This window comes from Verticillium nonalfalfae (genome assembly GCF_003724135.2).
Source record: "Verticillium nonalfalfae strain VnAa140/NRRL 66861 chromosome Unknown scaffold_106, whole genome shotgun sequence".
Lineage (NCBI taxonomy): Eukaryota > Fungi > Ascomycota > Sordariomycetes > Glomerellales > Plectosphaerellaceae > Verticillium > Verticillium nonalfalfae.
Genome location: NW_021167331.1, coordinates 1 through 102,309, shown reverse-complemented (window position 1 = coordinate 102,309; position 102,309 = coordinate 1). Strand labels below are relative to the sequence as shown.

The 102,309-nt window shown below is 58.2% G+C and overlaps 34 protein-coding genes across 34 annotated transcripts; 17 read left to right on the top strand and 17 right to left on the bottom strand.

The window, feature by feature from the left end:
• Positions 1–783: 783 nt before the first annotated feature.
• On the top strand, positions 784–2,733 carry D7B24_000530 (uncharacterized protein; the record flags this gene model as incomplete). The annotated part of the gene is made up of 1 exon (XM_028634786.1): positions 784–2,733. The coding sequence occupies one exon, from the start codon at positions 784–786 to the stop codon at positions 2,731–2,733; it is 1,950 nt and encodes a 649-aa protein (XP_028492570.1).
• A 2,494-nt stretch (positions 2,734–5,227) lies between these two features.
• On the bottom strand, positions 5,228–6,354 carry D7B24_000529 (uncharacterized protein; the record flags this gene model as incomplete). Its single annotated transcript, XM_028634785.1, has 2 exons — positions 5,228–6,236; positions 6,299–6,354. The coding sequence occupies 2 exons, from the start codon at positions 6,352–6,354 to the stop codon at positions 5,228–5,230; spliced, it is 1,065 nt and encodes a 354-aa protein (XP_028492569.1).
• Positions 6,355–11,065: 4,711 nt separating this feature from the next.
• Positions 11,066–14,144, top strand: MET6_1 (methionine-synthesizing 5- methyltetrahydropteroyltriglutamate--homocysteine methyltransferase; the record flags this gene model as incomplete). Its single annotated transcript, XM_028634784.1, has 4 exons — positions 11,066–11,070; positions 11,432–11,493; positions 11,734–11,972; positions 12,063–14,144. The coding sequence occupies 4 exons, from the start codon at positions 11,066–11,068 to the stop codon at positions 14,142–14,144; spliced, it is 2,388 nt and encodes a 795-aa protein (XP_028492568.1).
• Positions 14,145–15,419: 1,275 nt separating this feature from the next.
• On the top strand, positions 15,420–16,700 carry D7B24_000527 (uncharacterized protein; the record flags this gene model as incomplete). Its single annotated transcript, XM_028634783.1, has 1 exon — positions 15,420–16,700. The coding sequence occupies one exon, from the start codon at positions 15,420–15,422 to the stop codon at positions 16,698–16,700; it is 1,281 nt and encodes a 426-aa protein (XP_028492567.1).
• A 275-nt stretch (positions 16,701–16,975) lies between these two features.
• D7B24_000526 (uncharacterized protein) lies at positions 16,976–17,955 on the bottom strand (the record flags this gene model as incomplete). Its single annotated transcript, XM_028634782.1, has 2 exons — positions 16,976–17,779; positions 17,899–17,955. 2 exons carry the CDS (start codon positions 17,953–17,955, stop codon positions 16,976–16,978), a joined length of 861 nt encoding a protein of 286 aa, XP_028492566.1.
• A 796-nt stretch (positions 17,956–18,751) lies between these two features.
• Positions 18,752–19,984, bottom strand: D7B24_000525 (uncharacterized protein; the record flags this gene model as incomplete). The annotated part of the gene is made up of 1 exon (XM_028634781.1): positions 18,752–19,984. The coding sequence occupies one exon, from the start codon at positions 19,982–19,984 to the stop codon at positions 18,752–18,754; it is 1,233 nt and encodes a 410-aa protein (XP_028492565.1).
• A 1,461-nt stretch (positions 19,985–21,445) lies between these two features.
• On the top strand, positions 21,446–22,434 carry D7B24_000524 (uncharacterized protein; the record flags this gene model as incomplete). The annotated part of the gene is made up of 6 exons (XM_028634780.1): positions 21,446–21,486; positions 21,647–21,670; positions 21,728–21,784; positions 21,890–22,017; positions 22,100–22,192; positions 22,256–22,434. The coding sequence occupies 6 exons, from the start codon at positions 21,446–21,448 to the stop codon at positions 22,432–22,434; spliced, it is 522 nt and encodes a 173-aa protein (XP_028492564.1).
• A 741-nt stretch (positions 22,435–23,175) lies between these two features.
• Positions 23,176–25,188, bottom strand: D7B24_000523 (uncharacterized protein; the record flags this gene model as incomplete). Its single annotated transcript, XM_028634779.1, has 2 exons — positions 23,176–24,545; positions 24,759–25,188. The coding sequence occupies 2 exons, from the start codon at positions 25,186–25,188 to the stop codon at positions 23,176–23,178; spliced, it is 1,800 nt and encodes a 599-aa protein (XP_028492563.1).
• A 1,486-nt stretch (positions 25,189–26,674) lies between these two features.
• On the bottom strand, positions 26,675–27,848 carry D7B24_000522 (uncharacterized protein; the record flags this gene model as incomplete). The annotated part of the gene is made up of 4 exons (XM_028634778.1): positions 26,675–26,812; positions 26,894–27,387; positions 27,487–27,599; positions 27,685–27,848. The coding sequence occupies 4 exons, from the start codon at positions 27,846–27,848 to the stop codon at positions 26,675–26,677; spliced, it is 909 nt and encodes a 302-aa protein (XP_028492562.1).
• A 1,600-nt stretch (positions 27,849–29,448) lies between these two features.
• On the bottom strand, positions 29,449–30,954 carry D7B24_000521 (uncharacterized protein; the record flags this gene model as incomplete). Its single annotated transcript, XM_028634777.1, has 6 exons — positions 29,449–29,602; positions 29,663–30,225; positions 30,280–30,384; positions 30,441–30,559; positions 30,635–30,689; positions 30,745–30,954. The coding sequence occupies 6 exons, from the start codon at positions 30,952–30,954 to the stop codon at positions 29,449–29,451; spliced, it is 1,206 nt and encodes a 401-aa protein (XP_028492561.1).
• Positions 30,955–33,005: 2,051 nt separating this feature from the next.
• Positions 33,006–35,177, top strand: D7B24_000520 (uncharacterized protein; the record flags this gene model as incomplete). Its single annotated transcript, XM_028634776.1, has 7 exons — positions 33,006–33,030; positions 33,084–33,127; positions 33,186–34,334; positions 34,388–34,649; positions 34,708–34,919; positions 35,009–35,095; positions 35,166–35,177. 7 exons carry the CDS (start codon positions 33,006–33,008, stop codon positions 35,175–35,177), a joined length of 1,791 nt encoding a protein of 596 aa, XP_028492560.1.
• A 902-nt stretch (positions 35,178–36,079) lies between these two features.
• On the top strand, positions 36,080–36,840 carry RPS13 (ribosomal 40S subunit protein S13; the record flags this gene model as incomplete). Its single annotated transcript, XM_028634775.1, has 4 exons — positions 36,080–36,281; positions 36,346–36,378; positions 36,557–36,603; positions 36,667–36,840. 4 exons carry the CDS (start codon positions 36,080–36,082, stop codon positions 36,838–36,840), a joined length of 456 nt encoding a protein of 151 aa, XP_028492559.1.
• A 420-nt stretch (positions 36,841–37,260) lies between these two features.
• Positions 37,261–37,966, bottom strand: SDC1 (COMPASS (complex proteins associated with Set1p) component; the record flags this gene model as incomplete). Its single annotated transcript, XM_028634774.1, has 3 exons — positions 37,261–37,336; positions 37,391–37,644; positions 37,706–37,966. The coding sequence occupies 3 exons, from the start codon at positions 37,964–37,966 to the stop codon at positions 37,261–37,263; spliced, it is 591 nt and encodes a 196-aa protein (XP_028492558.1).
• A 525-nt stretch (positions 37,967–38,491) lies between these two features.
• FAN1 (Fanconi-associated nuclease 1) lies at positions 38,492–41,075 on the top strand (the record flags this gene model as incomplete). Its single annotated transcript, XM_028634773.1, has 2 exons — positions 38,492–38,988; positions 39,041–41,075. The coding sequence occupies 2 exons, from the start codon at positions 38,492–38,494 to the stop codon at positions 41,073–41,075; spliced, it is 2,532 nt and encodes an 843-aa protein (XP_028492557.1).
• Positions 41,076–44,754: 3,679 nt separating this feature from the next.
• On the bottom strand, positions 44,755–45,432 carry D7B24_000516 (uncharacterized protein; the record flags this gene model as incomplete). The annotated part of the gene is made up of 1 exon (XM_028634772.1): positions 44,755–45,432. The coding sequence occupies one exon, from the start codon at positions 45,430–45,432 to the stop codon at positions 44,755–44,757; it is 678 nt and encodes a 225-aa protein (XP_028492556.1).
• Positions 45,433–53,255: 7,823 nt separating this feature from the next.
• HAP2 (Transcriptional activator) lies at positions 53,256–54,194 on the top strand (the record flags this gene model as incomplete). Its single annotated transcript, XM_028634771.1, has 1 exon — positions 53,256–54,194. One exon carries the CDS (start codon positions 53,256–53,258, stop codon positions 54,192–54,194), a length of 939 nt encoding a protein of 312 aa, XP_028492555.1.
• Positions 54,195–55,462: 1,268 nt separating this feature from the next.
• Positions 55,463–57,022, top strand: ACAD10 (Acyl-CoA dehydrogenase member 10; the record flags this gene model as incomplete). The annotated part of the gene is made up of 4 exons (XM_028634770.1): positions 55,463–55,534; positions 55,657–55,866; positions 55,960–56,576; positions 56,638–57,022. 4 exons carry the CDS (start codon positions 55,463–55,465, stop codon positions 57,020–57,022), a joined length of 1,284 nt encoding a protein of 427 aa, XP_028492554.1.
• A 1,140-nt stretch (positions 57,023–58,162) lies between these two features.
• Positions 58,163–61,908, top strand: BUB1 (protein kinase; the record flags this gene model as incomplete). Its single annotated transcript, XM_028634769.1, has 3 exons — positions 58,163–59,167; positions 59,273–59,645; positions 59,699–61,908. 3 exons carry the CDS (start codon positions 58,163–58,165, stop codon positions 61,906–61,908), a joined length of 3,588 nt encoding a protein of 1,195 aa, XP_028492553.1.
• Positions 61,909–62,105: 197 nt separating this feature from the next.
• On the bottom strand, positions 62,106–63,578 carry D7B24_000512 (uncharacterized protein; the record flags this gene model as incomplete). Its single annotated transcript, XM_028634768.1, has 1 exon — positions 62,106–63,578. One exon carries the CDS (start codon positions 63,576–63,578, stop codon positions 62,106–62,108), a length of 1,473 nt encoding a protein of 490 aa, XP_028492552.1.
• A 567-nt stretch (positions 63,579–64,145) lies between these two features.
• Positions 64,146–65,878, bottom strand: DGA1 (diacylglycerol O-acyltransferase 1; the record flags this gene model as incomplete). Its single annotated transcript, XM_028634767.1, has 3 exons — positions 64,146–65,456; positions 65,517–65,767; positions 65,812–65,878. 3 exons carry the CDS (start codon positions 65,876–65,878, stop codon positions 64,146–64,148), a joined length of 1,629 nt encoding a protein of 542 aa, XP_028492551.1.
• A 1,128-nt stretch (positions 65,879–67,006) lies between these two features.
• D7B24_000510 (uncharacterized protein) lies at positions 67,007–69,273 on the top strand (the record flags this gene model as incomplete). Its single annotated transcript, XM_028634766.1, has 4 exons — positions 67,007–67,054; positions 67,126–68,631; positions 68,691–68,936; positions 69,001–69,273. The coding sequence occupies 4 exons, from the start codon at positions 67,007–67,009 to the stop codon at positions 69,271–69,273; spliced, it is 2,073 nt and encodes a 690-aa protein (XP_028492550.1).
• Positions 69,274–69,769: 496 nt separating this feature from the next.
• D7B24_000509 (uncharacterized protein) lies at positions 69,770–71,419 on the top strand (the record flags this gene model as incomplete). The annotated part of the gene is made up of 3 exons (XM_028634765.1): positions 69,770–69,902; positions 69,961–70,132; positions 70,234–71,419. 3 exons carry the CDS (start codon positions 69,770–69,772, stop codon positions 71,417–71,419), a joined length of 1,491 nt encoding a protein of 496 aa, XP_028492549.1.
• A 1,587-nt stretch (positions 71,420–73,006) lies between these two features.
• On the top strand, positions 73,007–73,474 carry D7B24_000508 (uncharacterized protein; the record flags this gene model as incomplete). The annotated part of the gene is made up of 2 exons (XM_028634764.1): positions 73,007–73,206; positions 73,285–73,474. The coding sequence occupies 2 exons, from the start codon at positions 73,007–73,009 to the stop codon at positions 73,472–73,474; spliced, it is 390 nt and encodes a 129-aa protein (XP_028492548.1).
• Positions 73,475–73,960: 486 nt separating this feature from the next.
• Positions 73,961–75,007, bottom strand: D7B24_000507 (uncharacterized protein; the record flags this gene model as incomplete). The annotated part of the gene is made up of 2 exons (XM_028634763.1): positions 73,961–74,667; positions 74,731–75,007. The coding sequence occupies 2 exons, from the start codon at positions 75,005–75,007 to the stop codon at positions 73,961–73,963; spliced, it is 984 nt and encodes a 327-aa protein (XP_028492547.1).
• Positions 75,008–75,316: 309 nt separating this feature from the next.
• Positions 75,317–76,022, top strand: D7B24_000506 (uncharacterized protein; the record flags this gene model as incomplete). The annotated part of the gene is made up of 2 exons (XM_028634762.1): positions 75,317–75,676; positions 75,936–76,022. The coding sequence occupies 2 exons, from the start codon at positions 75,317–75,319 to the stop codon at positions 76,020–76,022; spliced, it is 447 nt and encodes a 148-aa protein (XP_028492546.1).
• A 558-nt stretch (positions 76,023–76,580) lies between these two features.
• On the bottom strand, positions 76,581–78,157 carry D7B24_000505 (uncharacterized protein; the record flags this gene model as incomplete). The annotated part of the gene is made up of 2 exons (XM_028634761.1): positions 76,581–77,959; positions 78,019–78,157. 2 exons carry the CDS (start codon positions 78,155–78,157, stop codon positions 76,581–76,583), a joined length of 1,518 nt encoding a protein of 505 aa, XP_028492545.1.
• Positions 78,158–84,509: 6,352 nt separating this feature from the next.
• On the bottom strand, positions 84,510–86,306 carry MON1 (Vacuolar fusion protein mon1; the record flags this gene model as incomplete). The annotated part of the gene is made up of 1 exon (XM_028634760.1): positions 84,510–86,306. The coding sequence occupies one exon, from the start codon at positions 86,304–86,306 to the stop codon at positions 84,510–84,512; it is 1,797 nt and encodes a 598-aa protein (XP_028492544.1).
• Positions 86,307–87,040: 734 nt separating this feature from the next.
• On the top strand, positions 87,041–92,894 carry D7B24_000503 (uncharacterized protein; the record flags this gene model as incomplete). The annotated part of the gene is made up of 5 exons (XM_028634759.1): positions 87,041–87,143; positions 87,198–87,331; positions 87,389–89,071; positions 90,223–91,542; positions 91,593–92,894. 5 exons carry the CDS (start codon positions 87,041–87,043, stop codon positions 92,892–92,894), a joined length of 4,542 nt encoding a protein of 1,513 aa, XP_028492543.1.
• Positions 92,895–92,992: 98 nt separating this feature from the next.
• D7B24_000502 (uncharacterized protein) lies at positions 92,993–93,887 on the bottom strand (the record flags this gene model as incomplete). Its single annotated transcript, XM_028634758.1, has 3 exons — positions 92,993–93,578; positions 93,639–93,737; positions 93,796–93,887. The coding sequence occupies 3 exons, from the start codon at positions 93,885–93,887 to the stop codon at positions 92,993–92,995; spliced, it is 777 nt and encodes a 258-aa protein (XP_028492542.1).
• Positions 93,888–94,322: 435 nt separating this feature from the next.
• On the top strand, positions 94,323–95,446 carry D7B24_000501 (uncharacterized protein; the record flags this gene model as incomplete). Its single annotated transcript, XM_028634757.1, has 2 exons — positions 94,323–94,487; positions 94,562–95,446. The coding sequence occupies 2 exons, from the start codon at positions 94,323–94,325 to the stop codon at positions 95,444–95,446; spliced, it is 1,050 nt and encodes a 349-aa protein (XP_028492541.1).
• A 332-nt stretch (positions 95,447–95,778) lies between these two features.
• OST2 (oligosaccharyltransferase complex subunit epsilon) lies at positions 95,779–96,449 on the bottom strand (the record flags this gene model as incomplete). Its single annotated transcript, XM_028634756.1, has 4 exons — positions 95,779–95,845; positions 95,896–95,959; positions 96,015–96,072; positions 96,165–96,449. 4 exons carry the CDS (start codon positions 96,447–96,449, stop codon positions 95,779–95,781), a joined length of 474 nt encoding a protein of 157 aa, XP_028492540.1.
• A 555-nt stretch (positions 96,450–97,004) lies between these two features.
• Positions 97,005–97,512, top strand: D7B24_000499 (uncharacterized protein; the record flags this gene model as incomplete). Its single annotated transcript, XM_028634755.1, has 3 exons — positions 97,005–97,007; positions 97,066–97,195; positions 97,319–97,512. The coding sequence occupies 3 exons, from the start codon at positions 97,005–97,007 to the stop codon at positions 97,510–97,512; spliced, it is 327 nt and encodes a 108-aa protein (XP_028492539.1).
• Positions 97,513–97,871: 359 nt separating this feature from the next.
• D7B24_000498 (uncharacterized protein) lies at positions 97,872–98,205 on the bottom strand (the record flags this gene model as incomplete). The annotated part of the gene is made up of 2 exons (XM_028634754.1): positions 97,872–98,089; positions 98,172–98,205. 2 exons carry the CDS (start codon positions 98,203–98,205, stop codon positions 97,872–97,874), a joined length of 252 nt encoding a protein of 83 aa, XP_028492538.1.
• Positions 98,206–98,854: 649 nt separating this feature from the next.
• Positions 98,855–101,017, bottom strand: D7B24_000497 (uncharacterized protein; the record flags this gene model as incomplete). The annotated part of the gene is made up of 3 exons (XM_028634753.1): positions 98,855–100,067; positions 100,127–100,780; positions 100,836–101,017. 3 exons carry the CDS (start codon positions 101,015–101,017, stop codon positions 98,855–98,857), a joined length of 2,049 nt encoding a protein of 682 aa, XP_028492537.1.
• Between the last annotated feature and the right edge of the window lie 1,292 nt (positions 101,018–102,309).

Below are 102,309 nucleotides of genomic sequence, written 5' to 3'. Positions count from 1 at the left end.
TGCCAGTCGTCCCACCTTTCGTCTTTGCCTCGCCTTCCTCCCAACTCTGTCTGGTGTCCCCCCGTCCTCCTTCCTCTCCCCCCCACTCTTCCCTTCCCGCTGCGCTAGATTCGCTCGACGGGCGCGCGCAAGCCTGACCAGGCCTGACCTTCCCGTCTCTCCCTCCTCCAGTTACCCCTACACCGACCGCCTTCCCGGCCGACACATCCTGTCTCGCCCATTCCTCTCCTACATCTCCTTCTTACCGCAGACATTCTTTTTCCCGCCGTCGCTCGCGGCCTCCATCGCCGGTCGTTCAAAAGAAACAAATTTACGAGGGGCAAATTCAAACGTCCACTTCCATCTCCTAGGCTACGGCGCAAAACATCCGATCGCCCAAAGTCAACAATCCAAAACATAACAACACGGACGCCACGCTTCAGCCAGCATTTTCCTTTTTTACCCACCCCTCTCCACGAACCACGACAGTCGAAACCTCCGACCCGTCATACGACCTTACGACTACGAACCCAGTATTATTATGAGACCCTCGAGTCCCTCTTGAAGACGCCGTCGCCCCATAATCCAAACGGCACGCGCGACTTATCAGAGCCAGACCCGCGCCCGCTCCTTGCGACGACTTGTCGCATCGATCAACCTTTTGCGCGCAACCCTCCAAAGGCTTGCGCAAAGCACGAGCCACGCAAAATCAGTCATTCGGCATTCATCTGAGACCTGCAGGGCGCAACATTCCGACAAAAGGTCCCCCCCGCGCCGCCGAGCGCAACCCCCCCTTCAGCCATCATGGCCTCTTCACATTCCGGAGCTGCCACGCTCCCCAAGGGGTTCCGCTACCACGACACCGACTCTGCCGAGCCCAAGACACCAGAACCCCTCCCCGCCACCGCCGACGCCGACCGCGACCAGAGCCTCGACGGCAGCATGCTGCAGCCACCGTCGCCACCTCGGCCCAGATTCAAGCTTAAGAGGCGTGTCGTGTCCAGCTTCAACGCCCCGACCCAACAGTTTCTGGCATCGGTCGCCGCTGCCGACGTGCCTATCCCCAGCATCGAAGAGAGCGCTACGATGGCGTCCGACGAGAACATGACGGGCATGACGTATTCGGATTTCGCCAACACGAGGTGTCTTGACGATCTCGACATGGGGAACAGCATTCGAGGGAGGACATTTTCGCCCCCCAAGACCCCGGCACCCGGCTACGCCCCGTCTCTCTCCCCGAGGCGGTACCCCAACTGGTCGAGGGACTCGGCCGTCACCAGCGAGGAGGACGAGGACGGCGATGACTCCTCGGCCGAGTGGGAGTCGAGTCGTCCCTCCACAGCGCGGTCTACACACACCAGTGCCTCGCTTTTCAGCCGCTACTCCATCACCTCTGACGAGCTCCAGTGTGCCTCGGTCGTAGATCCAAACGACCTCGGCTTCCGATATCACTTTGAGGAGCCCAGCAAGTCAGCCAACGCCTACTCGCAAACGACATCCAAAGCAGCCAAGATGAGGAAGGCGGCCTGGACCAGACCAATGAGCGATCATCTGTGGTCGACCTATCTCACCTATCTGCAGGACCCAAGCATCACCCCCGTCCGCAACAGCAAGTCTGGCGTCCCTCCACAAGGTGTCTGCGCTCGTGTGGCCCGTGAGACGAAGAGGAGTTGGCGTGGGCCGAGGCCGAAGAGCGGCGCCGACACCCACACGCCAACCCCCGATACCAGTACCTATCTGCAGTGGCCGCACACCTACGCCGCTACGCGCGCTCACTTACGGGAGCTCTGCAAGCTCAAGGCCTCGTCACATGGCATGCGCGCCAGTCAGTACATCAAGCATAGCCCGACCCCCTTTGGCCGCACGGCCACCAGGTTCTGGAACCGTCGCTCGACACCGACCCCCTCTGCCTTCTCCTCGAGGGACATGGTCATGTCCCTCACGCTGAGCACGGCTGCGTCGATGCAGCCCCGGGGCCCGCTGGCCCAATTGACACGGTCGACACCGGAACCCGTTACGCCGCCAGCCGCGTCCACGCCCGAGCCGAAATCAGAAGTGCCAGATATACCCACCATCGGACGCCGCCGGCTGGCATCTCCATTCACCACGCAAAGCTACGGGCCAAGCTCGTCGAACCCCATGGGTGTTGCTGTTGCCGACCAGGGCCCAGCCAGGCAAAGCAGCACGTGCGGGCCCCGCCGCGGTCTGCAGTCACCCGTCAAGCTGGCCCGTAGCCGATCCAACACGCAGAAGCGCAGGTCCCGCCAGTCATCAGTCGAGCCCCGCAAGACGAAGCGACCCAGTCTTGCCTCCGACTTTTGGACACAACCAACGGGGCCGCTCGTCGACAAGGTTGCCTACAGCTCGACCGATAGCCACAAGCTCGATAAGCTGTTTGTACCGCGGACCAACTTGGCTGAGCTGTTTCCCGTATCGCTCGGAGTGAACGGGTCGCTGCCGCCGCCTCAACCCCAATTCCAAAGGGGACTTACTGCTGCCTCGAATGCACCAGCTCGCCTCGGCTCACCATTCACAACATCGTCCTCGAGCTTTTCTTTTCCTAACCGGTACACCAAGCCGGACGAGCGGACCGCCGCGGCTGCTTCCAAGCCCTACGCAACGCTACAACAGCCACGAGAAGCCCCCAACACGACGCCACCACGTGGCTTGGTCGGCCGCCTGGCCTATCTTGATGAGCGCCTTAGGGAGTTCCGACGACGCGATAGCCGCCGTCGATCCGAGTCGCCATTTTGAAGGCATGTTTGCATATGACATTCTTAAACACATGCGCATCGTGTCCTATCATATCTTGTCATGATCTGATGCGAAGCGAATCATTTGATTTTTTCGACACACGATGGGTCTGCCGCTTTGGCTACACGCGTTCCATGATTGGGCATGCGGACGACAGTACTGTTTGCGATGCTTTATGACTTTTTTTCGTGTCAATTCTTCACTTCTCCTGGCTCCGAGCCTATTTTTTTCCCCGCTTTAGTCTTGATCTTTTCGATTCTGCATCACATTTTCTGACTTCACATAATTCGGGGTCGAGACAAACGCAGGCAGCCCATGTCGGTGTTACGGCATGTGTCTTTCCTTTCGTATTCACCCCTGGCTTTCTGCTTGTCGATGGCTGCTTCCTTTTTTTTCTCTCTCTTTTTGGCAGGACCCGTGGAGGATACTGCGCCTCTCTTGATGAAACGGGAACGAATGAATGATATGACGACACGAATACCAGGGCATGATGGGCGCCGACCCTGACGGCGATAAGTCTCTTGTTTCCGTCTCAGCGCGGAGACGGGAGCTTGACGACCCGGGGCGGGGGATACGAGGCGATGAAGGGGACCATGGCACGAGCCCTGTGCCACCTCCACGAGCGAGCGACGACTAGATGAACCCAATCGAAATGTTCTCCCACACGCTGATGGACCCTGACCGCCGTCCCGCCGTGACCGTTTTTGTTTGATCTAAATGTGACCTTTTCACGAGCTGAACGGCAAGGTGATGAAATCCGCACAGTCCCTGTTTTTGGCTCTCGCCCGTCTTTTTTCAGGCGAAGCAACAGAAGCAAGGCCAGCAGCACCGGAGTCGCTTCATCTGATCTCGGGCGGAGGGAGGGTAGCGGGCTTCTTTTTGTTTATTCTGAGAAAGATCACCCCGGCTCTGAAACAGCATGTTTCTTCATCCATGCGATTCCCGACTCCCTAGCCACGGTGCTGGCCCACGGGGACGATGCAAATAGATTCGGGCTTCTTTCTTTGTTTCTTCGAGCCTTTGTTTTTCTCTTTTCCCCTTTTCGTTTATGGTATTCCTCCGACGGGCGGAGATCCAGCAGGGGACGTGCGGTGTGCCTTTGGGGGGGATGCGGACGGGACGGGTGTTTCATGGCCGGGGCACGACCACGGCCTTGTTCCTGGAAGGAATGGTCTGGTCTGGTCGCGGACCCCCTTCGTTTCTGGCCTTCCATCTTCTTCATTTGGAAGGAGGCGTCACTTGATTGGGGCTTTTTTTTAGAGCTCGGAGGGTTGTTCGTGGTCATGGGGCTTGCATCTCGGGCGGGCGGGTATGCACGAAGCAAAGGAGAATTGCGTCGCAGTCAGGTGTGGTGTTGAACAGGACTTTTGACTTGCTTCTCCGGCGCTCAGCCGGGCTGCTCCGAAATCAGAGTGACGGCCCCCGCGCGCGTGAATCTCCAAGGCACATGGACGACGCCATCGGCGTGGACGGGCTTCGACCTCGGAGGTCTCAAAGGAGAAGTCCGGCATGCAGGTACGCGGCTGATCGAGCGCATGGCGCCGGACTTTTTCCTAAAGACCGGCCGTGTCTGTGATCGACGTGTCTGTGTCGTACCCCAGTTACCAACGCCATATGTCTAGTACCGACAGAGGAAGCAGCAGCTCACACGTTCGCTCGAGGGTCATCAAATTGTCAAGGCCAGCTTTGTTTGATTCTTGCTACTAAGTAAATATCTGTTTGTTTGCATGTTTGTGGGGTTTTTCCGCAAGGGGGGAAATAAAAAATTACAGCAAAAGATAAACATGACCATTCGAGCCTCCGTCTCGCAAGCCGTTCGGTACCCTCGTGAGGATGTGCTGCCCGATCCGGTCGGCGGCGAGGAGCATCTCGACACGGCGCAGCCATGGTCGGCGATCCTCTCTCGGCAAGAGCCGTCATCCCTCACCGTGCGCCCAACGCGGTGCGCCTCGAGCTCGGGCGTCTCGTTGCGACTAAGCCCACAACGAGCTCCTAATGCCAGAGGGCCGGAGTTTCGCAGAACGAGATACCCCGTGCACCGCTTGACGTAGCCGCGATTGAACGACGCACAGGTGCCCAGTGCGCTACGTTCCCATACTCTGCGGGCAGTGACCCCTTTCCAGTCCGGTAACCACGGATCTGGTGTTTGAAGGACTAGGCGCGCTAAGCCGATAAGCGACTAACCCAGGCCTCAAAGGGGCCACAGCTTGGTCACTCGTTCGGAAAACGAGACGACGGGACTGTAGACTTTTCGACAGCGAGCAGACACTGAAAGCGGCCTGGGCGTTATGCTGGGTCTGTGTGCTGTGCACTTGAGACTCTCACTGGATGTCGAGTCGACCCCAACAGGCTTTTGCGGAGGGGTGGCGTCGGGCGGTGACGGTGGTCAACCCAGGTCCCCAGGGCTGCAGGGACGGGCTCGGTCTGTAGAAGTGAAGAATATTCATACCCCATGTCAAGAATCAATCCGACTGGGGGGGGATTCAGTGGTGGTTTACCCAGCCACGGCTGCGTTGGCCAGGGGTCTGGCTGCCTGGAGCGGCCGCGGCACCTCAGCAGGGTATTCATAGTGGCGAAGAGGAGCTGCAGGACACGAAGGTGACTTGACGTGCTTGATGAATCTCGAAGACTTGTACGGGACAATGTCGATGATGAGCGGGACCAGCATGGGATAGTTGTCGAGCTCCATGCTGGTGGCTGCATGCGGGCATCTGCGTTCACCGACAGCGGCACGGTGCGTGTGAAACGAGCATTGACGGAATCCAAACTGGCGCTCGTCGTTACGGAGTTTGTTGGCAGGGATCCGCAGTTGGGGGTTCTTGATTCGGGCGTCCAGTTTCCCCTTGTTTAACTTGGCGACGTGCAAGACGTACTCGGCGTTGAAGTCGGAGAATTGTTTGAGCAGAGGCTCGAAGAGGCAGTTGGCGTCCTGATCCCGCGGGTGGCATGGACCGCCGGCGATGGACCACGCAACCATGGCTGTAGCCCAGCGTCGGAGTCTCATGGTGGTCCTCGCCCCGCGCTCGCCGAAGAGGAAGGTGACAAACTCGGGGGTGACGTCCCAGTCACAACGAAGGTACAGGTCCTGCAGGGCATCGATGGCCACATCCTGGAGCTGGTCGAGGTCGTGTTTCGCGGCGAAGATGTGGAGGTTGACGAGGGCCCAATGGAAGCACTCGCTGGTCTCTTCAGGGGCATCGCTGACCATCGCAATCATGTCGTCGAGGTGGCGACGGAAGGCGTCGCGCTGATGGAGCCAAACCGTAAAGAGCTCGAACATGGCAGGGGATTCATCGAGCAGTTGAATAGGGGTCGACGACGTCTGTTGAGGAAGCCATACCGGAACGGACTTCTGAACCAGTGAGAGTTGGAGTATGCCGGCGGGGGTGGCATCGAGCTGGTCTCTGAAGAACTGGGACGTGGCGCTGAGGAGCTTCTTGTTGACCCGAAACTCCCTCTGTTCAATGCCGACAAGTACGCGTGCCACGCCTTGCTTTGATGATCTACAAGGTAAAACATGAGCTCGAGGCGAGAGTGTAGAGGGATGTTGGGGGTCGGTACTGACAGGTTCACCAATGTTGATACGGACGCATTATGGAAGATTGCCTTGGGTCTCGCCATGAGGTCTTACTGTAACAGAGTGAGAGTCTTGAGAGAAGGTCGGTAATGCGAACCAGCACAATAGCAAACAAACGATAAAACAAAGAGAGCAGCGGAACGTTGGTTGGTGAACTGCAAACAAATGGACCGGCCGTAAACACATATACTTGACTCTCCCAGAGAGCACGGAGGAAACGCACGCGCGGGGGGAAAGGGTCGAGCGAGGAGGCGAGGTGAGGATGAATTAAAAGTGTCTGGCCCCAAGTCTGGTTGACGGTCTTGGCTTACCAAGTCTGGGGGCTTGACTGGCGTAGCATCGTGGACGGCAGGAACGGTTTGCGACCATCGATCCCTGTCCTCGAGCGGCCTTAGCCGGCACAGGGCAAATGCTTATCGAAGGGTCGTCATCGATAACTTGTGCGGTGTACTGGCTGGTTTCAAAACGGTTCCCTGTACGGAGCCAGCTCCCAGTCGAAGGAGTTCTCAGGTAAAGAGAGGGGCGATGGCAGACGAAGGCTACGATGACATCGGCCGCCGCAGTCAACGGCGGGGAGGGGGTGGGCCAGGGCCAGGCGTGAGAGTCGGCTTGGAGTTGGGGTTGAACAGGGATGTTGCCGTTTCAAAAAGGGGCGTCCCAAACAAGCTGCCCATCTGTGCAGGGCAGGACGGGCGATGTAGACAGGCGTGCTTCAGGTGTCAGCGTCGACGGCAGCAATGGGTGGAAGGCGCAGTTCGTGACAGGCTTAATTGGCGTGTTATCGGCCGGGAAGCTGTTGCATGCTTGTCGCTCCATCGCTGGCTGTCGCACCAAGAAGAAGACTCCATCGTTACGCGGCCGCGCTGGTACCGCACCTGCGCGCCAGATCGCCGGGAAAGCGACGGATTAGGGAAAGTCTAGGGGCGCGCATCAGTTCTAGTGCCGCACAAGAGAGAGGGCTGCTGACTACATGTACAACGCTGGTAGAATATACGACGTGGTTGATGAGCCCGGCTTGCTCTGCATAGCTGTCTGTGCCTTTGCTCGACTGACTGGCCTCGCGTGTGTGTCGCCGGCACGCGAAGCAGCCGACGATGCTGGTCAAATCGAGTCAAGGTGTCGAGTCGTGAGGCGTCGACGAGCTGAAGGGTGCCACTCGCTTGGGGGAGAACCCTGGGGGTCCTAGGGCATGGGGGTCCGCTTGGAGTTTCCCGTGCTTGGGACTTGGGGACGCTGTTATCGTGTCGGGGGCAGCGTGCGTGGGCGCACCGTTGCGGCACGACTTTGATGATGGAATGCAGTGTTGTGATGGTGCATTGACGGAGGCAATCAGATTCTTCTGCTCTGGCCCTCTCTGTATGTTCGGTTGAGTCGGTCCGCCGCGGGGCTGCTGTAACCTCAGTGGCAGGTGCGAGCGGGCTGGATGAAGATCGAAGGTCCGAGGGCGTGGAAGCGGGGAGTGATCAATGGCATTGATCAGGATTGAGAACACAAGCGAGGTCGAGGGGGAGTGCCTTGGTGAGAGCTGAAAGGGTCGTCAACAAGGGTCTGGATGGATCCTATGTGGGCGCTGTGAGGCAAGTGAGGGAACCGTCGATGCAGGCGTCGACGATGCAACCCAAGATGAGATGGGAGGGCCACGAGGGCTGTCTGGGCTGTAACGGTGCCAAGGGTTTTAGGGACGTTGCGAGCCTGTGCCGATCAGCCCGCCACGCTTGACGTGCGCCACGGGGGAGCACATCAGCCTCACCGTCTACCCACCAAGCGTGAATCGACCCTACGGCGGTTCCTATCATTGCTGCCTTTCCCACACCAACTGATGAAAGCTGTTCGCCTGTCTCGACCGCGAGTTACGAATAATCGGGATGAAGTCGGTCTGAATCCTCCTCAACCATCGTCCATAAGACTGGTCACACCATGCTTTGCTGTTGGCCCTCTGACCATCGCGCACATCATCTCGCGAGACCATGTTTGGCATAGTCATGGAGGATCATTCATTTCGTCACCGAGGAATGGCCAAGACGTCCGGTGCCCCGACACGACTCGCAATTGTCACAAAAAAACTTCTCACTTACGAAGCTCGGTGAGGCAAGATCTACCGGCTGTTCCGTTTACACCCGTCCTTGGACATTTCGGTCCAACACAAGGATTGCGGGCTGCTGCGAAGCTACAATCAGCACAGCATGTCTCTCGTCTCACTGTCCCTGCTGCCAATAGTCCATGATCTCCCAATGATCGCCGAGTGGTGATTGAGAAGTCCTGCAAAATACCAACAGCCAACCTCAATGACGCTCTGTCTCATCTGTTGCCCGAAATTTGCAAAATCATACATTTCTCATGCGTAGACAGTCCGTCAGGCATAACAGAGGAGTAACCGAGGGTGCGGCGCAACGATCCCTTCCACCTTGGCCAGGCTGTCAAGAAGGCCGTCTTGGATCCGGCATATTGACAAACTCCGCGTCTGACCAGGGCCCGCCTCGACAGGGTTCTTTGAGCTTCGTGGCTCTACACAATCCGAGCAGGTCAGAGCAGGTGTCGTTCTGTGATCCCGGCAACGCGGCACTCCATGCTCGCTACAGCTTTTGTCCAACCCAGACGGACATGTTGAGTGGTCTCAAGTTGTCATGGTAGTCGGCCTGACGATGACGGTTCATCCCAACAAGGATCCTGCAGGCAGTCCAGCAAAAGCGTTCGTGCAGGAGACCAAATCGACCTAGGCCCCGCCCCGTACATGACCCTTGCTGCTAACAGAAACATTGCCGTCTGAGCAATCCACTACCCATGCTGCGCCGAGCGTTGTAGCCTGAACACGGCAATTTGATGAATCGGCTGCTCAATGCTGGCGACTGGAGGCGCACCCCGTTGTCCGATGCTGGTCGGTACAGCCTTTCCTTTTTCTGAATCCCTAGCATGTGATGGAACCCAATGATCGGTGCCGAGCACTCGCAATACGTCGACTTTGACTCACTAGTGTCGTTCAGTGGCCGGGGGGACTTGCTCATGTGAACGTCGCCTTATTCAACAACCGCAGAACTCCTATCCTCAGGAACGAGGCAGACCGTAATGTGCCAGGAATGTACATATGCTCTCGATCAGCAGACGTAGGCAGAAAAGGTAGGTCATCGGGAGAATATACAGACTAGCCACCTTGGTCAACTTGCTGGAAGGATCTACAACGACAGGAGTGTTGGCAGCGCCGAGGCAACGGTAAAATGGCACAAAGTTGGCTCGTAAGGTGCACCACAGGGACGAGGGCTTAGCATCTGGAAGGCTCTGAGAGGGGTCGAGAAGGTTCCAGTTTCTGCACCATATAAAGAGTAATTTGTACCGGACCTTCGCTGTAATCTCCGTCGCTCTTTTCTGTACCTCGCCATTCTTGTATTGCACTCACTGATCGCTGAAGTCTTCAGTCTGCCGAGAGTATAATATCCCGCTGGTGCGAGTATATCTATAGCAGCTATCACATGCATATTTTCGGACCAGGAAGAACACCTAAGTTAATCTTGTATGACCCCTTACGTACCACAGAGCTCTGTGGGCGGTCAGTGCGGGACGACCGGTGTGCTACAGCCAGACGGCGAGGAAATACATCAGCGTGGACGCGCCGTGTAGTGGTACCTGGGTACAAGAGCTAAGAAGAGCTCTAGAACAAGCCATTCAAACAAATTTGATTCGCATCCTTGTGACCACTGACGTTTACATGTCTCTCAGGTCCCCTCAGGCGAAGGTTTGGTAAACGCGAGTTGAACTCTTCTCCACGGTGTTACCGCTTATCGCCTAATGGATCATATTCCAACCCTCTCGCTGGTCCAATTGCCCAGCAATTCAGAACAGGCATCACTTGCAACGTATGACTAAATCCGTCATGGATCCTTGTCTGTTCTAGTAGGACAACATCATCAACCGCAACATTCAATGGCCGTGCCGTTCTTCCTTCGACCTGTGAAGTCGTCAGGATGCCCAGACTAGCTTATGCTCGTCCACGATATAAGAAATTTTGATTGACAGCTGCTGCCAGTGGTCTCCAACCAGTAGGCTTGGGGAGGCAACTTCAAGTCCTGTTAGCCGGGTGCTAGGACATGGGTGGCGGTGGAGATTCGGGCCGTGGTCGAAGGCTTCGAGCCGATACCGATTGGGACACTGTTCAGCAGTAGCTATACGTTAGGCCAGCCTAGGCCTGAGACCCAGAGTTGGATTCCGTCAGGAACGTATCATCTGTCGAGATTCGAGATGCTGGATGACAACATGTCAGGCCACGCCTCACAATGAAAACCGTAGTAGCCTTTGGGCCTTCGTATCTACGTCAGAGGTCCTCAGAGGGCAATGTCTCTTCATGACAGAGTCGTTTTTTCTGGGGCTTCGAATGCCGGAAAGTTGGCTCGCCGCTTGAAGTCGCTCGATGGTAGTGGCGGACTCTCAGCTCCAATCTTTAGGTAGGTAGTAGCTGTTGAGTTCGGGCCAACGAGAGCTGCAGAAGATGCATGTGGTGGCAAGTACATGACCCACCCTTTTGGAGCACTCGTATGGGCGCATATAGGCGTGTTTATTATTTTTTTAGCGACCCAATGTGGGAAAAGGAGATCTCTACGAAGTGATCCGTCAATTGACTCATGACAACGAGTTTGAGACCTGACTCGGACACGCACATCGCTGCTCTCTGAATGTGACTGAGGGATTGAGGCAACGATAAGTTTTTCTGTCTCGTTGACTGATGGGTGCTTGTCATGGCCGAGTTCCTGACTCCCCGTTCGTGCGATGTCGTTCCGGGGAGCCACAATTTGAGCCACGACTAGACCCTCAGCCCCACTGCCCCGGTCGTGCTATCAAGCAGCAAACCCCATTGAGCCCCCATTGAACCCCCGAAAGTCCCCAGCAGAGCAAGCACGCCATCCGCAGACTGGGCGCTGGGGTCGGTCGGTGATCTGAGCTTTCAGGGACTAGACCGCCGCCCCCGTGGAAAAGCCCGCATTCACCGCCTGCCAGGCTGGACCCCTCCACAGAGAAACGACGAGAAAGACGACAGCAGGGCCAAGCAAGAGGGAGAGGCAGAGAGGGATAGAGAGACCTGAGCCAGTGAAGTGAAGGGGTCGTTGATAACCCCGCCAACGGTTTGGCCCCCAGCGAGCCAACCATTGCCATGACCCCGCCGCAAAAGTCTGCTCCGCCGATCTCGCTACATCAGTGTAATTGGCGAGTACCCCTCTTCACTCTGCCCGCCATTTCCCTCGCTGCCCCTCCATAAAAGTTCCCGGCTCGTTCCATCACCGCGACTTTCTCTCCCTTTCCCTCTTCCTTTCCTTCCTCACTTTTCTCTCTCCCTCCTTCTCCCACCTCCCAAACACAAAAGTCTTCTCCCTCGGAAGAAAGAGAAGAAGTTGACGCATCTCCTATCTCTTCTCCTCAGAGATCACACATACACACAGACAACATCATGGTGTCGTCAAGCATCCTCGGCTTCCCCCGCCAGGGCGTTCTGCGCGACCTCAAGAAGGCCAACGAGGCCTACTGGGGCGGCAAGCTCTCCCGCGATGACCTCCTCGCCGAGGGCAAGCGCCTGCGTGCTGCTCACTGGAAGATCCAGAAGGATGCCGGTGTCGACATCATCCCCAGCAACGACTTTGCTTTCTACGACCACGTCCTCGACCACATCCAGCTCTTCGGTGTACGTTGCTAACCCCTCCCCTGCCACCCCCCCCCGGCTATCTCTCATATCGCACCATTTCTCGCCAAGATTACTCACACGCTCCTGCAGGCTGTTCCTCCCCGTTACACCGACACCAAGCTCGAGCCCCTTGACGAGTACTTCGCCATGGGCCGTGGCCACCAGAAGGACGGCATTGACGTCCCCTCCCTGGAGATGGTCAAGTGGTTCGACTCCAACTACCACTACGTGAAGCCTACCTTCCAGGATGGCCAGGAGTTCAAGCTGTCTTCCAACCCCAAGCCCGTTGTTCAGTTCAACGAGGCCAAGGAGGCTGGTGTCACTACCCGCCCCGTCCTTCTCGGTCCCGTCTCTTTCCTTCACCTCGGCAAGCCCGACCGTGACCAGTCTGTCGACCCCATCTCCCTTCTCGACAAGCTCCTGCCTGTCTACGTCGAGCTCCTGAAGCAGCTCAAGGCTGCCGGTGCCGAGTCGGTCCAGATTGACGAGCCTGTCCTCGTCTTCGACCTGCCCGAGAAGACCAAGGCTGCCTTCAAGCCCGCCTACGAGAAGCTCGCTGGCGAGGGTCTCCCCAACCTCGTCCTTGCCACCTACTTTGGTGACATTGTCCACAACTTTGACGTTCTCGCCGCCACCACCCACCTGTACGGCCTCCACGTCGACCTCGTCCGCAACCCCGAGCAGCTCGGCCCTGTCATTGAGAAGCTCGGCCCCAAGCAGGTCCTGTCTGCTGGTGTCGTTGACGGCCGCAACATCTGGAAGACCAACTTCTCCAAGGCCATTGGCATCGTCAAGGAGGCCGTCTCCAAGCTCGGCGAGGACCGTGTTATCGTCGCCACCTCCAGCTCTCTGCTCCACACCCCCCACACCCTCAAGTCCGAGAAGAACCTTCCCGAGGAGGTCTACGCCTGGTTCGCCTTCGCTACTGAGAAGGCCACCGAGGTTGCCATCATTGCCAAGGCCATCACCGACGCCGCCTCCGTCCAGGAGCAGCTCGATGCCAACGCCAAGGACATCCACGCCCGTGCCACCTCTGCCCGCACCAACAACCCTGACGTCAAGAAGCGCCAGTCTGAGGTCACCAAGGAGCAGCACAACCGCAAGTCTGCCTTCCCTGAGCGTATCGCCGCCCAGCGCAAGCACCTCAACCTTCCCCTCTTCCCCACCACCACCATCGGCTCCTTCCCCCAGACCAAGGAGATCCGCATCCAGCGCAACAAGTTCACCAAGGGTGAGATCACCGCTGCTGAGTACGAGAAGTTCATCGAGAGCGAGATCGATGATGTCATCCGGATCCAGGATGAGCTTGACCTCGACGTCTACGTCCACGGCGAGCCCGAGCGTAACGACATGGTTCAGTACTTCGGTGAGCGCATGGACGGTTACGTCTTCACCACCCACGCCTGGGTCCAGTCTTACGGCTCTCGCTGCGTCCGTCCTCCCATTGTTGTCGGTGACATCTCTCGCCGCAACAACGAGGCCATGACCGTCAAGGAGTCCAAGTACGCCGCCGCCCACTCCAAGAAGCCCATGAAGGGCATGCTTACCGGCCCCATCACCTGCCTCCGGTGGTCGTTCCCCCGTGACGACGTCCACCAGTCTGTCCAGGCCCAGCAGCTCGCCCTCGCCCTGCGCGACGAGGTCGTCGACCTCGAGGCCGCCGGCATCTTCGTCATCCAGGTGGACGAGCCCGCCCTGCGTGAGGGTCTCCCTCTCCGCAGCGGCAAGGAGCGCGAGGCCTACCTCGAGTGGGCCGTCGACTCGTTCAAGCTGTCGACGGCCGGCATTGCCGACTCGACCCAGATCCACTCGCACTTCTGCTACTCGGAGTTCCAGGACTTCTTCCACGCCATTGCCGCGCTCGACGCCGATGTGCTGTCCATCGAGAACAGCAAGTCGGACGCCAAGCTGCTGCAGGTGTTTGACCGTGAGGCGTACCCCCGCCAGATCGGCCCCGGTGTCTACGACATCCACTCCCCCCGTGTCCCCTCGGAGGAGGAGATCAAGACGCGCATCGAGGAGATGATCACCAACGGTCTCCGCCCCGAGCAGCTCTGGATCAACCCCGACTGCGGTCTCAAGACGCGCCAGTGGAAAGAGACCAAGACGGCGCTGACCAACCTGGTCAACGCCGCCAAGTTCTTCCGCGAGAAGTACGCCGACAAGGCCTAAGCGCCTCGTCACGGGGTGCCATGTGTATTATGAGCGCGGCACGCTTCGGAAGCAAGGGCGGCGCGCTCCGGTTAATGAGGGACAGGAACGGGAAACAAGGTTGGTTTTTATCAGCGATTTTGATGAGCGGTCTTTTCAACAGACCTTGAACGAGGCAATACCCATGGGAGATTCGGAAAAGCCGGGGGCAAGGGGGCCCCTTTTCGGCAACATTCAACATTGGCGTTCGTTTTCAACCATCTCCACGGGCGTTGCAGGTGGTATCGGGACCAACCAGCCTCAGAACAGGCGCGGTTTGGCAAAAGAAAAAGTGCATTCAACAGATGGCGCTTTGACACTTCGGTCGGTAGACTAGAATGAGAGCCCCTTAACGGGCTACGTCTAATGATCGATTTTAACCCTATTGGTTTCGTGGTCCCGTGATGCTGTGTATAGCATACCGTGCCGTGCTGTTTCTGTCGCTGATGCCGATGTAACGTTAGGGCACATACACGCCCCCTCTTCCCTAGATGTGTGAACAGTGTTGTACTCCGGGGCAAGTTCCTTTCCAGGAGAAGAAACTCCTTTGGCTGTTGAACAGCTTATGGATACATCATGGTGAATGCATTATTTCGTTCCGTGGGCCTCGGTCCTAGCCTAGCTAGTATCAATGAGGTCACTTTCCGAACCCCGAGTCAGACTAGAAACCGCCGGTCCGCAGAAGCTTGGAAATACGTGTCTCCTCTGGGACTCGCTGCGGTCTGATGCACGCCTGTCGTCTCAACGGCGGTGGTTCGGAATCAGCGTACTGGAGGACATGGTCTCGCTGGCAGCGGGGCTGAATGGGCCGATGGAATGAATCACAAGTGTTTGTACTGTTCATGTGACAGCGAGACTTGGGCACAGCGCGTATTTCCGTCGCGAGGGTCATGAAGCAGTAGTGATATTTTAATTATTCTTTTTGCTTTGGTCCAGGTGCCGCAGGTCAGGCAAGTGCGATCCCCGTGACGTGCTTGTTCTCTGAGATCGGGCGGGCGCGACTGCTGGATGATGTGACAGGATCGACGGAACTCCTCAATGGCTGATTAATCAACCTCGACAGACTTGGTTTAAAGGCATTCTTGCTCCAAGAAAGTTGAGGGGGACGACCTGGAGGGTCCAGAGCATTTAGATTTTGGTGTTCCTTTTTCCAAACCTAGACAAACAAGTAGACGGTTGAGAAGCGTCCTACCCCTCAGATCAGATCAGCCAAGCAACCCCTCAACACCACAGATCATCACCAACAACACCCCCACCATGCCAGTCAACCAGCCCGCCAAGGGCGTCCCCTTTTACACACCCGCTCAGGAGCCCGCCGCCGGTACAGCCCTCAGCAGCAGCCCGCCGACGCTCTTCACGCCGCTCCAGATCCGTTCCAAGACGCTCGCCAACCGCCTCGTCGTCTCGCCCATGTGCCAGTACTCAGCCCAAGACGGACACCTGACCGACTACCACCTCGTACACCTCGGGCAGTTTGCCCTCCATGGCGCCGCCCTCACCATCATCGAGGCGACGGCCGTCGAGGCGCGCGGCCGCATCTCACCCGAGGATTCTGGCCTCTGGACCGACTCGCAGATTGCGCCGCTCCGCCGCATCGCCGACTTGATTCACTCGCAGGGCCACCTCGTCGGCATCCAGCTCGGCCACGCGGGGCGCAAGGCCTCGACCCTCGCCCCCTGGCTCGCCGAGGGCCAGACCCGTCAGGTGGCCCACGACGCCGAGGGCGGCTGGCCCGACGACGTCGTCGCCCCGTCGGCCCTGCCCTTCGCCGAGGGCTACCCGGCACCGCGGGCGCTGTCGACGGACGAGGTCGGGGCCCTCGTGCAGCGCTTCGCCGACGCCGCCAAGCGCGCCGTCGCCGCCGGCATCGACGTCATCGAGATCCACGCCGCCCACGGCTACCTCCTCACCGAGTTCCTCTCGCCCCTGTCCAACGAGCGGACGGACCGCTACGGCGGCTCGTTTGAGAACCGCACGCGCATCCTCGTCGAGATTCTCGGCGCCGTCCGCGCCGTTGTCCCCGACGGCCTGCCCCTCTTTGTCCGCATCTCCGGCACCGAGTGGATGGAGCACGCCGGCCGCCCGTCCTGGGACCTCGACGAGAGCATCCGCCTCGCCAAGCTGCTGCCGGGCCTCGGCGTCGACCTCCTCGACGTCTCCTCGGGCGGCAACAGCGCCGACCAGAAGATCGACATTCACCCCTACTACCAGGTGTCGCTGGCCGAGCGCATCCGCGCCGCGCTCGAGGAGGACGGCAAGGCGCTGCTCGTCGGCGCCGTCGGCATGATCAGCAGCGCCGAGATGGCGCGCGGCATCGTGCAGACGACGACGCAGAAGCAGAACGGAGCGACCGGGGCCGCGGCCAAGGCCACGGTCGAGGTCGACGAGGAGCACGGCCAGGTGACGCAGGCCGACGTCGTGCTCGTGGCGCGCCAGTTCCTCAGGGAGCCCAACTTTGTGCTCAACATTGCCCGGGAGCTCGACGTTGACGTCAAGTGGGCGAACCAGTACCACCGCGCGCCGAGGCGCAAGCACTAGACGGGGCGCGGGCGACGTGATGGCTAGATGGGGAGGACCACGGTTCCAGGGCCCACAGAGCATGTACGAAGTTATGACCATGGGAGAAACAAAGATATGAATACACGTTCATTCGCTATACAAGTAGAAAGTCGAACGTGGGCTATAACAGGTTAGCGAAACCGAGCTATAGCTATGATTTCTTCAAACCAAAAAATAGTCAAATGAGGATGACCAGGACTGGTTTCAGTGCTCATGGCCATAGAGTTTACCGCAGATCACACAAGTCATGCAAATCACACCCGCAGCTCGACGGCAATCTTATCCTCCTTCCTTATGTCCGCACTCCGCCTTCTCTGCACCTCGCTCTCGACCAAGGCCCTCACGAGCCCCGTCGCCAGCTCCGTGCCTCGGCCGACAGCCTCCTCGCTCGCGTCACACGGCACGTGCAAGAAGACGACGCGCCTCTGCTCGCCCTTGCGGTAGAGGTGCGCCAGACTCGACATGTAGATAAAGTCGCACAGATAGCGTCCCGCGTCCTCGGAGATGCGCAGGTCGGCGTCGTCGGGGCTCAGCCGTCGCCAGCGCCGCAGCACGTCGCGCACGTCGAGGTCCGTCTCGAGCTCGGGGGGTATGTCGGCCCAGACCCAGTCGGGCCCCTGCTCGCGCCGCCGGTCGTCATCCTCGAGGCGCGTGCCGTCGACGTCGGGCATCGCGTAGCCGTCGCGGTGGCCCCGGCGCTCGATGCAGTAGAAGGGTCGGGGGCCCGCCATGCCGATGTGGATGCAGAGGTCGATGCGCGGCGGGTTGGGGGGGTGGGCGGCGGCGTCGCTGGGGCCATCACGGGGCGGTGCCGCCGAGGGGTCGCCGGGGGTGTCGTGAGGGAGCTGGTCCCAGAGAGTCGGCACGAGACCTCGGACGACTTGGTAGTTGACGCGGATGGCCTCGGGGTGGACGAGAATCCGGACGGGCGGCAGTGGTAGGGCCGGTGCCGTGGAGGGGTCGGCGCCGGCGGCGGGCACGGAGGTGGTTGGCAGGTGGGACGGTAGGCGGCGTGCGATCTCCCACGAAGGGTTGACGGGGTAGGCCGCTTTAAAAGGCTGTGGGCATACCGCTTGTCAGCCTGGCTGCTTCCAGTACGTCGGATGCAATCCTTCATGGATAGCGACAAGGGGAGAAGGATACTAGGGACAGGGGAGCAAGGGGAAGGCAGACGTACGCCGAAGCCGGTCACGAGGACCGTAAACTCGTCCTGCGAGTCAATCTGAGAGCCCATTGCGTCGGGAAATGAACGAGAACAGAACAGACAAACCAGGACAATGGCAGAGGAGAAAGACAAGGTGATCTATGGCCCTTCACTAGAGCCCCAGACGGATGTTCCACACAACGCGTTGCAGTGCAGAAGCTGGGGAATGTACGTATATATCGTTGTGGAAGGAGCTCCCAGTACCTGGTGCTTGCCTTGCACCTGCCCCTCACTCAGTTCGCCTGGGTTGATGCGGGGAAGGACACAAGGAGCGAGCAGTCGATCGCCACTACCCGCGCTAAGACGTGTGCTAGCCCTTCTGGGCCGCTACTTGAACCAGATCTGGCTGTGCTCAGATCCGCTATGTTCAGATCCAACTACTTGCTCTCCAAGCCGCAGTCAACCGTCGTGGCCACCACTCATCAGTCCTCCTCGTTGATGAAAGGTACCTAGAAAATGAAAATCACAGCTTCAGATGCCCGCCTCGATTTATCGAAACACCCAACTACCCCCTCAGGAAGGGTAATATACCACCGTGAGCAACCAGCTCAGCTATCGTCATGATCATACACCACGAACAGCGTGATTCCCCACCCCAAGCGCCTACGTCAAGTCTCTGGGACGATCCAAAATCCGCAACCCCCCCGCGTCATCATACTCGACACGGCTTTCGTTGACGGCTCGTTCCATTTCTGGTCGCAGGACCGTCTTCTCGCCCGTCGAAGGATCCCATTCCCAGCCCTCCTTCATGTACATCCACCGCAGACACGCCCGCAGCTCTTTATCATCCGGCCGCACTCTCATCCACCTGTTCTACCGTCAGCGACTATTCTTTGCGATTGTCAGGAGGCACATACTCGGGCTGGAACTCGGGTGGCGCTCCGAGGCCGTTCCAGTCCTGGGCCCGGTCGAGCAGCACGTCTCGGCAGAAAATCCGCCAACTGTCGAGCGCATACTTTCCCTGCGTCATGTGTCCAATCTCCCATGCATCGCCTGCCTCTCTGTTGTTTGTCGGCGTTGTAGCATCGAGTGGCAGCTCGCCAGGGACCTCCCGCCTGTCGTAGCCTCGCACTCGATATACCACACCAGGCTGTGGCGGGGTCTCGGTCCATAACCTGGCGTACTTCTGGATCATGGAAGTGCGATTCACTGCGAGCCCGAGGTGGCGAATCATGTCTGTGATTGCTGTTGTTGCCCCGGACGTGGCGAGGTGCTCTGGCGTGGGAAACCGTTCTTTTACCTTGTAAAAGGCTGGTATTGCCAACGTGCCTGCTGTTTTGATCAGGAATGTGACGGCAATGAGGAGCCAAAAGGGGTCGTGCGAAAGTTTCTCCTGGATGAGACTGAAGCATGGCGCCGTCAGGGGTGGAAAGGGTATGGCGGAGACAGTGCCGGCCACAGGCCGCCTAGTCTTAGGTGATGGTTTGGGCGACTCTGGGCAGAAGAAGGGCGATTTCACGGGGCTCCTCAGCTTGAACGTCACGTCTGACGGGAGTTGATCTGCCACACCTGGAGAGAAGACGGTGTCTGGTGGCAGCAGAGGCCGGACCAAGTGCCCGTCCGTGGTAAGCTCCTGCGGAGAGAGGTGCGTATTGTTGAGCGACAAAGCCGCAGGTGGTGCCAGAAAATTGGGTCCGACATCATTGAGAACGTCTTGTTGAACAATAGTTGACGGGTGGTGAAGACTGTCATGTGTGGTGTTCTCGGGGGAGACTTGCCCCAGCTGTGCGCCCTGCCCAACAAGAGCTTCAAGGGTTCTTGACACTGGATCGACGTCTGCTTGGGAAACAGAGCCCCACGCCTGATTGGGTATGTAGCTCTCAGCAGAGGACGCCCAATACGGCGACTCGGTTTGTTTAGGCTTTACAGAGGCCTGTGGTGCATCTCTGCGAACAGGCTTCTTATGTTGGAGCTCCTCGCCAAAGGTGCATAATGATTCGCGCAGCACTTGGATCAACCTATCCGTCTCTGCCCACCCACTATCGTCTTGCATCATGACTGTTGATGCGTGACAGGGAGGATGACACATGGGTAAACCTCCTTCGGCGTCGAGCAGCATCTATTGGCAACTGGGCTCCGTCGGGTCGCTGCAGCGTGCCGCCCGCAGGCAGTCCACCCGCTCGCAGGCTGTTTGGGCCTTCAGCGACAATGTTGATGAGATACCGATGGAAGCTGTTTGTGACGTGGTGTTGCTCATTACCAGCCGGGTCCCGTCACGCCAGCCAGAACTGCCTCTCTCTCTCTCTCCAAGCTGGCGCGGAGGCGGGCGCCGGGCATGCCGTGCTTTTTCCAATGGCGTGAACATGTATGCAGGTGAGAGTCGCAACAAGATGGTGCACGCGCCGTGCCGCCTGCAGATATCGTTCACGTGGTGGACGTTATAGTTCGATGGAGTGGCGGCGATTGGTGGTGATGGTTCGCTAGGGTGGGTTGGGTGAGCTTGAGGGCGTTTGGGCAAACAGGTTCTTGGATGCCTGAATTGGCGAAGGATGATCAAATTGGCTTGTTGACTGATAATTCGAGCAGATCGACGGGAATGCCAGCAGATTGGTGTCTGCAGATCCGGAGTCAGCTCCAAGCACGCGAATCACTTGAATAATGCCGAGTCAATTCCATATAAAGATTGGGGGAAACTCGTTGGCGCCATGTTTTGGCAAGCTTATCACTCGGATGTGCTGGCCGGCCGTCTTGCATTCGCTTAGTACCTACAGTAGAAATCGCGGGGGGACCAAAAAGCAATGTGCCAATGCAAGATAGCCCTGTTTTCGCCTGAAGCTTGAGCGACTCCCTACATCTCAGGTACGATGACCAGGCGATTGATAGGTAGGCGTGTCTTCTCGCCGTGTCGGTATGCTTGCACGACGACCGACACGCCGAGTAACGCTGGCGGTCAATTGGCGAGGCATGCCATGGTCACAATGATCACGTCACGTCGACGAAGCGGCCTCTGAATCATACTCTGTTTGCGTCAGACTGGAGTGGGAAAAAAGGTACCTCGCGACCAGTTCATCTCCGGTAACGCGGCACGAGGCTCTCCACTGCTCCACTGGCCACTATCTCCAAGCAGATGCACCCAATGAAAAGGCGAGGGTTGGCACCGGAAGGTCACGTGTGTGCACAGCCATCCCGTAGCCTTGGCGCTCGGTGAGGTGCTCGAGTGTGGGTGTACCTGTGGTGGGAGCCGAGTGGGGAGTCGCAGTTGCTGACTGGCAGACCGGGGCCACGGCGCACCCAACACCGCAGCGCCAGGCAGAGAGAGAGAGAGAGAGAGAGAGAGAGAGAGAGAGAGAGAGAGAAGTGTCAAGGTGCACGGGGTCTCCCCCCCGGCGACCTGGCCTCGTCGCTTCCCCCCCCCCCCGTTCTTTATTACAACCTTCCATCCAGTCTTCCCAACTCCAACATCTCCTCAATCCCCCCCCAACCACAACCACCCAATCCCTCCCCCCATCAGCCGAAGCGCGTCCATTACGCATTACCGAACCCGGTCATCCTCAATCGTAGTAGATTTCGAGGAACGGAGATGAGCAGCAATCGTGGTAAATTAGCACCAGAAGTGAACCGGTATGTCTTGATGCTCTTTTCTTTCCACTCGGACCTTTTCGTTCTCCGAGCCTGTCCACGTTCGCGACCTGGCGTTCGCGCCCTTCGGCTCCGATCCCCCCCCCTCCCTTACCTTCGCTCTCCATTTGATACAACGACACATGGCTGACCAGTATCACAGAGCTCTGTTCGTAAAGAACTTGAGGTAGATTTTATCCCATCCTCGATGACCACGCGACCCCGACCCTGACCCTTTGTGCAGCTACAACGTAACTCCCGAGGAGTTGTTCGACCTGTTCGGAAAATTCGGCCCAATCCGGTACGCCCATGACCCCCATCAACCACGACACATGACCATCTCGAATCCATCCATGACCATCGTCAATCCACCACACGACATGACTGTGACTAACAATGACTACAGACAGGTTCGACAGGGCATTGCCAACAACACGAAGGGCACCGCATTCGTTGTCTATGAAGACGTCATGGATGCCAAGCAGGCTTGCGACAAGCTGAACGGTTTCAACTTCCAGAACCGTTACCTTGTCGGTACGTGTCTCCCTCGCCACCTGCAGCTCTCGCATCGAGGCCATCCTTTTGAGGATACATCGTTAACGTGACATGCCCTTAGTCCTGTACCACCAGCCAGAGAAGATGCTCAACCGCACGAAAGAGGACCTCGAGGCGCGCCGCGAGTCTTTAGCTCAGCTCAAGAAGCAGCACGGTATCGATTGACAATCCGACGGGTCTGCTGCACGCCTCCAGACCGCCACCCATGCGTCTGCAGGCCCGTCTTCCATGTCTTCACCCAAGACTTCCGCCGCCGCCGCCGCCGCGGCCTCCCCTTCTTCCAAGACGGCCCACCGTCACGACAAGCTTGGCGTTGCCGGGCACGTACGCCGGGCCGTCGTCCGCTTCGCCGACGGAGGTCGATCCAACGCCCTCCAGCCACAGACATGTGCGTAAAAAGGAGACGGCGCCTGTAACAACACGCCGCCGGGGTCGGATCGGGTGGCCTGCTCTGCTTGAGCAGGTCCGCCCTCCCGGCTTCCTTTCTCTCTGCTCGCACCTTTTATGTCTCGTGGTTTTCGGCTTCAGCGGCGCCCGGAAGAAAACCTCGCTCACCTCTCTCATCGAGAGTTTCACGACCTGATACGAATATTTGGCGGTCATGACAGGGGCAACTCGGCGAATCCCTTACACCGGTTGATTCGGGCGCGCATCCTTTTTTTTATGAGACGGCCAAAGTCTCTTTCTCCTCGCGGGTTGTCTACCATTTTTTACTATTGCTTCTCTGCTACTCTAGTAGTCACATACTCGATCGTTCGGTTTGCTTTGGGAAACGGGGAGGCAAGGCATGACGTACGCATGCACACATGCACACGCACTGACGCCGACCTCGCCCTGTGGATTACCTTCCTTAGATTCTTCCTCCCCCCCCTCTCCCTTTTTTCCGAGTCGCAGTCCGTTGACAGAATGCACGATTAGAGGTGTCCTCGCCTCGCATGTGTCTCGATGGACGCTGATGTATTTGATTGGACGTGATGCCACTGATGCATATGTGATGTGCTACTTTGTAAAAGATGTTCTGGGGTATTGCCAGTTGGGTTGCCATGGTCAACATGGGACTATTCACCAGAAGGTTCTACCTCGTATCGTCACGTCATGGCCGTCCATCATGGTCGGTCTATGTCAAGGTCACGTACGTCATGTCCTGATGCTCTCCAACGTAGCAACAACCCACTCCATGACCTCGCCGGCCTCGCTCGACGACATGTCCTCATGCACGGTCAGACACCTCTCGACGACGTCCCGGTACAGGCGCCCCGTCTTGGACGCGAGGCCCGGCACGAGGACGGGCAGCACGACCTTGTCGCGCCACCGCTCAGCCGAGTAGTGCGGCTTATAGTAGGTGCTGAGGACCTTCCACCAGCCAATCTCGAGCAGCACGAGGCCGAGGCTGTAGATGTCGTGGCTCTTGCGGTAGGGTTGGCGGGGGCCGCCGTTGTCTCTCTCGTGGCTGTTGCTGTTTTTCTCGTGGCTGCTGCCGCCGCCGCCGTGGCTGCCGCTGCCGAAGGAGGAGACGCGCGGGTCGCGGTAGAGGTTGACGATGCTGGGGTTGCGCGGGTTGACGGACATTTCGGGGTCGAGGTCTGGGCGGGAGGCGTCGAAGCCGACGAGGTGGGGGGCTTCGATGCAGGGGACCTGCGCTGCGGAGGACGCGGCGTCCTTCTGCGAGGAGGAGGACGAGGACGAGGAGGACGAGGGGGCGGCGGGGCGGATGAAGAGAATGTTGGCACTGCAGAGGGACTTGTGCAGCCAGTCGAGCGAGTGGAGGGACCAGAGGGCCACGGCGAGGGTGCGGGCGAGGTCGATGCGGGCCGTGAGGTCGGGGGTGCGGAGGGGCCCGGCGATGAGGGCGTGGAGGGAGGTGTGGGCGGGCGTCGCGGCGTCGGCGTCGGCGGGGGTGTCGGCGGGGGGTTCGGCGGCGAGGGAGGCCGCGTCGGAGGGCGTTGGCGAGGGGCAAGGCGGCAGCTTGTAGACGAGGCCGTAGCGCGGGTGGGCGGGCGCGTCGTCGCCGTAGCCGACACAGTCGGGCGTGTGCAGGTCCGGGTGGCGGGCCGAGGCGGAGCGCAGCATGCGGGCGAGGTCGTCGAGGCGGCGGAGGTGCAGGAAGCGCTCGTCCGGGTCCTCGCGGTCGTACTCAACCCACTCGACGAGGACGGGGCCGTGGGCGCTGTGGCGGGCGGCGACGCGCGGGTCGTGGCCGGGCGTCGATCTGGGCGGGCCGCCGCCGTGGGTCGAGGGGTTCGCGTCCAGCGTCAGGTCGGCGCGGGCGACGCGGAAGGCAAAGGTCGGGCGGAACTGGGCCTGGGGCGTGAGGTCGAGGTTGATACGCAGCTTCTTGAGGGCGGCCGAGGCGCGGAGCTGCGGGTACGAATCCTCGGCCGAGGAGGCGAGGAGGGCGAGCTCGGCCACGTCGCGCTGGGCGTGGTCGAGGAGCGAGTGGCGCCACGCGCGGTGGAGGGATGGCAGGCGAGACGGCGGGAAGAGCTGGTCGAGGCCATCGTTGAAGTCTGCTCGCGTCAGTGGCCTGCGAGGACGCACGTGCGGGCAAGGGGAGAGGACCAAGGGGGGAGGACCAAGGACGAAGGGGCCACGATGTACCTTTGAGGTCCCGGAGGAGGGCAGTGAACTTTTCCTTGTCTGTAGATAGCCTCATCAGCCCCATGACCCATCCTGTCCGGCCGTGGACAGAGTCGAAACGCAGACGAGGAACACAAACGCACCAGCAATGACCCATTTGGCCCGCAGCGTCAACTCCTTCCGCCACCCCCTCTCCCTGCCGCCGTCGCGCTCGCGCGCCTCCTTCGCCCCCTTGGCCTGGCCGTTCTGGGCCGCGGCCTCCTCGACGATGCCGTAGCGATCCCGCAGCTTGACAAAGTCCGTCACCGTCGCGTGCAGCTCCTCCATGATGCGCCCCGCCAGCGCCGCCATCTGCGGCGTGCTCTCGCGCTCGAGCCGGCCCTCGGCGACCCCCCACTCGCGGCCCCAGACGACGAGCCGCATCTCCTCGATGCGCACCTTGCACACGAGCCGCGCGCTGTCCTGGTCGAGCCGCGCCGCCGTCGTGAAGTACCCGTACGCCCGCACGCAGCCGTCGAAGAGCTGGCCGAGGAACCCGATGACGCCGAGCGCCGTCGCCGCCGCCTCCGCCATGGGCTGATGCTCGGGTCTGTTCCCTGTGGCCTGGATCACAGGATCCCCTGCCTAGGAACGAGCCAAGTGGTGGAACTGCAGGAGGAGTGAGCGTGGGCGCTTGACGTATTGGATTTCTACCTACAATACGGTGGCCCTGAAGAAGTGAGCTATGGACAGTGGTCTCCTGATACCTGAGAGCCTCAGACTAGTGTCAAGACCACATGCAAACCGGAATACTCCCCCTCCCAACGTCGTGTGCCCCTGAACAATGCGGTACATGATCGTGGGACGTTCGAGGGCATCGGCGGTGCTGACATAATCAGATCGCCAAAGTGGGGTCAAGGCGTTCTTTCCTCGGTGAGGTGCGCCATGTCCTTTTCCTGTTCAGTCTGCAACTTGACGACAGCGTCCCCAGCTTGGCCTGCTCTCGTGCGGCATGCTCACGCCAACGAGAGCCACGTTTGTCTGCGATGGTCAACGCTGTTCTGCGCTTGCTGTACGTCTGCCTCGAATCATGCACTGCGGTCTCGATCCGAGCAAGTGGCTTGCAGACAACGAATGGCACATCTAAAACCCATACACTACAAGCAGCATCTGTACGGGGGGGGCTACGTCTGTCCAGGTAGACAGACAATCACCGAGGCTCTCCGTCCCCGAGCATGACGCCTGCTATCTTATTTCTTGCCAACCCGCTGGCCACGTCAAGAAATTCGGTTCCTCGTCTTGAAATCCCAGCACGCGAACGCATGCGAGACGAAGGAAACGAACATGCTTTCCTTTTTTCTGCAAGGGAGGTCGTCGAGTGACAGCACGGCCCAGAGCAATGTCCGGTGCGGAAACAAAGTGGGCGCGACCGTCGTCAGGGTCTCGGGCCGAACATTGGTGCTGCTGCCTTTGTGCGAGATGGCTCTGGAACAGGCGCGGGCGAGGCGGGGCCGGCGGGAAAAAAAGCAATGGTTCGGAGAGCATGGGGTGCAAGAGAGAACACGCTCCCTCATGCGCTGCGCAACATTGGCTCGACACCCAGAGGCTCGCGCGGCCCTTCGTGCGCCGGCTGCTTTCCCACCTTCAACGTGCTTGAACAGCGACACACCCCGAACATCGTCCTCATACCCACGCATCGACCCGTGCATCATGACCTCGCCGTGCAACTGAAAGATGACTGTGATTCATTTTTTTCCCGCCTGAATCTAAAACCCGAAGCCCGCCGTGCTCTGACGGAAGACTCCTTTCCCGACAACATCATTCATATATGACCAACTGATGCATGGCCCTCGTGATTTCCCTGCTGTCCGTGGCGCCGTGGCGGCCGCGCAGCTTTTTACATACATGGCGGCCCCCCCTCCGCTGAGATCCCCTCTTCTTCGTGCCGAGGCGCTCGCGTCTCCCACCGCGTGGGCAAGTTGAAGTCCTCTTGCACGTTTCCCCCTCTTCCATCTTCGCGACGCGCGCCCACATGGCGTGGGGTCCCGGGGACCCGTCCGAGACGTGAGAGTATTCGTGCTTAGTACACCTTCTTCTTCTCGTCAATGCTGAACTGGCCGGGGCCGCTGTTGACGAGGAGGAGGAGACCGCCGACGATGGAGAGAATCTGGAAGAAGTCGTACTTGGCGAAATCCTTGTGGGGGTGGTGCTCGTGGAGCTGCCATCTCGTCAGTACATGCACCCAAGAAAAGAAAAGAAAAGAAATGAAAAAAAAAAAGTCAAAGCAGGGACCGCGTACCGTCCAGAAGTTGTTCACAAAGAGGTTGAACACGCTGAGAATGACAACGAGCAGCGTGGCGCTGAACTTGGCCTTGAAACCGACAACGACCATGACGGACGCAATGGCGCCGATGATGGAGACAATGATGCGGCCAAAGGTCCAGGTGCCGCTGAAGACGAAGCCGACGAACAGGAAGATGAGAAGCACGCGGCCGGCGAGCTGGAAGTACATCTTGCGGTCCTTCTCGTCGAGCTCGGGAATGCCGGCAAACGCCTTGGACTTGCGGACCCACGAGTCCGACATGACCATGAGGAGGCCGCCAATGACCGACAGGTTGCGCAGGAAGAAGTTGAGGTCAAAAATGAGACCGTAGCCGAGGGCCTGCGTGACGACGACACCCATGAGGCCAAACACGGCGTAGTCGGAGTGCTTGCGGATGATGACGAGCACGGAACACGCGATCATGGCGACGACGTTTGTGAGAAGGAAAAGATGCGTGATGCCCGACGGAACTAAGGGGCAGTGTCAGCGAAGAGGCCGGGCAGAGAGAGAGAGAGAGAGAGAGGCACGGCGCGCCCGCCGCTTGGGGACTTGGAGAGGGCACAACATACTGTGTCGGTAGTCGTTGAGGTAAAGAAGCTGATCGCTCCACTGGGTGACGATGCGCAGAGCATCTTCGAGGAAGGTGACGACGATCAGGAATCGGCCAATTGCGGGCAGGTATCTGACAGAGAGACATCACAGTCAGTTTGCCTGCATTCCAGGGGAGGTACGGAGGAAGAAGAAGAAGAGGGAGAAGAAGAACTCACGGCCTGATCGGCTCGCTGACGCTGTCAAGAAGGTCCTCGATCTTGCTGGTCTGTTGACGGATCACGTCCAGAGGGCTCGAATCACTCGAGTCCTGGCTGCTGGGACCACCGAAAGACGGCTGGCCGACGCCCATGCCGTACGAAGGCCCTCTCTGCTGAGCCATGATGAGCAGCGCGGGAGGGTGAGATGTGTGATTGTTGGTGGAAGGAGAGGGCGTGTCGCTGCGCGGAAGAAGAAGAAGAAGAAGAAGAGTTCGAGGACGGTATAGCCCTAGCCAGCAAGGGACAACAAGGTTGTTTGGTTGCACACGAATGTCGAGCTATCGAATTGAGGAGAGGACGGTCACCAGAAATGGGACCAGGTCGCGAGGCCGAAGCTGAAGAGCTGGGGAAGAATTGGCCGTGGTTCTGTTCGGCAGATGGGCGAAAGGGGGAAAATGTGGGTGGGAAGAGGATATGTTGTCCTGAAGCAGGTGATGCTCTCCTTAAGAAGAGGAGTGGAGGCGATTCACTGTGTTGAGCTTCCTGTCGGAGACAACCTAGGGGACAAGCAATGGAGCAATGGGGCAATTGGGGAGAGGGGGGGGGGGAGGCGCAGAAGGCCGAAGTAGAGTTCACTGCTTCCAAGGTGTAGAGGAACCTCGCAGGGTGGATGACCTCAGACAATCCAATCCCATGGCGCGGAATCGTTTAGGTGTCCTTTTTTAGAGCCACGAGCAAAAAGCAGGTGCTCGTGCGGGTACCTAACGCGACGCAGCGCAAGTGCCTTAGCAGGTAGGTACCTGCTACGGAAGCTACAGCACCCAGATGTGGTGCAGCTCGAGCACGAGGGGTGTGGCTGGGCGGGGCCGCCAGCTGCCGCTCTCCTGTGCTCCAGCGCTCCACCGCCAGGCGTCTTGGCGCTATCCCCTCCGTACCTTACCTAGATACCTTGGGTAGGTCGCTACCTACCTAGGCACCTACCTACATTCGTACCTACCAGGCTCGCTCTCGCCATGTCTCTCCCTCTCACTGAAGACCTCCACTCACCCGCGGCGGCACTGATCACGTATGCCGTCGTGAGCAGCCTCCTGCCTTTTCTGGCCACGAACTTTCCCCTCTTCCGACCTTATCTGCGAGCGGCAGTTGCTGCTATGGATGATGCGACCGCGAGCTGATGGGACGTTCGATGGGTGCGCGATTGCGTCCCTCCCATCGTCATGTGGTCCACATTCCTTGCGAGTGTGCAACCCGCCTTCGATCAAAGAAGCTTTTCACTGCACTAAGAGCATCGTCTGTCCATTTCAGGGCCTGAATGGTTGCTAGCTCTTGGCATTGGGACCACGTCCGGTTTTCTTTGATCACCAGTCAGCAAAATCTTGACACTCGGAACGATTCCCAAGCTGTGCAGGCATGGTAGACGTTCGATCCTCAGAAACGATCACCAGTCGCATGTCAACAGCGTCTGGAAACAAAAATCTGCTTGGTCGAAACAATCTTCCTCGTTGACAATGTACAGTGAATCTAAATGTTGTGATGGCCAACCTCTATATTTCCAGAGGTATAGCACGCCCCGTCAACCCATGTTGCTGCCCTCAGGGCCCTGTTCCCCCAATTTGATGAAGAATCCAAACAAACCCCCTTACCGTCATGGTCGATGCCAAAAATAGAGGGTGTGGGGGTTACCGAAAAGAAGTTCAAAGCATGCTTTACAAATAACCAAGCGCCCCTCCAGTCGCCAGCCCGAGTCCAGTGCTGCCGAGCAAGTCCAATCTATGCAAATCCTCAGATGGGCTTGTTAGGGTACGAGGGTGGCGCGCTCGTCGGGTTTCCTGGTGTCGGCAGCTCCACGGGGGCTTGGCTCGGAGGCTGGTTGAAGCTGGGTGAGTATACCATGCCGGGCGGCGGTGAACCCTGTTGGCTCATACGCGGGTCAGACCTAGCGAGAGAGTCAGCTCATCTGTCCATCACCACTTTCAACGCTCGTTGAGCTGCTTACATATACGAGGCGTGCGGGTTCTCCATGCCGTGCCCACCATAGCCATAGCCATGCGCCGGCTGTGAGCCCACGGTGGCGGGACTGTTTGACATCATGGCCGGCGGGCTGTGCTGGTCTCGATAGGGTTCAGACGACGGCGGTTGCGTGCTCCATTGCGCCGCGCTCCAACGGCTGTCGGACCCTGGGCTCTTTGGTGTTGTCATGAAGTTAGCCTCACTGACAGGCGGTGGGGGGGCTTGATAAGTGTCTCGTCGTTGCGCCTTGTCGAGGCCGCCGCGCCTGCCGCAGAACCAAATGAGTGCCGCGCCAATGATGAGCACGGCGACGCCGCCGATGACTATGCCTGCAATGGCGCCAGCGCTGAGATCCGAGCCTCCTCCACCCGAACCGGAGCTTTCGTTGGAGCCAGATGCTCCGCCAGAATCATTGCCGTTGGGTGATGGTGTGCCCGATGTGCCCGGCGGGCTTGAATCATCTTCACCGGGGAACGGTTCGCCAGGGAGGATTTGGTACGTCAACCCCTCGAGTGCGTCTTGCTGTCCTTCCAGCGTGAACGTTGAGTTCTTTTGTCTCGTCAGCAACGAAGGGTCAAGTTTCACCACGATGAAGCCACTCACAGGATTGATCACCCCGATCATGTGCTTCTGGTAACAAGATCCAGGTGCACCACAGTAGTAGAATATGGGTTCCGTATCATTGATTTTGACCTGGTACCGTGGGGGCTGTAGAACGAGGTCAGAATAATGCTGCAATACTTCTTGATGATACATGGACTTACATCATTGGTGATGGCAGCGACAGGCTTAGGGCCACTGTAAAACCCTTGTCTGCCGATATCGATGTATTCATACGGCGTGCAAGGGTAGCCATACTCGGCTCGGATGACTGAGTGGTTTGCTGGATAGAAGATCCATTCTGGGGCTGGGCATCAGCCTGGAAGACGCAACGACGAGTAGTACAAGTTAAACCCACCGATCGTGTCACCAATCTCTGCTGTCACCTCGTCTTCTGTGAACCGATGGCCAGACTAGAGACACGAATTAGTGGCAGTCCATGAGCATGATCTGTGTCCATGCACTTACAGCGCCGACGGCAATGGTGATGGTCTGAGGGTCTCTGCTAGAGGAAGAGGTCGCCACGCTCCGGCTCGGTGCCCTCGTCGTAGCAGGTGAGGATTCTGTGGTAGAAGCGCTGATTGTCTCTTCCGCTTCAGAGTCCGACTGTGCGTGAACACCAAGCGTAAGGATGGCCCAGGCCATCAGTGGTGACACCAACATATTGACTGCTCTCATAGTGCTCAATGTGAAACGACGCGTGCAGTATCAACTGAGAGGTGTAGAAGAGGAAAGGATGGAGAAGACGGAGGCGGCCAACGGGGGATGGTAGCAAATCATAAGAACAAGCACCCTCCAATCCTACATGGCCACTGGGAGGGGAAGCCATGAAGGGGACCCAAAAGGAGCCGAAGGGGGTGTCAGGAACTGGTTGGGGGCGGAGGCGGTGCCACCAGCGATGGCTGTACCTCACGGCTGGGTAAACTCAAGGGCCAGCCTGGCGCAGGATGGATGGGATCACATCCTGGGCGACGGCCCCGGAAGAAAGAAACTGAAGCCAACGCATCCTAGTGAAGCCATGTCCTCGCCCTAACAGAGGGTCCATACTCGACGCCTTTGTCCCCCCAACCAGCGATGTATCATTGAGCCTAGATCTGGACGTTCGCCCACACAACGGGTACGATGCTAATCGGACGGGTCTTCCGCGAAGGACGTACAATGAAGATCTTGGACCAAAGCATATGCTGAGGGCTTGGCGGGCTAGGATCAAGCTGACATGCAGGAGGGTGGTGGGCATATGCAGCCTCACCGCAGCGCTCATAATTGTACCGTCGCTGCTCGACTGTGGTGCAGGATACGAGTATGTATACCTCGGCCAGGCATTGCCGTTGTAAGACAGTGACGGTCGAAGAGACAAGTTATCAGCCTTTGTTTTGATCAGCAAGTTGCCTCGCGACTTGGCGTCGGCAATGCGCTGAACATCGTCGTGGGCGAACAACAGACAATGAACTCGAGGTGGCGGGTGCACACCACTGCGATTGCTCTTTCGAAATCCGTCCACCCACGCGCGAGCTCGGCAGCGGGGTCTGCATGGAGAGAGCCTTCGAATGCCACCCTCCTCGCGCCATGCCTGCCAGCTTCCTGTATGTGCCAACACCCAGAAGATCGGGCCATGGACGAAGACAGTGAGTGGTCCGCGGCCGGGCGGCCGATCTGCGCATGGGGGCTGAAATGAACAATAAGCTCCCGCTGGAGTCCTAGGAGGTGAGGTCGGCCGCCGTGGTGCGCTAACCTGGAACAGGCTGGTCAAAGTCATTCGACCGACGGCTGAAGTGGAGCTTCCCGTTGGTGACAACAAGAAGTGTGGTGACAGGTGGCGGCCAGTCCGACCATCCCTTGCGTCGAGATGGTGTGAAGGGCTATGTTGAGAAGACCGGCAGAGGCCCCCAGCCTGCATTCGATGTGGCTTGGAGACCGGTGTCGCCGCTGGCCTGACCTCTCAGAGGATCAAGTTGCTTCCTTGACCGCATGTGCCGTAAGCTGACGATGGCGAGGGGCCGAGCTAACATCGTCGGCCCTGGCAGGTCCTGGGCGGGAGGAGGTGGTCCTCTCAACCGCGAGGCGTTCTTCGGCACGGCAGCCCAATGGTCAGTAGAGTTCGGTACGCCAGATAGTCTTTCTCGAATCGCCTCGATGCCGTATTCTGAGGCGCTTCCTTGGCGACGGATCACTTTAGCTTGGTATCGCTCATCGAAACTCGACGGCTCAACACCATCGTCACATGAAAGGAGACGCGTTCAGCTGATTCTGATAGATGTAAGAGACATCAAGACCAAGACCGACCGGCGTATCTTCGATGGAGTCATACTCTGAGGATCCTTTCGTGGCTGGCATCATGTCATGCTCTTGTCATGACTTTAGCTCTCGTGGCTCCAGTGGACAACCATGCTGGTGTCTCCGAAGGGAAGAAAGGGCGGAGGGGGATTGTAACTCTGAGGATTGACGTCGCTTAGTCATCCAAACGAGGACATGATAAGATAAGCCAGGAACGCTCAAAGCTCGCTGTTGCAAATTGAGAGCAACTGGCCAATGAGCAGACGACTGTCCGTGCTCCAGCCTCGCTGCCTTGCAATTCAGACAAGCCCAGCCGAGAGCCTCAGTCAACTTCCATCCATCTTGCTCCAGAAAGCAAATCGCTGATTCGCCGCGTGCATTACCTACGCGCAGCCATTGATCAGCGCTCTTTCCTTGTCATCGCTGTCGAGGCTCTTTGACCGACGACCGTCAGCATGAACGGCGACGGCTACTCTCGAGGTTTGTTGTCTGTGGCCCTTTTGGCAAACTTGCCCTTAACAGTATTTACACAGACGAGCGACGAGGCGGAGGTGGAGGCGGAGGTCGCGACTACCAGGTATGCTACTCCCTTGACAATTGAAACTCCGCATTTTCTTTAACACAACACTCACCAGCGCGGACATCGCGACGACCGGCGCGATCGAGAACGCGGCGGAGAACGCGGAGGAGAACGCGGCCAGGAGCGAGGTGGCGACCGCGGCCAGGAGCGCAGCCACCGAGACCGTCGCCGATCCCGCTCGCCCTACGAACGAGGCTCGAGACGCCAGGAAAACGACGATAGTTACGCCGCCAGCCGAAGCCACAGGGAACGCGAGCGTGAAGACAGATACTCTGGAAGAGACAGGCGCGCCGAGCGGGATTGGGACCGTGATCGCGGTTCATCCCGGCGCGATGCCAGGAGAGATGACGATGATCGCGGCGCGCGGAGGGGAGGCGACAGAGACCAATTCGACGATCGCAGGCGCGGCGGCCGCGACAGAAATGAAGAATTCGCCCGGCGTGAGCAGCGTCCCCGGAGCGCTAGCCCGCCCCCCAAAAAGCGCGAGCCGACCCCCGATCTAACCGACATCGTGTCGGTGCTGGATCGCAAGCGTCGCCTCACCCAGTGGGATATCAAGCCCCCTGGCTACGAGAACGTCACGGCCGAACAGGCAAAGCTGTCCGGCATGTTCCCTCTGCCCGGTGCCCCGCGTCAACAACCCATGGACCCTACCAAGCTCCAAGCTTTCATGAACCAGCCCGGCACCGTTAACAGCGCGTCCCTGAAGCCCAGCAACTCCCGCCAGGCGAAGCGGCTGCTCGTCAGCAAGCTCCCCTCTTCGGCGACCGAGGAGAGCGTGGCCAGCTTCTTCAACTTGCAGCTCAATGGCTTGAATGTCATTGAGAGCACCGACCCTTGCGTTTCCTGCCAGCTGTCAAATGACAAGTCCTTCTGCGTGGTCGAGTTCCGCAACGCCTCCGAGGCAACCGTGGCTTTGGCATTGGATGGCATCTCGATGGAGGCTGATTCTGGTACCGACGGCGCTGCTGGGCGTGGAATGGAGATTCGCAGGCCCAAGGATTACATTGTCCCTGCCGTCACGGAGGAGCTGCCCTACGAGCCTGGTGTCGTTTCGAGCAATGTTGTCGACACGCCGAACAAGCTCAGCATCACTGGTTTCCCGCCTTACCTGACGGAAGAGCAGGTTACAGAACTCCTGACATCGTTCGGAGAGCTTAAGGCTTTCGTGCTTGTCCGCGATCGACACACAGATGAGTCTCGGGTAGGTTGAGGGATCTCTTGCAAAAGACACAGTTTGAGTAACGATTCTCTTAGGGCTTTGTATTCTGCGAGTATGTCGATAGCGCTGCCAATGATGTTGCTATCCAGGGCTTGTCCGGAATGGACCTCGGAAACAGCAAGCTCAAGATCCAGAAGGCCAGTATCGGCGTTACGCAGGTTGCAGGCGTTGAGATGGGCGTGGCCGCCATGTCCATGCTGGCTGGCACCACGGCGACCGACTCCGAAGAAAGCCGGGTATTGCAGCTTCTCAACATGGTCACGGCCGACGAGCTGATGGACAATGAGGACTATGAGGGTATGTGGCTCTGCAGTATTTGGTTCTGTGAAATATTCGCTAACCTTTCCACCCCCAGAAATCGTGGAAGATGTGCAGGAAGAGTGCGCCAAATATGGCACCGTTCTAGAGGTCAAGGTACCCCGCCCCGTCGGCGGCAGCAGGCAATCAGCCGGAGTTGGCAAGATCTTCGTCAAATACGAGACCAAGGAGGCGACGAAAAAGGCCCTCCAGTCTTTGGCGGGCAGGAAATTTGCGGATAGGACTGTCGTCACGACATATTTCCCAGAGGTATGATCTTTGCGATGCTCGGACTTACGTCTAGAGACTAACATTTGTATAGGAGAACTTTGACGTGAATGCTTGGTAGGGTGCATCAGACAGTGCCCCTACGAACTGGTTTAACGGGCAATGGAAAGGAACATGAAGTGTGTCACAAAAAGGGTCCAGAGTCGACCCACGGGAAAGTTAGCGGATGGGCCATTCAGAGATTGAGTTCAAACGTTTGCCACAAGACCCAGAGCCCATGTATCATAGTGTCATGAGTAAAAACATTCTGCGACAGAAATGCCATGTCAAGCGGCTGTGAAGGGGTGAGATGTGATCAGGACATAGATGACACTGAGCATTCGATGTGTAGTTAAGAGACTCTCAAGTCGTGTCACTGATGTCTGGGAACCTATTTTGGTAGAGAAACGTATTAGGCACAAGGATCAAGGAGACCGAGTCACATAGTTATGACATCAACGGACGTGGAAACAGTTGGACAAATGGTCATTGTATTGAGCTACATACGCATCCATAGGTTCAGATGCTGAAAGACTAAGGCTACTTTGCTGTCAGTCTTTGATACTCCAAATGCGTTCGACAAGACAGTAAAAGGGTTTGCAGCATCAGAAGTCCGTTTAATGCATCGAGCCGTAAGGCTCTAAAATAAGAGGTACCAGAAAAAATGTAAAGGTGATAATCATCATTTGGAGCGTAGGGAAGACCAGGAGAAGGGCGGCAGACTTACGATGTAGGAGAATCAGTCGATTGGCGCAAGGAAGCGCGGGTGTAAGGAAAAGATTGAACAGAAATATGGAAGCAAAGCGAAGTGGCAGAGAAGGATGAAGGAGCGATTGAAAACTAGAGGTGAAGAAAAGCTGTCGAGCTTGAGGTCCACCCAATTCAAGATTGTAGATTAGCGCACAGACCACTGGCTGCCCCTTCCATCCAGCCCACCCCTCCTGTCTTCCTATCCCCTAAAATCCACAACGCGAGAGCCCAACTCGGGGTGGCCCTAATTAACCGAGAAAACTCCTCACACAATCGGACGGCCGACCCTCCACTCCACCATTGCAATCGCAGGCCGCGCAGCAACTTTTCTCTTCCTCCCCCTCTAGCGACTGAACGACTAGCAAACACGACCCAACCGCCGTCTCCAGCAACGACCACCGACAGCCGCCAAAATGGGTAGAATGCACAGCAAGGGCAAGGGCATCAGCTCCTCTGCTATCCCCTACTCGCGCACCGCGCCCTCGTGGCTCAAGACCAACCCCGACCAGGTCGTCGACCAGATCTGCAAGCTGGCCAAGAAGGGTGCCACCCCCTCGCAGATTGGTGTTGTCCTCCGTGACTCCCAGGGCATTGCCCAGGTGAAGATTGTCACCGGTACGTTGCGCTTGAGAAGAAGCCCGGTAACGTGACAAGACATTCGCTAATAAAGACGGCACAGGAAACAAGATCCTCCGCATCCTGAAGTCCAACGGTACGACCCCAATAGCAGTGTGAAGCGTCGGTGCGATGAACGTCCAGCAATGGACGTGGGAATAAGAAAAAAGCAAACATCAAACCGTTCGCGAGGAGACGACCTTGCGTCGTTCTCCCGAAACGCAAACAAAAACTATGCCTCTGTACGGTCTCGGCTGACAGAGTGATCACTACAGGCCTCGCCCCCGATCTTCCTGAGGATCTTTACATGCTCATCAAGAAGGTAAGCCAACCCCCTCCGTCCGCACATTGCGACCCGGAGTGCAATATTAACATGTCATCTAAGGCCGTCGCCGTCCGCAAGCACCTCGAGCGCAACCGCAAGGACAAGGACTCCAAGTTCCGCCTCATTCTCATCGAGTCGCGTGTCCACCGTCTTGCCCGCTACTACAAGACCGTCGGCGTCCTGCCCCCCACCTGGAGGTACGAGAGCGCCACTGCCAGCACCATCGTCGCTTAAGCGATGAGCTGCTCGCGAGTGGAGGCCCGGACAACGGGTCCAGACGAACGTCCCAGCGGAGGAAAAATTACGGTGGTCATGGAGTTGGGGTTAGGAAACTGCATTTTCGGCAGCGCAGCTTGCTCCTTCTGGTCGTCACGACGATCATGATAGTCAGAGACTTCGTTGAAATGAAAGCAAAACGATTCTCGGCACCTCAATTCAATAATGCCGCCCTCAAGTCAACATATGCCTATGGGTATCTCTCGCGCGTGACATAAATGCTCGGCGCCCCTATTGATCCCCCCCTTGGAACGCCTGTTCGACAGCCATTTGCCGACCTCGCCGCCCGTCTGGTCCATGCTACCATTGATTGCCGCCTTCCTTCTTCTCATATCTTTGCGCCCGCCTCGACTATGACAGCCTTGTATGTCGCAACACCTAGTTGTCTGTCTGCTCGAGTTCCTTAGATCGCTGGATGAGGTAATTGCCCAGAACGCGAAGAGGGTCCTTGGGTCTAGTGCAGCGTCAGCAACACCAACTAGATGGGTTTTTCAGAGTAGCGACTCACTTGTCTTTCGCAATCTGTTTCATGCCGTCAAGCAGCACAGTCGTGACATTGTTGTTGAGATACTGGCGGACGGGATCGCCGTGAGAAGCAGCCTTGTCAGGCATTGTGAACCCTGGGTCAGGATGGACCGAGCCAGCGCGGGAGCTGCCAGGCTCCTTGTCGTGGTTGCCATTGACGGTGCGACTGGGTGTAGCCGTGCGAGGCATGGGGCTAGCAACAGTAGGGGTGAAGGATTGGGCAGCAGGAGCGGGCGACTACGAGGGATCACAGAGTCAGCTAGGATGCAGGGCATCGCAAGTAGTTGGCACCCCTTACCGGCGCGTTGTCGCCAGTGGGCGCATCGGGCATCAGCACATCAGCAGTAGCGGCAGCCGTCTCCAAGGTTGACGTCAGATCTGTTGAGGGAGTGGGGGCGAGCTCTCTGGCTGCCACGGGTTCCTCAATGGCTATCTTTGTTCCATCGTCGGGAACATCCACAGATGCGAGCACATGTGCGGGAGTAGGCGCGGGAGCATCTGCAACAGGTTGGTCGGCGGATGTTTGCGGGGTGTCCGCAGCGTTCAGTGTGTCTGACATTGTGCTGTAGTTGATTGAGATAACGTTTGTGTGGATGCAGATTGCTCAAAAGTCAACGTTGCTGATTGTAGTGTGTCGAAATTGTTTGCCAATCGATGTTGCAAGCCTGATGATGAGATTGAATGGGTCTGAGTGGACAGGCGGCAATGTGGTTCTGTTGGAGTTGATAAAGTAAGGACTGTTGTCAATTCGTCGCTCGCCACCTGAGTGTATATCGTGTTGTCGTTAGGCTGTTGAACCAGTCTCAGGCCTTCATGAAGTCGAAGGGAAGATGCTAGCCTTGTTGCGTGCCGTCACTCAACGTAGGCTCCTCGTTGTGTGACATGGCTTGTAGAGGGGCTATGCTTCTAGCGCTATTGTGCTGTGACACAGCGCGAAGTCAGCTGACCTCGCGTCCCTGTGACGCTGCACATCGCCACGGCCAGCCTGTGCGTGTCGCGTGAATTTGCCATCTCCATCAAGCAAACATTATAAGATCCATGCGCACAGCTTGATCGGCTAAGATGACGGATCTGAGCAACCATTATGGATGACTTTGTTCAACGGCGACCTCGGGCCCTCGCCTCTGAACCTGAATTGCTCCGGCCAAAGTCGCCCTCACCCGAGGAGCCTCCCATGAAGAAGCCTAAGGTTGAGGATGGCGCTCCAGATCACACAGCTGCAACAGATGCTGTCGGCTGCTTCAACCAGGACTCTGATGAAAAACTCGCAGTTGCTTCACATGAGGAAGATGTAGAATCGGAGAGTCGGGAGACTCGACATCACCATCCCGCCATTGAGGATGCATTACCACCAGTCGAGACAGACAAGGAAGCTATCGAAAGATATGAGTTATACAAGGCATCTCAGTCCTCAGATGTAGGCGAAAAGCCTCAGTGGGTCAAGGGTAAAAGCTCCATTTACGTTGATGCTTTCAATCTGGCACTGGATACAGTGTTGGAAGACGAGTCTCACCTGTTCGACATGAGAGAACGGACTGTTTTTGAGCAATGGAGGCTCCTTGACTACCAGAGCCAATACCTGTGAGCCACCTCCTTCATCATTCAAGGACGTCCAAGCTAATTCTTACATCAGCTACGTTCGTCTTTTCCTCCGTAAGACGTCTGCGTGGCATCGTTCCGACCGACTCGGGTATCATTGTGATATCTCGCACATGGACACAGCCATTGCAAGCCTTCAGGAAACAAGAGAGCTTCCAGAAGAAGCTCCAAGCTCACAAGACGACCCGGTGAAAGGTGTTGCTCTTGAAGAGTTTGGTCTCGGCGACGACTTCACATTTGCCGACAGCTCTGAGGAACACATTACAACGGTGGACGAAGCTGCGACACTACTGGGACTTGAAGAGCTCAAGTCTTTGTGCAAGGAAGCCAAGGTTCAGGGAAAGAACAAAGCAGGGCTCGTCAAGGCACTCTGTCGCATGAGCTATCAACAGGCAGGGCTTATGTCTGTCGGCCTGCAGAGGTCAGCGAGTGGGAGTCGCAGTAGCAAGGAGTCATCGCCCGTCAAAGACATCTCGCCGGTAGCCTCTCGATTACCACCGACCTTGACGAAACAAGACTCGAATCGGGCTCAGCATTTCTTGGACAAGATCCTGGCGATCACAGGCCGCTGTATCCGACTGTCGCCCTTGACGTACAAGTTGTTCGAGAGGGTACATCTTGTCTTTTATCGGTCAACAGAATGGACCGAAAAGTCATTGACAACCATCATTCTTGCCAAGATTGCCCGACGCAACTTTCCAGAGTACATTGTTTGTCGAACGTCAAATATCTTCAAGTCAAGGAGACATCTCCTAGAGTTCGAGGCGGGTGTTCGTCTCGAATCGGAGGTCGACCAAATCTTAGAATTTCATGGATCACCCGGAAAAGAAGGCTTCAGCAAGGTTATTGATATCTTCGACAGGATTTACCCTCGATGGCAGGTGCTCATTCAGGAAGAGCTTATCAAAGAAGCCACAGTCTACGATCCAGGGGAAGGAGCCTATCTGAGGCGATTCACGCCGGTGCATTCGTATACACGCATCATCCACAAGGCTACATCGGTCCTCGGCCGCATGAAGGAGCACAAGAAGGAGCATGGCCTCCTGACCGAACTGCTCGATCAGAATCTGTTCCATCCGGCGCGGCGCGGGAGCTGGTATCAACGAAAAGCTCTACTGGAAGAACACTACATGCATGCACTCGACCCGGCTCCCGCGTCTGAAAATCTAGAAAAGCAGAAGAGGCACTGGAAGAGAATCGCCATGTCGACATGCGAAGCCGGACTCCAGGACAATGACTGCCACGTCATCTTTCACTACGACTTGCAGAAGCGCCTAGTTAAGATCGAGAAGCAGCTTCGCATCCCATTTAGTGAGCAGCACGATTTCGGTCACATCCGGCTGAAGGCCCCAGAGGAGCACACGGTGGAGGGTGTGCAGCTGAAGGAGGTAGACCCCATTGGCAAGAATGGACGTCAGGCCAGCACCAAGACGCATTGGATAGATGAAGAGGAGGACGGGGGTGAATGCAGTGTTGAGGAGATGTGCCTGAGCTCATACCGCAGCAAGGGCTGGAAGGGATACCATGCCGAAGGAGGCATCATCCGCACACTGTTCGCCTACCTCTTTTACGACGTTCTATTCCTCTACGTTCCGAACGTATTTCAGACGGCGTATCAGACATGCCCGCTCGACTTGCACACCGACTCTTTCTATCCGACACGCGCTTCCGAGATCAACCACCGGCTGGTGGAGATTGCCAACGGGGCCGCAGAGCGCATCATCCGGCAGGTAAATGAGCGAGAGCGGGACAGGCGGACATGCGTCGTGGGCTTGAACTGGGATTACGACGTGGAAGATTTGGTCGAGCTCGTCGACTGCTTCAACAGCAGCGCACTGTCCACAATCTGCAAGGTGATGGCGCAAGAGTACCGCCAGCGCGGAGGTGGCATCCCAGACCTGATCCTCTGGCGGACCGAGCCCCAGAAGGAGTGCATGTTCGCCGAGGTCAAGAGCGCGAACGACCGTCTCAGCGATACGCAGCGGTTGTGGATTCACGTGCTGACGGGCGCCGGCGTCAGGGTCGCGCTCTGCAATGCTGTCGCGCGCGAGATCAAGGTGGTCGACTGAGGCGTGAGGATAACCTGGGCATTGACCAGTCGGTTGCGTTGCATGGCCATCGCGTGTGACAGCGGCTGGCAGATTGCGGCAGTGTTCCTATGCACGGCGGGCGAGTGACATGACAAGACACGAACGGTGGCGATGCTTCGAGACTTTCTTCATCTCGTTTCAGAAACTACCATGGTTGAACGCGCGGTTCTGACAGATGAGGTCGCCCCCCAGGGCGGCCTTCGATTCGTCCTGTTTCCCTCGTGGGCAAATGATGGTCGACCCCGGCAAGATTGTCGCAGGGGCAATGTGAAACGAGCTTGGGCCAAGAATAGCAACAATCCTCGAGATGCGCTGCAGCTGTGAGTGGTTGAAGGTTTTTGCAGAAGCAAAAGCTTCCATGAAGCGAAGCGCGTGGGCATCCCCAGCTTGCCGGGCTGGTGATGATGCAGCACATTTCGACACATCACGAGCTCTGGTCGTTTCAGCGACCGCCCTATGCTTGGCTCTCGTTTCAGGAGCTTCGACGGGTAGGTTTCCGGGCTCTCGTGAACCGTGTCTGGGAGAAAGAAAAGGGTTCATCGGAGATTTCGGTCGACCCAATCACAACCCCCTTCCTCAATGCAGCGGCCCCGGTCATATCTCGCTGCCAGAGTCGGTCAGGTGCTCGAGGCCCCTGTCTTTTTTTCTGTGCCCTCGCTGCTGGGCCTCGACCAGCTCACCCGAGCAGACAGACGCCAGGGCAACAGAAGCAGGGGAGGAGGAGGGGCGTTTGGCATAGGCGTCGACGTTGGCGTTGGCGCCAGCAAGGCAAGCAACGCACTCTTGCACCAACATGACATCGGTGACAAGGCGCGGCAGAGTGAGCGAGCGTGCTAGGGAGGCAGAGACAGGGTTGGGAGAGGGGAGGGGGCCAGCAAAGGGCTTAAACTACGCAGCAGCAGTAGCTGCAGCACGGAAGCACAAGAGAGATCAAGTCGTCACACTGGCTCGTTCGGCATGTCGACGTCCGATTCGCGCAAGAGGAGGGGAAGGGTACGTGCTGTACATGTACGTGCTGTATGTGCGGCTTTGCCTGCCTGCTTGCCTAGCTGTGTGTGCCTCTCCGTCGCGCTGCTGCAAGTTGCGTTGCGTCGTGCGCTGCGCTGCTGCGTTGCGTTGCGTTGGGGCGCTGTGTGCTCCATGCGCGCCGCGGCAGGCAGGCCCATGATCACAGTCTTCTTCGGCGGTTCTGTGATGTGGGCACATTGTCTCGGAGGGAAGGGGGGGGACGACGGGGGCCAGGCGGTTCCGTCCCAAGATGAGATGGCAGATTCGTTTTCGCCGTGCGCCCTCTCACAAGGTCTGTCTTTCTCTCACCGAGGTAAGAAACATCGGACGTCCATTCAGCTGCTTCAGCTCACCTTGACCTCTCACCTCGCTGAAGGATCCCGAGCGGCCAGCCCGTCACCTCGATTGTCGACCAACCAACCATCAGCAACAACAGGGAGAAGAAGAAGAAGAAGTGTGCCCTGCGGATGCGGAAGCACACGATGTGAAAATGCAATCACAGGTCCGGTTTCAATCAAGCCCTCTCTCACTCTCTCTCAACCACCCACCGCCCACCCCTGGTCACGCCGGCGCTTAATCCGGGCCAGGGTGCGAAGCCATGAACCAACGACGCCAACCAATCATGGTGACCACCGCCCGATTTCTCCCAAATGTGACGGGCTCGCGCACATCCGCCGTCGAACCAATCACCCCCTTCCCGCACGAACGCCGTTCGACAAGGCGCCTAAACCGCATCCCCCGTCCAGTCAACGAGCTGCACTTCCCTCCTCCTGCCCCCTTCCCGCCTCTGGACACAGACCAGGGGACGAGGGAGACGGGGGGGAGAGGAGTGCGCCATCACTAGCACCCCTCCCCCCCCCTCCCCTTCTTCTCTTCGCTGAGCCCGGGATCCTGGGTCCACGGTCGATTTTGCCTGGCGTTAGCGCCTCCTCCGAACCAGGGAGTGCTGTGCCGTTTTTACTCTTCGCGCTTCCGCGCTGCACCTCGACACCGTGTTCTCCTTTGCTTCTCGGCACTGGGCTGAACAGTCATTGTGACGACCGGGTGATGATGCGTCGTCTTCCGGATAGAGTATGGCAAAGGAGTCCTCGGGGAAGTGAAAGGAGGGAGGGGGGGGCGGGAATGGAGGGAAGGAGGGGGGTCGGGTGACAGCCGGTCCATGGTCATGATGAACGAACAAGCGCAAAAACGGAGACCTAGTAAACGGGAGGCCAGCAGATGCAACAGAAGAGAAGAGGGAGGGGTGTCTACAGAGAAGAAGAAGAAGCAGCAGCAGCAGCAAAAGCACACAATGAAAGAATAGACAGCACGAAGGAGGGGTGGGCAGCCGGGCGGGCGGGCACAGAGGGTCGCTGACGGCGAGACACATGGCAGGCCGCCCGGATGCTGGAGGCGAATCTATCGTGAGTTGTGATAGACGGCCCAAACGGTTGACCGAGCCTTGGCCTCGCTGCCTGCGTCTCACACGTCGGCGACGGGCGAGTCGACAACGACGCAACACCATGCTATGGGGCCCCCCCCTCCCAAGCGGAGAGGGCATACGAATCAGTGCACATCGAAAACTGCAAAGACGCACGCAGGTGAACAGGCTGGCTGGCAGGTCCAAAAGAAAACAAAGGTCCCCGCAACACCAGCGTCGCCGGGTGGGTCCGCTTCTCCACGACCGCGTGGCCGCATCGAGGGCCGCGCATCACAGAGAGAACAGCCTTCATCGATTTGCCCGCATGCCGCCTGGGCGAGACAGAAACGAGAGAGAGAGAGAGAGAAAGGGACGTGTCAATAAACAAACAAACATGCACCCCGTCATGAGCGGTCATGCAGAGACGCGAACAAAAAGCCATATGTCGAGTGACTTGCGTATGAATAGTGGGTTCAGCAATACTATTGCGAATCGGCTTGTATCGAGCTGTATTCCTGACGCTGCCTATCGAAGCTCCAAGAGAGCCTGACTGCCCCCTCCCTCCACTTCCCCTCCTCTGCGTCTGCTCTCTGCTGCCATTGATATGCCACCCTACAGCCTGGCCACTCACCTCCGCCCCCCAGCTCCTCTCGTTCGCCGCTACAGTATGCTCCCCCCCCCTTCCATGCCTAAGCACGTAGCAAAGGAAAAAAAAATGGACAAGTGTATCCCAGAAAAAGTAGTGTCCGCCTGTCCCTTCATGGTATCGCATATTGCGGGCCCAACATGTGTGAGCCCATTGCACCTACGCCGTAAAACTCCCAAAAGTTTCTCCTGTGTCTGAGTTTCGATTTAAATGTGTCCCGGTAAGCCTGGGTCGTGAGGACCCAAACCTCCCAAGCTCTCCGGTCCAGTCCGCTTGCAGTCGTCATCCCTCCGAATACGCCATTGACATGCGCGCCAGCGAGCCTGCTTGTTGCAAATCAAGGAGGGAATGGTGTGTGTGTGTGTCCGTGAGTGTTTGCATAAACGTCGTGTCATCTGAGGATTGGTTCGCCCTCATCATCTTTTGGAGAACGAGAACTGGGAGGTCGTTGAACAAAGAAAACATCGAGTCGGCTGTGCGTTGCCGAAGAAGTGAAAAAGAAAAAGATAGTATGGCCCCCAATCGCGGGGCCGCGCATTACGTGATGGTTGTGGTGGTGCAGCAGCAGCAGCTGCTGCTGCTACTACTACTGGGCGTGTTTTCCCTTACGCAGGTGTGTGCTCGACCTTGCGCCTCTTGCCTTTGGGTGCAGGGTTCATCTTTGGAGTAGGGTTGTAGGTGACTGTCCTCGTGACGACTTCGCGAATGTGCCTCACGCTCGTCCGCGTAGGCTTTCTCTTCTCGGCGAATCTCGCCTTGAGAGCGGCGTCCCAGTCAAAGACAGAGTGGACAGAGCGTGCGCTGAATGGTGACCTCGCCGTCATGGGGGTAGCGCTCATGGGAGAGTCAACGTGGGAAAAGGCTGGTGAGGGCGGTATCTTCAGGCTGGGGAAGGATGCATCGCCGTTTGGTGGTGCGGACATGGGCAGCCGTGTGAAAGGGCTGGGAGGAATAGCTGGCGCGCTGGCGGGAACCTTGTGTTGGTGTTCGCACTTGCACGAGCAATCGGTCGCCTCGCTCGTGGCGGTAGAGGGCAAAGACTCGGTTGTGGCCGTCTCCTCCTCGGAAGTATCTCTCCGAGGACCGGGCGAGGTGACAGACATGGACTTGAGGAAATCCATGTATGCTGTGGGCGGACTGATGGGAGTCTTGGTGGGGAGGTCTACGCAGGACATGGGCCTCGCAGACATGGGCGTGGTGACGGAGAAGACGGCTTCCGAGGGAAAGGTGCCGGTGACGGGCGTGGCCAGCTGCGGCAGCTTGGGTCTGGTGGATGAAGGCATGATGGCGGGAGTCGTGATGCGTTGACGTAGTGAGTGGCGTGGGCGTAAGAGTGAGTGAGGTGGAAGGGTGGTACAGGACAGGGCAAGGCAGGACGCGAGGGGGTGAGGACAAGTCAAGCGAATGACTTGAGGAGAATGTCGATCTGCCTGCGGGCTGTGAAGATGAGGTTCGCCTGTGAAGAGAGGGAAAGGGCAGAGGAAGGGAGTGCCGGCAGTTGGAGGTAGGAAAATGTGGAATATGTATTCCAACCAAGATGGGCGTCCGTCGGGTCAGTGTCGGCGGGCCTGGTGTAAGTGGGAGTGGAAGGGATGGGAGGGCTGCGGATGGGATGGCTAAGCTCTGGCGGCAAGCAGGTAGCTAGAGCACCCAAAGGCTTGGTCTGGTGTGTAAATAGTGACCGGCACTGTTCCGTTTGACGAGCAGGATGAAGCAGGGGTGGTGGGCACGAAACGAGCGGGAGAGGGCGTTTCGAGGAGGATCAGAACAAGGTCCCAGGATCAGGGGCTGATGACGGGGGCACCAACGGGGGGATGAGAAGGTGACGGTGATGGTTGGTGGGCGACAGGAGTGGAGTGGGGTGGGCGTTTGATTCGAGGACAGTGGGCGCGTAGCCGTGCCGCTTTTGTCGTCGCTCGTTTTTGTGCTGCTGCGAGGCGAGTCGATATGGTCGAGGTCGAGCAGACAGACACCAACCTGAACTGACGGGGGCCGACGTGATTCATATGCTTTCGTCCTGGGTGTGTGTGTGTGTGTGTGTGTGTGCGCGCGCGCGCCTTGCCTGCTTCTGCTTCGACCCTCATCTCAGGCCTTTCCGGCCTGCTGCTGCTTCACAGAGCGCGCGGCTTCGTAGGCGTATCGGTCTCTGTTACGGTCGAGCGAGGAAATGGCTGCCGTTTTGCGTCGTCAAGCGCTCAGGTTCGTCCGTGAGCAGAGAGCCATGTCTTTTCCAATCGTATGCCGTCGACAGAAGCCTGTCGAGATCGAGAGCGCGCGCCATCTGAAGGTGTGCAGCGGCCGGGGCCAGCGACCTCATGGCTATTGGCAGTGATGCACTGCAGCTCTCCCGCTCTCTGCTGTCACCCTGTTGCGACTCGATCGAGCTCCACATCCGCGCGCCTGTTGGGGAGGTAAGGGGAAGGCCACGACGACGGCCACCCGCAGCCCTCTTCCTTCTGGCTTCAACGTCGTTGTCTAACGACGGCTTCTCGTCCCCCTTCCCGACGGACGTGGCGCTGTGTTGTAGAAGCCTGCCAGTCGTCGAGATCTAGCGCTCGTGCCTTCCCTGGCTACGACGACAACTGGCCCGGCGATCTGGAGCCGCCAAAAGTTCTTGATAAGCGCCGCCCAGACCAGAACAAACCGTTGTCAAGCAGTCCTTCATTCGCTGACCATCCCCCAAGTGCAATCCTTCGCGCGGTCGACTGCACGCCGCCATGCTCGTCCGGGGCTCAGCACAAACATATTGGCCCTTGCTCGCAGCTGTCCTCTCTGTGCCAAAGATCTAACTGCGGCGGTCTTCTCCCTGCGCCTCAAGCAAGGCACGACGGCGACTTGCTTCCTTCGGAGGAATAGATGCAGTGTCTGTACCAACAAGCGCCGGCCTCGATTTGATAGGGCAGACTGGCGAGTGCAGATGTGGAGGAGGCAGGCATGCGGTCCTGATCAAGGTCGGGGATGGCTTGGTCAAACCAGTAGCATGGCTGTGTCGAGGATCCTATTCCTTTGACATTGGCGTTGGCAGTCCGGCATGGCGTCTGTTGTTGCTGCAAGCGCCAACGAGGCATCCAACTTGATGGATCAGGGTGCGGGTGCGTCCAAGTCGCTCAACTTTGCGTACGGTATGCCTCGCATGGCAGCGTCTGGCTTGTCGTCCTGACTGGCCGCATGGTAGCAGCCTGCGTCGATAACCAGTCACCCCGTACGTCTACGTGGCTACCATGACGGTCCAGGGACGAAAGATGCCAGACAGAGGGGCGCTCGAATAAAGGCCACTGACGGCAACATCGTGGTCTTTCGAGGCAGGCAGTACTGCGCTCAAGGAGAAAGAACAGTGCCGGGGAAGGAGTGCTGTTGTCGCCGAGTAGCAGGGGCGGCTCCTTCCTTCCATGTTTGCTTTGCTATCAACCGAACACAGGGAAACAGGGCCAATGCAGTACAGCTAGTCTAATAGCTCACCAAATCATCGACTCATTGTCCTCAATTCGTCCTGACGCTCTGTGGCGCCATGTGCCGCTCTGGTGCTCACTGTCTGCGGGCCACAACACAAGATCCATGACCTAAGACCTCTTCGCTGTTGGTCCTCTTGCTAAGCCAAGGTCTGCTACGCATTTTAACCGAGTCGCCGAAGCTACTGAGGTTTGGCATGCGTTGTGGTTGTGTATACCATTGTGAGCCGTGAAGGTAAACCAGACCTTATCGAAGCCCACGTCTGGGGGTCAACTCGATGAAGAAGGAATTCCTCAACCTGGTTCTGATGCCATTCCTCGTATACCCACGTTAGTGATGACTGTATGCCTCGTCATCGCCCGGAGCATGGCTGTCACCTGTCCTGAGTATCTTGCACCGGCAAATATTGTTACGCCATATTGTGACCTTGCCCTCTGCGTGGCAGGCGATACTGCGGTAGAGTGAACGCCGATTCGGGAGAAAGACGGCTTACAACATGCAACAACATGGCAAATACACGATCATAATCACTACAGAGGAAAAGGCACACAGAGATGAAGTGTACAGCTGAGCTTGGTCAAGAAGGCTTGAGGGACTCGGCATATTCCACGAGGCGACCATCTCACCGAAGGCGTCAACCCGAGTAGCCGTTTCAACCACTTTCCAGAACCTTGGAACACACAGGAATACATCTGATTCGAACCACCCGAAGACCATCTACCAGGAGATACTGGGCCCTGTATAGGCGTGCATAGCCTTGCTTTGGCAAATTCATGTACCAAAACCACAAGACTCGAATATCAAGTGCTGTATTCTGCCTCTTCGCCTCCGTGGAATCTTCGCGGCCTTGGAAGGTGATTCGCAGGCGCAGCTCACCCACGTCAAAGCCAAACAAGCCGAGTCACGAGCAGATCATCCATCCTCGGCACGGCTTCACCATGAACCGACCTCATTTACCGCAAACGCTTCATGCTGTCGAAGAAAAAAGGACAAAGCAAGGACGAACGGACCGAATTCGACACGACGCCACGGCTGTGATCCGCCCTTCTCCCCGAAGGGAAAATGGGGGACTAGCAAAAGTAAGATATCCAACGTGAACGGACCTCGGAATGCCCGGCATCGCACTCCCGAGGCCAAGCGTCGGAAACAGGACACAAACAGGCTCATGGTCACTTGTCGTGTTGCTTGATGCGCCAGACGCTGGCTCAGCGGCAAGCACAATCCAGATGATGGCCGAAGACCAAGATGGCAGGAAGGAGACCCAGAGACTGAAAGTTCTCATCACATACATCAACCATGCTCATCACCAATCTAAGTCGGCGCCAGCCGAAAACGATCATGTCTGCTGATAGGTTCAGACGTTAAATCGGTCAGCTGTCAAACCAAGCCTCATGGAGCCGCCAATCCCAAGTTTGACAGCACTCTACTTGGCTTTTCATGCCGCCGCAGAGGGGCAAGGCATCGTGATTTGACACGAGCTTCCCGAGACATCACGTTGCGAAACCAGCCGTCATAGGCCAGACAACGGGCCCCCTTCCTCCTACGCGCCAGGAACCGGGATAATAAGCTACAGAGCCTCCCCCCCTTCCCACATGGGCGTTGCGTTAAAGGCACCTTAGGGGGACGAATGGCTCACGGGAAGCAATCGTGTGGCCCAGGCGCGCGCGCCCCAATGCCGGTGCTCGGGAGCACGCAAATAGGGAATGGCAATTGGCCGGCGCTCAACGTTCATTTGCTCGTCTGTTCGGAGAGTTCTAGCAAACCAGAAGCTGGCAGAGGGCTGAATTGGCAAGCGAACCAGCCCCCGGGGGCGTGATGTGGGATACGACGATATTGTGGACCTACCCCGGACCTTCGAATCAGACACCCAAGCAAGCAAGCATTGAGCCAGCCTTAGAAACGAAGGGTTGAAATCGAGCCGCACTCGAGAGTTTGGGGCGCTGGCCCGGCAAGAAGCGAGCGACACGAACGGGGTGGCGGGAAACAGCAAAAGCAACAACAACAACAATAACGAGAGAGAGATAGAGAGAGACACACACACTCGAAACGACGGAAGAATGGCCAAGGTCCGGAAGCTGGGCCCGAGTCCGCGGACGTGAGATGACTTCGGATGGGCTGGCTGAACATGACGCGCTGTGAATAATGCGCCAGAAGTCGATCAGGAAGCCCGAAACCGGGCGTGCCAGGACCAAACACGTGAGCGCTGCCCTCGAGACCCTGGCGCAGGGTCTGGCGGTACAGGTAGGAAGAGGGAGCTCCGCACCTGACGTAAGATTTTGCCGCAGCTCTCGGCTTACCGTGCTTCGGACGGAGGCACAGAAACCAAAGCAGCAAAGGATCTTACTTTTGGGGTTTCTTATTTCAGGCTTGGAGGGGGAGTCGTCAGTCAGGCTGGGAGTCGAGCAACGCGTCACAGGTAGATAGGCAGGCAGGCAGGCAGGCTAGGTCGGGCGGCCTTGACCAATACACAGCTGCACGTCGGAGCTCTGTGTCTGCTGTAGGCACGAACAGACGGTTTGGGATGAGCACACCGCCCTTTGGGGAGTGGGACGCAGAGGCAGGTCGAGACGTAAGGCGGGCCCGAGTTGGCAGTCGGTGACTCGGAGCAAGCAGCAAGAGGGAGACACCGCCTCGGCGGAGGCGAATGGGCGACAGGTCGGAATGCGGGCTAGCCTGGTTTGCGTCGTCTGTCGAGCGTCTGATCTGGTTGCGCAGTTGCTTGGTGCCTGATACTCTTGTCCATTTGGCGTGATTGTCGGTCAAGACTGGAAATAGCCAGCCAGCCCGAAGGAGGGATATTTTGGGAGCCGAGAGAACGCGAGAGGATGAGAGAGAAAACAGACTAGAGATGGCGAAGTAAGAGAGCAAGCAACACCTAGTCATGGGCAGGCAGTAGGGTACCACCAGTCGAGCCGGTAACACGACTTCAGCCCTGCGGTTACGCTCGAGCTGGCTTCGTTGGGCTGGCTGGCTGGTGATGATGGCTGGTCATTGGGTACGACAGACAAGAAGCTCCGACGACTGGCGGGCAAACGAGTGAGTGCACCGGGGGGGGGGAGGGAGCAGAGGGCGCCGGCACGCGTGGGGGGGGGGGCAGAGAGGAGAAAGGGACTGACTGAATGAGTGAGGGAAGCGACGAGTGGTGGCTGGGAGGAGTGGAGACGAAATATGGATCCATAATGGAGCCATAGTGGAGTCAGCGTCATGGTGCACTGGCCCATTGGCGCACAGGGCAAGAGACAGGCAGGCAGGCTTCAGGCTCTTTCTCTGGCTCCGGCTCCCACAAACTTCTTCCAAGGCCCCCGCCAGCTTTGGTCAAATCACCTTCTCCTCCTTCTCTCACCCATACTTATTGGCCAACCATCGACGAAGAAGTCATCCAGCGAAGCAAAGCGCAGCAATTCGCTGTACTCACGTTCTCGCTTCACCATTTGAACCTCATCATTGGTGGCCCCAGCACGACACCAACAGCACCTTACCCTTTCCCTCGACCTTTGTCTGTGTTTGGTTCGACCCGACCGACAAGAGAAAGATAGAGACAGAGAGCCCTGAACGTCAGAGCAAACGCCCACTCTCGACTTCGAATCATCGCAACGCGCGCACCGCACTCGCACTTGTACCGCACTGCGACACCACCGGCGCATCGCATCCAGTCGCGCTGCAGCCTCACCCCTCTCTATCCCTCTCCAAATACAAGAGAGCGAGACCAGACAACAGCCAGCCCGCCGGCCAACCTTTGTTGCGCACGTTATCAGCCGACAATTCGCAGCAACAGAAGCAACAGCAGCAAAGGTACGAATCGCGTCTCTTCCTTCCTCGCGCCAGTTCGCTCTTTCTATTGTTTCCTCCCCCCCCTCACGCAGCCTGGCTCTTTGCTGCCAACCCACTTCTGACCGTGTACCGCGTGTCTTGACGCGACTCGGTTTCTATCTGCCTCACTACCCCCCCCTCTTCCCTTGCCATTGCCATTGCGCGCATACATGCATACACACACGCTCTCTATTCACGTCTCACTATTTTGCTCCTGGCCCCTCCCCGCCACTTTCTGCCTTCCCGCCTTTCCCCATTACGCGAATATCCCACCGGCGTCTTCCTGCGCCCCCAGCCGACGCGTTGTAAATATCTCCAAAAATACCCCAATCGATGCGCTTTTGCTCGACCATCACCATTCGCAGGACTTCTTGCTGGCCAGCATTCCCACCCCCAATCTGCCCCTGCCCTTCTTGTAGTATTCAATCTGCAGAGGGTGCCGGGTCCAAGCCCGATTTTGGTAGCCCCGAGTCGCCTGCTCTCAGCTCAGTTGCACAGTTGCAGCCCAACCCTGACATCACATCACGCCTCCCTGGCCAGAGCAACAACAGGGCTGCTGAAGCAGACCAGAACAGAACAGAGCAAAGCAGAGCATAGCCAGCGCTGCTAGCTGCTAGCACGGTCAGGCTCCCATCCGCCACTATCCCTCCCTTCTGACCTCATCGGTCCCATCCCCCGAGCAAGCTGCGCGCTGCGACATGCGACATGCCACCTCCCTCCACCTAGTCGGTCGGGTGTCAAGCTGCACACCTCGTCATGCACGCCATGCCAGGCCTTGCCAGCGCATAGCTTTTTCCCCCTCGCGCCGACCGAGGCCAGCCCGTGCCGCACCGTACCGTACCGCAACATGGGACGTCGCGCACCACGCCGCTCTCGCTCTCTGTCTCTTCCCTCCCTCGTCGCCCAATCCTTTCCATTCCCCATTTGGTCCCTTCTGCCTCGCCTCGCCTCGCCTCGTTGCATCATACCCCCCTCCCCCCAGAGACTCGCTCTGTCATCGTCAACAAAGCTACTTGGTACTAATGCTTATGGTTGCAGATCCTGAGGAACCGCCTTCTCAGCAAACTAACCGCCTTTGTCCGGACCGTGGATCTGCCCCGCCACGAAAGCCCAGCAGAACCTATCCGTCGACAGTCCGTCGTTGGAAAACATCCCCACGATCCCCATCGTTCCCGCCGGCTCCGCTTCGTTCGGTTACAGCCTGCCAGAGCTGCCAAACCTGTCTGCCCCAGCGTGCAATCACTCCTCCTTGAGCCTCGTCAAGCTGTCCTCCTTCACGTGGTAATCGTAAAACCAGTCGTCGCAACTGTCAACCAGCTCAGCCACTCACCACCACCACCGCAACCTGACAGTCCCCGCGCGCGGCTGCCACTTCGCACTACCCACCCCATCAGCCCGCATATGCCGTACCCGGCTTTCTGCGCCGCACCCTCTTAACAGATCCACGCCTGCCAACACATCAAGCGCACATCCAATAGATTGCCCACCGCACCGCCCAACCTGCCTCACCATCCTGACACGCCAGGCTCACCGCGACCCAAGGGAATCTCTTCCCCCCCCAAGTGACGACGGAGACCTGCGACACGCACACCCAATAGTATAAAGACTTTTCCTCCTAAACAGGGTCCTTCGCCCTCTGCCGTCAATTCATTCGCCATTTGCCCTTCATCACCCACCCCCAATCTTGCACTCCAGTCTCGCGACCCCGAAACAACCCCACATCGACTTCCCATTGGTGCCGCAACCACATCGCGACCAGCCTACCAGCACTGAACCATTCGGTATCAACATTGCGCCTCCATCGCGTATTCTTCAGACAACCGCTCTCGAGGGCACGTCCACTATGATGGAGTACGCCCAATACCCACAGCAGCCACAGAACGCGCATCAGCAGGGACACGTTCAGCCGGGGTACCCTAATCCGGCAGCCGGCAACAACATTACCTCGCCGACAAACCACAACATCCACCCTCATGGTGTTCAGACCTCCCCCATACTCTCCACGCAGCAGCAGCAGTCCGCCCAGGGCCAGAACCCCGCCATGTTCCAGACACAATACAACGTTCCGCACTATGCGATGCCTGGCATCCAGGCCGCAGCTATGGCTGCGACAGCCGCCGCATCGGGACAGTCTAATTATCCCTACATGTCCTCCGACCCAAACATGCCCCAAACCTCGCCGAGGATGGGTGGCCAAAAGAAGGATCTTCGCGGGCCTAGGTCACCCCAGATGAACAACCTCGCCGGCCAACGGCGTCTCAGCCAAGTCACAAGTCCCGGCATGCCTAACCAGGCGCAAAACATGATGGGACACGTCGGACGCCCTGGAGTCGCCGCTCCGCAATTGCCTCCAGCGTCCGCCATGGCGCATCCTCAGTCCCCCGAGCTCGCCGCTGGTGGTGTTGAGGAGTCACCGCTCTACGTCAACGCAAAGCAGTTCCACCGCATCCTCAAGAGACGCGTTGCGCGACAGAAGCTCGAAGAGCAGCTCAGGCTGACGTCGAAAGGACGCAAGCCGTACCTCCACGAGTCGAGACACAACCATGCCATGCGCAGGCCTCGCGGTCCCGGTGGTCGTTTCTTGACCGCCGATGAAGTCGCCGAGATCGAACGCAACAAGGCTGGCGGTGGTGGTGCCCCCACTGGCGATGCACCGGTCAAGGAAGAGCCTGCCAAAGCTGGTACGAAGCGCAAGTCAGAGGCCGCCGATGCCGGCGCCAACAAAAAAGTCAAGGCACAGGCTGACAGTCCGGAAGAAGAGGAAGAGGAGGACGACGAGAGCTGAACATAGTTGTCAGCCAGCGCAATACTTCTTTTCAATCTTCTTTGTCAGCAATTACGACATGACGACGGCGGCCAGGAACGTTGAGCGACAAATTCTCTCCTCCTTCGCCTGCACCTTGCTTTATATCGTGGCGGGCGCCTGGGCAGACACGGTCTTTTCCCGGCGCGGATGCGCCTTGGTATGTGTCTCGCTGCGCAGTCGAGTGCATGAGCACGCGCATGGTAAGACGCCTCGAAGGACGCGTCTGGGATCTCGTTTCTTCCGTCTGTTCGGATGTGGCTTGGACCCAAGTTTGATTTTCTCCTTCTTTTTCTCTTTAATACAACTAGTCGACTGGCAACAGCATCGCACCGGCCGTCGTTTGAAGGCTGGACGTGGGACACAGGACGGGGAAGGCAAGGGAAGGGCAGGGATGGAAAGAATGCATGGACGACGACGCGAAATGACGGATACCCCCCTTGTTGTTTGACCGTTTACCTCCCCCTTTTTCGATTTTTTTTTTCTTTATCCTTTTCGTATTTCCCTCCTCGTCTACTTCACCTTGTGTGTGTGTGTGTGTGCGTGTGCGCGTTGGAGCTTCTGGCCCACCTTCACTTCTTGTCGAGTACATTTGGGGGAACGGGAGGCGGCGGCTGCTTAGCGATGGCCGGCCGAGAGGGAGCCTGTGGTCTGGCCACCAAGGCCACTTCGAGTCTGGCCATGTACCCGCCATCGAGCGCAGTCAACTGTTCGAGGTGAGACAAGGCCAGACGACAAGCAACAGAAAAGCACCAAAAAACAAAATGGGCAACAGTACGAGCGTGCGTCTGGGGCGCGAATTTGATTTGTTGGAGATAGACAGAGGTCCGGCACCCAACGCTGGGCAGTACTTATTGTAGTTAGCTATGAGAACAACATTGCACTGATGTGTATGGTTCGCCATTGGCTGTGATTTTACCCCACGACTGCCCGCTGCCGTCCTCCTCGTCTCCAAATTGCTCATGAACCTAGCAAGAAGTTCGGCTCCGAGGCTGTCTATTCCTGTTCGGAGTTCAGCGACCACATGGTCGTGTTTTCGATGGGTTGCATACATGACAGTCTGAGTGCTACAGCCCAAGTGCTGGTCCACACTCACTACAACCAAAGTAGGTAGGAGTAGGTGTAAACCGAGGATTGACGACCAGAGAGAGGCAGATGCAGAGAGGGGCCGGCTGCGGGTGCGGCTATCGAAATCCGACCCACCGATTGGTAGTGTGGCGGGGACCTCGGCACGCCCAGGTTCACGCCGAATGCCCTCCATCCCCCGCGCGACCCTCAATGACCCCGACCCCCAGAACCAGCCAGACCCGGGGGACCGCTCGGTATGTAAACCCAACGTCCTGGTTTTGCTCCTGATTGGAGAGGTCAATTGGGGTTGGTTTTCTCTTTCTGTTCTTGCCTTCTCTACCCAGTAGCTCTCGAATCGCCCAGAGCCATCTTCCAGGGCATACCTATCCAAGTTCAGCATCTCCCCGTCAGCATCGTCAGCGATCCTCCTCCTCCTGCAACCTGCATCAGTATCGTCGTCGACGTCGACACGAGAACCGAGCCGACCATGGCAGGACGTGTGCGCCAGCCCATCGACCAAAAGTCGTTGGAGCGGTACATTGAACAGAATGTGCCCGAGATCAAGGTGCCCGTCGACCTGAAGCAGGTATGTACAGCCTCCTCCCTCACCCAAGCTTTTCTTCGTTCCTGTCGCCCTAGAGCGAGTCTTTCTGCGCAACACCTTTCTAACACACAGCAGTTCGGCTTCGGCCAGTCGAATCCCACCTACCAACTCACGGCCGCCGACGGCCAGCGCTACGTCCTCCGCAAGAAGCCACCGGGCAAGCTCCTCTCCAAAGCCGCCCATAAGGTGGAGCGCGAGTACCGCATCATCCACGCGCTCGAGACGACGGACGTGCCCGTGCCGCGCGCCTACTGCCTCTGCGAGGACGACACGGTCATCGGCACGCCCTTTTACATCATGGAGTTCCTCGACGGCCGCATCCTCGAGGACGCCGCCATGCCGGGCCTCGGCGCCGACGAGCGCCAGGCCCTGTGGCACGCCGCCGTCGACACGCTGGCGCGCCTGCACCGCGTGCGGCCCGCCGACGTCGGGCTCGCGTCCTTTGGCCGCGCCACGGGCTTCTACGACCGCCAGATCCAGACGTGGAGCACCATTTGCGCGAGCCAGGCCGGCGCCGTCGACGTCGAGACCAACGAGCCCGTCGGCGACCTGCCGCATTTCAGGGACATGATTGACTTCTTCAAGGACGCGAGGCGGCAGCCGCGCGATCGGGGCACGCTGATTCACGGCGACTACAAGATTGACAATATCGTCTTTCACAAGACGGAACCGCGGGTGATTGGCATCCTGGAGTGAGTCTACCTTAATTTTCGTGGGGCAGGAGAGGAGAAACGCTGACCCTCGTGTGAACAGCTGGGAAATGTCCACCGTCGGCCACCCGCTCTCGGACCTCTGCAACCTCTCGACGCAGTTCTTCACGGCGTCACGGGACGGCGTCAACGCGCACAAGGGCTTCCTCCCCGGCGCGACGCCCGGCCTGCCCGACGCCACGCAGGTCGTGCGCTGGTACGCCGACGTGTCCGGGTACGACCCCGCCGCCGAGTTCGGCTGGGGCATGGCCTTCAACGTGTTCCGCCTGTCGGCCGTGTGCCAGGGCATCGCGGCGCGGTACGCGCGGCGCCAGGCCAGCAGTGAGAAGGCGAAGCAGTACTCGGAGACGAGGGCGCCGCTGGCCGAGTTTGCGTGGGAGCTGGTGGAGACGAGCCGCAAGGGCGAGGGCGCCGTGGCCAAGCTGTAGGGTGGCTTGTGTTGTTGAACAGACGTGCTGTTGAAGATGAGCTGTTGACTTGCAGTGCCCTCGGCGTGTATCTTGTTCAGCATATGCCTAGTGCTTCGTCACGCCCTTCTCGGCATGTGGTCTCTATGTAAAATCTACGGGTCCCCTTTCGCCTACATCTAGCTTGATCGGCCTCCGTTATCGCTGCCTCGCTCGCAGAGCCACGGCGACAGCTTGTAGTATGCTCAGCGTGCAACTGATGCCGATTTAGCTCTATTTCTGCTGACTCAGTGATAATCGTGAACACATCCGCTCTGGTCTGAAAGAGCAGGCTGAGTATGGCCAAGGTTCAGTCTGGCCATCAGACGTGCTTTGTCAGGACAGACACTCGTGGTTTCAATTTGTGCATGGCTATCTCGCTGGCTGCCAGCCCATAATGAAGCATGTCAGATTGGTCTACGACAGCTGTAGCGGAATCTCCTGGTTTGTATTCTTCCTTTGGTTGCTACATGGAATTCGACGAGGTGCGATACTGCTTCAGCCTCGACCTTGTGTGCTAGCTCTTGCATGCCAAAGTTGGGTTCCTCATCCGGTCGATACAAGGTTCAAGTCTCTGCAGCAATTAAGCTAGCCGTCAGCCAAGAGTATCCCAATTATGTGCAGCCGCCATCATGTCAAGATCTCGACGTCGGCATGCCATCTGTGCTGATAGTCTTGTCCCTTACGACCGAGAACGCGTTCAACCAATCCTTCAATCCTTCAAGCCAAGGAGCCAAAGAGCCATCTTAACAGCCTACATAAAAGATTCTCATCTACTATGGTACGATTGAGCGATATTGTATAACTGGTCCGGAAGCTGGTTTCTGCCATCCTAGTTATCTGGAGCGCCCAGTACGTACCGTTGTTCCTGAGGTCGTTCCTGGTCCGTCCTGAAGGGATGGGGAGGCCAGTGTGGCTCGTTGCCCTATCAACACGCCACAACACATGACACATGTCATCCCGCATCAACACGACGACCCTTCCCAAATCAACAACCCCACCTTCTAACTCTACCCCTGCCTTGCCCTCTGCGTCTGGCATCCTTCGCATTTCGCATTTCGCATTTCGCATCAACACCATTCCATTCCGCCAGCACCAGGATATGCCCACACGATACTAACCATGGCAGCCTCCGGAGACCTCATCAACTTCGACATCATCGAGGCCCAAAAGGAGAACATCCAGGCCCTCCCTAGTGGCCGCTCCGCAAAGAAGCTGGCCGAGGCCTTCTCCCCGTCACCACTCCACAAGCTGTCAACACCAACACCAACAGGCAGCAAGAACGTCACAGATTGCATTCGCGCCGAGTACGAAGCCGAGATCGCCAACATCTCCGAATCAGACGACCCGCTCGATGTCTACGACCGCTACGTTCGATGGACCTTTGACGCCTACCCCTCTGCCCAGGCGACGCCCCAGTCTCAGCTACACACTCTCCTCGAACGCGCCACCAAGGCCTTCATAACATCGGCCCAGTACAAGAATGACCCGCGCTACCTGAAGCTGTGGATCCTCTTTATCCAGTTCTTCGCCGACGCGCCGCGCGAGACCTTCCTCTTCATCTCCCGCCACAACATTGGCGAGAGCCTCGCCCTGTTCTACGAAGAGTATGCCGCCTGGCTCGAGAGCGCGGGCCGCTGGGCGCAGGCCGAGGAGGTGTATAAGCTGGGCATCGAGCGCGGCGCCCGGCCCGAGCAGCGCCTGATGCGCAAGTTCAACGAGTTTGAGCAGAGGCAAGCCGCCCAGGGCCCAGAGGTAACGGCCGCGCCCTCATCACCGGCCCTGCCCGCCATGCGACCGGCCCTCGCTGCCAAGGTCGACCCGTACGCCGCCGCCGCAGCGGCGGCCGCTGCTGCCGAAAACCCTCAGGCGCCACAACCCGGCCAAGGCGTTGGCGGCCCGACGGCCAAGCCTGGCAAGGCCAAGATGGCCATCTTCTCAGACGCCTCTGCCGAACCCTCGGCGCTGTCGGCGCGCCCGGCCAGCTCCGAGGGCTGGGACACGATTGATTCGCTCGCGAACCGGAAGAAGGAGAACGTCATGCAGGCGAAGCCGTGGGTGGGCGAGACGATGAAGGCGGGCGGCAAGAAGAGCAGCGCGCCCAAGATGCAGATCTTCAAGGATACGGTACGTCTCGCGAGTTTTTCCTTACTGGCCCCCCCTCTCCAAGCCCATGTGTTGATGAAAATTAGGACTAATGGATGGGCCTTTTGGCGTTTATTGTATTTTCAGTCCAAGCCAAAAGTAGCAGAAACACATACCCTTGTGCCCTCGACCGAGCAGGTTGTGGTGAATCCCGTGAGCGGCAAACGTGAGCGCGTTTTTGTTGACCTCGAGGCCGTCTACCCGGCGCCAGAGCTGCCGGGATCTGAGTTGAGCTTTGAAGAGGTCTGGGCGATGAACAGAGGCTGGCTGGACCATTCATGGGAGGAGGATGTCATGATGGACACGCTGCCCGAAGATGATGTCGAGAACCTCGGCCACATGGTGAAGGAGAAGCTGACCGTGTATACGGAAACGGTGACCTTGGACGAGAATGGAAACATCCAGAAGAAGGGCAAGAGCAAGAAGATGAGGACGATGGAGTTCAACGAAACCCAAATCAGTAGGTGCGACCCTTGGAAACACCATTGCAGACCACTAACACAAGAGCTTCAGTCAAAGCGAACCTGGACTCGCCGTCAAAGCCGACCAAACTCAAGAAGAGGAATGCGACCGCCGAGCCCACAATGACCCTGCATACCAAGGCAGCAACAGATGACATTTACGAAATCTTCAACCAGCCTCTGAAGCCCACCCAGCCCCTGGAAGAAGAGGAAGAGGATGAGGACGAAAGTGACGAAGACGACTATGAGACGGATGGAGACGGAGACTACACAAGCGGGGCAGAGAGCACCATAACGACGACGCGACAAGTCGACACGAGTGAAGCCGGCGAGGATGACGACGATGAGCCATCCGATGTGAAAAGCGTCAGCGAATGGTCTGACTTTTCGACTCGGAGACACGTGCCCGACATTAACGAGGCCAACGAAGTTGAGGAGTCAAACGACACGCAGGTGTCCAACTTGATTGATATCAATGAAGACGAGGACTCGTTGCCTTCATCGCGGGAGCCGACGGGACCCCGAGAGGAGGACGAGCAGGAGCCCGACGATTTGTACGAGGAGGACGACGATGTGGATGATGATTTGCAGACTCCCATTGACGAAGACTACCCGCCCAGGACGCAGACCGTCTTCGTCCCGATTCCGCCAGAGGATTATGAGCCCAGAACGCGGCCTTATCGGGACCCGGTCGAAGCCGCCAACAACCGCCTCCCCTTCATGACGCCCATCACAGAGAGGACGGAATCCTCGCTTGGTGTCCTGACAGCTCGTAGGCCGCAAATGTCACCCACCAAGAAGGACGACAACGAGGAGTCGGACGATGATGATGGTGTCCGTGCGGATCAGCTGTTCAGTAGCCCCCTGCGGGAGATTTATAACGATGCGCAGCCCGCGAGGGTGCCTCAGCCGATACTGGAGAAGCCCAAGCCCAAGCCTCTCGGCGCGAAGACGATACCTCCCAAAGGGCCCATCATCACAGATCCTCAATGCAACCCGGTGGATGACGTGGTGCGGAATGAAATTCTAGCCAAGATGCACCCGCCACTGAGCTCTTATGCCGGATTCTTCGACCACCAGGCAGAGAAGCACGGAAAGGGATCCGAAATTCGCAAAGTAGCCAAGCTCATGGCCAAGGCCAGGAGTAGTGGCGAGAGGACGAGCAACGCTTTCTCCGTCGTCGAAGTGGAGTTCCCTGACACGCCCACGACATACACCATTCGCAAGGAACTCGGTGCCGGCGCGTTCGCTCCCGTCTACCTCGTCGAAAACTCAACGGCCGATCAGGAGGACGAGGATCAAGAGAACAACGCCGTCGCGGTTATGGGCAAAGGAGGGTTCGCCGTTCGCCAACGCGGCACCCTCGAGGCGCTCAAGATGGAGCAGCCACCCAGTGCATGGGAGTTCCACATGATTCGCCTCGCGCATTCTCGCGTAGGCCCCCAGCATCGCGCGGCTGCCTCCCTAACGTACGCCCACGAGATGCACCTCTACCAAGACGAGGGCTTCCTCTTGCTGCCGCTGCACCCGCACGGCTCGCTGCTCGACGTCGTCAACCTGTTCCGTGCCGAGCCCTCAGCTGTCATGGATGAGCAGCTCGGCATGTTCTTCACCATCGAGCTGCTGCGCACCATCGAGGCGTTGCACGCGCGGGGGGTGCTGCACGGCGACCTGAAGCCAGACAACTGCCTGCTGCGCCTCGACAACGGCGATGCCGCCAATGCCGCGCCCCTGGCGACGCAGTACCGCGCCGACGGCACGGGTGGATGGGCGGCGAGGGGCGTGGTGCTCATCGATTTCGGCCGGGGCATCGACATGCGCAACTTTGGGCCCGACACGCAGTTTGTCGCCGACTGGAAGACAGGGGCACACGACTGCGCCGAGATGCGCGAGGGGCGGCCTTGGACTTGGCAGATCGACTACCACGGCCTGGCCGGCGTCATCTACTGCCTCCTGTTCGGGCGATACATTGAAACGGTACGGTGCGATCAGGGCGGCATCGGCGCCGGAGGGAGGCGGTACCGCATCAAGGAGAGTCTGAAGCGGTACTGGCAGACGGAGATCTGGGGAGAATGCTTTGACCTGCTGCTCAACCCGGGGTCGTTCGTCGACGTGGAGGAGGGACAAAAGATGCCCATCCTCCGGGGGTTGAAGCAGGTCAGAGAGAGGATGGAGGCGTGGCTCGAAGAGAACTGCGAGAGGGGTGTCGGGCTCAAGAGCCTGGTTGGCAAGGTTGAAGCGCACGCGCGCGCGAGGCGATGAGCCTCTAGGCTGTTCGGTTTCTCCTTTTTAGAATGAGGCATGACGGCGTTGGATTTCTCCTCCTTCTCATAATACCAAGAATCGTTCTTTTGTTTGAATCTGTTTCAAGGTCTTCATTTTCCCTCTTCACCGCTTTGGATACAATACAGACGTGATATCGTACATGGTCCACATGAAATTCAGGGCCCGAGCGGCGCTCAGTCGCTCTCGTCGTCCGTCTCCTCCTTCTTCTTCCGCCCCCTGGGTTTGGCAGCGGCCTTTTTGGGCGCCGCCTTTTTCGTCTCCTTGGCTGTCTTCTTGTCGACTTGGTCTTGAATCTTCTGCCTCTCCCCGGCACCCCTGTCCTGCAACTCGCGCTCGAGGGCGGCAAAGGCGTCACTCTCGGCGTCCATGCCGATGAGGCTCTCGAGCAGCTTGATCTCGTCGGCCCAGACCTGCCTGTCCTCGACCGACTTGCCGTCGGGTCCCTTGCGGTCGATGGGCGTCTCGAGCACCATGGGCAGGCCGGCAAAGGGGGCATAGTTGACGATGGAGTGGAAGGCGCGCAGGCCGAGGAAGCCGGTGCCGATGTTGGCGTGGAGGTCGCGGTGCGCGTCAAAGGGGGCCTTGCTGTCGTTGAGGTGCAGGGCCTTGAGGTACTGGAGGCCGACAATGTCGTCAAAGGCGGTCATGGTGGCGGCGAAGGCGTCGGGCGTGCGCATGTCGTAGCCGGCGGCAAAGGCGTGGCACGTGTCGATGCAGACGCCGACGCGGTCCTTGTCGTCGACGAGGGCGATGACGTCGCGCAGGTCCTCGAAGCGCGTGCCGACGACGTTGCCGGCGCCGGCCATGTTCTCGAGCACCGTGACGACGGCGGTCGTGGCGGCGTGGGCGCGGTTCAGCTGGGCCGCGATGCGCGCGCAGGCGGCGGCGCGCGGCGCGCCGCCCGTGTTGCCCGGGTGGAAGTTGTAGAGGCGCACGCCGAGGGCGTCGCACCGCGCGAGGTCGTCGACGAAGCAGCCGTACGCCTGCTCGGCCTTGGCGTCGTCGGCCTGCGCGAGGTTGACGAGGTACGACCCGTGCGGCAGCACGTGGGCCGCCGCGTCGTAGCCGTGCGCGGCGGCGCGCGACACGAACTGCGCGCGCGCATCGGCGGCGAGCGGCGGCGACGCCCACTTGCGCTGCGACTTGAGGAACAGCGCGAACGCGTTGGCGCCGATCGACGCGGCGTTGTCGATGGCGTTCTGCACGCCGCCGGCGCCCGAGACGTGCGCGCCAATGTACATGGCGCGCTTCAGCGACGTGACGGCCGTGCGGGCGGCGAGCGGCATGCCGTCTGCTGCCGGTTTGGCCTTGGCGGCTTTTCCTCCTTTTGCTGCTGCTGCTGCTGCTGCTGCTGGTTTGGCGGCGGCTGCCGATTTGGGTGCTGCCGTGGTTCTTCTCCTCTTGGCCGGCTTCTCGTCGTCGTCCGAAGACTCGTCCTTCTCGGCGCAGCTGTCACAGCTGGCGTCTTCGTCCTTTGGGGCCTTGCGCTTGGGGGCCGGTTTCTTGGGCGACGCCTTTGCGTTTGCCTTGGCCGCCTTGTCCTTTGCGTTCGCAGCCGTTTTAGCGATCCGGGGTGATGGGGGCTCTGGTTCCTGTTTGGGCTCGATGGCGGGGTGTGCCTTGATGCGTGCAGAGGCTCGCGCCATGTCCGGCAAGATGATGCTAGCTTTTAGACAGACTATTGAGGAATCAATGGCATCAAGAGACGAGGCGATTCGTAGGGGGAAGAGGTGCTGGGTGTTGCCGGAAGAGACGTGTCTCAGAGACAGGGTTTGATCCGAGTCGACGCGTCACGATGCACGCCCTTCGGTCGCCAAGTCAGGTGACCTCGAGGCGCCTTCCTGTCGACCGGCCTCCATCACCCATAGGCACAACACCACGTACTGACTATCACCACATACCAGCTATCACCACTCGTCACGAGAGTGCAGTGCAAGATAATGCTGCTGCGCAGGATTAATGTGAACTCGTTATCCCTGTTCCTACAGATACTCCATGGCAAAACAATCGTGATCCGACCCAACCAGCCCGCCTTGAACCCCTGAAGCTTGCTCCCACGCAGCTGGCTCCCATGCACCATCTCCATCCCTGGCGCGCCTTGTGCTTTTGGTCTTGGCCAAGCCTGTGACACCCTGTACAGCCTGATCCATGCCCCCCCCCCCAGACAAAGGAAAAATTGACGCAAGAGAAGCTCCATCCAGACATCCCGAGGGCTAGCCTATGAAGGTCATCTCCGACGTGCGGTCTTTCGCAAACTGGTCCTTGTACGTCTCCCACAGCTTCTGCAGCTCGGCCACGTACAGCGCATGCAGGCGGTCGATATCCGCCTGGTCCGGCTGCGGCGTCGTGGCGGCCGCGACCCGGATCGGCTTGCCGACGACGATGTTGAGCGGCCGGCGGTACGGCATGACGCCCACGTCGTAGTTGAGGATGCCGCGTCCGTGCAGCGCCGGCAGCGTGAACTTGAACACGTTGAGCAGAAACATCTGGATCCTGTGCACCATGGGGTGGGTCCGCGGGCTGAGCTGGTCGTAGAGGTCGTTCTCGCCAAAGGCCAGCACGGGCACGAGGTCGGCGCCCGTCCGCAGCGCCATCTTGATGAAGCCCTTGCGGCCCTTGATGATGAGGCGGAGGTTGCCCGGCTGGGCCTCGAGCGACTCGCGCGCGCCGCCGATGACGATGGTGACGCCGCGGCCCATGCCCTCGTTGTTGGGCCCGCCGCGCGTCAGCGTGTTCCAGATGGACTCCTTCGACACGGAGCGGATGCCCATGGCCAGGATCCAGTCGCGGTAAAAGGGGATGCGGAAGTTCGAGTCGAGCGTCAGCAGCGTGTTGGTGATGCCCGGGAACTTGTCCCGGAACCCGAGCGCGTTGGTCGCGAAGGCGGCCCACGCGCCGTGCGAGATGATGCCGTGCGGGTGGTACCCGAAAATGTACTTTCTCGTCGGCGGCAGCTCGTACGTCTTGTGCAGCTCGGCCGGGTAGTAACCCGCGAAGAGCCTCCACACGGGCAGGGATCGCAGAAACTCGGACCGGAAGCGCAGCCGGCCGTCGGACGGCGCCGTCGACAGCGAGAGGTGGATGAGGTACGGCACGAGCAGAGGCCAGTTGAGGGGGATCGCGGCGAGGAAGAAGAAGAAGGAGACGAGGGCCAGGATCGACACGGTGTGCATCAGCACGGCGGCCATCTGCAGCCGCCGCACGACAGGCACGCGCAGCGGCACGAACCGGATGCCGCCGGCCTTCCAGGCGTGCCTCTCGTACCGGCCTTGGCCCTGTGCCGCCAGCACCAGAGGCGGATAGCCCGTGTCTTCGTCGCCCTCCTTGGCGTCCTGGTGGCGATCCGCGCCGTTGACCAGCGTGTGGACCGTCTCGTCGCTGTTGTCGCTGCGAACTGACCCAGAGGCGCGGGCGTAGTTGATCGCGCCTCCATCCTCCTGCCTGGACCCCCTGCGCTTCGCCGCGTTGAGGGAGGGTGTTCTGTAGTGGCCGCGCGTCGGGCTCTTTGGCGTCTCGTCCAACCCCTGCGATGGTCAGCGGCTTCGGTGTGTTGGGGGTGAGTTCGTGGGGGATGCTGCTCATACTGTGCCCGAGTACTCATGGCTCGATTCTTGTCTTTCAGCGACGGGGCGCACGATGCTCTCGAGCTGCGTTCCTGCCTTCTTTTCGGACCTCGTTGCGGGCTTCGATTCGGCCTGCGACTCGAACGCTTCTGCGTGTTGGTTAGCCACGGAGATGTCCTCCTGCTGCGAATCTTTGGTGCTGGGGTTCGTCTTTGTGTCTTTCGTCGGAGCCGCACGTCGGACGGACTTCTTTCGAGACATGGTGACCGTGGCTGTCGAGTGTAGCTTGATGACGGGAGGAGGGAGAGCAGCTCACCTGGTGGTGCGGTGGCGACCTTGGCTTCGTCCCCGAAATTGGCCGTCTCATTGCTGTGTGGCGCCATGTCTTGGGCTCAACAGCTGGTTCGTGGCTGTAGGAGGCGGACAGGTATGCGACGGCGACGAGCAGAGGTTGAAGGATCGAGGCGCAAAGCAAGTGGGACGGAGGGATGCGACAAGGCAGCCTCCGACTGGCATGCACCTGGTTCTAGTGCTGTCATAAAAGGACGAAAGAAAACAACACAATGACGGCTAGAAGAAGATGGGTGAAGCCGTGATGGGGAAAGAGCTGAAAGGGTAGAAGAAAGACGTAGGAAAGCGAGCCGCGGTGGTCGGTTGTCTCGGCTGAGACTTGGGGGAGAAGGGGGGGGGGGAGAGCTTCGTCGTGGAATCGCGCACTCGCGGACCTGTGACGGAGGCGACACGAGCGTCCAGCCGCAGCTCGGACGAGCGACGATGACGTGGGCCGTCAGCACCGCCAGCACCAGGCACTCTGACAGCATCGGCCAGCACCAGCAGCGGGCCGAGGGACACAGACTCGCTGTTTTGATGCATATCGGCTTTACATGCATCAGGAGCTGCACCTTGGATGAACCACCAACATCACATGCTAGTGGGATCCATACTTTGGGTTCTGATAGAGCTTCCCGTGTTTTGACCTCTTTGGAACTGACTGTTCCAGTTGATTATTTACATACAATCTCAGTCGATTGTTCATGAGAGCCTCAGTCGATTATTCATGAGAGCCTCAGTCGATTATGCACAAATGACAGCCCCAGTCGATTCTGGCTACCATGACATAGTTGATGGGAAGAGGTGTGTGTCGTGCTTCTGTCACCTTGTCCACAGTTGACGTCCGCAGCATGACTCTTCATGCACACCTCGGAAATCATACAGGAACCTCACCTCTGCTTCATCACCCTGGGCAGGACTCAATACCAGGGTCATCATGATCCACGAGGCTAGGAGCGTGACACGCACTTATTCGCACTGTAAAACACAGCACAACCCTTGACGTTCTGCAAGTGCGGGGCACTCGCACACTGTATGCCCCTCCATGTCGAGCTTCACACTCGATTGGAAGTCTTTTTGACAACGGACCCCACCTCAACAGCACACTCTCACGTCCCCAAAATTCACATGAACATCCCTTGACTTCATATATCATCCAGAATCAGCTGCTGTGATTCAAGATGGCCAAGGACAAAAAGGGAAAGGGTGATGACAAAAAGGCCAAGCTAGTGAGTCGTTCCGCTGCCGCAAAGCGCCCCCCCCCCTCGCTGACAGGCGACACTCCCCTCCGCCGGAGTAGGCCGCGAAAAAGGCGAAGCAGGCCAACAAGGCCGAGAAGAAGGCCAAGGTGAAGGCCTCCAAGGTCGAGGGCAGCGACGCCGAGGACGTCGACCTCGACGAGGTCCTCGAGGAATACAGGAAGCAGCAGGAGCTCTTCCTCAAGGTCACCGAGACGGTCTGCGATGGGCCCCCCAAGGCCCGCGCCGCCTCGTGCTTCATCGCGTCGCCCTGTGACCGCAACAACCTGCTGCTCTTTGGTGGCGAGTACTTCAACGGCGCCCTGGCGCAGTTCTTCAACGACCTGCACATTTACTATGTCGACCGCGACGAGTGGCGCCTCGTCACCTCGCCCAACGCGCCGCTGCCGAGGTCTGGCCACGCCTGGACGCGCGCCGGCAACCCCAACCACATCTACCTCTTTGGCGGCGAGTTCTCGTCGCCCAAGCAGGGTACCTTCCATCACTACTCGGACTTTTGGCGCCTCGAGCCCAGCACGAGGGAGTGGACCAAGATTGAGTGCAAGGGCAAGACGCCGCCGGCCCGGAGCGGCCACCGCATGACGTACTGGAAACACTACATCATCCTCTTTGGCGGCTTCCAGGACACGTCGAACCAGACCAAGTACCTCGCCGACCTGTGGATCTTTGACACGCAAAATTTCTCGTGGCACACACCGACGCTGCCGCCGGCGCAGCTCAAGCCCGACGCTCGCTCCTCCTTCACGCTGCTGCCGCACGAAAAGGGCGCCGTGCTCTACGGCGGCTACTCGCGCGTCAAAGCCACCGTCGCCGCCAACAAGCAGGCCAAGGGCGCCTCGCAGGGCCAGAAGAACATCCTCCGCCCGCTGATCCACGACGACTGCTTTTTCCTGCGCATGGCGCCCGCCCCGGAGGGAAGCCCGCCGACGGCCCCGCCCGTCATCCGCTGGGAGCGGCGCAAGAAGCCGGCCAACGCCCCCGCGCCGAAGCGCGCCGGCGCCACCATGACCTACCACAAGGGCCGCGGCATCCTCTTCGGCGGCGTGCACGACGTCGAGGAGAGCGAGGACGGCATGGACAGCGAGTTCTTCCGCGAGCTGTTCGCGTGGAATGTCGAGCGCAACCGCTTCTTCCCCATGGCGCTGCGCAAGCCGCGCCAGCAGCAGGGCAAAAGGGCCACGGGCGCCGACCAGCGCGGCGCCGGCCGCCGCGCCCGCGCCCAGGACAGGGAGGACGAGCTGCTGAAGCAGCTGGCGGCGCTCGAGACGGGCGCCTCGCTCGAGGACGCCGACGACATGGACCTTGACCGCAAGGCCGACGAACCCGAGGCCGACGAGACGCCGTTGCGGGAGATGCCGGTCAGCATGGAGCTGCCGCACCCGCGGTTCAACGCGCAAATGGCCGTGCAGGATGATGTGCTGTACATTTACGGCGGCACCTTTGAGCAAAAAGACCGTGAGTTTACGTTTGACGACTTGTACGCCGTCGACCTCGGCAAGATGGACGGCTGCAAGGAGATCTTCAACAGGCCCGCTGAGGACTGGTTTGTACGTGGCGCCGCGGAGACGCTGTTTGGTTGTGGTACCGAGTCGCTGACGTGTGATAGGACTCGGAGGATGAAGATGACGACGATGACGAAGACGACGAGGATGACTCGGAGGAAGACGACGAGGACGACGACATGGCCGATGACGAGCCGTCCAAGAACATGCACACGCCCAGCAAGCGCAAGAAGAAGCAGGAAGACGAGGTCTCGGTCGGCGGCTCTGAGACGACGGCGGCCACCTCGGTGCCAGATGACGACGACACGGAGGCCACGGCTTCGGTCGACGACGGTCTTCCTCATCCCAGGGTACGTGTTTTCCCATTCCCGTCCACTCACTCCGTGATCATTCGATTCGTGCTGACCTCAGAAGCCCTTCGAAACGAGACGCGAGTTCTTCGTGCGGACGTCCAATGAGTGGCAGGAGGTCCTCATGACGCAGCTTCGGTGGAAGAACATTCAGCCCGAGTCGTACCCCATCAAGGAGCTCAAGGCCAAGGCGTTCGAGCTCAGCGAGGAAAAGTGGTGGGATTGCCGTGAGGAAATCAACGCGCTGGAGGAGGAGCAGGAGGCGGCGGGCATCACCGAGGTCGTGTCGCTGGCCGAGAGGGGCGATGCTGCCGCGGGCGGCGCCAGGAGGAGGTAGCGTATGCATCGGGTCTTTGGTGTTCTTTCGTTAGGCATGACACTCTGAAGGTGCATAGGCTCGCAGGATTGATATTGATAGGAGCATTCACACGGGACGTGGCTGCATGAGCTCTGCACGCCGTCGGCGATGCATCGTGATCCATGTGTTCGTCGCTCTGTCAGGACATGGCAAGGAACCCCGCCGACCAGGGATGGCGTATACAAGACCAATATATGGGTTTGGGTTCATTCGTATCGTCGGCCTCTGTCTGTAGAGTGCTCCGTCTCAGCGAGCACATCCCTCGCTGGTTGTCGAGGTTCAGCCTGCGGTGGACGTATGGAAGGTGCACGTCAGCGACAGTCCCCCACTTGCCAGTGAATCATCAGCACTGTGGCAAATGGCAGCAGCAGTACAGCTGCACTTGCCTTCGTAGGCACTGACCCCGACACACTCCTTCCACCCTCAACTCGTCGACTTCACTTACATCCAGCATCCGTCCCCCTCCATAGCCAACATGCCCATCGGCATCCAGCGGATCAATGCCAAAAAGTCACATCCCAATGAGCGCATCATCTTCATCAAGCCCCTCCCGGGCCCCAACGAGAAGATTGCTCGAGACTTTCTCGAACGCATCGCTGCACAATGTCGTACGTCCAAGCTCGCCCATCCCGTGTGAAGCCCCTCCCTTTCTGACGGCATCGACAGTCCCCATCATGAAGGATCACTCCCTCTCCGTCATGTCTCTCGAGGAGTACGAGCCGAACCGCGAATTTGTGGGCCGCAACTTCAACGCCGGCGAGGTCATCCAGCTCGTTCTCAAGACCCGCGCCGGCCGCTGGCTGCCGTTTGAGTACGTCCAGATGGTCATGATGCACGAGTGAGTCTCCGTCCCCTATTCACACCCATAATCCTCATGCATCCGCCTTCCCTTCTACCCATCCCCTTCAACAGCCACTGACACGGCCTCGCAACAAAAAGACTCGCACACTGCAAACAGATGAACCACTCGCGCGCCTTCTGGGCCGTCCGCAACGCCTACGCCGACAGCATGCGCGCCCTCTGGTCACGCGGCTACACGGGCGACGGCCTCTGGGGCCGCGGTACGCTGCTCGCGTCGGGCGCCTGGGCCGGCGACACGGCGCCGCTGGGCGAGGGCCTGCCGGAGCACCTCTGCGGCGGCACCTTCCGGTCGCGCGGCCGCCGCAAGCGCAAGGCCAAGCAGCCGCGGCTGTCGTACCGGGAGCAGAAGGAGAGGCGCATCCTGAAAAAGTTTGGCGCCAACGGCGTCGCACTCGGCGCCGACGAGGCCGTCAAGAGCGAGCTCGAGAAGGGCAGGAAGACGGCCGCCAAGCCGAGGGTTGCTGGCAGTGCGAGGGGCAGGGAGCTGCGTGCCGCGGCGGCGCTGGCCCGGTTTGGGCAGCAAAAGGTGGAGCAGCAGGAGGAGGAAGACGACGACGACGACGAGCGTCTTGCGAAGAGCGAGAACGTCAGCGAGGATGAGAGCGATTACGAATATGACGTGGCGGACATCAAGCACGAGGACGCCATCGATCTCAATGGGCAGAGACTCCTCGACAAGGATGGACGCGGCATGATCAAGGTGTGCGAGGATGAGAACCCGGACGGTCAAGATGCGCAGCAGGAACTACAAGAGTTGCGGTCGGTCAAACAATGGACGCAGACGTCTCTTGATTTCCGAGGGCAGGTGGCAGGGCGGGAGCCACCACCTCAGCAACGGAGTCGCGATGACTCGTCTCAACGTTCACAGCCCTCAGAAGAGCCAAAAGTGAAACGACAACCACTGACCAAGGCACCCACCACGAGGATCAAACGAGAGGAAGCCGAAAATGACGTCCCTTTATCTACAGTGGAAAAAGCAACCAGTCCGAAGATCAAGGCGGAAGAGGACACGGACAAGGGCTCTCCAGGCTCGACGATCGACAATGGCATACAAGGGGAAACGACGGCAAGTGTGACGGCATGCAGCGTGTGCTCGTTTGCGAACCCGGAGCTGTCGATCACCTGTACTGTGTGTTCCAATGTGCTCGATCCAGACAGCGTGCCGAATGCGTGGAGATGCCAGAGTTCGTCTTGTAAGAATAGCCGGTATCTGAATCCTGGAGACTTTGGCGTGTGCGGGGTGTGTGGACAGAGTAGGCGCTAGAGCGCGATGCAGAGTCAGTGGAGTGTCTGATGTTTGGGCTGAATGACGATGAGGTCAGACTACAGTCTGATGGTATCTGACTGTTGATGTCGCAAGATCAGAGCAGAGTGAGACGTGTTCACTCGAGACTAGGCGGTCGAGAACGGTCTCCTTCTCGGGATGCGACGACGAGGAGACAGCACTGGGCGGTGCCAACTTTTAATACTGGTCCGGCGGAGTCGGCACGCTGTTTCCACAAGACAGAGCATCCATCGGCTGGGGCTGGAGCCGCATGAACTCGATGTTTACCTGGAATCGATAAGAGCAACGCTATTGAGACAGCGAGCTTATAACTGCTATTTTTGGGAGATCGATGAACAAAGGTGTAGAGGAACGGGCCACGCGGTCGCCGCCATGCCGAAACTCGGGTCACTGTGCAGTGTCTGGGCTTAACAGCGACGACGACGACTCGAAGCATTGACGGCGAGCGTTGAACGGCGGATGGATGCGTGCGGCGACCTTGAGCCGTCCGATCTTCCCGGCACCGCCGTCGTCGGCTCCCCTTCCCCCTGGCTCGCGCAAGTTTCAGTGCCTATACATCACAGAACGATGTCTGGGAGAGCCCTGGATCAACGGCCTCGGCCTCGTTTCAGCGCCCCGGCTTGGACGAGCGGGACCACCTTGATTGGCTGCGATGCCCCTCCCGCCCTGGTCCCGTCGATGATCTCCAAGAGACGATCGTGTATCATGCACACGAGGGTACACCAGGGTCTGAAGCTTGTCTCCCCTCCACAGACGTACCAGAGCAGTGCATTCAGATGATGCCAGGAGGACCACTGTCTCCAGCGACTCCAGTTTCTCGTCCCACTAGGGCGCTAGCTTGGCTTGTTCCCGTCAAATGTCGCCCGCGACTTGGCAAACAGCCAACAGGACAGCGTGGAACAGCACAGCACTGGACAGGACGTTTGAGTGGAAGCCGTTTGCTGGCCCTTGCTTTTAAGCCTTCTTGCTCAAACGATGCTCCGCAGCTGCTGCCATGAGGGGAGGGGAGAGGAGGAGACGAGACGAGACGAGAGGAGAAGCCTGTCTATCTGCAGCGGTCTCTAATCAATTCAATATTAGCCTTCCGATTCCGTGCATCGCGCAACCCCTCCCCCCTCCCTCGCTCTTGTCCTCCTCTCCCTTCCACAGGAATAGCCCGATTCATAGGCAATCTTTCATTCTTCGACGACGGTTCTACTGTCGCTTCCATTCCTTTCCCTTTTTCGTGTCTTTGCTGATCTGTGATCACCTTCCCTTCCTTCGCCTTGCTTGGGACAAGTGCGTTTTTCTTGGCCGTGAGCCTCGTTTATCAACATCTGCTTTGGCCGTGCCGAACAAGCTTTCCTTTCATCACAATCCCATTCTCTGACAGTTTGTCCCTTGTGCCTTAAGACTCGACGTTTGCAATTCCAGCGTTCATTCAACGTCTCCAAACGAAACCAAACGAAACGTACCACCTGACGCAGTTGGAAGAGACCAACAGGAGCATCAAGAGCTTGAAGATACAAGCCTGAACCCGTTCGTTTGCACACACACACACACAGACACACACACACACACAACATCATGCCTTCATCATTACCATCATCGTCGCCGCGAGCCATCGCCCTCCTGCTCCTCTGCACCCTCACCGCCGTCCTCGCCCTGCCGAAGAACTATCCTCGCTTCTCAGTCCCCCAGCAGTATCTCGAGGTCGGCCAGATGCGCGCCGCCATGGAGATGAATCCCTCCGCCATCCTTGAAGCTCAGTGCATCGACCGCAACGTGTAAGCGCCATGCAGCCGCCCCCATCTCGTTTCCTACAATACCCAAGAAGAAGAAACGAAAACTGACAAGAGAGCCAGCCACATTGTCTTCCACGACGAGTCTGTTGCCGAGCTCAACATTTGCGAGGGCGGCATCGCCGGCGACGTCAAGGCCTGTCGTGGCAGCCCCGTCGAGACCATGGGCGTCGCCGGCTCGGCCCGCTTCTCGCTCAAGGTCATGGCCGAGGGCGCCACCATCAACGTGGCCAAGAAGCGGTGGGAGGCCTGAGTGCGCGCCGCGCGCGCCGTGTGTCCCACCGGCAGCTTCCGCGCCGTGTGCGCCGGGGGCACGACCAAGGGTGACTTGGAGTTCTTCCTCACCAATCCGTGGTGATTTTCCTCAACCAAGCCTCTGCTGGACGGGGGGAGGTGGGGGTTGCTCGTGTCCCGAATTCTGAAAGGGACGTTGCTTGTCCGATTCTTTGGCGCTGTAGGAAAAGAAAGAGTAGGGATGTCATGCCATGCCACAGACGCCGGATGCGTAGCGCATGGTCGTTTTAGACCTGTACATAGATTGGTGGGGTGACCTGCCGCCGAACATATGACCCGAGAGTCACAATGCCCCCTTAACTCTCGTCTGCGCATGCCTGTAGAGCACGAGCCCTGGGTATCATCGCGAATGCATCCGTAACCATGAAAATGAAAAAAAAAAAGAAACGCCCCTCATCGAGGCCGTGTTCAGAGTCGATGTCTGTCGTCCCTGTCGCCTCACACCTCACAACCCATACCGCGTCACGCACTCCTCTCGGTGCACCTCGAGACAGTCAAGCGCGCACACCCTCGTGCCGCATTTCATGCAGCGGACGCGCCCCCAATAGCCACACACCTCGCAGAACCGCCGCACGGGATACTGTCTGTCCGCCTCGCTCCAGCCAGCCTGCGCCTCGGTGTACTTCAACGGCGGATGCGCCAGGAGGCGCCGCAGCTCCTCGTCGTCCGGCAGCCCCGGCAGCACCGACGCGAGCAGCGGGTCGTTGTCACCGGGGTGCGCGGGCGGCGGGTCCTTCTCGTAGGGCGTCAGGATGGGCGGCGCCGTCGGCACCTCGGTCGGCGCGTCCTCCATCTCGACGTCGGGCGTCTCGGGCGCAGGCTCCGGTTCCGGCGCGGGCTCAACCTTGCCACGGCGTGATCGGGCGCGGCTGGGTGCCGACTTTTTCGACGAGGAGCTCGCTTCTGCTTCTGCTTCCGCAGCCGCGACGGCGGCGGCAGCGGCAGCTGCCTTTCGCTTGGAGTGCTGGTTCGGTTGCGGGGGCCGTTTGCCGGTCTGGCTTGCCTGAGCCGTCTTTTTCGCGTTCGGGCCAGGTTGCTGCGCTGTGTTCCCGTCGTTCTGCGCCAAAAAGGCTTCGTAGTCGTCGAGGTGGTTGGCAAACGTCTTCTGCGATTGGAGTATCTTCCTCACGTTGGGCGTGCTCTTGTTCAAGGCTACGAGAAATGTTGTCAGCATTGGTCTGTCGGATCGCACAGCGTGTCGGGATGAGTACTGACATTTGGCGGCGCCGGCCTTGGGAGGAATTGGTATGCCGGCATCGCGATTGCTTTCCCTGTCGAGGGCCTCGACTTCTTTGCGAATCTTGGCCTCTTGTCGGACGGAGAGATCGGCACCCGAGGGATTCGCGGCTTGGTTCCTGGCTCGCTTGCGATTTGAGGGCTGGAGCGCGGCTGCTGCTGGGTTGACGCCCGTGTCAGGTACATAGGCCCAGCCGGGTGCCGATTTTGTTTTCGCGCCAGCGACCTCGATGACGCCGAAATTGTTGCTGTACATGACTGTTTGTCGGGATGGAGGAGGTAGTCCAACAGATGAGGAAGGACCGGGGCATCGTGAGGGCCATGCACTTAGAGAGGAAGAGGAGGCTCGTCCCACCCAATCGGATCCGCTCAATTCCAACAGCTATCTAAGCACATATCCACCTGCTGTACCTCGTTACAAACAACCGGAATCTGACGACCTGGCCCAACGTCCCGAGCCGCGACCGCATCCAGTTTCCGAACCACGAATAACGTGCCATCCTCTCCATCGAACCGACGCCCTACCTCGCCCCCGATAGGTCCTCCCCTTTAGCACAGCATCACGATGTCTTCGAGAATCCTCGCCGCCAGCGCCCGCGCTGTGCCCCGTGCCGTCCCCGCCGTGCGCACCGCCCGCACCTTCCAGACATCCGCCACCCTCCGCGACGCCGTCGCAACACCTCTGCCAGCACGGAAACCCGTGGGCGCCTTTCGAGGCGGGTACGTTCTCTCCACCAGCCTCGTCCCCCATGTCCCTCCGCGTCCGCCCCCCTTTTGGCATGAACGCAAGCTGACCGTTGTGCTCTCCCTCGCGCGCAGCCTCCTCGGCTTCTTCGCCGGTAGCTCCCTCGCCGGCGCCGGCGTCTACTCCTACCTCGTCAAGGAGTACAAGCTCTCGAACGAGCTCCTCACCGAGGACATTTACGTGCGTGTCTGCATCTGATACCACCCCACTCCTCTCTTCGTCCTCTCTGCCCCCCCGAGCCTCCAAACAAACCCCTTTGCAGCGCCAACGGAGGGAGGGAAAGGGGATGGATGCCTCTCGTACCAGTAGAAACCCACCCTTAGCGCGAGCGCCGCCTTTCCCTGTTCCTCTTTTGCAGGACGTTTCCCCTTAGTGCCCATTCACATACGACATGTACGTTGAGGACTGTCACGCTGACCAGGTTTTTCCCTCTAAACAGGCTCTGCAAGCGGCTGTCCAGCGTGTGACCGTCTACGTCCAGACGCTGGAGGAGAAGATGGACGCGCTCGAGCGCAAGAGGAAATAAAGCGGACGAGGCACGCGGCGAAAACGACGAAAACGGGTTGGGGCCTCCTTTTTTTTGTGGTGGAACGGGTTGGCTGGGGCTTGTATATAGAGCCTGAGAGTACGGCGTGGGTGGGCAGACCCGACAGGATGGAAATGGGACCATGTGTGACGCGCGTCTGAAGCCCAGCAGAAAGAAACACGTTCTCGCTGAAGGCTTGCAGAGAAGCAGACGGGGCTGGGTGATCATCTTGTGTATACCAAGTTGTACGAAAGTGCGAGCGGAAGCATCAACTACACGGAAACACCCCACACCTCCTCAGCCGCTGTGCATGTACGAGTGGAAGTGCTCAGAAAGAGGCGTCGGTCTCTTGGTCCGTAAAGCATCCATCACACAGCACGACGCCGCCTCAAACCATCACGAAAAGGCAGCAAAGTTACAACGTCCTTGATTCATGATTTGCATTACCCCATCTGAATGCATCGTGAACTAACTGAAGAACATGGAGGTATCAAAAGTCCTATCCGGGACATGGCCCCCTCCTTTCACGCAAAACCCAATTTTATCCCAGTAAATCGTTTACAGCTCATCGTGAGACTCGTCAGACTCCTTGGCGGCCTCACCCTCGGTGGCGGCGGGCGCGGCCTGGCTCTCCTCGGCAACAACCTCCTCCTTCTTGGAGGCCTCGGCCTTGTACTTGCCGTTGTCACGGACAAACTCAATGAGGTCCTCAATGGTGCGGGAGCCCGAGTAGGTGACAGGCTCAGACTTGCCGCCGGCGGGGTACAGCTTGATGGTGGGGAAGCCCTGGATCTCATCGGGAACGTCGTTCAGGGTGGCATCAACCTTGGCAATGACAACCTTGTCCTTGAACTCGCTCTCGCTGTAAAGGGTGGCAAGCTCCTCGTACTTGGGGGCCAGAGCCTTGCAGTGACCGCACCAGGGGGCGTAGAACTCAATGAGAACATCCTTGGTGTCGTCGAGCACGATCTGCTCGTAGTTCTTGGCCACAACAACGGTGACGGAACCCTCCTGGGTCTCGGGGATGGGCTCAGACTTGATGCTGGGTTCGATCTTGCCAGCGACGAAGTCATCGACGAAAGAGGTGATCTCCTCGACGGTGATCTTCTTCTCCTGGTCGAAGGGGAACTTCTGGTTCTTGACCGTCTCCTGGATGGCGAAGGCAGGGAACTTGTCAGCCTGGAGGTTCAGGTTGCCGGCGTGGGCACCGAAAGACTTGGCGTCAATGGTGGCGAAGTTGATGACACCACGCTGCTTCTCGGCGATGGGCTTGAGAGTCTTGGAGAGCTCCTCACGCTCCTCGGCAGTCTCGGCGAAGATGTAGGCCAGGGGAAGGCCGGCCTCCATGTAACCGGAGTAGGTCTCAGGGCCGACCTCGCCAATCAGGGGAGTGGCGGAGGTCTTGGCGAACTTCTCGATGGCCTCGACCTCGAACTTGTCGGAGAAGGTGGTCTTGCCCTCGTCGAAAGACTTGTAGAGGACAATGGCAGGGGCCTTGACGCCCTCAGCCTCGGCAACGACGGCATCGTTGACACCGCCGAAGAGGTAGTTGTCGCGGAGGCTCTCGGCGACCTTGTTGAAGGTCTCGTTGGAGGCCTTGTCATCGGCGGCAATGTAGGCGACGAGGACGACCTTGTCGGCAGTCTTGAACTCCTCAAGGGTGTCCTTGGTGAGCAGAGAGACAGCAGGCAGAGACTGCTTAATCATGTAGGAGGTGATGGCAGCAGCCTTGCGCTGGCCAGAGTAGGGGGAGATGTTGTCGGGGCCACGGAAGACCTTGAGGGTGGGGTAGCCCTCGACGCCGTAGGTCTGGCAGAGGTCGGCCTCCTCAGTGCAGTCAATCTTGGCGAGCTTGATGTTCTTCTCCTTCAGGGACGTGGCAGCCTCCTCGTACTCGGGAGCGAGGGCCTTGCAGTGGCCGCACCAGGGAGCAAAGACTGGAGAGCGTGATTAGCTGGGTTCAGGGCCTCGCAGGACAGAGCAAAGAAACACTCACACTCAGCAAGGACGAGGTCGTTGGTCTTGACAAAGTCATCGAAGGTGTCCTTCTTGAGCTGGGTGACGTCCGAATCGTCAGCGGCGGCGACAGCCGCGGCGGCGGCCAGGAGGCCAAAGGCAACACGCTTGCAGTGCATTTTGACCCTGCGAGAAAGACCGAGTTAGCGGGTGGTGACCTTCGGTAAATTGTTCGGCCAAGGCAAGCAAGGCCGTTGCGAATGGGCTGACTGCATTGAGCTCGTTTGAGAGATCAAACAGCAAGTATCCTGCCAGAGGGGGGGAGGGGTACTGTACCTTTGATGTGATGTACGGTGAGGGATGGGGAAGGAGAAGAGGCACGATAGGAAGCAAGCTCGGAGCAAGTTAGGTTCCTAAGGTGATGAGTGGGTTTAAGTAGGAAGTGGAGGGCGGCGGTGGAGGTTAAGAAGGAAGCTGTAGTTCTTAAGCTGAGTCCCTCTGTTGATTGTGAACAGGTGTCCCTTTTTCTGGAACCCCCCCCCCCCCCTCTCCTCTAGGAAGGGACCTGCCCAGGTTCCTAGGTGCACGCAGGCCAGACATTTACTAACAAGGCAGGCGCGGGTGCCACTAGCCTGTGGAGGAGGGGGGTGCTTCTGCCCATCGTACCAACAGGTACAGCGCCTCCATGGCCAACCTTGCCAACCTACCATGTACGTTCTTGCCACGGCATGTCCCTGAACTTAACGGCGGACATGGCCCCCACCTCGACTGGTTCAGAAAGGCGGGCACAAAGCGGCGTGTGGGCTGTGAATGGACGCGGAGGGGCAACGGCCTCCACACTGCACCCCTCCCCAACCCCCCAGTTGGAGAAATGAACCCCAGCGCTGGCTCACGTCAAAAGGCAGAGAAACGGTCAATTGATAATCAAGCGGTTGGAAGAGAAAAAAATATCCTCCGCAGTCGAACGATTGGCACGTTGCTAACTTGACGTTATACGGAGCCATTGACACCAGGTCCTCTCTTGTCCGCACGCACACCGCTTATCAAGCGTTTTCCTACCGCCCCTCAGCCTTCGATGGGTAAGACTCGAACAAAAAGGTGGCGGTCGACCCTGAGCAGCCCACTCACCCTATGCGTCCACCGGTACTGGTAGATCTCCTACCAGGGTTGCAGCCAGAGGAAAGGACACATTTCCCCATCTCGCCCGTGACGGCGGGGGCGCGGCTGAGGAACGCCGCATCCCAAATCGTTCTGCCACCTGCCCAGCCCAGGCCAAGGACAGGACATCCCTGTGCTCCGCCATTCCCTAGCGCCGCTGTGGAGGCGAGCATCTTGTCAGGGGTTTATCAGGGAGGGTACCGTCGACAGTTGGACCCCCTCCTTTGTGCTTACGGCGGCGTGGCCTGGATCTCAGAAGGTTATGAGACGAGTACAATTGCGAGGCGACTCTGGTCTGGTCTGGTCTGGTCTGGCGCGCTCCGAGCTCCCATGTTTCAATTTCAGCGGGACTTGCTGCTTCAAGACAAGAAGTGGCGACTTGTCCATACCTGCGGACTGTAACCCCCCGAAATTGCCATCCGCCATCCGGCCGGGGCGGCAAGCGTCGTCCGGCTCGACCGAAGACATTGCTGGGGACTATTGATTACGACAGCTGAATCATGCTCATGCGATCTGTCAGATCGCTGAGGCCACATATCTTACGGTTCGGTGCTCAGAACACCGCTGGTCCTCTTGGCCTGGGTAAGGTACCTAGTCCATGTGCATGTGCTAGCGATGTACATTCGTAATCATCAATGCTATTCGGCAAGAATTTTCCAGTATCAAGGGATCAACGAGGGCGGCTGGATCGGTGTATGCAAGAGGTTGTTTTGCCATGTAAGATGTACAATGCGAACCTGGGGTCGGTTCATATCATTGGACAATCCGGCGTCCTCGCCGATTTCTACATTGCCTTTGCCAACGAGATTCAAAACATGATTGCGTTTTTATGGACTACTTTTTCACTCGTCAATAAGAATGGTGCGGCATGACCTTGATGGAGCGGAGGGTCATCACGATGTTTCCTCCAATTGTCGTTGGTGAACGCCCTTTGCGGCTCACGTAAATCACACAACTTGATTGAACCCACAGAGGTTCTCGAGCTGTCCAGGGCTTGGCTGACGATAGGTGGCGTCTGGTAAGAGTTGTTTGGCACTCATGATTCAGACTCAGATGTGGAAACGTGATGCTTCAACATCGGTTGGTGAGTGTACCTCAGCTAGGTACGAGAAACGGTGCACGAACTTGAGGATGTATGCTCATGTTGACTGTAGATGCACTCAGGGAGGCCCTTTATTTGGAAGCCAATTGGCGTTTGGTTTGCTGGCCAGCACATGCCAAAAGATGCTTCCATCATGCGAGGCAAGTGAGGCAAGAGCTTCCCGAAAGGACCTGCCTTCGAGTTGGACTCGGCACTGAGGCAGGCACTATCTCCCGATACTCCCACATAGAAGGAGCATTAGCAGGCCGACTCCTCCTCATGGGATCTATTAGAGATGGTAGTGGCGAGCACCTCTACTACACCTTCCAGAGAAAGCTTCCGTGTGCGCAGAAACGAGCTCTACATTTACAGGCTCGACACAGCATCTCTGACCGATCTCTAACCGTCTTCATTTGTCGTCTCGAATGCCCCATTACACCATCGATCTGCTGGTTTGGATTCCCACTACGGCGTGTGCTGTTGACGAGCACGAAGTCGAGCATCCTCTTCTTTTCTTATTTCGTTAATCGCCAAGAATATCTCATTAAGCCAATCTTGGTTTCAAGCCGTGGTCTTCAATGAGGGTTCGAGAAGATACCCAAACAACAACAGTCGCACCGCCACATACGGAAACAGTAAGCCAGTGTCGTCCAATGCCCATGCAATCCAGTCAGGATGGACATGTCTGCGGCTTCAACGAAGCGATCTGCGAGTCAAGGATCTCTCAACAATACTTTCAAGCAACAAGGACGGGCACTGCCGAGGAATCCCACCGCACATCGTCCACTGAGAAGCGTCAACGAGAACATGGCTCTGCTCTCGTCGCCTGGTCCCCTTCAAAGCATGCTGAAAACAACCACAGAAACCGGCGATATTGGAGTGTTCTCGATGGGGTCATCTCCTGCCGCCACCTCGTTTGGTCACTCGATGTACAAGATTTCACGACCCAGACCAAGCCTCGATCGAACCAGAACCCCGTCCAGGCCCAGCTCAAGGGGAAGTCAGGGCACCCACCGCCGAGATGATCGGAGACGGTTGCCCTCGTACAGAGACACTACATCGGAGATCCTGTCCATGTATGGCTCCGGTACAGATAGCCAGCCCTCATCCTGTCTTAGCTCGCTGTCACCTCCCGCGGATGAGAACGGGCAGCGGTCATATTCGATGACAACCTGTGGTTCCAGGCCGCTTCTGAGTTACAAATCTTCTAAGACACTCAACGACAACTCGGGCACATGTTCTGCTCAGCGACCTCGTTCCCCTTTTCCATACCCAACCCGTTTAAAGCGGCCTGGTACGCAGCCTTCTTCCCCTGCTCTGACAGAGAATGGCAGGATAGACTACAGTCGAATGGTTGAAATCGATCGACTTTCCTACGTGAGTTCATAATCCGTTCTCGATCACTGCATAAGCAAACTGAACGGAACCACAGAGGACATTTCAAGGACCCCAGCGGCCTATGAACCCTCATTGTCATCGCCGACCGCCTCCGCTGTCGTTACGCAACGAATGTCATCGGTCCAACCAGCCAACGATCCCTCTTAGCACATCTGCACCCCAAGGGCGGGGCCGGAGCCGTTCATCCCAGTCACACGGGCGCTGGAACATTAGGGGTGATCACTCTTGTCTATCATCTGGTGATTACAGCGCCAGGTCATCGAGCTTGACGTCAATTGTTGAACTCTACCGTCGGCCTGGTCTTCCATACGAACCCCCCCCTCCTCTTGCACCAGGTGCATCGTTCTACTACGATTATACGGAAGGGTTTGACAGCTGCGCTCCGCAAGTACCCCCTGTTCACACGCCTGGGCCTCCTTTGGCACCTATCCCACAGCGAGCCTCGAGCTTCAATCGACCATTGGTGCTCAGAGATGAGACACAGGCACGCCTCGATGCTGTTGTGGATATATCGGTCAAGGATCTCAGTGATTCGTCATTGCGTGACGAAAATCATCAGGACGGAACACTCGAGATTTACTGTGGCGGCAATCTTGAATATGAGGTGGAAAGTATGCGATCAATTTCGCGTTATGAGACGCCGGCACTCGAGCCTGGAGAGACCGGCAACTGTCCTTCTGTGACCGATCGAGCTGCGCCTGCAGTCCAAGGACAGCCATTGCAACCGCCGCTCTTCGATGCCCAAAATGAAGAAGTTTTGGGAAATGCCACGAACGATCATCTGCCATCCACTAATCAAGGTAGCCACCCAACGCCGTCACAAGAATCTCTTCCAGCTCCACCACCGACCCAATCGCTGTGGACGGTGCCAGTTGAAGAGGCACGCCACCAGACCAAGGAGCAAGAGTCTGAGACTGACACTACTGGTCCGAATTCCACCAGGCCAACATCTCGACAATCCATTGCACCCGAAACGCCTTCAAAGAGAGTCACGTCCTACAAGAGGCTTACGGCATTACTGCGTGCCAGCCTACACAATTCTCTGGACCCCGGACTTTCAGATCTCGCAGCTCTAGTCTCGTCCTTTGACCGCGTTGCAAGGTCATCATTCGTTAAGAAGGACGACGACGTTTCTGGAATACTGGAGAAAGACTTGATCGCTGTGCTCTCTTCCTGTCAAGGTGAAGACGAAGCCAGGAAAGACATTTTGTCGGTCGGGCGTCCATCGTTTGATTGTAAACAAGAATCGCCTGCTCATTGCCACAGCAAGAACAGGCCGGCACCGCAGATCAATACGTCAGGGATTACTGTCGCGAATGGAGAGATCTTGTCACCACAGCCTATCTCTCCTGCCAGGCAGTTGAGAGTACGAAACAGCATCCCAAAAATTGAGAAAGCACTTCCTCCAACACCGGATAACAGGGCACGGCCAGGCTTGTGGACGGTCGACTCATTGACAGAAGATAACTTTTCGTTGAGCTTCTCGCCCTTCCACTTGTCTGACTTGTCAACACCAAAAACCTCTCGCCATGTTGCTTCAACTTCTAAGATGAATACGGACGAGCAAGACGGAAACACTCCATCGCCCGTCAGAAAAAAGCGCTTCCTATCCAAACTATCGCCTTCCATGCGCTCGAATGCCTCGCAAAGACCACGAGCGGTTCCAAAATATGGCGCTGAGCAAGATCAATTGACCCGCAGCGTCCCTCATGCTGGTCCCAAAGAGATGTTGAAAGGTATTGCGACCACCAAGCTATCCCGCCGTGGGCCAAAACCCTCACCTGCTGAGGCTGCGACGTTGGGAGCTGACCAGGATACGGAGACGTGTGAGGGCACCGTGAGAAGGCGTGTGGGCATGACGAAACGTCAGACTCCAAGTATATTAACAACAGGAACCCCCGGCGATCTTTTCACCACCCCTCCACAATCCGCCAAAACGGCAGATTCCAAGACCACCAGACATGTTGCTTTTGACTACCAAGGTACTCTGGCAAGCCAGCCTCGGACGCAAAAGGTGTCCTTGACAGGACCAAAGTCGCCCTCTTGCCACGGGGCAAGGATCACGACGCGACTCAGCATGTCTACGGAAGACGGTTCGAGCGAGACAGGAAGCTTTCACTCAGAGTCAAATGCCCGACCTCAGCGTTTGAGGAAGAAAATGTCGAACTTGCGCATCCGTATGACCAAATCGCGACTGCAGCTACGGAACAGGGCTCTCAGGCAAGCCGAACAGCCTTTGAATATCGCTGCAAGCAACGACAATATCAGATATCACAAAAGCACTGAGGCCATTATTGTGCAGCCTCGGAGTAGCGAAGGGAGTATTCGGTCTACTCAGTCAGCGAGGATCAGCAATCGTATGCGACAGTGGGTTCGTGAGGCTAAACGTGTAGTACACACATGCATGAAAAAACGACGTTGCCAGTAAGCGATAGCGACTCGCGGAACGACTCGTGGCTTTTGGACCACCTTTGGCTGCACTTCCGTTGGGTTCTAGATGTCAGGAATTCTTGAACATGCAAGAACGGCCTGGCTTCTCCAATCTAACCAGGATGGCTTTGGTTTGCTCTTTCTGGTTTGTGCGTATGCGTTGACCCAGTCTGACATGGTTAGTGGGGGATGTAATGCGACCACGGCGTGATAGACGCTGTGTATATGGAGCGAAAGTATCCGGTAGTTGTTCTTGGTCGTTGATGCTATGGATCATGGTCAGTAACGAGGAGACACGCACGGTCAGGTGGAGCTGAACTATCGCGAGTTATCAATAGATGAGTCGATTGTTTAGACTGTTGCATGTATGTGAAGGCGTGGTCTATTTGAAAATCCCGCCTCATGAGATGGATGCCAATTGAGTCGGCAATATGCTTGGCACCGCTACCATGTGCCGCTTCTTCTTAAAAGACACCACCGCCTATGATGAAAATGCGTTCTTCTTCGCGTTTGGCCCATTGTATGATCTTGTTCGCGCCTTGGGTGATGGTAGCCCTGCTCACATTGGGGCCAGCGACGCAGTAAAATTCAAATATGGGGGTCACCCACGCGAGACTCGTGGCCTCCTCGCTGACGCAGTGCAGGACACGCATGGCCGAGTGCTTCGCGTGGACGGAAGCGTGGAGCTGATGATAGAGGGTCATGAGGCGGCGACGGGCGATAGGGGAGGCGAAGACGGGATCGAGGGCGGACATGGAGAACTGGACGTTGGCGCGGGATTTGTAGAGGAAGTGGCTGACCTGGCTGCCCGCTGCGATGGCGGGGATGGCGGGGCGGCCTGCACTCGCGGCTGCACGAATGATGGCGAGAAGACCGTTCTTCTCGAGAGAGGCGACGACGGCGTCGCGCATCTGCTTGAGCTCGAAGAAGGACTCCTTGTCGGGGCTCACGAGAATGATGGCCGTTTGCCCGCCGCTGGAGGAAGATGCGTCTGCTGGTTGGGACGAGGCGTCGCTGTTTGAGGATCCGTCGATGAAGCTGACGTACATGTAGAGGTAGCCGTTGTTGTTGAAGGCGGGCAGACAAAGGGGCACCCAGTTCTCGCCGCCGCCGGCGCTGATGCCACCTGATTCAAAGAGCATATTGAAGATGAGCTTGAGGTCGCTCGGGTGGAGGGAGTGGCGCCGCGGCCGGATGACGCTGACGAGCTTGCCATCGGCGACGATGAGGCCGTACAGGAGCTTGTCCGTCCGTTGCTTGAGGAAGGCATTGTTAATGGCGTGCCTCTGTGACTTGCGCAGTCTCAGGCACTCGAGAGCCCCCAGCAGCGCCGAGGCAGAGCCTTTTGTAAAGTGGTCTGCGAGGGATGAGAGGAGCGATTCGGTGCCCTGCAGAGGTTTGCGCAGGTCGGTGGATGGCCGGTTCACGAAGATGTTCCGCAGGGTCGGTAGAGTCAAGGTGGACAAGATTTGCATGTACAGAGCCTCCAGTTGGCCCCTCAATTGGGAGTCACTTTCACCGAGCCTGCTTGTGGCGACGAAATAGAGGGGGCCCTCCGTCGCAATGACGAACCTCGTGTCGCCTGCGGTGAAGCCCGTCAGGGGGTTATTAGCCCCCTGATAGAAAGAAATAATGGTTTGGATGATGCCCATGTAGGAGTTGATGAGACCCAGGTCGCCATGGCGACTCCAGATTGGTTTTCCGGCCGATGACAGAATCATGAACTGCTTCAGCTTGGACTTCCAGAGCTCAAGGCGATCTTCGTCCTTTACATCTGGGCTCGAGTCGTCGGGAAGCGGATCAAACTCGTGCTCGAAAGCAGCAAGCCTGTGTGTCGCAGTGTCCAGATCCAAAGTCTCGAATGGAAGCACAGCGGGAGACTGCGAGCGCAGCAGGTTCCATGCTGGACTTCGCCTGTTGAAGTCGCCCGTGAGCAGGCTTGCAATATCGCCAGCAGGCCGCATCGTCGGCGCAAGGCTCATGACGCTCATGGAATCTTCCATCTCGCCCAAATCATGCCGCGGTGTAGCTGAGCCACTTATGGACGAGCCAGGCGGCGTCGAGGCATTTTGTGCGCCGGGCGTTGGAAACGTGCCACGAGTGCCATCGGGAAACGACAGTGTCTGGATATCGACCGGCGTGATTGCTGTTGTAGCGAGCTTCGAGTCGATCGAGGCGCTCGTGAAGGCGGCGGGCCGCGGCGGAAGTGGTGGGCGCTGCTCCTGGCTATCGCCAGACTGTGTTTTGGGGTCCTCACCCATGGGTCCGGTTCTGCTGATGATGGGATCGATCGCGGGTCATGACACCGTCTTGGTTCGACTCGATGGTTGGGTGGCTCGGGGCCGTGATTCTGGAGATGCCGCGCGCCTCTATCCGTTCTTCCACGACTCGAACTTCCATACTGCTTCTGCTGGGCTCGGGGAAGGGGGCAAGAGTCCCGACCGAGTCGAGGCGTGGCGATCACGAGGTGTGGTAGATGATGCTGTCTTTTGACGATTGACGTTGGGTGCCGCCCGGAGTATATTGACTTAGGACCCGTTTCGTCACCCCATCCAACGGTGGTGACGTTGCTGCCCAGGCACTCAACCCCCACCAGAGGTCTCCCTAAAGCAAGGTACCGCACTACGGGGGCGTGCTCTAGAGCTACCGGCGCCTGACATCCCTGGAGCCAGCCAAGCACAGGGCGCTAGGCTCCAGTTTGAGGTCCCAGACACCCCACCAAGGAGGTACCTAGAGCTGAGGTGGGAAGCGTGGTCATTCCACGGGTCGCAACTCGAAATGCCATGTAGCCTCTCCCCTTTGTGAGTGATGTGCAACAACCTGCGACGAACTTTGGCTTCTTCGCAGAACGCTCTCCTGGCCACGCCAACACGCCCTTGAAGCACCACCAGGCTTTAGTTAGCGATGTCATTGCGGCCTGCAGCCTCGAGCCGGCACATGCTCATGTCCCACAACTACAACACCACCGACGATCCCATCTCCAACCACCGCAACTATGGCCAATGAGCCAGCTTCGAGCCGTCGCTCCCTATCGCCAGAGAGCTCGGGTAGAGACTCGCCTCTACCGACCCGACAATGGCGAAATCAACTAGGCTCTGGTAGGACCTCACATGATGCGCCATGCCCAAGCTATGACTTGCGCTGACTGGTAGCGACAGAGGACGCGCCATCCAACGACAAAGCTTACCGCAAGTACGCCTCTGGAGTTGAGAGAGCTCTAACCTTGTTCGAAACCGCACTTCAAGAATGGGCAGACTACATCTCCTTCCTCAACAGACTTCTGCGGGTACGTAGAGCCGGCAGCCTTTTGCAAAGAACATGTTGCTAATCCGAGCACCAACAGGCATTGCAAGCCCGACACAACTCCATCACAACCGTACCCTCCAAGGCCACTATCGCGAAGAGACTAGCCCAGTGTCTCAATCCATCTTTGCCTTCCGGTGTCCACCAAAAAGCCCTCGAGGTGTACAACTACGTCTTTACCACTATAGGCCAAGATGGTCTCGCTCGGGATCTCCCATTATACCTTCCCGGACTGGCATCGACCCTGTCATTTGCATCCCTTTCCGTCCGGGCCCCATACCTTGATATCCTCGAAACCCATTTTCTGCGGCTGGATCCTCGGTCTCTGCGACCAGCAATGAAGTCAATCGTGCTGGCACTATTGCCGGGTCTGGAGGAGGAGACCAGTGAGGACTTTGACCGTACCATGAAGCTTATGGAAAACTTTAAAGTGGCCATACGATCCCCAGGGAGTGAAGAACTGACCGACGTGCATTCGACTGGCGACGATTTCTTCTGGCAGTGCTTTTTCTTAGCATCCATCACCAGTCATAGCCGAAGAGGCGGTGCATTGGCATATCTCGTGAGAACATTGCCCAAGCTAGGAGAACCTATATCTTCGGCACCTCCCAAGGACGACGGGACCAACAATGGGGACCAAGCAGACTTGTTTATTCAGCTCGGACGTATTGTTACATCACCGGAGCCGGGTCTACTCCTTCGGTGCTTCGCCGCAGGCTTGGCTGACGAGCAGCTCCTGATCCAAAGAGGATTCCTAGACCTCCTGGTCACCCACCTGCCACTGCACTCCAAGGTACTGCAAACCAGGGTCAAGCCTGCCGACCTAGAGCTTCTCCTGCGGGCTGCTTCTGGCGTCGTCATCAGGAGAGACATGAGTTTGAACAGGAGACTTTGGGCATGGTTCCTGGGCCCCGATCCCCCGGCAGCCGACAACGAAAGCACCGTCGAATCTCCGCTGTCAGTCGAGCACCCACAATCCTACCTCACTTCCAAAACGAGCTACTTTGAAGATCATGGGCTCCATTCCTTGACTCAGGCATTACTGGCTATGATCCAGGCATCCTCAGACGCAAGTCCAACGGAGAGAGCTCGGCCCTACAGGATATGCCTTTCGCTGATGGACCGCTGGGAGATCGGAGGGCTTGTCGTGCCTGAAGTCTTCTTGCCCATCGTCGATAGTGTCCGCCAGTACAAGAGTCAGTCCTCCAACAAGAATGACTTCAATGAGGTTTTCAAGAGTGCCAGTGTCTTCTTTGACGGCGTCGAAAGTGGCCTCATCTATGGTGAGATGGTTAGCCTGCTGGCGCAAGCAATTGGTCCCAGTAGTCTCTCCACAGCTCAGCGACTGGATAAGCTGGACCTCGTCACCTTCATACTCGCAAATTTCAACATTAGGGAGGAGGAAATGATAACCATACACGCACCTCTTACCGCCCTCAGCATACTCTGCATGTTGGAGGATGCTCAAGACAGACAGAACAATCCAGATCAGGCGACGCTGCGACTCGAAGCGGTCACCGAGAGGATCCTAGAAATCGCCCTGTCACTTTTCGATCTTATTCCCGACAGGGCTTTTCCGACGCAGGACAAACCAGCAAGGACAATGGAAGCCGCTGTGTTGGTTTCATTGCCTGTCATCGAGCTCTTGAAGCGCATCAAGGCCTTCTACGTCAACGACCAGGGAAGTCTGGATGCCGCTAACGCTCCTTTCACTCCAGTGGAAGTAGGCGAACTGCTTGTTCGAAAATCGGGCAGGCTTATTTGCGAAGGGTTGTCTACCACTAGCCTGGAGCTAGGAACCAAGGGAAGGCTTCTCACTGCGTTGCTTGTGAAGACCTCGGTTCGCTACGAGCTTGACACAGCTCAGATCTTGTCATGCCTACACGCACGGCTTGCCCAAGACACTGGCCTCCCCTTCTCCTCCTTCAATTCCGTGGTACATCTGTCGAGCCACTTGTATTTTGCCAAAAGGACATCCTTGGAAGACCTAGCTGATCTCGTGGCACCAATTGTTCGGCACGCGTGGACTTATCTCGCAGTCTCGGAGCCCAAATATCACGTCGAAACGGTCCGACTCCTGTGGCAACTCCAGTCAGTGCTTTCGCCTCAAAGCCGCGATATCGAGGCCACTCTATCGAAACTGATTACAGAAAAAGACACGCAAGGGGCGTTTGCGGCACGTCGAGCCGACCCTGGCCGCAGATTCTCTGTTTTGTGGTCTCATACCCTCAATGACTCCCAGTCAGACCGAAGGGGTTCGAGGACACCCACCCTAGAAAGGCTGCCACTTCCTCGACTCAGTGGCGCTGACCATTACGATGTGATGCTGACGAGACCTCTGCTCCTGATGCTTGACGCCTTGCTCGATGAGCGCACGCAGCTCTTCATGACTGTCAAGTCTTGGTTAAATAGCCTAGTAGGCATCGACAAGCTCTTTCTCGTTTTTGTTGCCAAATTCTCTGCCATGAGCTTCCTCGGAGCACGTCGCAGTGCGAGTGGCAATGTGGGGACGGACAATTCAGCTGCCTTCACTGATGGTGACGACCTCGATACATGTCTATACTACCTTCGGACACTGTCAAATGTTTTTCGTTGGGCCCCGGATGCCATCTGGTCGATTTTGGTTTCATCGACTCTCAATCCCAATGCCAGTCGACCAGAAATCGCGCGCATCGGTAAGTTTTCTCACCCAGCTCACCCAACCACTTCAAATGCTGACCTGGAGTAGTCGGCCGCGAGGGAGACGTGTCATTGCAGGAGTTCTTTCTGCAGGTCTGCATGCGTTGCATCGCCGGAGCAAGTTTGCCTGGAGGGGAGCAGAGCAAGGTTCGAACAACACAGCTGTATCGATATTCCTTGACTTTGTTACACCAGATCCTCCTCAATCCATACGCGGAGTCTCTGTCAAGCCTACATCTGGAGGAGCCCCTCATCGAGCGGTTGTCCCAGTCTCTTACGGGGCCTGACCCGTACGTTCAGGTGCTTCTTTTGGATGTCGTTTTTGCGACGCTGAAGATAAGACATCACGTTTCACCTGAACTGCCCACATCGCCGATGTCAGAAAAGGGCAAACTGAGCGTCGAACCGAACAGGGGCCCTCGATCTTCCATGCAACATGAAGAAGGACCACGCATCCTGTCTCCTCCGCCCTCACTTCTAAAGTGTCTACAATCCGGCTTGAGTGCAACGAGCAGTCGCAGCGTGCTCGACAGCTGGGTCAGCTTCCTCACGGAGTGTCTCCCACTTTACTCGGATACAATCTTCCAAGTTCTTATTCCCCTGGTCGAGACGCTGTGTAAGCAAGTCTCGGCTACATTTGATAACTTGCAGACCACATTCAGAGATGCGCACAGCGTGGCCTCTGATGAGTGGAATGCGCCCGAATCAACCCTCATATCACTGCTGAACGCACTCGAGCAGGTCCTAGCCCGCGGACACGAGCGCCTCCTGGCTGAAGAGGCCAGGACGCAAGTGGTCAAGGGCCCGGACCAACAACAAGGGTTCTTCGGAAACATGGTCTCTGGCGTCTTCGCATCAGACGGATCACATTCGCGCAGCGTAACAGCCAACGACCGGCTCACTGTGCACCTAGCTTTCCAAGATGCGGTGCGCATTTGTTTCACCATCTGGTCTTGGGGCCAAGGAGCAGATGTCAGGGCGCAAGACATCACATCCGTCTCGTCTTTCAACTATACGTCTCTGCGGATGCGGAACAGGGCACGACGTCTCTTGGAGCACCTCTTTGCGGCAGAGACGCTAGAGTGCCTGGAAACAGCCATTGGCATCTGGCGCGCCTCCATCGAAGTATCTGCAGTAGCACAGCAGTCCGAGGTTTTCAAGCTTCTGCCGGCCCTCGACGGTTCTCGACCTCGGCATACCATACCGGCGATCTTCAATGCAATCTACAGCAGGACTAATCCTCAGGCTCTCGATCCAGCCAGGAGGTCAACACTCACTATTTCTCTGCAAGATACCGATCTGGTCACCTTTCTCGTGGAATATGCCCGCTCGCTTGAGGACGACGCAATGGATGAGATCTGGCAGGACTGCATGGCTTTCCTCAGAGACTTACTTGCCAATCCTTTCCCGCATCGGCAGACCCTTCCCAGCCTACTTGAATTCGCAGCTATACTCGGTGAAAAGGTCGACAATACCAACTTTGGCGAGCAGCGGAAGATGCGTCGTGAGCTTGGCGTAAGTCTGTTGACACCTCAATTGACTTTGAGTTGCTAATCACACCGCAGGACCTGTTCCTCCGTCTATTGACGGCCATCTTCACTACAAAACCCATGTCATTTGCCGAAACAGCCTCGGACAAGGGCGACAAGTCCCGAGACATCAGTCGGCGAACAACCATGAACAGTCTTGATAGAGCCGAGGATGTGGTCGCTATACTAGCCTCGATCGTCCCGACCCTGCCCAAGGTCTTGGTCGAAAATGACCGTGTTCTCTCAGCAGCGGGCACGATCGCCGCCAACGTCATTGGCCCGGCTTTTCGAGCAAAGGGTTTCCCCGAAACGGTCACCCACAGCACTCTCGAGCTGCTGCAAGAACTGGCCAGGCTACCCAACAACCAGAAGACGTGGAAGAAGGATGTTGGCGATGCTTTCAATGACGGCAGATTCTTCGGTACCGGTCTGCCTCTAGTGCGGAGTGAATGGTTGCCCCTGCTGCGTCAATGGACTCTTAGTGACAAGGACCGCATGCCTGACATCTTGGCTCGCATCAGCCCCCCTACGACTGCAGGTATCGTATTCGGCGTCGGTGCGACATCTGCCAGGCTCGAGGCCGACAGGAAGACACAGCTCAATCTGCGCAGGGTAGCTACTCTCGTGCTTGCGGCTAGCGAAGACACCTTTGTGTCAGATCTCCCTACAATCTTGGAGAAAGTGGTAGAGCTGCTGGGTGCCACTTCGACATCGTCTCCGTCCTCTAGCACTAGGTCAGATATCTTCATGGTTGTGCGAGCCTTGGTCCTGAAGACGAGCGCCATTCATCTCGCCATGATGTGGCCGATCATCAACGCGGAGCTACACTCTGCCATTTCGTCCGTCGTAGCACCCGACCACAGCTCAGCATCGGAAACGTACAACAACATATCCATTCTCCAGGCGTGTAAACTGCTCGACCTCCTCATTTGCGTTGCGCCAGACGACTTCCAGCTGCACGAGTGGTTGTTTATCACGGACACGATTGACGCCGTCTACCGAGCGTCCAACTACCAGCCTGTCGCCTTGGTCGACGAGCTCTCAGAAGAGTTGGGCCAGGTCGCCGCCAACTCGGCTTTCCACAACGAGTCGGCGGCGCATCTAGCCGCCAGCAGCTCGCACAGACGGCCTCTTCTTGGCGCGGGCGGCATCAAGGACGAGGTGACGATCGACCGGAAAGACGAGCTCGTGGCCAAGATTTTGCGACCCTTTTTCGGCCAGCTCAGCATATTTGCGTTTGAATCTACATATGCGATGGCTCCGCTAGACTTGGAGTTTTGCATCGAGGGACTGCTCAAGGACGTGTTTGATGAACGCACCATTGTACGGGCATTGTAGACTTAGAGAAGGACGGAGCGTTTTCATAGCGACGGGACGGCCAGGGCCCCCCAAAATAGCACAGTTTTCAAATTTTTGTTTTGTTTTGCTTCTTATTATTATGCGCCTACCGGCCTCTCTTTGCCAGGCTTACTAGCGGTGCCCGGAATGTATGCTACGAGGGCTTTGCTCGCCCCCTTCATACAGTATTGCACAACATCGATCTTGTCGTCTCCGGGGGCGAGCTTGGCAATCTGGCGCAGGTCGCTCGTGCGCGGCAGGTAAAGCGCATGGTCCATGGGAACGCAGGCATCGTGGAGGTGCTGTAGGTTATACGGCTCCATGAAGCGCAGGTCAAAGACCTCGGCGGTGCTGTAGCCGGGGCCGCCCCAGGGCGGGGACGCGAAGATGACCGTCTCGGCGGCGCTGACCTGGAGATGCTCGTGAAGGGAGGCCGGATCTGTGCGCAGACGGCGGAGGTAGTCGAAGCAGTCGCCGTGGATCCAGGTGATGCGGTCGTCGGCCTCGTACAGCGCGGCGTTGGACTGGGCGCAGGCGAGGGTGGGGGCGTGCCGCTCGATGGCGATGATCTTGTCCCAGCGCGAGGACAGGGCAAAGGCGATGGTGTTGCCGCCGGCGCCGGCGAAGAGATCGATCAAGACCCTTCTGGTGGCCGGGGACGCTGACATGTCTTGGGCGACTTGGCTGGGAGACCATCAGTGACCTGTCGAGGGTGAGAAGAAACACTTGGAGTGGTGAACTGACGTGGCAACTGGCTCGGGAGTCACGCCGAACCAGGCGTCGTCGGTGAGATAGACGCCATCATCGTAATACTGGAATATGGAATAGCGCTGGGAAAAGTATCTGCTGAAAGTCAGTCTCTCGAGGAATCTTATAATAAGACGGCACGAGCGTCACGTACTTTTGGAGGTCCCATGGCACTTCTGCCTTGGTCTCATAGTGATGGCATTCATCAGTCAGGGGCATCCGGGGTGCGGGTTCCATCCTGGTCATGTTGCCTCGTCACTGTTGAGCCGATCTGTACGTCTTCGTCACATGTCGGTTGACAGACTGATGAGCACGTCTCTATGGCAAGATCGAGCGTGGTAAAAAGAAGGTTGTCAGATGAGTTCACAAGATGGAAGGCTGAAGGATGGAAAAGACGCCCCACATCGAAATCGTTAGCGTCAACGCCTGGAGCTCGGACCAGCTGCAAGGCTGCGATGCGTGAATGACAGCTTGCGCGAAGCTCGATCGTCGAAGCTCAGGGACCCTTTCCCCACGCCAACCTGCCATATCCATCAGCGCCGCTTGACCACGCCTACCTTACCCTCGACGACGACAGCCAGGCCGATTCAGCGACGCATGAAAACGAACATACACCCTTACAGTTTCCCCCAGCCACAAGAACGCAACTAGTCAGCCCTTGGACCGCCACCACTTGGCACCATGTTCAGCGCACTCAACCGCTTCATGTCCCGCTTGGACGGAGAGCAGCCCACGCAACAAAGTCGCGGGGGTTCCTTTGGCTTCCAGGTCCTGCGCAACACAAATCTAGAGCTCTCCGTCGAGCCGTGGTTCGATTTCATCATTGGCATCAACGGCAGGCCCCTCGTTCGTCCACCCCTTCTCTTGCTCACCTCACTCTCCCTTGTCCACTCATCGCTGACCCCCCCCGGCCCGCACAGGATAGCCCCAACGCCGCCCTCTTTGCACAAGAAGTCCGCAACTGCGCCGGCGGCTCCGTGTCGCTCGCGCTCTGGAGCGCCAAGGGCCAGCGCACGCGCGAGCTCCACATCCCCGTCCCCGCCGACTCGGCTTCCCTCGGCCTCAGCCTGCAGTGGACGGCGCTCGCCGTCGTCGCCAACATCTGGCACGTCCTCGACGTCGCCGCCAACTCGCCCGCCGACCTGGCCGGCCTCCTGCCCTACAGCGACTACATCCTCGCGAGCCCCGAGGGGGCGCTGCACGGCGAGAGCGGCCTCAGCGAGCTCGTCGACGACTTCATCGGCCGGCCGCTGCGGCTGTACGTCTACAACAACGAGTACAATGTCACGCGCGAGGTCACGATCCAGCCGAGCCGCGAGTGGGGCGGCGAGGGCGCCCTGGGCTGCGTGCTCGGGTACGGCGCCCTGCACCGCCTGCCAGCGCCGCTGAACGAGCCCGTCTCGGCGCCGGGCGAGATGCTGTTCGACATGGAGAAGGACCCGTCGGCGGCGTACGGGGGCGCGGCGGCAGCAGCAGCAGCAGCGCAGGCGGGACACGGTGGCCCGCCGGCAGACGGGTCCGAGGGGTTCGTCTCCCGCACGGAAACGCCGTCGGAGGATCTGCTGGTGCCAGCGCAGCTCGTCAGCGCGGCGCCGCCCGTCGGCGTGCCCACGCGGTCCAAGAAGAAGGAGAGGCACGGCCACAGCCCGAACGCGCTGATGGACGACTACTTCAAGGAGGGTGAGGAGAAGAGTCGGGCGCTAGACCACGCGCCAAAGAGCTCCGGCACCGTGGCGCCACCACCCAAAGCAGGCGCACCACCGCCGCCCCCACGAGCGGCTTCTACAGAGCCGCCCATGGAGTGAGGGGGGATGGAGCTAGCGAATTTTTATAGAATCAATCAAAGCCATGTCTCATGATTCCCATTGAGGATCTCTATGCGTTCTCTGCTCTAGTCGACGCTACTTTTGTTGTTGGCTTCAGTATCATACAGTATGGCGCTCCCGTGTCCATCTGCTACGCCTGCCACCTGGCTTCTCCTCTCCATCCGGGGAAGCAATGGCATGTCGACTGACTGCCGGGCCTCATGCCCGCAGGCACGTGTTCAGATCTCTTCATCGACCCGTGCCCTCCATTGAGCATGTATTTTGTATCCGAACCGCAACGATCTCTGCCGCGCATGCGGGTTGCGTCTCGTCTAGTTAATCAGGTTGTAGACGAAGAAGTGTAGGATCAAACTGCCAATAACAAAGTCGGCAAAGGATCTGGATCCAGGTCAGTCAATGGCCGCACCATCTGGCATGAGAATTCCTACCTCTCTGGGGACACGGAAGGAAAGTCGGCCTTGTTGGCCTCGGTCGTCTGCATGCGCAGGGAAACTGCCGACAGGATGAGTACGTCGCCCGCCATCGTTGCCCGAACGTAACGACTCACCAGTGAGGACGAATTGTCCAACGGTAGCACAGAAACCGGAAAGGAAGGCATTGAAAGGCTGCACAGAGAGAAAAGAAGAGAAAAAAAAGTCAGCCACATGTTCGTTTTTTGGAGCGCACCTTCCCCTGTCTCGGAGAACAAAGCACGTACGAATCCGCCGCCGAGCACGCAGTAGACAAACTGCACGCCGCCGAGCGCGACGAGGAAGGCGAGGAAGACGTCAATCAGCTTGGTGCGCTGCGGCGTCTTCTTCTGGTAGTGGTCGAGAAGCTGGTTGACGGCCTGGGTCCAGTCGGCGTTGCCGCTGGCGCTGGCGGCCTTGGAGGAGGCAAGCTTGGGCTGGGAGGTCATGGTGCCGGGGATGGCGGCGACGGTCGGGCCTGCGGGGGCGACGGCGGCGGCGGGGGGCACCTGAGCGGCTTTCTTGGGCGCCATGGTGTCGATGTGATCGGTCGAGGCGGGTTTGCGTCCTGGGGAGAAAAGGTGGGAGTCGTGAATGCCGGCGAACTGGCGTCGAGGAGCTTTGGGGGGTGCTGTTGGCGACAGGTGGTGGGTGGAGGTTGCTGGCCGTACAGTACCATCTAGCTCACACCCCCATAGCAGTAGCGGACACGACAGCATTCGAGCCACCTGTCCCGCTGGGCGCCACAGTGGTTCAGCCACACGAGGGACAGGGTGTTGGTGGAATCCGGGGTACTGTCAACGTGCACGCCTTAGTCAGGTCAGCATTACATCATGTAGTCCAGCTCTATTGGTCGAGGGACACGCTCCAAGCAGTAGCAGTAGTGGCAGCAGCAGCAGCAGCAACTGTCGCCAGAAGCAGCCGGGCTTCACCAAGTCCCGAGCACCAGCGGAACTTCAAAACTTAACCCCCCCCCCCTCTCATTCCAAAGCTTGAATCCCACCCATAACACTACTTGGTTAATCCTTCACACTCTCCCTTTTCCTCCTCCGCTGACCACGCCATCGAGTATCCAACCGCTGTTCACAATGGTTTGCTCTGCCCCGCCATCGAACACGTATGACGAGGGTACCCTACTGACACAGCCAGGCCGCTACACGAGAACTCTCAACCCCCTCCTTCGTCCTGGGCGCCCTCACGGCGGGCGGCGGCATCATGGGCTACGTCAAGACCCGTTCCGTGCCCTCGATTGTCGCCGGTGTTACCGTTGGTCTGCTGTGTCAGTGTCCCTCCTCCCTCCTCCCTCCTCCCTCCTCCCTCCGCGCTATCCGCCTGCCTCGTCTTCGTTCCAAAAGAGCTGCTACTGCGGCTTCTTGAAGCACACCAAACTGACCATGATCAGACGGACTCGGCGGGTACCGCATCCAGGGCCGCGAGCCCTACGGCGTCGAGCTCAGCCTTCTCGCCTCCGCTGTCCTCGGCGGCTCCGCCATCCCCCGCGCCATCCGTCTGCGCAAGCCGGTGCCCATCCTCCTCAGTGTGCTCTCCCTGTTCGGCCTCTTCACGTTTGGCGACGCCTTCCGCCGCGGCGTCTGAACCGTCTCGAACGAGTGACGGTCTGTGTGTCCAGGACGACAGAGATCTGGGGTTTTCGTGTTTCGTTACGAGATAGCAACGAGTCGAGATTCATGTGATTAAAACCGTGCACACATGCCTACAAACCAAATGAACGCCCCCCATTGTCCCCCCCATGCTTTTTTGGGGGGGTTGTCATGTTTCCCAAACCCCGTGGTGTACAGGATGCGCATGCCGGCCCGCGATACTGTTACAATAATCGTACCACCACCTCCCCTCCCGTTCGTTCCGTGTTGACGGCAATCGAGGTTCCCCCAACGTAGTCCCAGCCCCCTCTCATCATCTGGGCAAGGACAGACACAGACTCGCCTCTCTACCCTCTAGTCGAGGCCCAGCTCCTTGTTGATCTCGGCAATCTTGCGCGCCTTCTCGTCCCGCTTCGCCTTGCCCGCCGCGCGGTTGGCGTCGAGGCGCTTCATGCGCGCCACCTTGAGGCAGTCGCTGACGTGCTGCTTGGCCGTGTTGCAGTTGCCGAGGGACTTGTAGAGGAAGCCGCGCGCGTGGCACTCTTCGAGGGCGTTCATGACGTCCTCGCACTCTGGTGGTGGGCCGGATCGGTCAGCGGTGGGACGAGGGACACGGGGGACGGACGGGTTGGCCGGCTGCCGTGGGAAGCTTACCAATGTTGTCTTTTGTGTGCAAATGGGGATGCATTGTGATGTGTTCGTCGCTTGGTCAATCAGGCGAGGCGTGTTTCTGTTTGGTGCGTGGGTAGGTCTTTGGGTCGTTGGAGTGATCGCGAGCGCAATGTGCTTGGTGGCGGACAATTTGCAGGTAGTGTCTCGGGGATTGAAGATCTTCAATCGGGGGGTCTGGGATGTGCGCCAGGCAGCGCCACGTCCAGGTCGGGATTAGTGGGGCTTGGTGCTCTGACCTACAGACCTACCTTGCCTTACACGAGGGTCGACTTGAGCCTACGCTCAACGAAATGATGGTTCGATGCCCATCAAGCGCTGCGAAGCTTCCCGGTACCGCATGACGGGATCATGAAGATGAAGCTCGAGGAACAAGTCGAGTTTGCGGCCGACCGTCGACACCGACTATCTTGGCTCGAGTACTCGGAAAGAGGGTAAAGGGGGCGCTCCCTGACTGGGGCCCTAACTGAGGCCCTGGCAACCAAGGGGCCGGCCTCAAGCTTTCCTGCAGGAGCTACAGTCCTACAAAAAGAACCAAACATACCACTGCCAGGACGAATTATTTTGGGGTATGAATCTTCATCATGGCATTATTGATTTTTCCAAGAAAACATTCGTCCTCCTAACTACACACAAACCTCCTACTAACAACCCGCAACAGTCCACCATTAATACCTTCCCAGCTTGGAAAATCGCTTCGCCTTGCCCTTCGCACTACGACTACCAAACTTCTTGGTCCAGGCAGCATCGCGACGGTGGAGTTCAACGGCGCTGCGCTTCGACGGCTGAACATTGGCGGCCTCAATGTCACCGCAGTCAGGGCGAGTGAGGTTGTTGCCAAAGGTGTCGACGACCCACAGCAGCACACCGTTAGTCCAGCCAAAACCCTCGACAACCTCGTACTCGCCACCGCCACCGGCCTGGTTGGTCGAGTTGTCCGAGTACTTCTCGAACATGATGCCAACCTCGCGCTCATCGAATCCCTCAAGCTGAGGCGTGTCACTTGTCGAGCCTCCCGTGGCGTACCACGTGCAGAAGGCCGAGTCGAGATAGCGCTGGCCCAAACGCAGGGCCAGGTCCTGCACCTCCATGTAGTGGGGATCCGACTCGCCAAAGGTGGCCGGCGTGTTGCGAAGCCCCTCCATAAGGATGTGCATCAGAGGAGGCCACACACTAGGCTGGTCCCATTGCTCCCCAGTTCGCAGGTTCGTCGCCGGAATGCCGCCGTCCTTGGTATCGAGGTACGTGGCGACCCGCTCAAACGCCGTCTTGACAGCGAGCGGGTTGTTCTTGATGTGGGCAGGCGCGGCGCCGGTCCAGAAGGGGTAGAACTGTGCCACGGAGAAATAGACTTGCTGGCCTTCCGGGGCGCCAGTGGCTTCAAGATCGGTCGTGTCGTCATCCGCAGGGACAAACGTATCCTGGGCTCCAGACGTGAGGTTGTAGTCGAAGTAACCAGACAGCGTGTCATTCCACATGAGGTTGTACATAGCCTCACTACGGTTGGCAGCCAGCTCGGTCCACTCTGCAGCCTGTGTTTCATTGCCGGTCTGGTTGAGGTAGCCAGCAATGGTGACCTCGTTCCAATAGAGAATCGAGTTGAGCTCGACGGGAACAATGTTCACAATGTTAAGCGACCTCAGCGGGAAATAAACATGGCGAACAGCGTCGTTGGGCTTGGACAACCAGCGCGAGGTATAGTCCCAGCCGCTCTCAGCACCCGAGGCGAGGTTGGCATAGAGAAAGGCCTTTTCAGTGTCGTTCAGCTCCCTGGTCTCGGGGTAGATGATGCCGGACTCGGCGTAGTAGGAGCTGTTGGATGCGGTGGTGTAGTCTTCGTAGTAGGACTCGGGACGGGGTTGCGTGTTTGACACGTTGTACCTAGGTCACTCATGTCAGCGAATTCGGCCATTGAACATGAAGAAGGTTGGCGGACATACAAGTTGAGCTGATAAGTCCGATCGTCCTTGGACACCTCAACAGTGCGGTTGACAGTCCACCACTCATGTTCCTTGATGAGCAGCGGCAGTGCCCGGTCAAGAATGTCGGTGTCGTTGGTGTGATCGACGTAGAGACGTACCATCTGCGAGAGCAGAGGCGGCTGTGAGCGGTTGAGGTAGTACCTTCTGGCGCCGTTCATGACAAAGCCATACTGGTCAACGAGGTCGAGAAAGTTTTCGATCTGGTTGCGGGAGACTTCAATGAAGCTGCCGCCCGTACGCAACAGACCCTCGAGAATCCAGAACGAGTCCCAGTAGTAGGGCTCACGGAAGCGGCCTCCGGCAACGACGAAAGTACGATTGATAGGGATAAAGCTGTTGGGGCAGTCGGTGCAATTGCTACCGGCGCCAGTATAGGAGCGGGTCAGATCGGGCCAGATCTCGATGACCTTCTCAGTGAATTCTCGGATGACAGTGTCGTTGATGTTGTCGAGGAACTGGGCGTCCGTCTCGAGGTCATCCACCTCAGACAACTCGCCGCCAGCCAGGGCAAAGTTGGCCGCGAGGAAGTCGTTCAATGCCGTGTTGTTGGTCAACGGTTTCTCCAGTTCGTCGAATGCCTCCTGGATCTGCTCCAGGGACCTCTTAGCGGGCCTGCGACGGTCAGTCCACCGCCCTCCAGCTCGGGCGAAACGGGGAGGAGGCTCACATGTCAACAAACGTCTTGGAGTCTTCGAAGGGGCGAGCGAGCTGGATCTGGCTCAAAATTTCGCCGTGGCAGTAGATGGCCGAGTCGCAGGGGGCAATGACAGAGCCATTCCGGAAGAGCTGGGCTCTGGCCAGAGGGGCCGCGGCGGCCAACGCCACCACCGACTTGGAGAGAAGCGTCATGGTCGACGAGCACGATGCCCAAATTTGCGGCACAGATTGCGTCCGCACGGTATAGGAAAAGGCAGAAGAGGAGCTGGAGGGGGGACTGGCAGAGAGGAGGGGGGACTGGGAAAGGGCTGAAGAGGGAGGTGGACGTCACTGCTTGAGCAGCCGATGCATGTTAAGTAGGTAGCATCGACAGCAGCAGCACAAGCGGCAGGCGCAAGCAGAGAGAAGAAAAAGATGCCAAAGAGCTAGCTCTGGCGAGCTCCCCTCGTCGGAGGGGGAGAAGATCGCCGGGCCACTTGGCGCCGTCAGCTTTTGTCCGCCTGGTCCGTCAGTGGTCCATCCTGGGTTCGGTTGCATTGGGTCGCAAGTGCCTTGGTGTTCGGCTAGGGGCAGGAACGGTGCGTGTGCTAGGTCGCATGAGCTTGCGCCAACCAGGAGCCACGAGGTCATCATCATCGTCGACGGGGAGAACTGCAGAGGTGCCAACCTGGAAAACCTGCTGGGTCCGAGAAGGACAGGGCAGGGGAGGGACGTGGCGGGGAAGCCGATGCGCGTCGACCGGTTCTGCCGGTGGACGAGCCTTGTCCGGGGGGTGGGTGCTCAGTTGTTCGGTTCGGGACGGACCCATTGAACCCATTCGACATGTCATTATGAGCAGGCGGCCTTTTTCATGGGGAGCCGATGTGCGAACAATCGATTCAGGTTTCCCCAGTCAAGACATCAACCCCCCGAGTCCCAATTCCAGTCACCGACTATCTGGTGCCAGGCGGTGCCTCCCAAATAACCGTGACCGATGAAGCAAACGGCCGGGCACGTGGTAGCAGTTGCACCAGATCCGCCAGCCATTGAACTGGGAGAGCGGCGAACGACACGACGCTGCCCCCGCACTACAAAGACGGAGGCGCATTGGTGGCCGGAGTAGAACCGACACTGGTGGCTTGGGCACCTGCAGATTCCATTGCCCAATATGCTCAATCATCCAGATGATGGCACTGCCGTCTTGGGAGCACTGTACTTCCGTAGGTGCCCGCCTAGGTACCGTAAGTTGAGGTACCTCAGGTAGGTAGGTAGTGATGGAGGCACTTGAAGAGGTAGCCTCGAAGCTTCCTTCCTGACTGTCCCCCCCCCCCCCCCCCCCCACCTCCGTCCTTCGTCCTTTCCCCAACCACCATGACGTCAACCTGGGGTAAGCGGGGCCGCCATTCCAGCGGCTGACATCGGCGCCTTGGCGCCACCCGCCAGAGGGCCTACTACGGAAGACTGCAGGCCGAACTGGCTCAAAACCCCAAATGTGAGTATATTGA